A 121,896-nucleotide genomic window follows, 5' to 3' on the forward strand; every position below is an offset into this window, starting at 1 on the left:
AATTAGCTGCAAAAAAAGAAAAAAACTACAGTAAAACGTCAACTGCAGTGTTCCTCACCTGGCTTACTGTAAAACATCAACTGCAGTGTTCCTCACCTGGCTTACTGTAAAACATCAGTGCAGTGTTCCTCACCTGGCTTACTGTAAAACATCACTGCAGTGTTCCTCACCTGGCTTACTGTAAAACATCAACTGCAGTGTTCCTCACCTGGCTTACTGTAAAACATCACTGCAGTGTTCCTCACCTGGCTTACTGTAAAACATCAGTGCAGTGTTCCTCACATGGCTTACTGTAAAACATCAACTGCAGTGTTCCTCACCTGGCTTACTGTAAAACATCACTGCAGTGTTCCTCACCTGGCTTACTGTAAAACATCACTGCAGTGTTCCTCACCTGGCTTACTGTAAAACATCAACTGCAGTGTTCCTCACCTGGCTTACTGTAAAACATCACTGCAGTGTTCCTCACCTGGCTTACTGTAAAACATCAGTGCAGTGTTCCTCACCTGGCTTACTGTAAAACATCACTGCAGTGTTCCTCACCTGGCTTACTGTAAAACATCAGTGCAGTGTTCCTCACATGGCTTACTGTAAAACATCAACTGCAGTGTTCCTCACCTGGCTTACTGTAAAACATCACTGCAGTGTTCCTCACCTGGCTTACTGTAAAACATCACTGCAGTGTTCCTCACCTGGCTTACTGTAAAACATCACTGCAGTGTTCCTCACCTGGCTTACTGTAAAACATCACTGCAGTGTTCCTCACCTGGCTTACTGTAAAACATCAACTGCAGTGTTCCTCCCCTGGCTTACTGTAAAACATCACTGCAGTGTTCCTCACCTGGCTTACTGTAAAACATCACTGCAGTGTTCCTCACCTGGCTTACTGTAAAACATCACTGCAGTGTTCCTCACCTGGCTTACTGTAAAACATCAACTGCAGTGTTCCTCACCTGGCTTACTGCAAAACATCACTGCAGTGTTCCTCACCTGGCTTACTGCAAAACATCACTGCAGTGTTCCTCACCTGGCTTACTGTAAAACATCACTGCAGTGTTCCTCACCTGGCTTACTGTAAAACATCACTGCAGTGTTCCTCCCCTGGCTTACTGTAAAACATCACTGCACTGCATGTGTTTTTAACTGACTTGCCTAGTTAAATAAATAAAACAGAACATGTATTTTTATTTAATCTTTATTTAACTAGGCAAGTAGTTAAGAACTAATTCTTATTTACAATGATGGCCTTGGAACAGTGGGTTAACTGTCTTGTTCAGGGGCAGAACAACACATTTTTACCTTGTCAGGTCGGGGATTCGATCTAGCAAAAATGACTTTAGTAAAAGTGAAAGTCACCCAGTAAAATACTACTTGAGTAAAAGTCTAAAAGTATTTGGTTTTAAATATACTTAAGTATCAGGAGTAAATGTAATTGACAATATATACTTAAGTATAAAAAAAAGTTGAAATAATTTAACATTCTTTATATTAAGCAAACTAGACTGCACAACATTCAGACATCATCTAAAAACAAAGCATGTGTTTAGTGAGTCCTCCAGATCAGAGGCAGTAGGGATGACCAGGGATGTTCTCTGTTTAGTGAGTCCTCCAGATCAGAGGCAGTAGAGATGACCAGGGATGTTCTCTGTTTAGTGAGTCCTCCAGATCAGAGGCAGTAGGGATGACCAGGGATGTTCTCTGTTTAGTGAGTCCTCCAGATCAGAGGCAGTAGGGATGATCAGGGATGTTCTCTGTTTAGTGAGTCCTCCAGATCAGAGGCAGTAGGGATGACCAGGGATGTTCTCTGTTTAGTGAGTCCTCCAGATCAGAGGCAGTAGGGATGACCAGGGATGTTCTCTGTTTAGTGAGTCCTCCAGATCAGAGGCAGTAGGGATGACCAGGGATGTTCTCTGTTTAGTGAGTCTGCCAGATCAGAGGCAGTAGGGATGACCAGGGATGTTCTCTGTTTAGTGAGTCCTCCAGATCAGAGGCAGTAGGGATGACCAGGGATGTTCTCTGTTTAGTGAGTCTGTCAGATCAGAGGCGGTAGGGATGACCAGGGATGTTCTCTGTTTAGTGAGTCCTCCAGATCAGAGACAGTAGGGATGACCAGGGATATTCTCTGTTTAGTGAGTCTACCAGATCAGAGGCAGTAGGGATGATCAGGGATGTTCTCTGTTTAGTGAGTCTACCAGATCAGAGGCAGTAGGGATGACCAGGGATGTTCTCTGTTTAGTGAGTCTACCAGATCAGAGGCAGTAGGGATGACCAGGGATGTTCTCTGTTTAGTGAGTCCTCCAGATCAGAGACAGTAGGGATGATCAGGGATGTTCTCTGTTTAGTGAGTCCTCCAGATCAGAGGCAGTAGGGATGACCAGGGATGTTCTCTGTTTAGTGAGTCCTCCAGATCAGAGACAGTAGGGATGATCAGGGATGTTCTCTGTTTAGTGAGTCCTCCAGATCAGAGGCAGTAGGGATGACCAGGGATGTTCTCTGTTTAGTGAGTCCTCCAGATCAGAGTCAGTAGGGATGACCAGGGATGTTCTCTGTTCAGTGAGTCCTCCAGATCAGAGGCAGTAGGGATGACCAGGGATGTTCTCTGTTTAGTGAGTCCTCCAGATCAGAGTCAGTAGGGATGACCAGGGATGTTCTCTGTTTAGTGAGTCCACCAGATCAGAGGGAGTAGGGATGACCAGGGATGTTCTCTGTTTAGTGAGTCCTCCAGATCAGAGGCAGTAGGGATGACCAGGGATGTTCTCTGTTTAGTGAGTCCTCCAGATCAGAGGCAGTAGAGATGACCAGGGATGTTCTCTGTTTAGTGAGTCCTCCAGATCAGAGGCAGTAGGGATGACCAGGGATGTTCTCTGTTTAGTGAGTCCTCCAGATCAGAGGCAGTAGGGATGACCAGGGATGTTCTCTGTTTAGTGAGTCCTCCAGATCAGAGGCAGTAGGGATGACCAGGGATGTTCTCTGTTTAGTGAGTCCTCCAGATCAGAGGCAGTAGGTATGACCAGGGATGTTTTCTGTTTAGTGAGTCCTCCAGATCAGAGGCAGTAGGGATGACCAGGGATGTTCTCTGTTTAGTGAGTCCTCCAGATCAAAGGCAGTAGGGATGACCAGGGATGTTCTCTGTTTAGTGAGTCCTCCAGATCAGAGGCAGTAGGGATGACCAGGGATGTTCTCTGTTCAGTGAGTCCTCCAGATCAGAGGCAGTAGGGATGACCAGGGATGTTCTCTGTTTAGTGAGTCCTCCAGATCAGAGGCAGTAGGGATGACCAGGGATGTTCTCTGTTCAGTGAGTCCTCCAGATCAGAGGCAGTAGGGATGACCAGGGATGTTCTCTGTTTAGTGAGTCCTCCAGATCAGAGGCAGTAGGGATGACCAGGGATGTTCTCTGTTTAGTGAGTCCTCCAGATCAGAGGCAGTAGGGATGACCAGGGATGTTCTCTGTTTAGTGAGTCCTCCAGATCAGAGGCAGTAGAGATGACCAGGGATGTTCTTTGTTTAGTGAGTCCTCCAGATCAGAGGCAGTAGAGATGACCAGGGATATTCTCTGTTTAGTGAGTCCTCCAGATCAGAGGCAGTAGGGATGACCAGGGATGTTCTCTGTTTAGTGAGTCCTCCAGATCAGAGGCAGTAGGGATGACCAGGGATGTTCTCTGTTTAGTGAGTCCTCCAGATCAGAGGCAGTAGGGATGACCAGGGATGTTCTCTGTTTAGTGAGTCCTCCAGATCAGAGGCAGTAGGGATGACCAGGGATGTTCTCTGTTTAGTGAGTCCTCCAGATCAGAGGCAGTAGGGATGACCAGGGATGTTCTCTGTTTAGTGAGTCCTCCAGATCAGAGGCAGTAGGTATGACCAGGGATGTTTTCTGTTTAGTGAGTCCTCCAGATCAGAGGCAGTAGGGATGACCAGGGATGTTCTCTGTTTAGTGAGTCCTCCAGATCAAAGGCAGTAGGGATGACCAGGGATGTTCTCTGTTTAGTGAGTCCTCCAGATCAGAGGCAGTAGGGATGACCAGGGATGTTCTCTGTTCAGTGAGTCCTCCAGATCAGAGGCAGTAGGGATGACCAGGGATGTTCTCTGTTTAGTGAGTCCTCCAGATCAGAGGCAGTAGGGATGACCAGGGATGTTCTCTGTTCAGTGAGTCCTCCAGATCAGAGGCAGTAGGGATGACCAGGGATGTTCTCTGTTTAGTGAGTCCTCCAGATCAGAGGCAGTAGGGATGACCAGGGATGTTCTCTGTTTAGTGAGTCCTCCAGATCAGAGGCAGTAGGGATGACCAGGGATGTTCTCTGTTTAGTGAGTCCTCCAGATCAGAGGCAGTAGAGATGACCAGGGATGTTCTCTGTTTAGTGAGTCCTCCAGATCAGAGGCAGTAGAGATGACCAGGGATATTCTCTGTTTAGTGAGTCCTCCAGATCAGAGGCAGTAGGGATGACCAGGGATGTTCTCTGTTTAGTGAGTCCTCCAGATCAGAGGCAGTAGGGATGACCAGGGATGTTCTCTGTTTAGTGAGTCCTCCAGATCAGAGGCAGTAGGGATGACCAGGGATGTTCTCTGTTTAGTGAGTCCTCCAGATCAGAGGCCGTAGGGATGACCAGGGATGTTCTCTGTTTAGTGAGTCCTCCAGATCAGAGGCAGTAGGGATGACCAGGGATGTTCTCTGTTTAGTGAGTCCACCAGATCAGAGGCAGTAGGGATGACCAGGGATGTTCTCTGTTTAGTGAGTCCTCCAGATCAGAGGCAGTAGGGATGACCAGGGATGTTCTCTGTTTAGTGAGTCCTCCAGATCAGAGGCAGTAGGGATGACCAGGGATGTTCTCTGTTCAGTGAGTCTGCCAGATCAAAGGCAGTAGGGATGACCAGGGATGTTTTCTGTTTAGTGAGTCCTCCAGATCAGAGGCAGTAGGGATGACCAGGGATGTTCTCTGTTCAGTGAGTCTGCCAGATCAAAGGCAGTAGGGATGACCAGGGATGTTTTCTGTTTAGTGAGTCCTCCAGATCAGAGGCAGTAGGGATGACCAGGGATGTTCTCTGTTTAGTGAGTCCTCCAGATCAGAGGCAGTAGAGATGACCAGGGATGTTCTCTGTTTAGTGAGTCCTCCAGATCAGAGGCAGTAGAGATGACCAGGGATATTCTCTGTTTAGTGAGTCCTCCAGATCAGAGGCAGTAGGGATGACCAGGGATGTTCTCTGTTTAGTGAGTCCTCCAGATCAGAGTCAGTAGGGAGGACCAGGGATGTTCTCTGTTTAGTGAGTCCTCCAGATCAGAGGCAGTAGGGATGACCAGGGATGTTCTCTGTTTAGTGAGTCCTCCAGATCAGAGTCAGTAGGGATGACCAGGGATGTTCTCTGTTTAGTGAGTCTGTCAGATCAGAGGCGGTAGGGATGACCAGGGATGTTCTCTGTTTAGTGAGTCCTCCAGATCAGAGACAGTAGGGATGACCAGGGATATTCTCTGTTTAGTGAGTCTACCAGATCAGAGGCAGTAGGGATGATCAGGGATGTTCTCTGTTTAGTGAGTCTACCAGATCAGAGGCAGTAGGGATGACCAGGGATGTTCTCTGTTTAGTGAATCTACCAGATCAGAGGCAGTAGGGATGACCAGGGATGTTCTCTGTTTAGTGAGTCCTCCAGATCAGAGGCAGTAGGGATGATCAGGGATGTTCTCTGTTTAGTGAGTCCTCCAGATCAGAGGCAGTAGGGATGACCAGGGATGTTCTCTGTTTAGTGAGTCCTCCAGATCAGAGACAGTAGGGATGATCAGGGATGTTCTCTGTTTAGTGAGTCCTCCAGATCAGAGGCAGTAGGGATGACCAGGGATGTTCTCTGTTTAGTGAGTCCTCCAGATCAGAGGCAGTAGGGATGACCAGGGATGTTCTCTGTTCAGTGAGTCCTCCAGATCAGAGGCAGTAGGGATGACCAGGGATGTTCTCTGTTTAGTGAGTCCTCCAGATCAGAGTCAGTAGGGATGACCAGGGATGTTCTCTGTTTAGTGAGTCCACCAGATCAGAGGGAGTAGGGATGACCAGGGATGTTCTCTGTTTAGTGAGTCCTCCAGATCAGAGGCAGTAGGGATGACCAGGGATGTTCTCTGTTTAGTGAGTCCTCCAGATCAGAGGCAGTAGAGATGACCAGGGATGTTCTCTGTTTAGTGAGTCCTCCAGATCAGAGGCAGTAGGGATGACCAGGGATGTTCTCTGTTTAGTGAGTCCTCCAGATCAGAGGCAGTAGGGATGACCAGGGATGTTCTCTGTTTAGTGAGTCCTCCAGATCAGAGGCAGTAGGGATGACCAGGGATGTTCTCTGTTTAGTGAGTCCTCCAGATCAGAGGCAGTAGGTATGACCAGGGATGTTTTCTGTTTAGTGAGTCCTCCAGATCAGAGGCAGTAGGGATGACCAGGGATGTTCTCTGTTTAGTGAGTCCTCCAGATCAAAGGCAGTAGGGATGACCAGGGATGTTCTCTGTTTAGTGAGTCCTCCAGATCAGAGGCAGTAGGGATGACCAGGGATGTTCTCTGTTCAGTGAGTCCTCCAGATCAGAGGCAGTAGGGATGACCAGGGATGTTCTCTGTTTAGTGAGTCCTCCAGATCAGAGGCAGTAGGGATGACCAGGGATGTTCTCTGTTCAGTGAGTCCTCCAGATCAGAGGCAGTAGGGATGACCAGGGATGTTCTCTGTTTAGTGAGTCCTCCAGATCAGAGGCAGTAGGGATGACCAGGGATGTTCTCTGTTTAGTGAGTCCTCCAGATCAGAGGCAGTAGGGATGACCAGGGATGTTCTCTGTTTAGTGAGTCCTCCAGATCAGAGGCAGTAGAGATGACCAGGGATGTTCTCTGTTTAGTGAGTCCTCCAGATCAGAGGCAGTAGAGATGACCAGGGATATTCTCTGTTTAGTGAGTCCTCCAGATCAGAGGCAGTAGGGATGACCAGGGATGTTCTCTGTTTAGTGAGTCCTCCAGATCAGAGGCAGTAGGGATGACCAGGGATGTTCTCTGTTTAGTGAGTCCTCCAGATCAGAGGCAGTAGGGATGACCAGGGATGTTCTCTGTTTAGTGAGTCCTCCAGATCAGAGGCAGTAGGGATGACCAGGGATGTTCTCTGTTTAGTGAGTCCACCAGATCAGAGGGAGTAGGGATGACCAGGGATGTTCTCTGTTTAGTGAGTCCTCCAGATCAGAGGCAGTAGGGATGACCAGGGATGTTCTCTGTTTAGTGAGTCCTCCAGATCAGAGGCAGTAGAGATGACCAGGGATGTTCTCTGTTTAGTGAGTCCTCCAGATCAGAGGCAGTAGGGATGACCAGGGATGTTCTCTGTTTAGTGAGTCCTCCAGATCAGAGGCAGTAGGGATGACCAGGGATGTTCTCTGTTTAGTGAGTCCTCCAGATCAGAGGCAGTAGGGATGACCAGGGATGTTCTCTGTTTAGTGAGTCCTCCAGATCAGAGGCAGTAGGTATGACCAGGGATGTTTTCTGTTTAGTGAGTCCTCCAGATCAGAGGCAGTAGGGATGACCAGGGATGTTCTCTGTTTAGTGAGTCCTCCAGATCAAAGGCAGTAGGGATGACCAGGGATGTTCTCTGTTTAGTGAGTCCTCCAGATCAGAGGCAGTAGGGATGACCAGGGATGTTCTCTGTTCAGTGAGTCCTCCAGATCAGAGGCAGTAGGGATGACCAGGGATGTTCTCTGTTTAGTGAGTCCTCCAGATCAGAGGCAGTAGGGATGACCAGGGATGTTCTCTGTTCAGTGAGTCCTCCAGATCAGAGGCAGTAGGGATGACCAGGGATGTTCTCTGTTTAGTGAGTCCTCCAGATCAGAGTCAGTAGGGATGACCAGGGATGTTCTCTGTTTAGTGAGTCCTCCAGATCAGAGGCAGTAGGGATGACCAGGGATGTTCTCTGTTTAGTGAGTCCTCCAGATCAGAGGCAGTAGAGATGACCAGGGATGTTCTCTGTTTAGTGAGTCCTCCAGATCAGAGGCAGTAGAGATGACCAGGGATATTCTCTGTTTAGTGAGTCCTCCAGATCAGAGGCAGTAGGGATGACCAGGGATGTTCTCTGTTTAGTGAGTCCTCCAGATCAGAGGCAGTAGGGATGACCAGGGATGTTCTCTGTTTAGTGAGTCCTCCAGATCAGAGGCAGTAGGGATGACCAGGGATGTTCTCTGTTTAGTGAGTCCTCCAGATCAGAGGCAGTAGGGATGACCAGGGATGTTCTCTGTTTAGTGAGTCCTCCAGATCAGAGGCAGTAGGGATGACCAGGGATGTTCTCTGTTTAGTGAGTCCTCCAGATCAGAGGCAGTAGGTATGACCAGGGATGTTTTCTGTTTAGTGAGTCCTCCAGATCAGAGGCAGTAGGGATGACCAGGGATGTTCTCTGTTTAGTGAGTCCTCCAGATCAAAGGCAGTAGGGATGACCAGGGATGTTCTCTGTTTAGTGAGTCCTCCAGATCAGAGGCAGTAGGGATGACCAGGGATGTTCTCTGTTCAGTGAGTCCTCCAGATCAGAGGCAGTAGGGATGACCAGGGATGTTCTCTGTTTAGTGAGTCCTCCAGATCAGAGGCAGTAGGGATGACCAGGGATGTTCTCTGTTCAGTGAGTCCTCCAGATCAGAGGCAGTAGGGATGACCAGGGATGTTCTCTGTTTAGTGAGTCCTCCAGATCAGAGGCAGTAGGGATGACCAGGGATGTTCTCTGTTTAGTGAGTCCTCCAGATCAGAGGCAGTAGGGATGACCAGGGATGTTCTCTGTTTAGTGAGTCCTCCAGATCAGAGGCAGTAGAGATGACCAGGGATGTTCTCTGTTTAGTGAGTCCTCCAGATCAGAGGCAGTAGAGATGACCAGGGATATTCTCTGTTTAGTGAGTCCTCCAGATCAGAGGCAGTAGGGATGACCAGGGATGTTCTCTGTTTAGTGAGTCCTCCAGATCAGAGGCAGTAGGGATGACCAGGGATGTTCTCTGTTTAGTGAGTCCTCCAGATCAGAGGCAGTAGGGATGACCAGGGATGTTCTCTGTTTAGTGAGTCCTCCAGATCAGAGGCAGTAGGGATGACCAGGGATGTTCTCTGTTTAGTGAGTCCTCCAGATCAGAGGCAGTAGGGATGACCAGGGATGTTCTCTGTTTAGTGAGTCCTCCAGATCAGAGGCAGTAGGTATGACCAGGGATGTTTTCTGTTTAGTGAGTCCTCCAGATCAGAGGCAGTAGGGATGACCAGGGATGTTCTCTGTTTAGTGAGTCCTCCAGATCAAAGGCAGTAGGGATGACCAGGGATGTTCTCTGTTTAGTGAGTCCTCCAGATCAGAGGCAGTAGGGATGACCAGGGATGTTCTCTGTTCAGTGAGTCCTCCAGATCAGAGGCAGTAGGGATGACCAGGGATGTTCTCTGTTTAGTGAGTCCTCCAGATCAGAGGCAGTAGGGATGACCAGGGATGTTCTCTGTTCAGTGAGTCCTCCAGATCAGAGGCAGTAGGGATGACCAGGGATGTTCTCTGTTTAGTGAGTCCTCCAGATCAGAGGCAGTAGGGATGACCAGGGATGTTCTCTGTTTAGTGAGTCCTCCAGATCAGAGGCAGTAGGGATGACCAGGGATGTTCTCTGTTTAGTGAGTCCTCCAGATCAGAGGCAGTAGAGATGACCAGGGATGTTCTCTGTTTAGTGAGTCCTCCAGATCAGAGGCAGTAGAGATGACCAGGGATATTCTCTGTTTAGTGAGTCCTCCAGATCAGAGGCAGTAGGGATGACCAGGGATGTTCTCTGTTTAGTGAGTCCTCCAGATCAGAGGCAGTAGGGATGACCAGGGATGTTCTCTGTTTAGTGAGTCCTCCAGATCAGAGGCAGTAGGGATGACCAGGGATGTTCTCTGTTTAGTGAGTCCTCCAGATCAGAGGCCGTAGGGATGACCAGGGATGTTCTCTGTTTAGTGAGTCCTCCAGATCAGAGGCAGTAGGGATGACCAGGGATGTTCTCTGTTTAGTGAGTCCACCAGATCAGAGGCAGTAGGGATGACCAGGGATGTTCTCTGTTTAGTGAGTCCTCCAGATCAGAGGCAGTAGGGATGACCAGGGATGTTCTCTGTTTAGTGAGTCCTCCAGATCAGAGGCAGTAGGGATGACCAGGGATGTTCTCTGTTCAGTGAGTCTGCCAGATCAAAGGCAGTAGGGATGACCAGGGATGTTTTCTGTTTAGTGAGTCCTCCAGATCAGAGGCAGTAGGGATGACCAGGGATGTTCTCTGTTCAGTGAGTCTGCCAGATCAAAGGCAGTAGGGATGACCAGGGATGTTTTCTGTTTAGTGAGTCCTCCAGATCAGAGGCAGTAGGGATGACCAGGGATGTTTTCTGTTTAGTGAGTCCTCCAGATCAGAGGCAGTAGGGATGACCAGGGATGTTCTCTGTTTAGTGAGTCTACCAGATCAGAGGCAGTAAGGATGACCAGGGATGTTCTCTGTTTAGTGAGTCCTCCAGATCAGAGGCAGTAGGGATGACCAGGGATGTTCTCTGTTTAGTGAGTCCTCCAGATCAGAGGCAGTAGAGATGACCAGGGATGTTCTCTGTTTAGTGAGTCCTCCAGATCAGAGGCAGTAGGGATGACCAGGGATGTTCTCTGTTTAGTGAGTCCTCCAGATCAGAGGCAGTAGAGATGACCAGGGATGTTCTCTGTTTAGTGAGTCCTCCAGATCAGAGGCAGTAGGGATGACCAGGGATGTTCTCTGTTTAGTGAGTCCTCCAGATCAGAGGCAGTAGGGATGACCAGGGATGTTCTCTGTTTAGTGAGTCCACCAGATCAGAGGGAGTAGGGATGACCAGGGATGTTCTCTGTTTAGTGAGTCCTCCAGATCAGAGGCAGTAGGGATGACCAGGGATGTTCTCTGTTTAGTGAGTCCTCCAGATCAGAGGCAGTAGAGATGACCAGGGATGTTCTCTGTTTAGTGAGTCCACCAGATCAGAGGCAGTAGGGATGGCCAGGGATATTCTTTGTTTAGTTAGTCTACCAGAGCAGAGGCAGTAAGGATGACCAGGGATGTTCTCTGTTTAGTGAGTCCTCAGATCAGAGGCAGTAGGGATGGCCAGGGATATTCTTTGTTTAGTGAGTCTACCAGAGCAGAGGCAGTAAGGATGACCAGGGATGTTCTCTGTTTAGTGAGTCCTCAGATCAGAGGCAGTAGAGATGACCAGGGATGTTCTCTGTTTAGTGAGTCCACCAGATCAGAGGCAGTAGGGATGGCCAGGGATATTCTTTGTTTAGTGAGTCTACCAGATCAGAGGCAGTAGAGATGACCAGGGATGTTCTTTGTTTAGTGAGTCCTCCAGATCAGAGGCAGTAGGGATGACCAACAATGTTCTCTGTTTAGTGAGTCTGCCAGATCAGAGGCAGTAGGAATGACCAGGGATGTTCTTTGTTTAGTGAGTCTTCCAGAACAGAGGCAGTAGGGATGACCAGGGATGTTCTCTGTTTAGTGAGTCTGCCAGATCAGAGGCAGTAGGGATGACCAGGGATGTTCTCTGTTTAGTGAGTCTGCCAGATCAGAAGCAGTAGGGATGACCAGGGATGTTCTCTGTTTAGTTGTGGACAGAAAGAGGCTCACGTATTGTGAACTATTTTAAATCCCATCAAAATGTATATTTTCTCTGAGGAATTGACTGATGTATTTTGTGGATTTGGCGCATTACATGTTAAAACCTCTTAAGGATCCAACCCTATTTTTTTTTTTCAAATTTTCACCTAAAATTACATACCCAAATCTAACTGCCTGTAGCTCTGGACCTGAAGTAAGGATATGCATATTCTTGGTACCATTTGAAAGGAAACACTTTGAAGTTTGTGGAAATGTGAAATTAATGTAAGAGAATGGAGGGAGGGGGGGACATTGACACTGATCCTGTAGAGGTTAATCGTGTAATATGTATAATAATATATATAATATAATAATAGAGGTGTAAAGTATTAGTGTACAGTTGTAGTGTAAAGTAGTAGTGTAAAGTAGTAGTGTAAAGTAGTAGAGTAAAGTAGTAGAGTAAAGTAGTAGTGTAGTTGTAGTGTAAAGTAGTAGTGTAAAGTAGTAGTGTAAAGTAGTGTAAAGTAGTAGTGTAAAGTAGTGTAAAGTAGTAGAGTAAAGTAGTAGAGTAAAGTAGTAGTGTAGTTGTAGTGTAGTAGTGTAAAGTAGTAGTGTAAAGTAGTAGAGTAAAGTAGTAGTGTAAAGTAGTAGTGTAAAGTAGTAGAGTAAAGTAGTAGTGTAAAGTAGTGTAAAGTAGTAGTGTAAAGTAGTAGTGTAAAGTAGTGTAAAGTAGTAGAGTAAAGTAGTAGAGTAAAGTAGTAGTGTAGTTGTAGTGTAGTAGTGTAAAGTAGTAGTGTAAAGTAGTAGAGTAAAGTAGTAGTGTAAAGTAGTAGTGTAAAGTAGTAGAGTAAAGTAGTAGTGTAGTAGGAGTGTAAAGTAGTAGTGTAAAGTAGTAGAGTAAAGTAGTAGTGTAAAGTAGTAGTCTAAAGTAGTAGAGTAAAGTAGTAGTGTAAAGTAGTAGTGTAGTAGTAGTGTAAAGTAGTAGTGTAGTAGTAGTGTAGTAGTAGTGTAGTAGTAGTGTAGTAGTAGTGTAGTAGTAGTGTAAAGTAGTAGTCTAAAGTAGTAGAGTGAAGCAGAAAGGGAATATCCAGCAGAGGTTGGTATTAAACATAGAGTAATATTTTGTATATATATTATTGTTAGGGTAGACTACAATGAAAACATTGTCTTCTAGTAAGGAGAGAATAATCATGGTTTGGTTTCTTTAATTTTCTAAACCTTACGAAAACATTGATAAGGAGGGTTGATGTACATTTGATGAGTGTTGACAGTATGTGAATGGTAACAAACTCAGCAACAAACAAAAAAAACGTCCCTTTTTCAGGACCCTGTCTTTCAAAAATAATTAGTAAAAATCCAAATAACTTCACAGATCTTCATTGTAAAGGGTTTAAACACTGTTTCCCATGCTTGTTCAATGAACCATAAACAATTAATGAACATGCACTTGTGGAACGGTCATTAAAACTTCTTGATTCTACTTGAGACGCATATGTCTCAAGTAGGCACCTGGAAATGCAAATGCGCTACGCTAAATGCTAAATGTACTCGTTAAAACTCAAACCTTGATCAAAATTCACAAGCAGGGTATTGAATTAAAGCTACACTCGTTGTGAACCTAGCCAACAAGTCAGATTTTTAAAATGCTTTTCGGCGAAAGCATGAGAAGGTATTATCTGATAGCATGCACCACCTGAAAATGCCTGAATGCGACGTAAACAAAGACTCTGCTTATCCGACGCAGCACAAAACGCAGAAATAAAATATAAAACATTCATTACCTTTGACGAGCTTCTTTCTTGGCACTCCTATATGCCCCATAAACATCACTATTGGGTCTTTTTTTCGTTTAAATCGGTCCATATATACCCAAAATAGCTTTCTATGGAAGCTGTGTCATTCAGAAAAAAACATTGTTTTTTAACGCTGCATCATTTTTTTAAATTAAAAAAGTCGACGATAAACTTTCACAAAACACTTCGAAATCCTTTTGTAATCCAACTTTAGGTATTAGTAAACGTTTATAATCTATCAAAATGATTACAGGGCGATGTATATTCAATAGCTCCTCATCTGCAAATCAATGGCTGCCATTGTCCACATTTACAGCGTCCTGGTGGAGACTGGAAGAAACGGATGCCAGATACTTGGATTTTCCAACAGAAAATTCAATTGAAAATGACGACAATGGCGACATCGTGTGGAATTTGTATGAATTGCATGCAGGTCGATATTAAATTTTGTCCTCTTTTAACAACCCATGAAAGTGACTTATGGAAATTATTTTTAGCTTTCAGAGAGCAGTTTTTCTTGCGTTTTTCAATGAAACACACAATCTGTTATAGTCACAGCCGTGATTTAACCAGTTTTATAAACTTCAGAGTGTTTTCTATCCACACATACTAATCATATGCATATACTATATTCCTGGCATGAGTAGCAGGACGCTGAAAAGTTGCGCGATTTTTAACAGAATGTTCGAAAAAGGAGGGGGTAGAAGTAAGAGGACACTAGCAGCTTACAGACGGTAGGCAATTAAGGTCACAGTTATGAAAACTTAGGACACTAAAGAGGCCTTTCTACTGACTCTGAAAAACACCAAAAGAAAGATGCCCAGGGTCCCTGCTCATCTGCGTGAACATGCCTTAGGCATGCTGCAAGGAGGCATGAAGCATGCAGATGTGGCCAGGGCCATATATTGCAATGTCCGTACTGTGAGACGCCTAAGACAGCGCTACAGGGAGACAGGACGGACAGCTGATCGTCCTCGCAGTGGCAGACCACGTGTAACAACACCTGCACAGGATCAGTACATCCAAACATCACACCTGCGGGACAGATACAGGATGACAACAACTGCCTGAGTTACACCAGGAACGCACAATCCCTCCATCAGTGCTCAGACTGTCCGCAATAGGCTGAGAGAGGCTGGACTGAGGTAAGGCAGGTCCTCACCAGACATCAGCGGCAACAACGTCACCTATGGGCACAAACCCACCATCGCCGGACCAGACAGGACTGGCAAAAAGTGCTCTTCTCTGACGAGTCGTGGTTTTGTCTCACCAGGGGTGATGGTCGGATTTGTGTGTATCGTCGAAGGAATGAGCATTACACAGAGGCCTGTACTCTGGAGCGGGATTGATTTGGAGGTGGAGGGTCCGTCATGGTCTGGGGCGGTGTGTCACAGCATCATCGGATTGAGCTTGTTGTCATTGCAGGAAATCTCAACGCTGTGCATTACAGGGAAGACATCCTCCTCCCTCATGTGATACCCTTTCTGTAGGCTCATCCTGACATGACCCTCCAGCATGACAATGCCACCAGCCATACTGCTCGCACTGTGCGTGATTTCCTGCAAGACCAGCGAAGAGCCCGGACCTCAATCCCATTGAGCACGTCTGGGACCTGATGGATTGGAGGGTGAGGGCTAGGGCCATTCCCCCCAGAAATGTCCGGGAAATTGCAGGTGCCTTGGTGGAAGACTGGGGTAACATCTCACAGCAAGAACTGGCAAATCTGGTGCAGTTCATGAGGAGGAGATGCACTGCAGTACCTTAATGCAGCTGGTGGCCACAACAGATACTGACTGTTACTTTTGATTTTGACCCCCCTTTGTTCAGGGACACATTGTTCATTTTCTGTTAGTCACATGTCTGTGGAACTTGTTCAGTTTATGTCTCAGTTGTTGAATCTCATGTTCATACAAATATTTACACATGTTAATTTTGCTGAAAATAAACGCAGTTGACAGTGAGAGGACGTTCCTTCTTTTTTGTTGCAAAGTGTATGCTAATGAGTAATTTTTTTAGCACTCTAATGATGCGATATTTTAGTAATACAAGGTTAGATAATGACTAGTGGTAATGGAGACTACCGCGCCCGCTGGGGGGGGAAGGGGGGGGGGGGGTTGCTGTGATTCAAGCCTTAGCATCTTTTTCAAAAGAGCAGTAACAAATCCTCTTGAAAGCAGCAGGACAGGAAAATGGCACATAGCGGTGTATGGCCTAGATCAATAGTGGTTCATAGAGATTACGGTTTTTATGTTAAGGGAGACGTAGGAGACCAAACAATAATGGTTCATAGAGATTACAGTTTTTATGTTAAGGGAGACGTAGGGCCAAACAACTTTTTAATAGATGCCAGGGATAAAACATCACTGATCCCTTATGCTAAAGAAATGTTTTGTTTCCAATACAGGAGAATGGGGGTAGTAATTATTTTTTCTCTCCCTCTTTGAAATGTTTCCCGAGGCTACAGTTTTTAGGAGAGAGCAGTGAGTGAAATTCTGCAGTGTAGTTAGTGTAAAGGTATCCGGATTAGGCAGTAAACTACCAAATGAAATAAGTGTCACGACTTCCGCCGAAGTCGGTCCCTCTCATTGTTCGGGCGGTCGATGTCACCGACCTTCGAGCCATCGCTGATCCATTTTTCACTTTCCATTGGTTTTGTCTTGTCTTCCTTCACACCTGGTTCCAATCCCATCAATTACGTGTTGTGTATTTAACTCTCTGTTTCCCCTCATGTCCTTGTGGGTGATTGTTTGTTGTATGTGTTGGTTAGTTATGTTCTGGTTTTGCACCCTCTTATTTTTTGGAATATTTATTCAACTGCTCCGTTTATACCAAGTTCACTCTCCTGCGCCTGACTTCCCTGCCACCAGCACGCACCCATTACAATAAGGCCTGGCCATTTCTGTTTGTTTTTACCATATTTATTTGTATTTTACCTTTATTTAACTAGGCAATCCAGTTTGTATAAGAGCACATAACAGGGTGTACAACAGTAAATAACAGGGTATATAACAGGGTATATAACAGGGTGTATAACAGGGTGTATAACAGGGTATATAACAGGGTATATAACAGGGTACGTAACATGGTATATAACATGATATATAACAGGGTATGTAACAGGGTACGTAACATGGTATATAACATGGTACATAACAGGGTATATAACAGTATATAACAGGGTATATAACAGGGTATATAACAGTATATAACAGGGTGTATAACAGGGTACGTAACATGGTATGTAACATGGTATATGACATGGTATGTAACAAGGTACGTAACATGGTATATAACAGGGTATGTAACAGGGTACGTAACATGATATATAACATGGTATATAACATGGTATATAACAGGGTATATAACAGTATATAACAGGGTATATAACAGTATATAACAGGGTATGTAACAGGGTACGTAACATGGTATATAACAGGGTGTATAACAGGGTGTATAGCAGGGTATGTAACGTGGTATATAACAGTATATAACATGGTATATAACAGGGTATATAACAGGGTATGTAACAGGGTACGTAACATGGTATATAACATGGTATATAACAGGGTATGTAACAGTATATAACAGGGTATATAACATGGTGTATAACAGGGTATATAACAGGGTACATAACATGGTATGTAACATGGTATGTAACAGGGTACGTAACATGGTATATAACATGGTATATAACAGGGTATATAACAGTATATAACAGGGTATATAACAGGGTGTATAACAGGGTACATAACATGGTACATAACAGGGTGTATAACAGGGTGTATAACGTGGTATGTAACAGGGCGTATATAACAGGGTATATAACAGTGCATAAAAGTGTATAACAGTATATAACAGGGTGTATAACAGGGTGTCACACCCTGACCATAGAGAGCTGTTTATACTCTGTTGGTTGGGGCGTGATATTGACTAGGGTGGGTCATCTAGGCGATTAATGGTTTATGTTGGCCTGGAATGGTTCCCAATCAGAGACAGCTGTTTAGCGTTGTCTCTGATTGGGGATCATATTTAGGCAGCCATTTCCTTATTTGTGATTTGTGGGATTTTGACTATGTCTACAGTTAGTTGCCTGTGTGCACACCAGTAGCTTGTTTGTTTTGTTTGGTGAGTTTCTATTAATTAAAATATGTGGAACTCTACGCACACTGCGCCTTGGTCTACCCATTTCGACGAGCGTGACAGAAGATCCCACCACAACTGGACCAAGCAGCGTGCTCGGGAGGAGATGGCATCCTGGTCTATAGAGGAGGTTGAGGAAAGAATAGCCTGGACTTGGGAGGAAGTATTGGAGAGGTATGAAAGCCTGCCGTGGTAAGCAGACGGAGGCTGCGAACGAGGATCAACGACGACTACGGGGTTCGCAACCAAGACGCAAGCACGAGAGGCAGCCCCAAATCTTTTTTGGGCGGGGGCATACGGGGTAGTTGGCGGAGCCAGTTTCCAGACTAGAGCCAACTCCCCTCACTCGCTTTAAGGAGCGGGGGACCGTTCAGGCACCATGTTATGAGGTGATACACACTGTGTTTCCAGTGCGCCTTCACAGCCCAGTGCGTCCTGTGCCAGCGCCCCGCACTTGCCGGGCTAAAGTGAGCATCCAGCCAGGACGGGTGGGCCAGCTCTACGCTCCAGGCCTCCAGTGCGTCTCCACCGTCCACTATGTCCTGTGCCTCTTCCCCGCACTCGCCCTGAGGTGCGTGTCATCAGCCTGGTGCCACCTGTACCGGTCCCATGCATCAGGCCTCCAGTTTGCCTCCACAGTCCAGAGCTTCTGGCGACAGTTCCCAGTCCGGGAGCTTCCGGCGACAGTTCCCGGTCCGGGAACCTCCTGAGACGGTCGGCGGTCCGGGAACCTCCTGAGACGGTCGGCGGTCCGGGAACCTCCTGAGACGGTCAGCGGTCCGGGAGCCTCCTGAGACGGTCAGCGGTCCGGGAGCCTCCTGAGACGGTCGGCGTTCCGGGAGCCTCCTGAGACGGTCGGCGGTCCGGAGCCTCCAGCGGCGGTCGGCGGTCCGGAGCCTCCAGCGGCGGTCGGCGGTCCGGAGCCTTCAGCGAAGGTCTGCAGTCCAGAGCCTTCAGCGAAGGTCTGCAGTCCAGAGCCTTCAGCAGGGGTTCTCAATTCAGAGTCTCCGGCGACAATCCACGGTCCTGAGCCTCCAGCGACGACACATGGTCCGGTTCCTCCTGCGACAATCCCCGCACCAGAGCCGCCATGGAGAAAGACGTCGCATCTGCGAGCGGAGTGGGTACTTCGCCCCGCACCGGAGCCAGGGTATATAACATAGTGTATAACAGGGGATATAACAGGGAATATGTAACAGGGTGTAAAACAGTATATAACAGGGTATATAATGGTATATAACAGTATGTAACAGGGTATATAACAGAGTGTATAACAAGATATTCTGCCTGAGAGCTTTAGTGTCATACCACTATAACATGTGATAACAAGCGGCGGATGTTCACAGCAAATGTCCATTCGCGTTATGGCACCGCTCTTTCGTTTCTGGTCGATTGGTTTTTAACCCTGGGGTTTAGTCTAGCCTGCCATGCCTTCACTGTTGGAAGTGGCTTGAAATGGTGGCTGGCTGTCTGGCTGTCTCTGGTAATAGTCTACATCCCAAATGGCACCCTATTCCCTACATAGGACTCTGAACAAAAGTAGTGCACTATGTGAATAGGGTGTCATTTGGGACACAGAAGTGGTCTCAGGAGCAGTCACAGTGGTTTTTGTGCCAATGTGCTGACTGATCTGGTTGATGACAAAGGAGTCCATACATATGAACAATACCAATACATGCAAACTAAGCCATCAAAGCACAGGGAGGAACTTCGACCATTGCAGAGATAAAGTATCACGCATACACACACACATACAAGCACACACACACACACACACACACACGCAAGCACACACAGTCACTCACACACACGTCAAAGACACACATTTGAATGAAAGCAAAAATTCATTACCCGCAGATGTATTGTGTTTGGCCGCCGTGAGGAAGGGGAACACCAAGACAATTAAACTAAGTAATGACAGGGCCATCCCTCCACCTGCGGAAAGAAGAGGAGAGGTGGAGAGATATTAAGAACGGGGGGAGGAGAGAGAGCGTTACATTGAAGATGGATAATACAAAGAGACAGAGAGAGACCAAGAGGTGGAGGGTAAGAGAAAGGAAGAGAGGGAGAATATGGCAAGGAGAGAGAAGAGAGAGAAAGGATTTGAGAGACAATTCTCCATGCGGGGAGAGAGAAAGACCAAGAGGTGGAGGGTAAGAGAAAGGAAGAGAGGGAGAATGGAAGAGAGAGAATATGGCAGAGAGAGAGAAGAGAGAGAAAGGATTTGAGAGAGAATTCTCCATGCGGGGAGAGAGAAAGAGAGAGAGAGACCGACAGAGACGAGAGGGAGAGAGCAAGGGAGAGAGCGAGAGCGAAAGAGACTCAGATAGCAACAAACGTTCCCACAAATTCAGAGGGGGGAGACAGATAGAGAAAGAGAGGAGGGGGGGAGAGAGATGGTGAGAGAGAGAGAGAGAGAGGGTGAGGTATAATAAAAGAGAGCTAGATGTTACATATATATATAATCACTAATGAACAAAGAACCTTGGTGGGTGTTCCATCTAACTACAGTCCCTGTCTCTGTATTTGTTATTTCATTAGTTTGAATGGCATCAGTAGTATGGTGCCAGTCCATTTCCTCCACTACTACAACCTACTGTAGTGACTGTCCAGTCACCACTTACCTAAACTCTCGCGGACAGAATACGAGCATCTGACAAATTACCCAAGATTTTAGTTCTGAGTTAACCAAGATAACCACTTACCCAGTGTATGGGCATGCATCAACCCAGCGCCAGTCCCATTCCCATTCCCATTCCCAATCCCAGTGCCAGTCACCTGTTTTCCGGGCCTCTGGCAAGTTTCGATGGGGGTGCCACAGGGTTCAATTCTCGGGCCAACTCATTTCTCTGTATTCGTCAATGATGTCGCTCTTGCTGCTGGTGATTCTCTGATCCACCTCTACGCAGACGACACCATTCTGTATACTTCTGGCCCTTCTTTGGACACTGTGTTAACTAACCTCCAGACGAGATTCAATGCCATATAACACTCCTTCCGTGGCCACCAACTGCTCCTAAAAGCAAGTAAATCTAAATACATGCTCTTCAACCGATCGCTGCCCGCACCTGCCTGCCCGTCTAGCATCACTACTCTGGACAATTCTGACTTATATTTGTAGTTGTCCACATATTCTAGGTGTCTGGTTAAACTGTAAACTCTCCTTCCAGACTCACATTTAGCATCTCCAATCCACAATTAAGTCTAGAATCGGCTTCCTATTTCGCAACAAAGCATTCTTCACTCATGCTGCCAAACATACCCTCGTAAAACTGACTATCCGACCGATCCTTGACTTCGGGGATGTCATTTACAAAATAGCCTCCAACATTCTACTCAGCAAATTGGATGCAGTCTATCACAGTGCCATCCGTTTTGTCACCAAAGCCCCATATACTACCCACCACTGCAACCTGAATTCTCTCGTTGGCTGGCCCTAGCTTCATATTCGTCGCCAAACCCACTGGCTCCAGGTCATCTATAAGTCTTTGCAAGGTAAAGCCCTGCCTTATCTCAACTCACTGGTCACCACAGCAGCACCCACCCGTAGCACGCGCTCCAGCAGGTATATTTCACTGGTCAAAGCCAACTCCTTCTTTGGGTGTCTTTCCTTCCAGTTCTCTGCTGCCAATGACTGGATCGAATTGCAAAAATCACTAAAGCTGGAGTCTTATATCTCCCTCACTAACTTTAAGCATCAGCTGTCAGAGCAGCTTACCAATCATTGCACCTGTACACAGCCCATCTGTAAATAACCCACCCAACTACCTCATCCCCATATTGTTATCTATTTTTTTGCTCCTTTGCACCCCAATATCTCTACTTGCACATTCATCACTCCAGTGTTAATTGCTAAATTGTATTTTTTTCACCACCATGGCCTATTTATTGCCTTACCTCCTTACTACATTTGCACACACTGTATACAGATTTTTCTGTTGTGTTATTGACTGTACGTTTGTTTATGTGTAACTCTGTGTTGTTGTTTGTGTCGCAGATACAAACAACAGGAAAATAAATCGCGTTGCAACAGGATTTTAGAATTATTATGTGGATTAAACATAATGAACGGACATTTTTGTAGGGGTTGGTACATTTTATTATCAAATCTGAAATTTCTAAATGGAAATTACAAAGATCAATTTTAAACCTCAAATAAACTATAACCTTTCCTGCATTGCACGAAAGCTCTCCTACAACAGGGTGGTCAAATTAAGATCCTACATCTGTACATGTGTGAAGGACCCTTTGGACCAGAGCTGTGACAGTTAAAAGACCATGGCTGAGTCGCAAATGGCACCCTATTGACCTATATAGTGCACTATGAGGCCCTGGTCAAAAGTAGTGCCATTTGGGACGCACATAAGTATGAAGGTAGCTAGGCTAGTGTAGTGTTAGACTGCTCTGCTGCAATGCAGCGTGAACAGTAACACTCCTTCAGACAAACACTACTGTTCATAGAGGCATACAAGTGGGGATAGAGGCATGAAGACAGCTAGGAGTCCAGCTCCAGCTGAAAACTATGCAGGCAGACCCCCCCCCCCTCTCTTTCCTCCATCTCTCTCTCTCTCTCAAATTTAAATTGCTTTATTAACATGAAAAACATTGCATAAATATTGCCACTGCAACAATGTATAAAATATACATAATTCTCAAATAATGAATAATAATAATAATAATATTAAACAGTGCTATTAAAAAAAAATATATATATATATATACCACTACTACCATTACTACCACTACTACCATTACTACCATTACTACCACTACTGCTACTACCATTACCGATACCACCATTACCGATACTACCATTACTGCTACCACCACTACCGTTACCACCACTAACGCTACTACCACTACCGTCACTACCATTACCGCTATTACCATTACCGCTACTATCATTACCTCTACCACCACTACTGCTACCACCACTACCGCCACTACCATTACCGCTACTACCACTACCATTACTACCATTACCGCTACTATCATTACCGCTACTATCATTACCGCTACCACCATTCCCGCTACCACCACTACCACTACCATTACCGATACTACCATTACCGCTACTACTATTACCGCTACCACCACTACCGCTACTACCACTACCGGTGCTACCACTACCATTACCGCTACTACCATTACCGCTACAACCACTACCATTACCGCTTCCACCATTACCGCTACTACCACTACCATTACCGCTACTACCATTACCGCTACTACCATTACCTCTACCACCACTACCGCTACTACCACTACCGGTGCTACCACTACCATTACCGCTACAACCACTACCATTACCGCTTCCACCATTACCGCTACCACCATTACCACTACCACCATTACTAGTACTTCTAGCTTTATCACTACTACCTCCATTACCGCTACTACCACTACCACCACTACCATTACCGCTACTACCATTACCGATACCACCATTACCGCTACTACCATTACTGCTACCACCACTACCGCTACTACCACTACCGTCACTACCATTACCGCTATTACCATTACCGCTACTACCACTACTATCATTACCTCTACCACCATTACCGCTACTACCATTACCGCTACCACCACTACCGCTACCACCACTACCATTACCGCTACTACCACTACCATTACCGCTACTATCATTACCGCTACCACCATTCCCGCTACTACCACTACCATTACCGCTACAACCATTACCGCTACCACCACTACCGCTACCACCACTACCGCTACCGCTACTACCATTACTGCTACCACCACTACCATTACCGCTACTACCACTACCATTACCACCATTACCGCTGCCACCATTATAGCTACTACCATTAACGCTACCACCATTACCGCTACCGCTACTACCATTACTGCTACCACCACTACCGCTACCACCACTACCATTACCATTACTGCTACTACCATTACCGCTGCCACCATTCTAGCTACTACCATTAATGCTACCACCACTACCGCTAACACCACAAAATACTACTGTTATTATCACCCCTACTACCCGTATAAACTACTACTGTTATTATCACCCCTACTACCTGTATAAACTACTACTGTTATTATCACCCCTACTACCCGTATAAACTACTACTGTTATTATCACCCCTACTACCCGTATAAACTACTACTGTTATTATCACCCCTACTACCACTAAACTACTACTGTTATTACCACCCCTACTACCACTAAACTACTACTGTTATTACCACCCCTACTACCACTAAACTACTACTGTTATTACCACCCCTACTACCACTAAACTACTACTGTTATTACCACCCCTACTACCACTAAACTACTACTGTTATTACCACCCCTACTACCACTAAACTACTACTGTTATTACCACCCCTACTACCACTAAACTACTACTGTTATTACCACCCCTACTACCACTAAACTACTACTGTTATTACCACCCCTACTACCACTAAACTACTACTGTTATTACCACCCCTACTACCACTAAACTACTACTGTTATTACCACCCCTACTACCACTAAACTACTACTGTTATTACCACCCCTACTACCACTAAACTACTACTGTTATTACCACCCCTACTACCCGTACTACTACTGTTATTACCACCCCTACTACCCGTACTACTACTGTTATTACCACCCCTACTACCCGTACTACTACTATTTGGAGTAATTGAAACAACAATAATAATAAAAATAATAATTATTACTATGCAGTTATTATTCAGTGCCTCTCAGGCTATTTCAGCCAAATACATATCTGGCTGCAAAAGGAGCCGTTGGGTATTTTTAGTTTTTCCTCTGGGTTTAATAAGATACAACTTGAAATACATGTATTAATTTATGCAAATAATGAATCTCTTGGTGAGGAATATTTCTCACAGTAGAAGAGAAAGTGTATCTCTGTCTCTACCACCCCCACCCTCCCCCCGTAGTGCAATAGCCACATACAGTACACGCTCCTCCTTGGGTAGCCATGTCTTTTTATGTCTGCCGGTTTGTATTGCCAAGTGGTGGTTACTCAGCCTGTACTTGGTAAGGATATGTCTCTGCATGATATCTCTGACAGAGTGGAGATAATCTGTCAATTCATATTCTCTGTTTAGGGTCAGATCGCAATTTAGTCGGCTTTGAGATTTTGTTTTGTTTTTTCCCCAATGTCGTAAATATGAGTGCTTTGATTGGTTCATGATTTTGTTGGTTGGATAGGTCCAACACCAGCTGTCTGAGAGGGCTCGTTTCTAGACTCTGCTCTTGGGTTTGAAGTGCTTTAAACTGGAGACTTGAATTTGGACTGTTCTGATTTTTTGTTGTATTTTCTCTGCCAATGCATTCTCATTAACTAGTTCTGCCCTACATGCATTAGTTGGTGTATTTCTTTGGACTTCTTGCATGTAGGGCTTCAATTGGATGTTCGTCCCACATTTTAAAGTCCAGTTTATTGAGCGGCCGCCAAACTTCACTTCCGTAAAGAGCTATTGGTAGGATTATGCCAAGTATTTTCTTACAAATCCTAATTGGGATGTTAATTTTTGAATAATTTCATGTCTATCGAATACAATGCTCTGCGGGCTTTTTCTTTGAGTGCATTCACTGCCGTTTAAAAAAAATGTCCCGATGCAGATATGGTCATACCAAGGTATGAGTCATTCTTTGTTCCTGACATCTCTTTTTTGGGGTGGGAAATCATGATTTTAGTTTTGAGGGGGCCCAATTATGGAAATATTGCTCTAGAATGTTAAGGTTCTAGAGCACGTCTACGTTACGAAAATAAGATTTTTAGTCATACACCTTTGCCACCAAGCCCAATTTTGAGAACTCTGAAGAACAGACATCCGCGCCAAATATAAGTTATATTTTAAAGTTGGTGATAGAAGAACCAAATCATCAGTATATACTGTAGCAGGTATTTTACCTGTGTCATAGAGACCTGTTGCTGCAGAATTTTCCAACATGTCTGCTAATTCATTGATATAAAATTTTTGGACACTTTTATTTTACTAGGCAAGTCAGTTAAGAACAAATTCTAATTTTCAATGACGGCCTAGGAACAGTGGGTTAACTGCCTCGTTCAGGGGCAGAACGACAGATTTGTACCTTGTCAGCTCGGGGGTTTGAACTTGCAACCATCCGGTTACTAGTCCAACGCTCTAACCACTAGGCCCCAAATATATAGTCAGTAGTGCGATGGTTGAGGTTGAAAGCCAATATGACATGTTCTTATTACCTTTTTTTTAATGGATGAAACATTTGGATACTGGAATAAATTTAAAAGGCTACAGAAAACCCAAGTTGCTGTTCAATCAAATTCCCCTGTAATTATTGTGGTCTGATTTGTCTCTCTGATAGGTGAGATAAATCCAGACAACAGGAAAGCAGCAAGAAGTTGAGTACCATGTTGAACCATTTAAGCACAGCATTTTGTAACTCAGGTGTGCTGTTTTTCAGCATCTCATTTCTAATGAGTAACAAACAAGCCTTGTTTTGTGTTATAGATTTGAGCTGTTCATGTAGTTCTTGTTGGGTTATTGGGTCCAATGGATTGTGGTTGTTTTTTTAATGACTGAACCAAGGATGTTTTTCAATTTCTAATTGGTTATGTTGTAATTCTTTGTGGGATATTTTATATAGATTATCAAAATAAGTTTCTCAATTCCTCCATATTCTATGGTTAATAATTGTGGCTTTGTCATGCTTAAATTGTTTCAAATGTCCCAGAACAAATTTTAGTCAATTGCATTTTCAATTTCATCAAGTGTCTTGCTGTTATAATTCAAGAATGGAGGTTGACCTGGGCTGGAGCAGACTGGTAGGTTGACCTGGGCTGGATCTGACTGGTCGGTTGACCTGGGCTGGATCTGACTGGTCGGTTGACCTGGGCTGGATCTGACTGGTCGGTTGACCTGGGCTGGAACTGACTGGTAGGTTGACCTGGGCTGGATCTGACTGGTAGGTTGACCTGGGCTGGATCTGACTGGTCGGTTGACCTGGGCTGGATCTGACTGGTCGGTTGACCTGGGCTGGAACTGACTGGTCGGTTGACCTGGGCTGGAACTGACTGGTAGGTTGACCTGGGCTGGATCTGACTGGTCGGTTGACCTGGGCTGGAACTGACTGGTCGGTTGACCTGGGCTGGAACTGACTGGTAGGTTGACCTGGGCTGGAACTGACTGGTAGGTTGACCTGGGCTGGAACTGACTGGTCGGTTGACCTGGGCTGGAACTGACTGGTCGGTTGACCTGGGCTGGATCTGACTGGTAGGTTGACCTGGTCTGGATCTGACTGGTAGGTTGACCTAGGCTTGAGCAGACTGGAGGCTGGTGCAGGCCATGCTGGTTATGATGGTCTCAGGTTCTGCCTTTGTTGTACCAAGCTGGTGGACATGTTCTTTAGATGCAGAGGACATAATAATTAGCTGCTGGTTGAGGGTGTCAATGTACCTCTCTCTCTGCTCTAGCTCCTCTCTCGTTTTGCTCAGATGGTGTCTGAGGTTTTCATTTGTACCTCTCTCTCTGCTCTAGCTCCTCTCTCGTTGTGCTCAGATGGTGTCTGAGGTCATCATTTGTCTGATTCTGCTTTTTAAATTTAGCAATAGATGCTCTGCTCTCCTCCCTGAACTGTTTCATCTCTTCTTTTAGTGTCTGGGCAGTTTCATCCTCTTAAAACGTGTTCTCTCTGAGTTCTATGACCTCTGCTTCAACTAGAGAGAAGGTGTTGTGGAAACATTGCATAGCAGGTGTTCTTGGTGTTGTGGGCATGTCCTTGGCTCTGTCTGCTGCAGATGAGGTAGGTAGAGGGACACTGAGGGCTTCTTGCTGGGTCACAGAGACTGTTGAGGCCTGCTTTTCTCCATAATTTCCCTCCTTTACTTGTTCTTCAGCTACTGAGATGAGCTCAGCTTCTGCTTTTAGGGTAGCAAACACATTTTCAAAAGCCTGAAGGCTTGTATCATTGCCTTGTATTAATACAGTTCCATTGCTGTATGGGTGGACAGTTTCATGTGTTGCCCTGATCAGCTTCTTCAGAAATGCCTGTCTTTTTTGTGAAAGGGGAATGGTTTCACATAACCCTTTTGTATATGTGGCCTCATTTTTTAAATTAAATATTACATTTGTTCTTGTTTTGCAACTGGTAAGATCTGCAAACAAGCATTGGTGGATCTGTCCCATCATCAAAATGTTAACTTTTCTTAGCCTTCTCCGTGTGGATATCTGGTAAACGTTTCCCATAGCAACGCTGGTGATGTTGGCAACAATGTTGCAATAGAATTCCACCTTAATGTTTCTTGTATTATTGTCTCTAGTGTCTTTAGAGAATTGTTTTACTTTGATGTCCTCTTGTCTTCTGTCCTTCTCTTGTCTTTTCTATTGGGTTGTTAATTTCCTGTTTTTGAGTTAGCTAGCTAGCTAGCTAGCTAGCTTCTATTAGGAAGAACAATTTGGAACTATTTTTCTCTCTCACTATTCCACATCTCTCTCTCTCAGACACAGAGACAAAGAAGTATTCAGATATAGGCACTATCCGTACACACACACACACACACACACACACACACACACACACACACACACACCTTTTGCTCCTCCATACATATTCAAGCTGACAGGTGACAGTCAGGACATGGACGCAGCAGAAGGAGAGCCGTCTCTTCAGTTCACTGGAACCAAAGCTGAAAGCTGCCTGATTCTGTTGCTTGGCAACCATTCATGTACACTCCTTTTCTCCCTGACAGGTTTCACATTTCTCATCATTTAACCCATTGTGACAATTTGTCTCCTCCAGTTTACAGTGAAAATACATTTTTTCCCTTTCACTGGGCAACAATGAGGAAAACGGACCACATATCAGTCAACAGTTTTCTCCGCTCAAGTGTTGGTGTTTGATATACAGGACACATGCACAGTTGATATACACACACACAGCGTGCACACACACACACACACACACACATTACACAGACACGAAGGCCTAAACACGCACAAACACACACACAATAATGTACACACACACACAGCGTGCACACACACACACACACACAAAAGTGTGCGGGCACACCAACACACATCACACACAGCCACAATGATGTACACACACACAAACACACATTAAACAAAAAACTCTGAACACTTACAGGATGTTGTGAAAGGAGAAATAAAAGGATTACTTCAATGATAAAATCAATCCAACGCCATGAAAACAGTTTCAACAATGAGTTACCATATAACAAATGAAGGTTCTAACAAAGACATATCCCACTGGGCACAGATGTCAATTCAACGTCTATTTCACGTTGATTCAATGTATATTTCATTGAGATGAGGTGGAAACAATGTTGATTCAACCAGTGTGTGCCCAGTGGGATAACATCCAAGAGGCTATGAACAAAGACAGTCTGCTAGATACTGAAAACCATTTAACCTGCTTTCTTGCCGAAACATCTTCCTTCCCTCACTGCGGATAATTCTCTGAGATTCTGTGAAAAATCTGAGATGTCAGTGCTAATTCGACAGACTCACAGGGGAGGTCTGAACTGTGGGAGGAAGAGGTTGTTTAGTGCGTGACTAGATGTCAAAGTATGAAAGGGGAAGAGGCAGGACGGGGATCTAACATATTATCCAGTCAATAATAATTTTAGATTCGACTCTCGTGTCTGCCCACGGTGCCTTCATAGACAGACAGAGGGGAGAGACACACAATTGCGTGTGGAGATACAAAACACAAACACAAAGCCTTAACGCACACACACTACCAAACTACACCACTACCACCAAACTACACCACTACACTACCAAACTACTACACTACCAAACTACTACACTACCACACTACCACAATACCACACACACTACCAAACTACTACACTACCAAACTACTACTCTACCACACTACCACCAAACTACTACACTACAACACTACCACAATACCACACACACTACCAAACTACTACACTACCACCAGACTACACCACTACACTACCACACACACTACACTACCACCAAACTACACCACTACCATACTAAACTACCACAATACCACACACACTACCACCAAACTACTACACTACCACAATACCACAATACCACACACACTACCACCAAACTACTACACTACCACACTACCACAATACCACACACACTACCACCAAACTACTACACTACCACACTACCACACACACTACCAAACTACTACACTACCAAACTACCACACACACTACCACACTACTAAACTACCACAATACCACACACACTACCACCAAACTACTACACTACCACACTACCACACACACTACCAAACTACTACACTACCACAATACCACACACACTACCAAACTACTACACTACCACACTACCACACACACTACCACACACACACACTACCACCAAACTACTACACTACCACACTACCACACACACTACCAAACTACTACACTACCACAATACCACACACACTACCAAACTACTACACTACCACACTACCACACACACTACCACACACACTACCACACACACTACCACCAAACTACTACACTACCACACTACCACACACACTACCAAACTACTACACTACCACAATACCACACACACACTACCAAACTACACCACTACACTACCACACACACTACCAAACTACTACACTACCACAATACCACACACACACTACCAAACTACACCACTACACTACCACACACACTACCAAACTACTACACTACCACAATACCACACACACTACCAAACTACTACACTACCACACACACTACCAAACTACTACACTACTACACTACCACAATACCACACACACACTACCAAACTACTACACTACCACCAAACTACACAACCACAATACCACACACACTACCAAACTACTACACTACTACACTACCACAATACCACACACACACTACCAAACTACACCACACACTACCAAACTACTACACTACCACAATACCACACACACTACCAAACTACTACACTACCACCAAACTACACCACTACACTACCATACTAAACTACCACAATACCACACACACACTACCACCAAACTACTACACTACCACACTACCACCAAACTACACCACTACCATACTAAACTACCACAATACCACACACACTACCAAACTACTACACTACCACCAAACTACACCACTACACTACCATACCAAACTACTACACTACCACACTACACTCACATACTAAACTACCTCAATACCACACTACTGCACTACCACCACAGTACACTACTACACCAACACACTACTACAGTACCACACTACTACCACAATACACTACTACTCTACACTACACCAACACACTACTACAGTACCACACTACTACCACATGACTACACTACCACACGACTAACACAGTCCCATCGGTGGTGTGTGCGTACGATTCCAACACCGTCATCAAATGTGCTGACGACACGACAGTGGTAGGACTGATCACCGACGACGATAAGGGCAGCCTACAGAAGGAGGTCAGAGACCTGGCAGTGTGGTGCCAGGAAACAACCTCTCCCTCGATGTCAGAAAGACAAAAGGAGCTGATCTTGGACTACAGGAAACGGTGGGGCGAGCATGCCCCTGGCTGCAACTGGAAGGCACCCAACCGCAAAGCGCTACAAAGGGTGGCGAGTACAACCAAGTACATCACTTGGGCAGAGCTCCCACCATCCAGGACCTCTGTACCAGGCGGTGTCAGAGGAAGGCCCCCAAAAATGTTTAAAATGACACCAGCCATCGAATGTTCTCTCTGCTCCCATACGGAAGGTGGTACCAGTGCACCAAGTGTGGAACCAACAGGATCCTGAACAGCTTCTATCCCCAAGCCATAAGACGACATGTTTCTTGTTGCTTGGTGAGAGCGTGGTTGTCCTATGATTATTTTGCATCCACCTTCCCACAACTTTCTGGGAATGGTGCAGGACAGTGGCTTGGCTTTGGAACATTCTCAGTACATTAAAGGAAGTTGTTTTCTTGGTATTTCATGACCAAGAACAATACAAAATACAAGTTAACGTGGTTACATTTCATTTCAATTTAGGTAATGTCCTAGGAACGTTTTCCAATTCGTTTGATATTGGTAATGTTCTCAAATAGTTCAGAGAACGTAACGTTCTAAGAACCTCCCTGGAACCATGGTAAAACGTTCTCAGAACCTCCCTGGAACCATAGTAAAACGTTCTCAGAACCTCCCTGGAACCATAGTAAAACGTTCTCAGAACCTCCCTGGAACCATAGTAAAACGTTCTCAGAACCTCCCGGAACAGGAAAAACGTTCACTTCCATTCTCAGGGTGTTTAAAAAAAAAAAGAAAAAGTATGGCTTCGTTCCCAGAACCAATGGGAAACCAAAAACGTACACTCCCACAACATCCAAGCAACCAAATGTGCTAGCTTGGTAGCTACCTTAATTATCTTGCACCCCTGACTCGGTACTAGTACTCCCTGTACATACCACGTTATTTTGACTCTGCATTTCACAGTTAGTCTAAACTTGCTGTTAAGGAAGCACGTGACAAATACATTTGATTTGATTTAAGTGTGTGACATTTGAAAGCCCGCCACTAGTGATCTACTGAACCCTCCCACATAAAAAAAATACTATAGTATACTATGGTATAAATAGTATTCAACTTTACTGTAGTATCAACTGTAGTGTTTTTGCGGACAAAAGGAAAAATCCACCCAAAACCACTAAATCCTATCATTTACAGTGTTAAATAACACTAATATGTGAGAAAAATATTTTAATTTGTCATTATAATAAAGGTTGGTAGCAATGTGAACATTGTTGTGGAAATCTGTTGCAGTTCAAGTCCACTACAAAAAAACAAAACAAAGCAATGCTATCTCTGTGGGCCCACAGAGATACACACAATAATACCAAAGTCAATATCAGCATGTGAAGCTAGCTATCTACCTAGCAAACATAGATACACACAATAATACCAAAGTCAATATCAGCACGTGAAGTAGCTAGCTAGCTATCTACCTAGCAAACATAGATACACACAATAATACCAAAGTCAATATCAGCATGTGAAGCTAGCTAGCTATCTACCTAGCAAACATAGATACACACAATAATACCAAGGTCAATATCAGCATGCGAAGCTAGCTAGCTATCTACCTAGCAAACATAGATACACAATAATACCAAAGTCAATATCAGCACGTGAAGCTAGCTAGCTATCTACCTAGCAAACATAGATACACAATAATACCAAAGTCAATATCAGCACGTGAAGCTAGCTAGCTATCTACCTAGCAAACATAGATACACAATAATACCAAAGTCAATATCAGCACGTGAAGCTAGCTAGCTATCTACCTAGCAAACATAGATACACACAATAATACCAAAATCAATATCAGCACGTGAAGCTAGCTAGCTATCTACCTAGCAAACATAGATACACACAATAATACCAAGGTCAATATCAGCATGTGAAGCTAGCTAGCTATCTACCTAGCAAACATAGATACACACAATAATACCAAGGTCAATATCAGCATGTGAAGCTAGCTAGCTATCTACCTAGCAAACATAGATACACACAATAATACCAAGGTCAATATCAGCATGTGAAGCTAGCTAGCTAGAAGTAAAACAAAGCACCATCTCACCATGTTCAACCTGCAGATGGATATGTCTCGCAGAGTGGAGTCTGACATTCGCTAACAACCATGCAACATGGACAGTAGAGGCAGACAAATAGGATAAATGTGGTGAACCCTCCGTTAAATTACACATTTCTCGAGGTAGAAATATTGCAAAAATGTGATCAAATGGCTCGTTCGAGTAAAGACGACCTATGACACCGGCTAGTACTGAAATCAGACATGATATTTTTTTTAATTCACCTTTATTTAACCAGGTAGGCTAGTTGAGAACACCTTTATTTAACCAGGTAGGCTAGTTGAGAACACCTTAATTTAACCAGGTAGGCTAGTTGAGAACACCTTTATTTAACCAGGTAGGCTAGTTGAGAACAAGTTCTCCTTTACAACTGCGACCTGGCCAAGATAAAGCAAAGCAGTGCGACACAAACAACACAGAGTTACACATGGGAATAAACAAGCGTACAGTCAATAACACAATAGAAAAAAAAGAAAGTCTACATACAGTGAGTGCAAATGGCGTGAGGAGGTAAGGCAATAAATAGACCATAGTAGCGAAGTAATTACAATTTAGCAGATTAACACTGGAGGTGATAGAGGTGATAGATGTGATAGATGTGCAAGTAGAAGTACTGGTGTGCAAAAGAGCAGAACAAGTCTATAAAAACAATATTTGGGATGAGGTCGGTAGAGAGACGTTTTCACCATCTAAACGTCATATTCCTATTAACATCCAGTGTAGTGGAGAGAGAGACACTTGTTCACAATGCTACGTCGTACCAGCTGATTACTGCATGCTAGACCGCCAAAGGCTCAGATACACATGAAAACATGAAAATGACCCCAGGGAATCGATAGAACGTCGCTCGGCGATGCACAAAAACATAACATCCAAAATGGCTGACTCGTGCCTTTAAGTCTGCAGAAACATTACATTGTAGCATTTAATGTTACCTATAGTATAAATACCATAGTAAAATAAAACTGTCCTATATACTATGGTAATTAATGTAATGTTTTTGCAGACTAGTATTTACTATAGTGTTCTCGTTTTATTATATTTGACATAGAATTGCAGGAGTTCTCCTTCACGAAACCTAGCGGAGAAATACTAAAAGAGCACATTTTTCAAAACCTGTAGGTAGGTAGGTAGGTAGGTAGGTAGGTAGGTAGGTAGGTAGGTAGGTAGGTAGGTAGGTAGGTACTGTAGGTAGGTAGGTAGGTAGGTAGGTAGGTAGGTACTGTAGGTAGGTACTGTAGGTAGGTAGGTAGGTAGGTAGGTAGGTAGGTACTGTAGGTAGGTACTGTAGGTAGGTAGGTAGGTACTGTAGGTAGGTAGGTACTGTAGGTAGGTAGGTAGGTAGGTAGGTAGGTAGGTAGGTAGGTAGGTAGGTAGGTAGGTAGGTAGGTAGGTAGGTAGGTAGGTAGATAGGTAGATAGGTAGATAGGTAGATAGGTAGGTAGGTAGGTACTGTAGGTAGGTAGGTACTGTAGGTAGGTAGGTAGGTAGGTAGGTAGGTAGGTAGGTAGGTAGGTAGGTAGGTAGGTAGGTAGATAGGTAGGTAGGTAGGTACTGTAGGTAGGTAGGTAGGTAGGTACTGTAGGTAGGTAGGTAGGTAGGTAGGTAGGTAGGTAGGTACTGTAGGTACTGTAGGTAGGTACAGTAGGTAGGTAGGTAGGTAGGTAGGTAGGTAGGTAGGTAGGTAGGTACGGTAGGTACGTACTGTAGGTAGGTACGGTAGGTAGGTAGGTACAGTAGGTAGGACTGGAGGCTGAACAGATAGATCAGAGCTTCTGCTCTTTTCTATAACCTGTAAGGAACACAATATATGGTCTATACTGTAGGTAGGTAGGAACACAATATATGGTCTATACTGTAGGTAGGTAGGTAGGTAGGTAGGTAGGAACACAATATATGGTCTATACTTTGCATGTAAGTTTCTCACTTACGGTTGGCACCAATTGGAATATGGGGGAGGGGAATGAGCAGGGTGTATGCAAATTAATACTGTAATATTTACTATAGTTAAAAAAAAGTGTAGTGTTTTTGCTAATACTGTAGCATTTTACTACAGTATTCTACAGTATACTACAACATTATATAGTAAGTAAGGTATACTACAGTGTGTAGTATAGCATTCTATAGTATACTACAGTTTAATGCAGAATTCTATAGTAAAATGTGGTATTTTTTCCATGTGGGCTGAGCTAGTGATCTACTGAACTCTGCACTAATGCTCATTGTAATGGGACAGAAAGACAATGTAACCCTGCACTAATGCTCATTGTAATGGGACAGAAAGACAATGTAACCCTGCACTAGTGACGATTGTAATGGGACAGAAAGACAATGTAACCCTGCACTAATGCTCATTGTAATGGGACAGAAAGACAATGTGACCCTGCACTAATGCTCATTGTAATGGGACAGAAAGACAATGTAACCCTGCACTAGTGACGATTGTAATGGGACAGAAAGACAATGTAACCCTGCACTAATGCTCATTGTAATGGGACAGAAAGACAATGTAACCCTGCACTAATGCTCATTGTAATGGGACAGAAAGACAATGTAACCCTGCACTAGTGACGATTGTAATGGGACAGAAAGACAATGTAACCCTGCACTAATGCTCATTGTAATGGGACAGAAAGACAATGTGACCCTGCACTAATGCTCATTGTAATGGGACAGAAAGACAATGTAACCCTGCACTAGTGACGATTGTAATGGGACAGAAAGACAATGTAACCCTGCACTAGTGACGATTGTAATGGGACAGAAAGACAATGTGACCCTGCACTAATGCTCATTGTAATGGGACAGAAAGACAATGTAACCCTGCACTAATGCTCATTGTAATGGGACAGAAAGACAATGTGACCCTGCACTAATGCTCATTGTAATGGGACAGAAAGACAATGTAACCCTGCACTAATGCTCATTGTAATGGGACAGAAAGACAATGTAACCCTGCACTAGTGACGATTGTAATGTTATTCTTCTCTTCCAATTTGACATTCAAAAGATGTGAAAGAAAAAAAAGAGGGGAGCGGAAGAGGGGAGAGGAAGATGGGAGAGGAAGAGGGGAGAGGAAGAGGGGAGAGGAAGAGGGGAGAGGGGAGAGGAAGAGGGGAGAGAATGGAAGAGAGCAAACAAGTGAGTGAGATAAAGAGCAAGACAGAGAATATATGAGTGAGATAAAGAACAAGACAGAGGGAGGGAGAAACAGAGGGAGGCATGTAAGAGAAGGTGGGGGGAGGGAGGGATGAAAGAAGGTGGATATAGGGAGGGAGGCAACCACACACACAGAGATGGAGAGAGGGAGGGAGGCATGAAAAAGGCAAGTTCATTACAGTGTTTTAGAGAGCCAACACAGAGAGAGAGAGAGAGCATGGTGGATCTCACACTGAGAGACAGACACACCACTGAGGCCTGCTGAGGGAGGGAGGGAGGGAGGGAGGGAGGGAGGGAGGGAGGGAGGGAGGGAGGGAGGGAGGGAGGGAGGGAGGGAGGGAGGGAGGGAGGGAGGGAGGGAGGGAGGGAGGGAGAGAGGGAGGGAGGGAGGGAGGGAGGGAGGGAGGGAGGGAGGGAGGGAGGGAGGGAGGGAGGGAGGGAGGGAGGGAGGGAGGGAGGATCTCACACTGAGAGACAGACACACCACTGAGGCCTGCTGAGATAAACTCTAGTAAAGATCAAAGATAGAGAAGGGGGGGGGCAAAGAGAGAGGGATAACGAGACAGAAGGAGAGAGACAGAGGGAAGCTGAATACAGAGTGAGGATGAAGGGAGAGAGAGAGAGAGAGAGAGAGAGAGAGAGAGGGGCTGAATACAGAAGAGAAAGAGAAGATATTCTAAGAACGGAGGGAGAACAGAGGGCAAGAAAAAACTGCAGCATAAACACAGAGGCAGAATAGTGTCAGAGATAGAGACAGCCAATAGAGAGAGACAGCCAGCCCGTAGAGAGAGACAGCCAGCCCGTAGAGAGAGACAGCCAGCCCGTAGAGAGAGACAGCCAGCCCGTAGAGAGAGACAGCCAGCCCGTAGAGAGAGACAGCCAATAGAGAGAGACAGCAAGCCCGTAGAGAGAGACAGCCAATAGAGAGAGACAGCCAATAGAGAGAGACAGCCAATAGAGAGAGACAGCCAATAGAGAGAGACAGCCAATAGAGAGAGACAGCCAATAGAGAGAGACAGCCAATAGAGAGAGACAGCCAATAGAGAGAGACAGCCAATAGAGAGAGACAGCCAATAGAGAGAGACAGCCAATAGAGAGAGACAGCCAATAGAGAGAGACAGCCAATAGAGAGACTGTGCGAGCGAGAGGAGAAAGAGAGAGAAGCAGACAAGACAGAAAGGGGAGATTTTATTTATTTATTTTATTTAACCTTTATTTAACCAGGTAGGCAAGTTGAGAACAAGTTCTCATTTACAATTGCGACCTGGCCAAGATAAAGCAAAGCAGTTCGACACATACAACGACACAGAGTTACACATGGAGTAAAACAAACATACAGTCAATAATACAGTATAAACAAGTCTATATACGATGTGAGCAAATGAGGTGAGATAAGGGAGGTAAAGGCAAAAAAGGCCATGTGGCAAAGTAGATACAATATAGCAAGTAAAACACTGGAATGGTAGATTTGCAATGGGAGAAAGTGCAAAGTAGAAATAAAAATAATGGGGTGCAAAGGAGCAAAATAAATAAATTAATTAAATACAGTAGGGAAAGAGGTAGTTGTTTGGGCTAAATTATAGGTGGGCTATGTACAGGTGCAGTAATCTGTGAGCTGCTCTGACAGTTGGTGCTTAAAGCTAGTGAGGGAGATAAGTGTTTCCAGTTTCAGAGATTTTTGTAGTTCGTTCCAGTCATTGGCAGCAGAGAACTGGAAGGAGAGGCGGCCAAAGAAAGAATTGGTTTTGGGGGTGACTAGAGAGATATACCTGCTGGAGCGTGTGCTACAGGTGGGAGATGCTATGGTGACCAGCGAGCTGAGATAAGGGGGGACTTTACCTAGCAGGGTCTTGTAGATGACATGGAGCCAGTGGGTTTGGCGACGAGTATGAAGCGAGGGCCAGCCAACGAGAGCGTACAGGTCGCAATGGTGGGTAGTATATGGGGCTTTGGTGACAAAACGGATTGCACTGTGATAGACTGCATCCAATTTGTTGAGTAGGGTATTGGAGGCTATTTTGTAAATGACATCGCCAAAGTCGAGGATTGGTAGGATGGTCAGTTTTACAAGGGTATGTTTGGCAGCATGAGTGAAGGATGCTTTGTTGCGAAATAGGAAGCCAATTCTAGATTTAACTTTGGATTGGAGATGTTTGATATGGGTCTGGAAGGAGAGTTTACAGTCTAACCAGACACCTAAGTATTTGTAGTTGTCCACGTATTCTAAGTCAGAGCCGTCCAGAGTAGTAATGTTGGACAGGCGGGTAGGTACAGGTAGCGATCGGTTGAAGAGCATGCATTTAGTTTTACTTGTATTTAAGAGCAATTGGAGGCCACGGAAGGAGAGTTGTATGGCATTGAAGCTTGCCTGGAGGGTTGTTAACACAGTGTCCAAAGAAGGGCCAGAAGTGTACAGAATGGTGTCGTCTGCGTAGAGGTGGATCAGAGACTCACCAGCAGCAAGAGCGACCTCATTGATGTATACAGAGAAGAGAGTCGGTCCAAGAATTGAACCCTGTGGCATGATGTGATGCCATAATTCCTAAATCGATGCTCAATGATGTTTTGGACAAGACAGCTCTCTCTCCCTCTAGTGGTCAGGCCTGAGGACTATAACCCCAATCACCCAGTCCACAACCCAAATGGCACCTTATTCCCTATATAGTGCACTCCTTTTGACCTCTCTCTCTCTCTCTCTCTCTCTCTCTCTCTCTCTCTAAGCCGCAGTCCAGCTCTGCTTGAGTCCATATGACAAGAGCATAAAAGATAAGAGCTGACAGAAAACTGTCTGGAGATGTTACTGGACATCCCCTTGGTCCTTACAGGGGGAAAACCCCAGCCACTTTCTATCTATCTTCTACACTGACAACTAGCCCCCCTGTGCCTTATATCTGAGTCACTGACACAACTTAAGAGGCTTCAGCTGTGGAAACTATCTGTCTGCCTAGTAAGATGAATTGGAATGTGATGGGTTCTGCTACTGTTGGATGTGAAAATCATTCAAACTGCTCCGAAGCCTTGAGAAATATTCTAGGGACCAGATGTGAAGGGAGGGAGATAGGGGAGTCGTTCAGGTCAAAAGTAGTGCACTATAGTAGGATGCCATTTAGGATGCAGAAGGGATGCTCTTCATGTCCTACAAACAGACAAATACCACATTTACAATCTGGGCCAAACACTTTGGCAGTAGCAATCAAGGTACATTGTGGGGCGATGGAAAAGGTGCTACATGAGTGTCAACAGCATGTCCCCCATCCTCTCGGATGAAGGGCTGTTTAAAGCACCCACAAGTCTGCTGCTGTTGAGCTAATGTTGAGCTGTGTGTGTGTGTGTGTGTGTGTGTGTGTGACAACTCTCCGAAACAGAGAGATAGATAGGGGCAGAGAGAGAGGGATAACGTGAGAGAGAGAAGCTGAATACAGAGTGAGGGTGAGAGAGAGAGAGAAAGAGAGCGAGCAGGGGGACTGAATACTGAAAGAACAGAGGGAAAGACAGAGAGAGGACAGAGGGAGAACAGAGGGAAAGACAGAGGGAAAGACAGAGGGAAAACAGAGGGAAAACAGAGGGAAAGACAGAGAGAACAGAGGGAAAGACAGAGAGAACAGAGGGAAAGACAGAGGGTGGACAGAGGGAGGATAGAGAGAGAACAGAGGGAGAACAGAAAGAGAACAGAGGGAGAACAGAGGGAAAGACAGAGAGAGAACAGAGGGAAAGACAGAGAGAGAACAGAGGGAAAGAGAGAGAGAACAGAGGGAAAGAGAGAGAGAACAGAGGGAAAGACAGAGAGAGAACAGAGGGAAAGAGAGAGAGAACAGAGGGAAAGAGAGAGAGAGAACAGAGGGAAAGACAGAGGGAGAACAGAGGGGAGGACAGAGGGAGGACAGAGGGGAGGACAGAGGGAGGACAGAGGGGAGGACAGAGGGAGGACAGAGGGAGGACGGTGGGAAAGACAGTAAGTGGTTATAAGTGTGATCTTTGTTTAACATGCAGCTTCACTTCATTTAGGGTCCCTCCTGAGAGATCAAGGATGTCTCCCAAATGGCACCCTATTCCCTATGTCGTGCACTACTTTTGGCCAGGGCCCATGGGGCTCTCATAGGGCTCTGGTCAAAAGTAGTGCACTACATAGGGAATAGGGTTCCATTTGGGACTAATCCTAGAGCAGAAACACACATTCTGGGTCATGATTGGCAGCTGGAGGGGTTTGGTCTAATTGGAGATCAAGCCAATCGTGTGGGCTTGTCTGGCACCTCAATTGCAGCAGTTATTCAGTCAGTCAGTCAAAGTCAATAGAGCTTAGGCCTACTCAGCTTGATGGGGAGTCACTTGTTCATCCTCACTGATTCATCCTCTGTCATTCATTCACTGACTCACTGATTTACAGTAGCTACTCACCAATTCATTCACTTACTCACTGACTTACAATAGCTACTCACCAATTCATTCACTTACTCTCTGACTTACAGTAGCTACTCGCCAATTCATTCACTTACAATAGCTACTCACCAATTCATTCACTTACTTGTCCACATAAGGTATATGCTTCCCATATCCATTACTCTCACCTAATTCATAATGTTGGAGGCGGGGCTAAATGTTAATATCCTGTATAGATGGAGGCGGGGCTAAATTCTAATCTCCTGTATAGATGGAGGCGGGGCTAAATGTATATCTCCTGTATAGATGGAGGCATGGTAAATGTTAATCTCCTGTATAGATGGAGGCGGGGCTAAATTCTAATCTCCTGTATAGATGGAGGCGGGGCTAAATGTATATCTCCTGTATAGATGGAAGTGGGGCTAAATGTATATCTCCTAAAATATAGCACACATCACAGGAGGGAAACCAGCAACAACAACAAAAAACTGTCTCCTTTCTGTTATTTTCTATAAAGACATGATTCCGTGATAAAGACTCAACCTGGAACAGAACTCTAGAACAATAGACTGCATCGCAAATGATTCCCTAATCCCTTTACAGTGCACTGCTTCGAACAGGGCCCATAGGCCTCTGGTCAAAAGTAGTGCACTACATAGGGAATAGGGTGCCATTTGGGTCGCAGTTATAGTCTCATCATAGACACACCTGTCAATGAAATCCAATCAACTCTACCCACAGGAGCCGGTCCTTGTCAAAGGTATTGTATTTCTTATCTCCTTAAACCTTTAATCTGGAGAAGCCAATTTACAAATTATTTGCTCACCAAACACAGTTCCCATTGAAATAAATGTGAATGATTTCCATTATAAATCTCATGAAGTCACTCTATGGTCAATCAGGTGAATGAAAAAAAAATTGTAAATATATTGAATATGAATAAATTAATAACAATTTTGAAAGGTCACTGTCTGTGCAGAGAGAAAATGGCTTGAGCAAGAGGCAGATAAAGAGAGAGAGAGAGAGAGAGTGTGAGGGAGAGAGAGAGAGAGAGGCAGATAAAGAGAGAGAGAGAGAGAGAGAGAGAGCGAGAGAGAGAGAGAGAGTGTGAGGGAGAGAGAGAGAGCAAGAGGCAGATAAAGAGAGACAGAGAGAGAGAGAGAGAGAGAGAGAGAGAGAGGCAGAGAGAGAGAGGCAGAGCGAGAGAGACAGAGAGAGAGAGTGAGGGAGACAGAGAGAGACAGAGAGAGACAGAGAGAGAGAGAGAGACAGAGAATATAATATGAATATGAATTTTGTTAATATTGTAAATTAATAACTTATTTTCCAGTATGTACATTACCAGTCAAGAGTTTGGATACACCTACTCAGTCAAGGGTTTTTCTTTGTTTTTACTATTTTCTACATTGTAGAATAATAGTGAAGACATCAAATCTAATGAAATAACACATATGGAGTCATGTAGTAACCAAAAAAAGTGCTAAACAAATAAAACAATATTTTTGATTTTAGATTATTTGAAGTAGCCACCCTTTGTCTTGATGACAGCTTTGCACACTCTTGGCATTCTCTCCACTAGCTTTACCTGGAATGCGTTTCCAACGGTCTTGAAGGAGTTCCCACATATGCTGAGCACTTGTCGGCTGCTTTTCCTTAACTCTGTAGTCCAACTCATCCCAAACCATCTCAATTGGGTTGAGGTCGGGTGATTGAGGAGGCCAGGTCATCTGATGCAGCACTCTATCACTCTCCTTCTTGGTCTAATAGCCCTGACACAGCCTGGAGGTGTGTTGAGTCATTGTCCTGTTGAAAAAAAATTATAGTACCACTGAGCGCAAACCAGATGGGATGGCTTATCGCTGCAGAATGCTGTGGTAGCCATGCTGGTTAAGTGTGCCTTGAATTCTAAATAAATCACTGACAGTGTCACCAGCAAAGCACTCCCACACCTCCTCCTCCTCCATGCTTCACGGTGGGAACCACACATGCGGAGATCATCTGTTCACTCCCGTTTCAAAAAGACACAGGTTGGAACCAAAAATCTCAAATTTGGACTCATCAGACCAAAGGATATATCTCCACCAGTCTAATGTCCATTGCTCGTGTTTCTTGGCCCAATCAAGTCTCTTATTGTTATTGGTGTCCTTTAGAAGTGGTTTCTTTGCAGAAATTCGACCATGAAGGCCGGATTCACGCAGTCTCCTCTGATCAGTTGATGTTGAGATGTGTCTGTTACTTGAACTCTGGGAAGCATTTATTTGGGACCCAATCTGAGGTGCAGATAACTCTAATGAACTTATCCTCTACAACCGAGGTAACTCTGGGTCTTCCTTTCCTGTGGCGGTCCTCATGAGAGCCAGTTTCATCAAAGCCGTTTCTGTTTTCTCCGACTGCAGCTGGTTGAAGCTGGTTGAGAGAATGTTGGAAAAGCATTCCAGGTGACTACCTCATGAAGCTGGTTGAGAGAATGCCAAGAATGTGCAAAGCTGCCATCAAAGCAAAGGGTGGCTACTTTGAAGAATCTCAAATATAAAATATATTTTGATTTGTTTAACACTTTTTTGGTTACTACATGATGTGTTATTTCATAGTTTTGATGTCTTCACTATTATTCTACAATGCAGAAAATAGTGCAAATAAAGGAATACCCTGGAATGAGTAGGTGTTACATCATGCCAATAAAGCAATTTAAATTAAATTGAGAGAGAGAAAAAAAGGAGAAAGAGTGAGAGAAAAGAGAAAGAGAAAAAAGAGAGAGAGAGTTGAAAAAAGAAAGAGAGAAAGAAAGAAAGAGAGAGTCAGTCTGGAATTCATAGTCCTGGTCTACATCTCAAATGGCACCCTATTCCCTATGGTCCACTGTCAAAAGTAGTACACTATATAGGGAATAGGGTGCAATTTTTTGTCAAAAAAAGTGCACTATATAGGGGATAGAGTGCCATTTGGGACGTAGACCTAGTGTCAGTCAGGAAGTCCATTTACCTACCAGCAGCCAGGAAATTAAGGCAGTGTATGTGTGTTTGTGTGCGTGTGCGTGTGCATGAGTACTACACCCAGACAGGGGAAGGTGAGATAACACTATTAGACTGATGATAGAAGTAGTAGCTCTTACTAGAGACTCCACATTCTTAATGGAGACTCCACATTCTTACTGGAGACTCCACATTCTTACTGGAGACTCCACATTCTTACTGGAGACTCCACATTCTTACTGGAGACTCCACATTCTTACTGAAGGATCCACATTCTTACTAGAGACTCCACATTCTTACTGGAGACTCCACATTCTTACTGAAGGATCCACATTCTTACTGAAGGATCCACATTCTTACTGAAGGATCCACATTCTTACTGAAGGATCCACATTCTTACTGAAGGATCCACATTCTTACTGAAGGATCCACATTCTTACTGAAGGATCCACATTCTTACTGGAGACTCCACATTCTTACTGGAGACTCCACATTCCTACTGGAGACTCCACATTCTTACTGGAGACTCCACATTCTTACTGGAGACTCCACATTCTTACTGGAGACTCCACATTCTTACTGGAGACTCCACATTCTTACTGAAGGATCCATATTCTTATTTGAGACTCCACATTCTTACTAGAGACTCCACATTCCTACTGGAGACTCCACATTCCTACTGGAGACTCCACATTCCTACTGGAGACTCCACATTCCTACTGGAGACTCCACATTCCTACTGGAGACTCCACATTCTTACTGGAGACTCCACATTCTTACTGGAGACTCCACATTTTTACTGGAGACTCCACATTCTTACTGGAGACTCCACATTCTTACTGGAGACTCCACATTCTTACTGGAGACTCCACATCCTTACTGAAGGATCCATATTCTTATTAGAGACTCCACATTCCTACTGGAGACTCCACATTCCTACTGGAGACTCCACATTCCTACTGGAGACTCCACATTCTTACTGGAGACTCCACATTCCTACTGGAGACTCCACATTCCTACTGGAGACTCCACATTCCTACTGGAGACTCCACATTCTTACTGGAGACTCCACATTCTTACTGGAGACTCCACATTCTTACTGGAGACTCCACATTCTTACTGGAGACTCCACATTCTTACTGGAGACTCCACATTCTTACTGGAGACTCCACATTCTTACTGAAGGATCCACATTCTTACTAGAGACTCCACATTCTTACTGAAGGATCCACATTCTTACTAGAGACCCCACATTCTTACTGAAGGATCCACATTCTTACTAGAGACCCCACATTCTTACTGAAGGACCCACATTCTTACTGGAGACTCCACATTCTTACTGGAGACTCCACATTCTTACTAGAGACCCCACATTCTTACTAGAGACCCCACATTCTTACTGAAGGACCCACATTCTTACTGGAGACTCCACATTCTTACTGGAGACTCCACATTTTTACTAGAGACTCCACATTCTTACTGGAGACTCCACATTCTTACTGGAGACTCCACATTCTTACTGGAGACTCCACATTCTTACTGGAGACTCCACATTCTTACTGGAGACTCCACATTCTTACTGAAGGATCCACATTTTTACTCGAGACTCCACATTCTTACTGGAGACTCCACATTCTTACTGGAGACTCCACATTCTTACTGGAGACTCCACATTCTTACTGGAGACTCCACATTCTTACTGGAGACTCCACATTCTTACTGGAGACTCCACATTCTTACTGGAGACTCCACATTCTTACTGGAGACTCCACATCCTTACCGAAGGATTCATATTCTTATTAGAGACTCCACTTTCTTACTAAAGACTCCACATTCTTTCTAGAGACTCCACATTCTTACTAGAGACCCCACATTCTTACTAGAGACTCCACATTCTTACTAGAGACCCCACATTCTTACTGAAGGACCCACATTCTTACTGGAGACTCCACATTCTTACTGAAGGATCCACATTCTTACTAGAGACTCCACATTCTTACTGAAGGATCCACATTCTTACTAGAGACTCCACATTCTTACTGAAGGATCCACATTCTTACTAGAGACCCCACATTCTTACTGAAGGATCCACATTCTTACTAGAGACCCCACATTCTTACTGAAGGACCCACATTCTTACTGGAGACTCCACATTCTTACTGGAGACTCCACATTCTTACTAGAGACCCCACATTCTTACTAGAGACCCCACATTCTTACTGAAGGACCCACATTCTTACTAGAGACTCCACATTCTTACTGGAGACTCCACATTTTTACTGGAGACTCCACATTCTTACTGGAGACTCCACATTCTTACTGGAGACTCCACATTCTTACTGGAGACTCCACATTCTTACTGGAGACTCCACATTCTTACTGGAGACTCCACATTCTTACTGGAGACTCCACATTCTTACTGAAGGATCCACATTCTTACTGAAGGATCCACATTCTTATTAGAGACTCCACATTCTTACTAAAGACTCCACATTCTTACTGAAGGATCCACATTCTTACTAGAGACTCCACATTCTTACTGAAGGATCCACATTCTTACTAGAGACCCCACATTCTTACTAGAGACCCCACATTCTTACTGAAGGATCCACATTCTTACTAGAGACCCCACATTCTTACTGAAGGACCCACATTCTTACTAGAGACTCCACATTCTTACTAGAGACTCCACATTCTTACTAGAGACCCCACATTCTTACTAGAGACCCCACATTCTTACTAGAGACTCCACATTCTTACTAGAGACCCCACATTCTTACTGAAGGACCCACATTCTTACTGGAGACTCCACATTCTTACTGGAGACTCCACATTCTTACTGGAGACTCCACATTCTTACTGGAGACTCCACATTCTTACTGGAGACTCCACATTCTTACTAGAGACTCCACATTCTTACTAGAGACTCCACATTCTTACTAGAGACCCCACATTCTTACTAGAGACCCCACATTCTTACTAGAGACTCCACATTCTTACTAGAGACTCCACATTCTTACTAGAGACTCCACATTCTTACTAGAGACTCCACATTCTTACTAGAGACTCCACATTCTTACTAGAGACTCCACATTCTTACTGGAGGACCCATATTCTTCCTGGGGGATACAGGGTTATTTAATGACCTGTATCTTCCACAGCCCTGTGAGACAGTTCATATTATAGGGGTAATAGCTAAGTCATTCAGGGTGTACAGACGGCTTGGAGCTCTCTGCTGCCAAGATAGTGTGTAGACGATCTACTAGAAGTCATCTGGCCGTTCAGGTCCGGTCCCGTCCGTCCGTCCCGGTCCCGCCGTCCGTCCGTCCGTCCGTCCGTCCGTCCGTGTGTGTGTACTGGTAATCCTATATATATATATCATGTCATCCGGTGTCTGTGTGATCCGATCCTAATATCAACAAACAAACACAAACACAGTGATGAACCTCCCCACGCTATCATTAGCGACCTAATTAAGAGAGTTAATTTTCCTCGCCACAGTCTCCCCGGGGGGATTGCTATAATGCTGATAAATAAACAGCTGACTTTGCCACGGTAACGCCAATTAACCCTGTTTACACAATCAGGCTTCAGACACACACCTGCAGACACACTGCTTGTGTCCTAAATGGCACCCTATTCCATTTATAGTGCACTACTTCTGACCAGGGCCCCATAGTAACAAACACCTTATCATAGAAAGAGGCTAGGAGGACCCTGTTGATTTGATGCTAACTAACACAATGAATCTGCAAGACAATATCCACGGTGCTTTTAACACAACCTTACAGGCAGACGTTCCCTTACTGTCCAAACATACATATTACAATCCAATGAATCTGAAGAGAAACAATCTACAGACATAATGCTGAGAAAAACACAGCATTTTTTATTCGAGACAATGTTCTGGGTATCTGTCAAAACCAAGGGCCAATCAATGTCGTTAACTCCCAGGGTTGAAAACCAGCAGTATGTCGTCGAGGGTGGGAATTCAATAGTAATGAACGGATGAAAACATAGACTAACAAGGCAGCCAGTGCTACCGGTGTTTCATAAACTATTCTAACAGTTTCATGTATTAGCCACAATCGACCACCGACATATGAAGCCCACAGGTGGATGCATACAAGTCATCATGGGCCTATCACAGTGGAGAGAAAAACACCACTTTAAGAGGTCAGGGAATGTTTCTCTGCTGAAGATCAAAGCAATGAGATAATGCCAATAACTTGTTTCAGTGGTCACAGCAATACATTAGCCCCTCTGATAGTCAAACACCTAGGGAGACCAGAGGCACGCACATCCACGGCTATGGGGGACACAACAGATAAACACAGCGAGCATGTCTTTCTGCGTTCTACCGGTGGTGTCTGTCATCACAGCAATACAATAGCCCCTTTTGACAGTCAAAATACCATAGGGACCATAGCAAGTCAATACAAGCACAAATGCATTTCATCATGTTGAAGAAGGTTGAAACGATGACAATGAAAGGCAGATAGATAGGGGAACATAGCGTTTTGGAGAACTGCAACACCGATGAGAGAGAACTGAAAAGTCCAAACTTACCGCTGCACTCTTCAGCTGCTGCCTCTGGATGACAGTCGGCGAGGATGATGATCTCAAAAAGAGGTTTGATTGGTTGATTGATATCCAGCCTGCGTGCTGACGCTTTTTTTGTTTTTTTGCAGGTGAAAGTGTGTGTTTGCTTGTTTGAAAGTGTGTGTTTGCGTGTGTGAGGATCAATGAGGTAAGGATGAGTGTGCACGCGCTAGCGAGCGGCCACCACAACCGATACACGTTACCTTAAATATGAAATCTGCCCTAATCTAAACGAGCAGGCTACTGAGAGGCTATTGCTAAAAATACAAACTGTAAATGGCGTTGCTGTCAAATTTCTGTGCTTAGCCTATAATTGTCTATAAAAATTAATTAAAAAGACACATGTCGCCTAATCAACTAGGCTTTATCAAATATCCCTTTAAATAAATCAAAGCTGGTGATAGCCGAATGTTTATTAAATATCCTAACCTACAGTTGTGCCATAAAGTCCATATTGCTTGGTTTTAAATAATTGACAACACGTCGATTCGAATGCAAAAATGGATCCCCAGTCCATGAAAGTAAATAAAACGCAAACATACAATCATTACCAAGCTTGGGTAAGATTACTGTAGCCTATAGTTCGCTATAGGAATCATACTCACAAATAGATGCCCGTTCAATTGCTTTGTTTCCATCGAATACGGCTAGGCTACGGTAGGGAGAAAATAAACAGCGAATGTAGACAAGTCTGTGCAAAAGTGTGTTTGCAAACAAATGTTCCCCAAACCCTAAATCCAAGACTGCAATACGTCTATGCTGTGATCCGAATTACAACAACTCGCTGTATTTCTGCCCAGTGTAAAATGTTGACTCGGGAAACGCGCGACAGCCTACACACAGAGACGCGCGCACACACACACACACAAATGAGCGACTGTGCACTTCCCTGCTCTCTCCTTCCCTTCTCGTCCCTCTTGTCGCCCTCAACAATGTCTCTCACTCACCCGTGACGTCACTGGGCGAGACGCAACGTTAACTCTCCCTTCCTTATCTGCAGTAGAGTTCAGTGTACCCCTACAGCCCCACACTACTTGACGATGGGCCCGGTAGACGCTGAAAATAGTGCTGAATGGGAGAAATTAGAGCCCTCATTGGCTGACAGAAAGACATATGGGGTTTACACATCCTAGATAAATAGTGCAGACCACCCCACTATGCCGAGTTCATGGCTAACAGCAATTGGCCAATCAACTCCTTCTTCTGTCTCATCCTCCTCTCTCCCCCCTGTCGACTGTCAGTTTGATGTATGTAGTCACTCTGTGAGCATAATAAACTTATTCTGCAGCTGGCAGGTTGGGGCTGTCTGGGCTGGCTGCAGCTTCAACGGACTGCCCCAAAATGGCACACTATTCCCTATGTGGTGCACTACTTTTGACCAGAGCGGCTTTGGACAAAAGTAGAGCACGACATAGGGAAAAGTGTGCCATTTTGGGGCACAACCAGGGTGATTGTATTACTGAGGATGGACAGGGATCAGCAATGGGGCTCTGGCCTCCCATTGTCATTGCAGGGAGGATCAGGTTTATCATTCATTATTTCTTCAGTTTGGTACCTAAAGCCAGTTAAGAGGACCCCTGTCTTGCTGACTCTGTTCTGGTAAGGGAGGCTGAGTATAGTGGGTAGGTAGGGGGAGATGGGTAGGCAGGGTAGGCTGGGAAATTAGGGGAGACTGGAGAGACAAGTTAGGCAGGCTATAATGCATAGGTAGTGGAGGCTGGGTAGGTAGGGTATGCTGGGGGGGAGGCTGGGGAGGTAGGGTAGGCCTGGGAGGTATGGTTGGTATGGTAGGCTGGGGAGGTATGGTAGGTAGGTAGGGTAGGTGGGATAGGCTGGGGAGGTATGGTAGGTAGGTAGGGTAGGTGGGGTAGGCTGGAGAGTTATGGTAGGTGGAGTAGGCTGGGGAGGTATGGTAGGTAGGTAGGGTAGGTGGGGTAGGCTGGGGAGGTATGGTAGGTAGGTAGGGTAGGTGGGATAGGCTGGGAAGGTATGGTAGGTGGGGTAGGTTGGTAGGGTAGGTGGGGTAGGCTGGGGAGGTATGGTAGGTAGGGTAGGTTGGGATAGACTGGTGAGTTATGGTAGGTAGGGTATGTGGGGTAGGCTGGGGAGGTATGGAAGACTGGGGAGGTAGGGTAGGTAGGGTAGGCTGGGGAGGTATGGTAGGTATGGTAGGCGGGGGAGATATGATAGGTAGGGTAAGTGGGGTAGGCTGGAGAGGTGTGGTAGGTAGGGTAGGTAGGGTAGGCCGGGGAGGTATGGTAGGTAGGGTAAGCAGGATAGATAGGGTAGGGTAGGCAGAGGATGCTGGCAGAGACAGTGAGAGAGGGATGAGTCACACCACACAACACAGGAGGCAGGTGGAAATGGATCTGCCATTTTCAAAGATCTAACACAACTGAGTCACAGAAAATAGCAGTTTTTTCTCTGCTGAATGGCACATGACATTTTGAACACGTGCCATCGTTCACACAATGGTAGTGTTTGTCTTAGAAATGGAAAGAAACGTTTTAGAATGTGGTGCTGAAAGGACAGTTCTAGAATGTGGTGCTGAAAAGACAGTTCTAGAATCTGGTGCTGAAAAAACAGTTCTAGAATGTGGTGCTGAAAAGACAGTTCTAGAATGTGGTGCTGAAAAGACAGTTCTAGAATGTGGTGCTGAAAGGACAGTTATAGAATGTGGTGCTGAAATGACAGTTCTAGAATGTGGTGCTGAAAGGACAGTTCTAGAATGTGGTGCTGAAAAAACAGTTCTAGAATGTGGTGCTGAAAAGACAGTTCTAGAATGTGGTGCTGAAAAGACAGTTCTAGAATGTGGTGCTGAAAAGACAGTTCTAGAATGTGGTGCTGAAAGGACAGTTCTAGAATGTGGTGCTGAAAGGACAGTTCTAGAATGTGGTGCTGAAAAGACAGTTCTAGAATGTGGTGCTGAAAGGACAGTTCTAGGATGTGGTGCTGAAATGACAGTTCTAGAATGTGGTGCTGAAATGACAGTTCTAGAATGTGGTGCTGAAATGACAGTTCCAGAATGTGTTGCTTAACGGCCAGTTCTAGAATGAAAGGACAGTTCCAGAATGTGTCACGGACCACACCCCCTCTAACCATGCCACAAATCAGGTGAGACTTTCCCAAAAGCATCCATTGCCAGTGTTTCCTTTAGACAGTCCCTAGAAGCTGTATATTCCCCCAGAGGACCAGCAGACAGAGCTGTATGAGATATTGTCCCCAGTCAGTCACTTCAGACCTCAGTACATCTAGCCTGCATCTAATCTAGTCTGCAGAATGATCTCCTGGTTTATCATGCATGGGCGAAGGAGAGGATATGTGTAAATCTATCCATTCATCCCTCCCTCCCCCGTCTCCCATTGTCGGTCCCACAAGGACCTGTATCACACCACTCTTACAAACAGACATGCACAGATGAATTCCCCCTTTCACTCTCTCTCTCTTTCACTCTCTCTCTCTCTCACTCGCTCGCTCTCTCTCTCCCTCTCTCTCTCGCTCTCTCAGTCTCTCTCGCACACACTTTTCTCAGAAATGAAACAAAAATCCCTACTGTACCATGGAGAATATAAACAACTGGTAAAATGAAATAAGAAAAGACAAAAAGAGTGAGTCCCAAATGGCATGCTGCGTCCCCATAGGGCTCGGTTCAAAAGTAGCGCACTTTGTAGGGAATAGGTTGCCATATTTGGGACTCGCCCTCAGGCTCATGAACATCCCAGACGTGTTCACCAAACAGCAGCTGCCATCGAGCAGTCTAGCGGTGTGTGTACATTGGAGCATATCAACAACTCACTCAGAACATGAAAAGAGATATCAAAGTCTCTCAAATATTTCCCACCTAATTTGTAGACTTTCTTTTCATATCCAACTGGGATTATAAATGAGCACTTACTTTTTCCCAGTCACTCTAACAAAGTATTAAATAGATCATTGAATGGCACCCTATTCCCTATTTAGTGTATGGGCCTAGAGCTCGTAAAAGCGTGGTTGAGTTTCTCTTCATTTTAGCAGAGCTGTCATCACCTTTGCTCCTTTCATCTGTCACTTTCTCTTTCTCTCCAGCCCCTAAAATTACAGTCTGTCACCGTGTCTTCCCTTTCACAATCACAAATCAATTACCAAACATTTCACTCCTCCTCCACCACCCCCCTCTGTCATTTTTCTTCCCTCTCTCTGGTTCTAAGTGCAGCTCTTGTCTACATTTCTATATCAATATGTATATCACCATTTAATATTTGAAGCTCAGGGAAACTGAGGGTTAATTTCCGTTTTCTCTCATTCTCCATCCCAAATGGCACTCTATTCCCGATATAGTGCACTACTTTTGACCAGGGCCCATAGGGAATAGGGTGCACTACTTTTGACCAGGGCCCATAGGGAATAGGGTGCACTACTTTTGACCAGGGACAATAGGGAATAGGGTGCACTACTTTTGACCAGGGCCCATAGGGAATAGGGTGCACTACTTTTGACCAGGGCCCATAGGGAATAGGGTGCACTACTTTTGACCAGGGCCCATAGGGAATAGGGTGCACTACTTTTGACCAGGGCCCATAGGGAATAGGGTGCACTACTTTTGACCAGGGCCCATAGGGAATAGGGTGCACTACTTTTGACCAGGGCCCATAGGGAATAGGGTGCACTACTTTTGACCAGGGCCCATAGGGAATAGGGTGCACTACTTTTGACCAGGGCCCATAGGGAATAGGGTGCACTACTTTTGACCAGGGCCCATAGGGAATAGGGTGCACTACTTTTGACCAGGGCCCATAGGGAATAGGGTGCACTACTTTTGACCAGGGCCCATAGGGAATAGGGTGCACTACTTTTGTTATTTGGGATACAAGCCTATATTCATTAGCCTATATTCATTAACCCTCCCTCTGCTCTGTACCCGTGGTATGATCAAGATGAGCCGGTCTCCTTCCACCTCTCCCTCTGCTCTGTACCCGTGGTATGATCAAGATGAGCCGGTCTCCATTCACCTCTCCCTCTGCTCTGTACCCGTGGTATGATCAAGATGAGCCGGTCTCCTTCCACCTCTCCCTCTGCTCTGTACCCATGGTATGATCAAGATGAGCCGGTCTCCTTCCACCTCTCCCTCTGCTCTGTACCCGTGGTATGATCAAGATGAGCCGGTCTCCATTCACCTCTCCCTCTGCTCTGTACCCGTGGTATGATCCAGATGAGCCGGTCTCCTTCCACCTCTCCCTCTGCTCTGTACCCGTGGTATGATCAAGATGAGCCGGTCTCCTTCCACCTCTCCCTCTGCTCTGTACCAGTGGTATGATCAAGATGAGCCGGTCTCCTTCCACCTCTCCCTCTGCTCTGTACCCGTGGTATGATCAAGATGAGCCGGTCTCCATTCACCTCTCCCTCTGCTCTGTACCCGTGGTATGATCAAGATGAGCCGGTCTCCATTCACCTCTCCCTCTGCTCTGTACCCGTGGTATGATCCAGATGAGCCGGTCTCCTTCCACCTCTCCCTCTGCTCTGTACCCGTGGTATGATCAAGATGAGCCGGTCTCCTTCCACCTCTCCCTCTGCTCTGTACCAGTGGTATGATCAAGATGAGCCGGTCTCCTTCCACCTCTCCCTCTGCTCTGTACCCGTGGTATGATCAAGATGAGCCGGTCTCCATTCACCTCTCCCTCTGCTCTGTACCCGTGGTATGATCAAGATGAGCCACTCCTTCCACCTCTCCCTCTGCTCTGTACCCGTGGTATGATCAAGATGAGCCGGTCTCCATTCACCTCTCCCTCTGCTCTGTACCCGTGGTATGATCAAGATGAGCCGGTCTCCTTCCACCTCTCCCTCTGCTCTGTACCCGTGGTATGATCAAGATGAGCCGGTCTCCTTCCACCTCTCCCTCTGCTCTGTATCCGTGGTATGATCAAGATGAGCCGGTCTCCATTCACCTCTCCCTCAGCTCTGTACCCGTGGTATGATCAAGATGAGCCGGTCTCCATTCACCTCTCCCTCTGCTCTGTACCCGTGGTATGATCAAGATGAGCCGGTCTCCATTCACCTCTCCCTCTGCTCTGTACCCGTGGTATGATCAAGATGAGCCGGTCTCCATTCACCTCTCCCTCTGCTCTGTACCCGTGGTATGATCAAGATGAGCCGGTCTCCATTCACCTCTCCCTCTGCTCTGTACCCGTGGTATGATCAAGATGAGCCGGTCTCCATTCACCTCTCCCTCTGCTCTGTACCCGTGGTATGATCAAGATGAGCCGGTCTCCATTCACCACACTCCCACTGTACTTCTGCTTTCCATTAGTACGTATTGTTCCTGTTCTACCGTGCCTCTGGCGGAGTCACACATGCCACCCTATTCTCGATACAGTGCACTACTATTGTCCAGAGCCCATACGGGCACTATATAGGCAATAGGATGCCATTTATATAGGCAATAGGATGTCATTTGGGACTCACATTGTCTCATTGATATTCAGTATCACAGAGTAGACAAACCTACCATTAGGATGTTGTTACCGTGGGTGTCTGATTATTTCAACCCTGTGTTTCTCTCAGACTGCAGGATGTTGTTACCGTGGGTGTCTGATTATTTCAACCCTGTGTTTCTCTCAGACTGCAGGATGTTGTTACCGTGGGTGTCTGATTATTTCAACCCTGTGTTTCTCTCAGACTGCAGGATGTTGTTACCGTGGGTGTCTGATTATTTCAACCCTGTGTTTCTCTCAGACTGCAGGATGTTGTTACCGTGGGTGTCTGATTATTTCAACCCCGTGTTTCTCTCAGACTGCAGGATGTTGTTACCGTGGGTGTCTGATTATTTCAACCCTGTGTTTCTCTCAGACTGCAGGATGTTGTTACCGTGGGTCGTGTTATTTCAACCCTGTGTTTCTCTCAGACTACAGATCACAAGAGGCCCGTCTGCACATAATATCATGCTACAATAACTCTGCCTCCAAAAAAACGGTTGTAACAATTCTACAGAAAGTTAAATGTTAACATGTCCTGGAGAATGGAAAACTAATATTGATAAGACTCTTACGCAATGCAACAGTAGCAACTGCTAATGACAATGGGCACAAGGATCTGCAAATGAATGGTTCCTACTGTGATATCAATGGCATGATAAAATGCTCTTCATTCATCAATGGTTCTCACCAGTACAGGTATGGAGTCTTTGGGAGAGACCATCAGCTTTTCTATTCTGTATGACTTCACCCAGATGACCCCCCCCCATTCCACAGAAGGCTAAATTACCCCCCATTCCACAGAAGGCTATGACTTTACCCAGATGAACCCCCCCCCCCCCATTCCACAGTAGTCAAAATTACTTTACCCAGATGAACCCCCCCCCATTCCACAGAAGGCTATATGACCCCCCATTCCACAGAAGGCTATGACTTTACCCAGATGAACCCCCCCCCCCCCCCATTCCACAGTAGTCTAAATGACTTTACCCAGATTAACCCCCCCCCCCCATTCCACAGTAGTCTAAATGACTTTACCCAGATGAACCCCCCCCCCCCATTCCACAGTAGTCTAAATGACTTTACCCAGATGAACCCCTCCCCCCATTCCACAGTAGTCTTCTAGCAGTGTAGGCATATCTAAAACTCTACAGATGAAACATTGTGTTAAAACAAAGTTTAATAGCTGGAAATAGCATCACATTCCATAAATTACCATGTACATGATTAATAAATTAACATTCATATCATTATTATACATTCACTACACTTTAAATAGTACCCTTGTTCCCTACATAGTGCACTACTTTTGACAAGGGCCCATAAGTAGGGCACTATGTAAGGATTGTAGTACAGCTGTATTTTGGGATGCATCCCATTTACGTGAACAAATAAAACATGGTGTCAAGTGGAGCAGGAAAATGGGAAGACTTTCCATTAATGCTTCACACACCCTATTCCCTACATAGTGCACTACTTTTGACCAAGGCCCTATAGGCCCTAGTGCACTATATAGGGAATAGGGTGCCATTTGGGACTGACGACTGATCCCCAAGTCAGCATTTATCAGCGAATGGATTGGGGGTAGTGGGAACATTGTGGGGAGCAGCAAATGTGAATATTGCCCAGGTTAAGACAAGGGAACAGTCAGGTAACAAGGTTGATGCTGACCAGGTTATGTAACAGCCAACGACTGTGGTACTGAACTGGTTAAAGGTGGTACTGAACTGGTTAAAGGTGGTACTGAACTGGTTAAAGGTGATACTGAACTGGTTAAAGGTGATACTGAACTGGTTAAAGGTGGTACTGAACTGGTTAAAGGTGATACTGAACTGGTTAAAGGTGATACTGAACTGGTTAAAGGTGGTACTGAACTGGTTAAAGGTGGTACTGAACTGGTTAAAGGTGATACTGAACTGGTTAAAGGTGGTACTGAACTGGTTAAAGGTGATACTGAACTGGTTAAAGGTGATACTGAACTGGTTAAAGGTGATACTGAACTGGTTAAAGGTGGTACTGAACTGGTTAAAGGTGGTACTGAACTGGTTAAAGGTGATACTGAACTGGTTAAAAGGTGGTACTGAACTGGTTAAAGGTGGTACTGGACTGGTTAAAGGTGATACTGAACTGGTTAAAGGTGATACTGAACTGGTTAAAGGTGGTACTGAACTGGTTAAAGGTGATACTGAACTGGTTAAAGGTGATACTGAACTGGTTAAAGGTGGTACTGAACTGGTTAAAGGGTGGTACTGAACTGGTTAAAGGTGGTACTGAACTGGTTAAAGGTGGTACTGAACTGGTTAAAGGGTGGTACTGAACTGGTTAAAGGGTGGTACTGAACTGGTTAAAGGTGGTACTGAACTGGTTAAAGGTGGTACTGAACTGGTTAAAGGTGGTACTGAACTGGTTAAAGGTGGTACTGAACTGGTTAAAGGTGGTACTGAACTGGTTAAAGGGTGGTACTGAACTGGTTAAAGGTGGTACTGAACTGGTTAAAGGTGGTACTGAACTGGTTAAAGGTGGTACTGAACTGGTTAAAGGTGGTACTGAACTGGTTAAAGGTGGTACTGAACTGGTTGAAGGTGGTACTGAACTGGTTAAAGGGTGGTACTGACCTGGTTAAAGGTGGTACTGAACTGGTTAAAAGGAGAACAGGCCGTTTACAAGGACTAACTGAATGAGTAACGAATGGGAAAATAACAGGTAATTAAATAAATAAACCGATTTAGTGTGAAAAACAGAACAGCAAATGTGATGTTGGGGGGGGGGGGGGGGGGGGGGCAGCCAGGTAACAAGGGTGAACAATGATGGTTGGATGAAGAGGAAAAGGGAAAAACTAAACTTCACAAGTACCGTCATCATGTGCAAATCAACTTTAAAACAGTCAAAATATTCAAATCAATGGCACAGGTCTGCATGAACAAAACAATATTAAAAAGTATATGCATTAAACAGTAAATACCATTACTTTACCATATATTTCTTCCCTCACTCTCCTCCCTCACTCTCCTCCCTCCCTCACTCTCCTTCCTCCCTCACTCTCCTCCCTCCCTCACTCTCCTCCCTCACTCACTCTCCTCCCTCACTCACTCTCCTCCCTCACTCTCCTCCCTCACGCTCTCTCTCTGCGTGTCTTGCTAGTGTAGTGATCTAGTAGTGTCACTGTCTGGTGAGATCAATAAAGGCGCCTGTCAACAGGTACAAAATGAACAAGTAAAGGAACTGGTCAAATAACCCCAGGAAGTGGAAAACCTTTCAACAACAAAAAGAATGCTTCCCTCTACAACAGGCAGGTGTTGCACCCAATAACGAACATAACTTAGTGGTGTTAAGTAAGGGTGAAATGTATGTAGGGGTGGCAGGGTAGCCTAGTGGTTAGAGCGTTGGACTAGTTAACCGAAAGGTTGCAAGTTCGAATCCCCGAGCTGACAAGGTACAAATCTGTCTTTCTGCCCCTGAACAAGGCAGTTAAACCCACTAGGCCGTCATTGTGAAATAAGAATGTGTTCTTAACTGACTTACCTAGTTAAATAAAAGGTTAAAAAAAAACAAATTTAAAAAATGTAGTTCTGTCCTTTAGCTGTTCTACTGTCTATTGATGTTCTGTGTTGGACCCCAGGAAGAACAGCGGCTGCTTTTGCAACAGCTAATGAGGATCCTAATGAAATACCAAAATACCAGTTAATGTTTAAACAGTGTTAACTACGGTAAAACACTGGCAAACTATTTCAAATCTAAAACAAAAAACTTCACCAAAATAGTCTCACTATTCAAGGAAGACAGTTAAGAAATGTAATAATAAATGGTTTAGAATTTAGATTTCTTGATTACTAAAAAATGTCATCATCGACGACCGGGGGTTATTTGCGCGTTAAACTCTTACAGAATATCTTACAATTTAGACGGCACTTAAAATGCATTTCAGTCAAATTAAAATCTTATTTTAGAAGTTCGTCAAAAACTGTTCTTTATAGCGTATACAATACTAAAGGAGTTTATTAGAACCATTTCCCACCATGCAGTGTAACATCTTGGAAAGGTCCCAAATGGCCCTGGTAAAAAGCAGTTCACTACATATGGAATAGGGTGTAATATTGGACGCAACCCCAGGCTAGCTGACATTTCTTCCTGACAGAAAACAGGGATTGTGAAAAGGTCAGAGAGAGAAACACTGTGGAAGTGTTAGATCAATGCGAGTGAAGGACACATTCTCTACATTCTCGTGTCTGAGGAGTCGTTGATCCTCTAGCTGCTGGGAACATTTCCAGAACATTCTACTGGGAGGTAAAAACAATACAACTGGTCTACAAACTAAATAAAATGTTTGTTTAAATTAACTTCTTATCCGAAGGTGTTTAAAATACAATAATCATATTCCTGTTTGTATTTCTACTCAAGAGGGAGAGAGAGCAGTATCGCTTGCATTAACACCTTTAATGCCACGGACGAGCAACAACAAAAAACTATTATGTGGTAATTCAATCAATATGGAAAAAGGTATTCATTCAGGGACTAAAGTCAATATAAAAATAACATTCCTAAAATAAGCTTTGCTGCGTAAATTTCTCCTGCATGTGAAACGGTCAATAGAGTAAGTGTACGTTGTGTAAGTTATGTGGTCTCTGTATCTACATTCATCAGCATTGTGTTTAGACGAGCCTCAGTGGATTTGTCATGCGTTGGCAGTCTCAGGTCACTGATATCTTTACTGTGTTGCACAATAGACGGAGCAGAGTGAGAGAACTACAATTCCCACAGGGACCTAGTTTAAAATCACCTAACACTTCCTCTTCTCGCTTTCTCACGTTGTTATTCATGATGCACCAGCCACCCTCCTCCCTGCTACTCCCCTCTGCAGTGTCACAATGATGCAGGCAGCGTCACAAGGATGCAGGCAGCGTCACAATGATGCAGGCAGCGTCACAAGGATGCAGGCAGCGCCACAAGGATGCAGGCAGCGTCACAATGATGCAGGCAGCGTCACAAGGATGCAGGCAGCGTCACAAGGATGCAGGCAGCGTCACAAGGATGCAGGCAGCGTCACAAGGATGCAGGCAGCGTCACAAGGATGCAGGCAGCGTCACAAGGATGCAGGCAGCGTCACAAGGATGCAGGCAGCGTCACAAGGATGCAGGCAGCGTCACAATGATGCAGGCAGCGTCACAAGGATGCAGGCAGCGTCACAAGGATGCAGGCAGCGTCACAAGGATGCAGGCAGCGTCACAATGATGCAGGCAGCGTCACAAGGATGCAGGCAGCGCCATAAGGATGCAGGCAGCGTCACAATGATGCAGGCAGCGTCACAAGGATGCAGGCAGCGTCACAAGGATGCAGGCAGCGTCACAATGATGCAGGCAGCGTCACAAGGATGCAGGCAGCGTCACAAGGATGCAGGCAGCGTCACAAGGATGCAGGCAGCGTCACAAGGATGCAGGCAGCGTCACAATGATGCAGGCAGCGTCACAAGGATGCAGGCAGCGTCACAAGGATGCAGGCAGCGTCACAAGGATGCAGGCAGCGTCACAAGGATGCAGGCAGCGTCACAATGATGCAGGCAGCGTCACAATGATGCAGGCAGCGTCACAAGGATGCAGGCAGCGTCACAATGATGCAGGCAGCGTCACAATGATGCAGGCAGCGTCACAAGGATGCAGGCAGCATCACAATGATGCAGGCAGCGTCACAATGATGCAGGCAGCGTTCCAAATGACACCCCATTAACGACGGGGGGCTCTGGTCAAATGTAGTGCACTATATAGGGAATAGGGTGCTTCTACAGTCTCCATATCTTTTCTATGATGTTGACCTTCTGATCTCATTCCCTTATTTGATCACTCATCATCATCATCATCATCATCATCATCACTCACCAGCCCATTCTATTCTTCTGGACTCACAAACTCACACTTCTGTGGTGCTGCTTGACAAAGCTCTCCTGTCTCTCTCTCCGTATCGCCCCCCTCACCTCCTCCAATCTATCCTGCCTTGGAGTGGGGATGACAACGTCCCTCAGAACTCTCTCCTCTGCCCTGGGGTTCCCATCTCGGATCTCAGCTATCAAGGACCTCTCCCTCTCCTTTCCCATCAGGCTGCTCACGTCCCTCACAACTCTCTCCTCTGCCCTGGGGTTCCCGTCTCGGTTCTCAGCTATCAAGGACATCTCCCTCTCCTTTCCCATCAGGCTGCTCACAACTCTCTCCTCTGCCCTGGGGTTCCCGTCTCGGTCTCTGTTCTCAGCCATAAAGGACTGGTCCCTCTCCCTCTCCGAGTCCTCTCCCATCAGGCTGCTCACGTCACTCAGATCCCCCAGGTGCTCCACCGAGTCACACTTCTCCAGATCCGAGGCGATGGTCTGGAGGCTGATGTCAGACATGGAGTCTGACCCTGCCTCCCCCCTCTTCCTGTGACCCCAGCCCTGCTCTCTGTGTCTCTCCACCCACTGCCTGGTCTTCTCTCCATCAGCCCAGTCCTTCTCATCCAAGCCTGCTCCTCCGCCACAGGCTCCTCCAACCTGAACCCCGACCGCAGCTTTGACCTCAGCCTCCGCCCCCACTGGGGAGCTCCGCCCACCGCAGGCTACGGGGTGGGCCCTGGTGGCTCGGACACGCCCCCTCTGAGCATGGATCTGCTCGCTTATTTGCTCCAGGTTGCGCAGGGCGACGGAGTAGCGCATCTTCACCTTTGCGACACGTTCTTCCAGCTGCACCACATTCGCCTTGTGCTCCTGTCAGAAAAGAAAAACAGACAGTAAGCTGCTTATGCCCTGGTCATTGAAATCAATGGGAGTGTCTCACGCTGTGCAAAAGCTAAACGTACGTGTCCAATGTAGAAGGCCATGTGTTGCTGAAAACATGTCAGATCTGGCCAAGCGGGAGCATGTCCATCCGGACGAGAACGGTTGTAGCACTAAACCTTGAGGGACGCCGTAGCTAATAGTGGACTCGGTTCTTTAGATATAGATATAGACTCCTGTCCTATGGGCAATTCTGTCTGAGACGAGGCTACTCACCTCTAGTATGTGGTTGAACTGAGCCTTGAGCTCAAAGTAAGGTTTGGACTTGACGATGACCCTCTTCAGGGATTTCTGGAGGGTCTGGACACGTTGCTCTGCCTCCTGGCACAGCTGAGTGACCCGCTGGTGCTCCCTCTCACTCCGCAGCCGCTCCTCCTCTGCCTCGTTCACCTGGGAAACACAAGCACGCACACACACACACACACACACACACAATCAGCGGCCGTCGGTCATGCCCTTGGACATCAAGCCGCCCTGAGCCAGCCTCACTCTGTAGGTGCCTCTTTCCACATCACCAGAATCAACACACTGGCACTTTTACAAGGAGAAAAGTCAACCAAGAGTAGGATACCTTATTTTACCTCACACATACAGCGCATTCGGAAAGTATTCAGACCCTTTGACTTTTCCCACATTTTGTTAAGTTACAGCCTTATTCTATAAGTGATTCAATTGTTTTTTTTCCGCCCTCCTCATCAATCTACACACAATATCCCATAATGACATCACAATATCCCATAATGACATCACAATATCCCATAATGACAAAGCAAAGTGTTTTAGAAATATTCTAACTGAAATATTACATTTACATAAGTATTCAGACCCTTCACCTCAGAACTTGATTGAAGCACCTTTGGCAGCGATTACAGCCTCGAGTCTTCTTGGGTACGACGCTACAATCTTGGCACACCTGTATTTGAGGAGATTCTCCCATTCTTCTCTGCAGATCCTCTCAAGCTCTGTCAGGTTGGATGGCGAGTGTCGCTGCACAGCGGGTTTAAGTCCGGCCTCTGGCTAGGCCACTCAAGGACATTCAGAGACTTGTCCCAAAGCCACTCCTGTGTTGTCTTGGCTGTGAGGTCCTGAGCGATCTGGAGCAGGTTTTCATCAAGGATCTCTCTGTACTTTGCTCCATTCATCTTTACCTCGACCTCGATCCTGACTAGTGTCCCAGTCCCTGCCGCTGAAAAACATCCCCACAGCATGATGCTGCCACCACCATGCTTCACCATAGGGATGGTACCACCACCATGCTTCACCGTAGGGATGGTACCAGGTTTCTTCCAGATGTGACGCTTGTCATTCAGGCCAAAGAGTTCAATCTTGGTTTCATCAGACCAGAGAATCTAGTTTCTCATTGTCAGAGTCCTTTAGGTGCCTTTTGGCAAACTCCAAGCGGGCTGTCATGTACCTTTTACTGAGAAGTGGCTTCTGTCGGGACACTCTACCATAAAGGCCTGATTGGTGGTGTGCTGCAGAGATGGTTGTCCGTCTGGAAGGTTCTCCCATCTCCACAGAGTAACCATAGGGTTCTTGGTCAACTCCCTGACCAAGACCCTTCTCCCCCGATTGCTCAGTTTGGCCAGACGGCCAGATCTAGGAAGAGTCTTGGTGGATCCAAACTTCTTCCATTTAAGTATGATGGAGGCCACTGTGTTCTTGGGGACCTTCAATGCTGCAGAAATGTTTTGGCACCCTTCCCCAGATCTGTGCCTCGACACAATCCTGTCTCGGAGCTCTAAGGACAATTCCTTCGACCTCATGGCTTGATTTTTGCTCTGACATGCACTGTCAACTGTGGGACCTTTATATAGACAGGTTGTGTGCCTTTGCAAATCATGTCATATCAATTTATTTTACCACAGGTGGACTCCAATCAAGTTGCAGAAACATCTCAAGGATCATCAATGGAAACAGAATGCTCCTGAGCTCAATTTACAGTCTCATAGCAAAAGGGTCTGAATACTTATGTAAATAAAGTATCTGTTTATTTTATTTGTACACATTCTAAAAACCTGTTTTTCCTTTGTCATTATTGGGTATTGTGTTTAGATTGATGAAGAAAATTGTCATTTCTCTCAATTTTAGAATAAGGCTGTAACTTAACAAAATGTGTTAAAAGGCAAGTCGTCTGAATCCTCTGTATCAGTCACACCTACCCTCTGAACAGAACAGCATTAAGCCATCAACATCACAACCAACTGTTAGGTTGACGCTTGGTGATGATAATACCTGGGTGAGAGTCCCCGCTCTTCAGTCTCACATATACATGCTAAGTGCACTGTGGCTCACTTGAGTCACTTCCATAGCAGGATAGAACAGCGGAGCTCCCATTGCATGAGAATGAGGACATCCAACCTCCAATTAATTCTCATTGATTAAGCACAGAGAGCGCTCGTCTCCCTGCGCCACGCTGGCCGTCTCAGGCTGCATAATAAATAGCTGATGTGGCCATCTGACACGGACCCAAATTGTGCTCTACTCCCTATATAGTGCACTACTACCCTATGGGCCCTGGTCAAAAGTAGTGTACTGTGCAGCGAATAGGGAGCCATTTGGGATGTAGCGTTAAACCTCCGCTCCAGACTGATGAGGGGGCTTATAATGCTTTCACATTTCCATTGGACCTTATTCAAGTACAATCTTGTGGGTGAAGAGATTGATAGTTCTCACAGGACCCCTCCACTATTATTCACTGTCTACTACAGATATAGCTTTAGCCACTAGTAGGCTAGTGATTGTCCTCTCCCCCGTCTCTCCCTGTGCCTTGGAGAACCCCCTCCTCTCCCCCGTCTCTCCCTGTGCCTTGGAGAACCCCCTCCTCTCCCCTGTCTCTCCCTGTGCCTTGGAGAACCCCCTCCTCTCCCCTGTCTCTTCCTGTGCCTTGGAGAAGCCCCTCCTCTCCCCTGTCTCTTCCTGTGCCTTGGAGAACCCCCTCCTCTCCCCTGTCTCTTCCTGTGCCTTGGAGAACCCCCTCCTCTCCCCTGTCTCTTCCTGTGCCTTGGATGACCCCCTCCTCTCCCCTGTCTCTCCCTGTGCCTTGGAGAACCCCCTCCTCTCCCCTGTCTCTTCCTGTGCCTTGGATGACCCCCTCCTCTCCCCTGTCTCTCCCTGTGCCTTGGAGAACCCCCTCCTCTCCCCTGTCTCTCCCTGTGCCTTGGATGACCCCCTCCTCTCCCCTGTCTCTTCCTGTGCCTTGGATGACCCCCTCCTCTCCCCTGTCTCTTCCTGTGCCTTGGATGACCCCCTCCTCTTCCTCGTCTCTCCCTGTGCCTTGGAGAACCCCCTCCTCTCCCATGTCTCTTCCTGTGCCTTGGATGACCCCCTCCTCTCCCCTGTCTCTTCCTGTGCCTTGGATGACCCCCTCCTCTCCCCTGTCTCTTCCTGTGCCTTGGATGACCCCCTCCTCTTCCTCGTCTCTCCCTGTGCCTTGGAGAACCCCCTCCTCTCCCCTGTCTCTTCCTGTGCCTTGGATGACCCCCTCCTCTTCCTCGTCTCTCCCTGTGCCTTGGAGAACCCCCTCCTCTCCCCTGTCTCTTCCTGTGCCTTGGAGAACCCCCTCCTCTCCCCTGTCTCTTCCTGTGCCTTGGATGACCCCCTCCTCTTCCTCGTCTCTCCCTGTGCCTTGGATGACCCCCTCCTCTTCCTCGTCTCTCCCTGTGCCTTGGAGAACCCCCTCCTCTCCCCTGTCTCTCCCTGTGCCTTGGAGAACCCCCTCCTCTCCCCTGTCTCTTCCTGTGCCTTGGATGACCCCCTCCTCTCCCCTGTCTCTTCCTGTGCCTTGGATGACCCCCTCCTCTCCCCTGTCTCTTCCTGTGCCTTGGAGAACCCCCTCCTCTCCCCTGTCTCTCCCTGTGCCTTGGATGACCCCCTCCTCTCCCCTGTCTCTCCCTGTGCCTTGGATGACCCCCTCCTCTCCCCTGTCTCTCCCTGTGCCTTGGATGACCCCCTCCTCTCCCCTGTCTCTCCCTGTGCCTTGGATGACCCCCTCCTCTCCCCTGTCTCTTCCTGTGCCTTGGATGACCCCCGCCTCTCCCCTGTCTCTTCCTGTGCCTTGGAGGACCCCTCCTCTTCCTCATCTCTCTCCCTCTGTCAGTACCTTGGAGGTGGCGTGGTTGAGCATCTCCTGCCAGGTGGGGTCCAGAGTGTTCCTGTCTGCCAGGAGCCCCTGCTCTGCCACGTACACCATCTCCCTGGCAGCCGTATGCATGGAGACGGCTCTCTCGTACCGCAACGCTGCCTTCTGAGTCTCCTGCTGGGCCTATGAAAACAACAACCAATCATAGTTCAGTAAAGAACACCACACAACCAATCATAGTTCAGTAAAGAACACCACACAACCAATCATACGACGAACCAATCACTAAGGGGCGAATCCCATCGACATCCATCCATGACTAAGTGAAAATCGGATTTAAAATGGAAGTCAGGATTAGCCTCTAAAATCAAGAGCTAGACAGACGGTGGAGGGGACACTGAGGAAAACAGGAAGTCTCCCCATCACCAGCTATAAAACAAGATGGCAGCAACAGCTACAAATCACAGAGAAGTGAAACATAAAAATAGCTGATCCTGATTGTATTCTAGTCATATGCCAGTTGGTGAATTATGTCAAAGCCAGAGAGGGGAAAGATTTTTTTCCATGTTGGTTTAGGGAGAAGGTGAGACAAAGTATGCATCCCAAATGGCACCCTATTCCCTATATAGTGCACTACTTTTGACCAGAACCAGGGTGCCATTTGGGGCCCAAGCCAAGGTGACTCAGAATCACAGGGCAGGATAGAGCAGTCTCCTGAGATAGGCTGTAGCAGCAGGAGGGGGCGGGGCCCGGATGGACGCACAAGGTTGAGCAAAGTTTATGGTTGTCAGGTGAAGATTGATGACGGCCTCACTTTAAACACCAGTTATCATTTTTGTGACACAGTTCCCTTGACGGTCTGTCTCGCTCAATAGCAGTCAGACGCGTGGCAGGCGAACCAAGCAACTGTGTTATGGACAGAATAATAAAATCACAAAAGGTGCTTAGTTGTCTCCTGAATAGACATCCACGTACGTAACACCTGGAGTATCAGTCAAAAGTTCGGATACACCTACTCAGTCAAGGGTTTTTCTTTATTTTTTACATTGTAGAATTATAGTGAAGACAACAAATATGAAATAACACATATGGAATCATGTAGTAACCAAAATGTTTAGCAAATCTAAATATATTTTATATTTGAGATTCTTCAAAGTTGCAGGTCATCTGATGCAGCACTCCATCACTCTCCTTCTTGGTCAAATTGCCCTGACACAGCCTGGAAGTGTGTTTTGGGTTATTGTCCTGTTGAAAAACAAATGGTAGTCCCTCTAAGCCCAAACCAGATGGGATGGAGTATCGCTGCAGAATTCTGTGGTAACCATGCTGGTTAAGTGTGCCTTGAATTCTAAATAAATCACCAACAGTGTCACCAGCAAAGCACCATCACACCTCCTCCTCCATGCTTCATGGTGGGAACAACATATGTGGAGATCATCCATTCACCTACTCGGCGTCTCAAAAACATGGAAGACGGAACCAAGAATCTGGACTCATCAGACCAAAGGACAGATTTCCACCAGTCAAATGTCCATTGCTTGTGTTTCTTGGCCTCAAGAAAGCCTCTTCTTATTGGTGTCCTTTAGTAGTGGTTTCTTTGCGGCATTTATTTGGGCTGTAATGTCTGAGGCTGGTAACTCTGATGAACGTATCCTCTGCAGCAGAGGTAACTCTGGGTCTTCCTTTCCTGTGGCGGTCCTCATGAGAGCCAGTTTCATCATAGCGCTTGTTTTTGCTACTACACTTGAAGAAACTTTCAAAGTTATTGAAATTTAGGGAGGGTTTGGCCGGTAGGGAGATCCTTGTCTCATCGCGCACCAGCGACTCCTGTGGCGGGCCAGGCGCAGTGCGCGCTAACCAAGGTTGCCAGGTGCACGATGTTTCCTCCGACACATGCGGCTGGCTTCCGGGTTGGGTGCGCGCTGTGTTAAGAAGCAGTGCGGCTTGGTTGGGTTGTGTATCGGAGGACGCATGACTTTCAACCTTCGTCTCTCCCGAGCCCGTACGGGAGTTGTAGCGATGAGACAAGATAGTAGCTACTAAAACAATTGGATACTACGAAATTGGGGAGAAAAAGGGGTAAAAAATAAATAGAAATGAAGCTGGTTAAGAGAATGCCAAGAGTGTGCAAAGCTGTCATCAAGGCCAAGGGTGGCTACAACTATATCAAAATATTGTTTTATTTGTTTAACACTTTTTTGGTTACCATGTGTGTTATTTCATCGTTTTGATGTTATCGTTTTGCTATTATTCTACAATGTAGAAAAAAGTACAAATAAAGAGTACAAACTTTTGACTGGTACTTGTATTATTTACCTTTATTTAACTAGGCAAGTAGTTAAGAACAAATTATTATTTTCAATGACAGCCTAGGAACAGTGTTCAGAACAACAGCTTGTCAGCTCGGGGATTTGAACTTGCAACCTTCCGGTTACTAGTCCAACGCTCTAACCACTAGGCTACCCTGCCGCCCCTATATACCTAGGAAATTAGACCACCCAGCTTCTTTCTACTTTTCTCATCTACATTTTCATTGGCCGTGAGGTTGGTTGTGGCTAACCAGGTCAAATTTCCCAGCCATTATTTGCTTAATTGGTTTTCAATTAGATCCCTAACGGTTATCCTAACAGTTTGGAATTACCCTTCACAACGCTGATTAAACATGACAGTCACACGCGTGCCAGTTTTCACCACATTTTTTTTTTAATGTAATCAATAAGGATGATTTATTAGGCGGCTCCCTTGTATTACGCCCAAAATAACAATTTAGGAGGTTAAATTCATATTAGCATCTTAAGGAAAATGCTTTTTACACATTTATGCGTGTGGAAAAAGATTTGTAAATGTAGGATGACAGAAGCTGGCTGACTAGTATGACAAAATATAAATTTAAAGATAATATTAAAATTCAGTCAGACGTAAAACAGAAACACACCAACCTCTTTGGTTAGTCTGCGGGCTTCGTAGTAGGGCCTGGCCTTCTCGATGCAGGTGCCTAGCTGGGAGCCCTGAGCATTGAGCTTCCTGGCTGAGTCAGTGAGGATCCTCCTGTAGCTGGACCTAGCATCCTGAAGAGGAGAGAGACATTCACCAGTTAACCTCACAGCTCAGTACTGTAAATGATATGCTAAATTATATATCACACACTAATAACATCCTCAATAGAGCTCTTTGCAATAGACTTTGACACAAGGGAAGAAAGTCATCTCCTCCACACTCTGACCTCTCTACTCAATAACAGTATGTTGGGGAAGGACCTTGTGGCTAAATGAGGCCTGACATTCTCTATGTCAACATCAACAAAGAGCAGGTAGGCTACGCACCAAAAGAAAACATATAAAGTGTAGCGCTAGCGTTTAGGCCTCGGGCCGATCAGTCAAACAGACACCGTGTTGGGTAGCGTGGCTGATACAAACACTGTTCTGGGACATACAGGCCTAGTCTCTTGGGACACATTACATTTGATTCTGGGTGACCAGGCTAGGTGACAAAGAGCTCACTCACATCCAGTTGCAGCTCCAGCTTATTGATCTCATCACTGGCCTGATTTAGGTGCTCTAGCTCCTCCTGAGAGAGAGAGAGAACGAGAGAGAGAGAACGAGAGAGAGAGAGAGAGAGAACGCGAGATCATTACAACACGGCATATAGACATGACATTTGAAATGTCTTTATTATTTTGTGAGTGTAATGTTTACTGTTAATTTTATATTGTTTATTTCACTTTTGTTTATGATATCTATTTCACTTGCTTTGGCAATGTAAACATATGTTTCCCATGCCAATAAAGCCCCTTAAAATGAAATTGAATTAATTGTAAAGAGAGAAAGAGTGGGAGGGAGGGCAAGAATAGGAAGAGGTTTAGTATTGGCCCTGGTCTTCATCACAGTAAGCGAGTAGGAAAAGGTTTCATATTTGGCTTAGCCTGGGCATAAATTGAATTACAATAAGTATGAAAGGAATCCCTGTGAAATTAATTTGCAATGCAGATGTGGGTTTAAATTGCATAACTAGGCTAAATAATGCAAGCATCTGTCATACTGACATTTCATTTCCCTATTGTTATTAATTGAGCTATATTGACTGGGATGAGTATGCGCTTGTCAAGCAGCCTACAGTACATGTAACCAGTATGAAGCATGGATTTGCAATAAAACAAGTCAGATACTGTACAGGCTGCTGTACTGTCTCTCTAACGGGTACTTTCAATACAACATTTTAACATAAAACGTACCTGAATTCTAGGGTCCAATTCCTCTTCATATTTGTCTTCATCAGTATCCTCAATCTTTTTCCCAGTAACAGCATCATCCTTACATTCTGCTTTCATCTTGTCCAAAGTGTTTTCGTTGCCTCCGTCTCCTCCTCCTTTCAGGATACAGTTGTCCCCATCCTCAGCCTCTTCGCCGGGGGTCTCCTCGCGTAGGCCCGCCATTTCGGGACCCCCAGAGCCGGATGGACTTTCACGCGAACTCCCTGGTTCCATTTGTGGCCCGCTGTGTTTTGGGGGTTTGCTCGACAAAAGATGAAATGTAAATTTATACAAGTCATATAAATGTTTAAATACGTGCTATGTGCACCACATGTTGGAAATCCACGTTTGCAATCAGCACCTAATACCTATCAAAACTAGCAGCTATGTTATATGTTGTTTGCTAACTAAATGCTGTAATCAAGCCATTGCTTTCCTTGGCAGGCTAACTAGCTAAGGTTAAGCTAGCTGCTAGTTCGCTGAACTTGCAGGTACATACATATAAGCTAGCTAGCTCAAGCTGTAGCTCTCATTTACGCCAGATAACGTCATCATATTATCTGTGGTGCAGCGTTGAACCAGTAAAATTACTGTAGCTTTCGACAAACCGGTCCTTCTGCCTTGTCATGACATGTCAATTTGAGGCTTGGTGCCTCCCCATCCCATCTCTTCCCTGCTCTGTGTTGGCAGCCCTTCTTGAGGTGTGAAATGTATAATCCGTGACACATTTTGAAATGGTTCCATTGATGTTTGATTTAATCAAATTACACGGCATTTTAAAAAAACAAATAAAACATTGAGAACATCAAATGCATTTCATAGTATCAGCCCTGCATGTTAAATCCCCACATTTAAATGCATGGCTCTTTCCTCTACAATGAAATACATTCAACTTCAATGCTTGTAATAAAATAAAGTGTTATTTTTTATTTTACTAGGCAAGTCAGTTAAGAACAAATTCTTATCTACAATGACGGACTAAGAACAGTCTGCCAGTCTTCATGTAATCTATTGTCAGCTCGGGGATTCGATCTAGCAACCTTTCGGTTACTGGCCCAACTCTCTAACCACTAGGCTACCTGCCGCTACCTTCTGCCCCGTATTGCATAAGTATTGCAGACTAAGTCATACATTTCTTTAAATCATTTTATTTGCCCACCAACCCAAAAGGAGACAATGGCAATATCACCAACAAAAACAGAGACAAAGCAATTGCTTTCTCCATTTTGTCCTACCCAGCACCAGTCACTGTAGCCTGGGTGCCAGTTTTACCTTGCCAACTCCTTACAGAATTACCATGTTTGGCTTGACAATGACAAAGTAGGTAAGAGCGCAAACAGATCTGGCACCAGGCTACAGCCATTGCGCTGCTGTGTCCAATTCAAGATCCAGTACAGTATATCCAGAACTCTCCATATACCTTCAACCGTCACCTCTAAGGAAGACAAAAAAAAGTCCTTTCATGTAAAAAATACAATAAAATAAAAAAATCCTTGTTCTTCTCTTCTTCCCCCTCTGTTATCAAGTGTGACTCTTCTGTCGTTTCCAGAACCTCTTGACTTCGCCGTGTCCCTGCGGTGACACCACAATCACCCTGTGAGCCACATTCTGCCACACCAGACAGCCCAGGCCCTGGAGAATGAACGACAGAGAGACAGAGAGAGACAGACAGACAGAGAGACAGAGAGACAGAGAGTAAATACATTGTAAATACAACCCATATTTGTGCTTATATATTTTCCCTTTTGTACTTTAACCATTTGTACATCGTTACAACACTGTGTGTGTGTGTGTATATATATATATATACACACATACATACACATATATATATATATATATATACACATACACACACACACACAATATTACATTTATTCTTTTAGTCTTTATTCTTTTGGAACTTCTGAGAGTAATGTTTACTGTTCATTTTTATTGTTTATTTCACTTTTGTATATTATCTACTTCACTTGCTTTGGCAATGTTAACATGTTTCCCACGCCAAGGCGGCCCCTTGAACTGAATTGAGAGAGGGGGTTTAAGAAATAAGACAGAGGTAGTATCCCAAATAGCACCATATTCACTATGTAGGTGACAGGGTGCTATTCGGGATGCACTCAGAGGCAGTAGCCTGTGTGTCTGTGCTGAAGCAATATAAAGTAACCTAGATTGTACTGAGAGACAATAGATTACATGAAGAGAAGGTCAGACAAGCAGTTGCTACATGTGACAGGGCCTGCAGATGTTAGGCTGATCATGCTAATGGAATTCTACCCTTGTTGAACTACAACCTACAACTACAAAGTTCAAATAGTCAGAGGATGTATAGAAGATTGTAGCAAGGCTAATTTAAGGGTGCACAGTTAATGTCAGATCATGTAATGAGAAAGCGGGATACTTAGTCACTTGCACATTGTAGTCATTTAGCAGATGGTCTTATACAGAGCGACTTACAGAAGCCATTAGGGTGAAGTGCCTTGCTCAAGGGCATGTCAACAGATTTTTAACCTAGTCGGCTTAGGGATTCAAACCAGCTTGGTTACTGGCCCAACGTTAGGCTACCTGCTCTGGCATCGATGACCATAAATCCTGCTCCCCTAAGAAAGCAGCGGTATTGTCCCCGTCTCTAGACCCCCCCCCCCCCCCCAAGGTCCTAGGTTGTAATTACACCTCTGATCTCATGTTGCTCCCATGACAATAATGTTCAACGGTGAGTTCATTGACAGAGAGAGAGGGAGAGATAGAGAGAAAATAAAACAAGATATCTGACCTGAGCTCTGTCCCGCAACACCTCAAAGTCAGCCTGGGAGAGGAACTGGTTATACAGCACTCCTGAGATGGACAGAGACACAGAGAGACAGACAGAGAGGTAGACAGGGAGGGAAGTAGAGAGAGGAGAGAGAATGAAAAGGTACAGATAGCTTATAGGCAAGGTTAAAGGTGCAGCCCACATCAATACTCTATCACCGATTACAACACATCTGAGAGCAGAGGTTCCAACAGACACATCACACACACATCACATCACACATCACACACACAGCCTGTATTGACAGATTGCAATCCTACAGAGACAGGCCACCTTGTCAGTCATCCTACTATGGGAAGAAAATGAAACCCAAAAGAAATCAATCAGCTTTGTAAGTCCTCGCGGAGTAGCTAGAGGACAACGCAGGAGAAAGTAGAGGTCACCGATTATGATTTTTCAACGCCGATACCGATTATTGGAGGACCAAAAAAAAAACGATACCGATTAAAATCGGTTTTGTAATAATGACAATTACAACCATACTGAATGAAGAATTGTAACTTAATATGAGACTATAATATAAAAATAAATTTAGTCTCAAATAATGAAACATGTTCAATTTGGTTTAAATAATGCAAAAACAGTGTCGGAGAAGAAAGTAAAAGTGCAATATGTGCCATGTAAAAAACCTACCGTTTAAGTTCCTTGCTCAGAACATGAGAACATATGAAAGATGGTGGTTCCTTTTAACATGAGACTTCAATATTCCCAGGTAAGAAGTTTTAGGTTGTAGTTATTATAGGACTATTTCTCTCTATACCATTTGTATTTAATATACCTTTGACTATTGGATGTTCTTATAGGTACTTTAGTATTGCCAGCCTAATCTCGGGAGTAGATAGGCTTGAAGTCAAACAGCGCAATGCTTGAAGCACAGCGAAGAACTGATGGCAAATGCACTAAAGTGCTGTTTGAATGAATGCTTACGAGCCTGCTGCTGCTGCCTACCACCGCTCAGTCAGACTGCTCTATCTCATATCAAATCATAGACTTAATTATAATATAATACCACACAGAAATAAGAGCCTTGGGTCATTAATATGGTCAAATCTGTAAACGATCATTTTGAAAACAAGACATTATTCGTTCAGGGAAATACGGAACGGTTCCGTATTTTATCTAACGGGTGGCATCCCTAAGTCTAAATATTCCTGTTACATTGTACAACCTTCAATGTTATGTCATAACATTTTGTCGGTTAAACTGACAGTGACACTGTTTTGACTTAACCGGCCATGAAAAAACTAAATGTTTCTATGCAGAAAAAAAACCCTGGGAGTGCTGATCCAGGATCAGTTTAGCCTTTCAGATCAAACTGAATAGTATTAACATGGATAGAGGGGACCTGATCCTAGATAAGCACTCCTACTCTGAACCACTTGATACATACTGGTTTCATTTCAAAGCACTGAAGTCTTGCCTGGCCTGTTTTTCCCCCCAGCAACTGAATTCCTATCAACGGCACGTCTCACATGGTTCTTACCAGAGATCAGAGACACTGGGTGAGAGAGTGTGACCTCACCAACCATTAGGTGGGACGGACATAATTCATCACAATGACAAAAGAGAAACCTTCTCATGAAAACTTGTATTAAAACACAACACACACACACACACACACACACACACACACACACACACACACACACACACACACACACACACACACCCTCACCCTCAGAAAACTGTAGTCGATCTCTCTCCAGCTCCCATAGTCTGATCTGGTCTGTGATGGTGGGGGGCAGCACTGGGTTCTGAGAGACACAGAGAGAGTAGGTAGGAGTAGGCTTTGTCCCAAATGGCTATTCACTATGTTGTGTACTACTTTAGACCAGGGTCCATAGGGAATAGGGCCCATAGGGAATAGGGCTCTGGTCAAAAGTAGTGCACTATATAGGAAATAGCGTTCTATTTGGACCAAAACCTTAGACTGACATGGTAATGTCAGGATGAAATAGGAGTAATGAACCTCCAGCATGGGAGTCAAACAGGTCAGTCAGATATTACTGTAATCAACAGAACACAGAGAGGAGGAAGAGGCAAGAGAATGAGGGGGCGAGAGAAAGACAGCATGAGACAGAGAGAGGGAGACCGAGAGGGACAAAGAGTGACAGACAGCGACAGAGAGCGCGAGACGGACAGAGAGCGCGAGACGGACAGAGAGCGCGAGACGGACAGAGAGCGCGAGCAGATTGATATTTGGAGGTACCTGTTTGAGCATGACAGGATGTGCTCTGGTCCTTAGAAAGTGGAGAATCTGAAAAGCACAAAAACTAGACCGTAAAAACTTAAAACCCACACAACATAAGAAGCACCAATCCACCAAGTCATGTGCAGTATAACAATCAACTAAAACACACACAGACTGAAAGAGACAGAAAACATACATACTTTCCCAAACAGCTCAACCATGTATAACAGTGAGTACCAGAACTCCAATATACTGAACAGAGACATCCATTAACACAAAACCTGACAAACTCCAAGCTGCCATTATGTTGTTCAGTAGTGTAAAGTAACCTGCCTACCTGCCGCGAGGAGTGCCTACCTGCCGCGAGGAGTGCCTACCTGCCGCGAGGAGTGCCTACCTGCTGTGAGGAGTGTCTACCTGCTGTGAGGAGTGCCTACCTGCCGCGAGGAGTGCCTACCTGCCGCGAGGAGTGTCTACCTGCTGTGAGGAGTGCCTACCTGCTGTGAGGAGTGCCTACCTGCTGTGAGGAGTGCCTACCTGCCGCGAGGAGTGCCTACCTGCCGCGAGGAGTGTCTACCTGCTGTGAGGAGTGCCTACCTGCTGTGAGGAGTGTCTACCTGCTGTGAGGAGTGTCTACCTGCTGTGAGGAGTGTCTACCTGCTGTGAGGAGTGTCTACCTGCTGCGAGGAGTGTCTACCTGCTGGGAGGAGTGCCTACCTGTTGTGCGGTGATGCCGTTAGCGATGGCTTGCTGTACTGACTCCCTGGTAACCTGGGCTACCACCACGTTAGGGAAGCGATAGAGACACTCACTAAACAGAGCCACCAAAGCGATCTGCAGCTCAGAGTCTGAGGAGGAGAAGACAGGTGAATAACGTAACACTAATTCACTACCACCTGGATATGAGAATGAGCCAATCAGAAAACACTTCAACTAAACGAACAGTAGGTAGCAGTTATCTGACAGACAGGAGATAAATAACTAAATGAATTAGTCAACATTATGCTTCCGTTTAAAATATATTAATAACATAAATTACTGTATCTATGTATAAATACCGTGATTCAAACAAGTGTCAACACATTATTTTAAGTGACAGAAATTAAATAAGTTAACAGACTATTCAATACCACCTGGAAATTAGTAATAAATTAAATACTACAATCTCAAACAATGAGAGAGGGATTTACACACAGGAATGAATCCTAAATTGAGATCAACACAGAGAAGTCAGAGTTGAGGCGTAAATCTTGAAATTGGTCAATGGGAGATCTGACTGAAAACTTGAGTTCCTCTGGTTTCTGTGGTCCACACTGTCAGACTGCAGAGCTAGACCTTCCAACGGTACATACTGGTATAAGCATAGAGCCGATAGTTGGTTTCCACGACGATGAAACCTGAATCTCCAGTCCCTGGGGCAGCGCCCATAGCGGTGGAGGAAGAATTGGCGGAGACGCCAGCAGACAGAGTGATGGCCAGCCTGGTGGGGTAGTACCTTCTAGACTTCCTCTGAGGAGACCAGAGAGAGAGAGAGAGGGTAGAGGGTACAAGAGCAGGGGTGATAAGGACAGTGAGAGGAGATAACATGTTATTAGTGTCTGTCCATGTTATTAGTGTCTGTCCATGTTATTAGTGTCTGTCCTTGTTAGTAGTGTCTGTCCTTGTTAGTAGTGTCTGTCCATGTTATTAGTGTCTGTCCATGTTATTAGTGTCTGTCCATGTTATTAGTGTCTGTCCATGTTATTAGTGTCTGTCCATGTTATTAGTGTCTGTCCATGTTATTAGTGTCTGCCCATGTTTGTAGTGTCTGCCCATGTTATTAGTGTCTGCCCATGTTATTAGTGTCTGCCCATGTTATTAGTGTCTGCCCGTGTTATTAGTGTCTGCCCGTGTTATTAGTGTCTGCCCGTGTTATTAGTGTCTGCCCATGTTATTAGTGTCTGCCCATGTTATTAGTGTCTGTCCATGTTATTAGTGTCTGTCCATGTTATTAGTGTCTGTCCATGTTATTAGTGTCTGTCCATGTTATTAGTGTCTGCCCATGTTATTAGTGTCTGCCCATGTTATTAGTGTCTGTCCATGTTATTAGTGTCTGTCCATGTTATTAGTGTCTGTCCATGTTATTAGTGTCTGCCCATGTTATTAGTGTCTGCCCATGTTATTAGTGTCTGCCCATGTTATTAGTGTCTGCCCATGTTATTAGTGTCTGTCCATGTTATTAGTGTCTGTCCATGTTATTAGTGTCTGCCCATGTTATTAGTGTCTGTCCATGTTATTAGTGTCTGCCCATGTTATTAGTGTCTGTCCATGTTATTAGTGTCTGTCCATGTTATTAGTGTCTGTCCATGTTATTAGTGTCTGTCCATGTTATTAGTGTCTGTCCATGTTATTAGTGTCTGTCCATGTTATTAGTGTCTGTCCATGTTATTAGTGTCTGCCCATGTTATTAGTGTCTGCCCATGTTATTAGTGTCTGTCCATGTTATTAGTGTCTGTCCATGTTATTAGTGTCTGTCCATGTTATTAGTGTCTGTCCATGTTATTAGTGTCTGTCCATGTTATTAGTGTCTGTCCATGTTATTAGTGTCTGCCCATGTTATTAGTGTCTGCCCATGTTATTAGTGTCTGTCCATGTTATTAGTGTCTGTCCTAACATCTTGCTCTTCCACCATATTTTTGGGGGTTTGTTTATTTGATAGCACGTACAAAAAAAATACAAAAATAAATACATTCTACAAGCTTTAACACGGAGAAGGTATTTGCGATTAGTTTGAAAACAGCATTACAGCGCTCCCGAGTGGCACAGCGGTCTAAGGCACTGCATCGCAGTGCTAGAGGCGTCACTACAGACACCCTGGTTCGATTCTAGGCTGTATCACAACCGGCCGTGATTGGGCGTCCCATAGGGCGGCGCACAATTGGCCCAGCGTCGTCCGGGTTTGGCCGGTGTAGGCCGTCATTGTGAAATAAGAATTTGTTCTTAACTGACTTGCCTAGTTTAAAAAAATTAAAAATTAAAAAAAATAATAAAAAATAAAATATGCAGAGGTTTTATCGTCCTCTCAGCAATTCTTTCTTATTTACAATGGTCCCTCACATAAGCCTTTAAAATGCTATGACACTCTGTGGAGAGTGGGCCTGGGAGTGTTTAGGTTACTGTAAACTTGGTATCGTTTGATTGGTCAATGGGGGTTGGTTTTGGGTTAAAAGGTTAACCCCTTCAGATGTTATGAAATGTCTTTTGTTCTCTCTCTCTGTTATCCTGGTTCCAGTTCATGGAGGAAGGTTGTATGATCCAGTCTCATTTCCTCGGCTTCTTGGCCCAGTAAGCCTCTCTTTGTTCCTGCTTTGTCCTGTAAGTTAACTTTAGGATCTATATGGTTGGAATAATATGGTACAATATGGAATAATATGGTATAATATGGAATAATATGGTACAATATGGAATAATATGGAATAATATGGTATAATATGGAATAATATGGTATAATATGGTATAATATGGAATAATATGGTATAATATGGTATAATATGGAATAATATGGTATAATATGGAATAATATGGTATAATATGGAATAATATGGTATAATATGGAATAATATGGAATAATATGGTATAATATGGAATAATATGGAATAATATGGAATAATATGGTATAATATGGAATAATATGGAATAATATGGAATAATATGGTATAATATGGTATAATATGGAATAATATGGTATAATATGGAATAATATGGTATAATATGGAATAATATGGTATAATATGGTATAATATGGTATAATATGGTATAATATGGTATAATATGGAATAATATGGTATAATATGGTATAATATGGAATAATATGGTATAATATGGTATAATATGGAATAATATAGCCTTGTAATGATAGTTAATGCTTTGTATAACTTAAGCTTTATGCCTTTGTATGTGAATCCATTAATTTTACAAAGTAATTAAATATTGTTTTTTTATATAGATAATTCTCAAACCAATTCTTGCTAGTCAACGTCAACTCGTTGCCTAATGCTTGCTTGTATATTTAAAAATTATGTTTATGGAGTCAGAGAAACATTTTAATAGGCTAATTGCTTAGTCTTATTACGAATCACATGTGAGGTATTCATTTATATATACACACACGCCAAATACTACTGTCCACTACAAATTGTAGCTACTTTGCTAATTCTCCTTCACCATATCTCACCTTTCTCTGGAAGACAAGGCCGAACTCCCTCAGGTGCTGTAGAAAGGTGAGCAGAGATTCACTCATCCCCTCCACTGAGTAGTCCTGGGGCACAGGACAAGGGTGACAACATCAGTCGATAAGAGAATATAAACAGAATATTCCATGATCTGATAATCCAAAGTGACTACGAAATATTTTTGACATGACCGACACGACATCACGTCCATACGGTGTAGAAATCAATCAGTGGTTGAAGTTGAGTGTTCTGCATGGAATGCAGGTAAGTCGCCAGGCAGCTGAAATTTCAGTACTACAAGACTCACCCTGCCTAGAGTCGAGAAACTGAGCTGGAACAAGAAGGACAGAATCTCCACCAAGTCCATTCCACGAGTCTGAAAGATGAGAAGGACAAGAAAGAGCACATAATACTGGGAGAGAAGTCTGTCTGTGCGCCTCTGTGCGCCTCTGTGCGCCTCTGTGCGCCTCTGTGCGCCTGACGACCTACCTGTGCCGTGTTGAGATACTGTAGGGTGAAGTACCAGAGCTGAGAGGCTGTGTCCAGGAGGAGGAACTGGAAACCAGCTGAGGTGATACAGGGAGCATCTCCAGCCTCACTGGAGGAGGGGAAGAGGTGTAGGATACATGAGAAAGAGGATAGAAAAGAGAGGAACAGAGGGATTTAGAGAGGAACAGAGGGATTTAGAGAGGAACAGAGGGATTTAGAGAGGAACAGAGGGATTTAGAAATAATATTGTGGTGGGGTAAAAAATATATATATATATATATATATATATATATATATATATATATATATATACATACATGGAAAACAGAACAATTGAAAGTGAAAATCCCAAACACATTAACACAAAAATAATGTAGGTAAAAATAGTGACAAAAAATACAAAATGACAAGAAACAAAGAGTGTATGTGTTTAACATTGACTTCATAGCGGTCCCTCAGTGTGGTGGTACCTACGTTCTCATGAGGCCAGCCTGAATGAGGAGCTGGGACAGGTCCTGGCTGACTGCAGCACTGGGACAGCCCACCATGAAGTGGAGAACCACCTCCCAGCGCTCCAAAGCATACTTATCCAGACTCTCCACGTCACGGGCATGTCTGTCAGGACCAAGACTGTCACCCTGGTCTGCCCACGACTTACCCCTGAGAGGAGGAGGAGGAGAGAGAGGAGGAAGAGGACGTGGTGGAAGATGAGGTGGTAGTGGAAGAGTAGGTAGTGGAGGAGGAGGAGGTGGAGGAACAGGAAGGGGAGGAGCCTTATGAAAGACATGTTCACCAAATTTTAGCTTTGGTAGTTCTACTGCTAGCATATTAAACCCCAATATGTATTGTAGATACTAAATACCTTACAAATGAAAGAGTTGACTTACCCTCCTAATAATGCTATTCTCAGGTTGTCTTTGAATACGGGGTTCAGAATGTTTCCCTGCAGGCCTCCCTGCAGCTGCTGGCTGTGCCATAGTCTGAGACCAGACAGCACAGAGACACACTGATCATGGTCCCTGAAGGAAAAGAAGAAAATCAGGCAATTTTAGAACACAAACTACAGAAACTGAAGGTTTACTGACAGTCATTTAACAACCTGGCAGTTGATTGAATTTACAGCATTGGACAGGTACTACGTATGATTCAGATTCATAGACTTACTTTTCACTGTCTTTTTTCACCCAAAGAGCCACCGCGGCCTGAGGAAGGGGTTGGTCTAGAAACAGCATTCGCATGACATAATTCTTGGCCAATGGGGGGAGCTCTCTGTCAAGCAAGGAAACAAGCAGATAACTGACTCCCTGATTTACCTTTGCATGTGAGTCCAGTAATACCCAAAATACCTACAGTCATGTATGTAAACTCAGCAAAAAAAGAAACGTCCTCTCACTGTCAACTGTGTGTATTTACAGCAAACTTAACATGTGTAAATATTTGTATGAACATAAGATTCAACAACTGAGACATAAACTGAACAAGTTCCACAGACATGTGACAAACAGAAATGGAATAATGTGTCCCTGAACAAAGGGGAGGGGGGGTCAAAATCAAAAGTAACAGTCAATGCAGCTGGTGGCCACACCAGATACTAAGTACTGCAGTGCATCTCCTCCTCATGGACTGCACCAGATTTACCAGTTCTTGCTATGAGATGTTACCCCACTCTTCCACCAAGGCACCTGCAAGTTCCCAGACATTTTTGGGGGGGAATGGCCATAGCCCTCACCCTCCGAGCCAACAGGTCCCAGACGTGCTCAATGGGATTGAGATTCGGGCTATTCGCTGGCCATGGCAGAACACCGACATTCCTGTCTTGCAGGAAATCACATACAGAATTTGCAGTATGGCTGGTGGCATTGTTATGCTGGAGGGTCATGTCAGGATGAGCCTGCAGGAAGGGTACCACATGAGGGAGGAGGATGTCTTCCCTGTAACACACAGCGTTGAGAATGCCTACAATGACAACAAGCTCAGTCCGATGATGCTGTGACACACCGCCCCAGACCATGACGGACCCTCACCTCGATCCCACTCCAGAGTACAGGCCTCGGTGTAACGCTCATTCCTTCGACTATAAAACGCAAATCGGACCATCACCCCTGGTGAGACAAAACCGCGACTCGTCAGAGAAGAGCACTTTTTGCCAATCCTGTCTGGTCCAGTGACAGTGGGTCCATAGGTGACGTTGTTGCCGGTGATGTCTGGTGAGGACCTGCCTTACAACAGGCCTACAAGCCCTCAGTCCAGCCTCTCTCAGCCTATTGCGGAAAGTCTGAGCACTGATGGAGGGATTGTGCGTACCTGGTGTAACTCAGGTAGTTGTTGTTGCCATCCTGTACCAGTCCCACAGGTGTGATGTTCGGATGTACCGATCCAGTACAGGTGTTGTTACACGTGGTCTGCCTGTCTCCCTGCAGCGCTATCTTGGGCGTCTCACAGTATGAACATTGCAATTTATTTCCCTGGCCACATCTGCAGTCCTCATGCCTCCTTGCAGCATGCCTAAGGCACGTTCACGCAGATGAGCAGGGACCCTGGGCATCTTTCTTTTGGTGTTTTTCAGAGTCAGTAGAAAGGCCTCTTTAGTGTCCTACATTTTCATATCTGTGACCTTAATTGCCTACCGTCTGTTAGTGTCTTAACAACCGTTCCACAGGTGCATGTTCATTAATTGTTTATGGTTTATTGAACAAGCATGGGAAACAGTGTTTAAACCATTTATAATGAAGATCTGTGAAGTTATTTTGATTTTTAATTATCTTTGAAAGACGGTCCTGAAAAAGGGACGTTTCTTTTTTTTTGCTGAGTTTAGATGTTACAAGGTGAGAAAAAAAAAAGTGTAGACAACCTGTGTTCTGTTCCATATATGTCATTAAATAATAGCACACGGTATTATGTACATTACAGGTCAATTGTGTACTAAACCATAGCAAATAGCAGGACTTGTACATGCCATATTTTACAGTTACTTTAACAGTATTGTTTAAATGGACTGATCCTGTACCTGTAGACAGCCAGACATGTGGCCGGATGATTGTACAAGCGGTCTAAGATCTCAGGACTCAACTCTTTCAGATACTCATGGAGGTTCTTGCATTGTAACTGAACGCGCAGCTTCATCTTCTACAGACGACACAAACATGTTTAAAAAAAAGATGCAAAATGACAACTATAATAAGAATTAAATGTGTTTCTTCTATGGCTAACATAATGACACAATCTGAAGAATACAAGCTTAGCTAGCAAGCTAACGAGGATGGAATGGAGCGTTTTAAAGTGAGACAGAAAGTGTAATCAACCATGTACATCGTCATTGTATTGTTTACCTTATGGTTGGGTATCGGAAAGGTCCAGAATAATTCCTATAAACTAATAAATTCAGAAATGTTCAGCATCTTCATTTTCTCAGCAAGTGAATAGAAGCCATGTTGGATGATCACGTGATTCAGACATCCAGAAGGAGCGTTCTGATTGGCGCAACTCCTTTTGCTGCGGTCAACGCCACAGTGAAATGTAAATGTAGTCTTTTATTTTTGATAAATAAAAATTACAATAATTGCTCATTTATACATTTGTAAACATGAAGTAGGTTGTTTAGATAAATTCACTGTCATTACCTGACAGCGTTGGCTAAATGTAGAAGGGAAAGGATAAAAGCAACACGAAACATGTTAAAAAGACATGTTTTAAATGCAAAAATCACACTTGAAAAATCAGTATTCGAATCTCATTCAAAATCCTGCGGCTGCAATCCAACTGATGTGGCAAAGGCATTAAAATGCTTAGCACCGCAGAGCGGTTAGCCTAAGCCTCATTACGAGTAATGAAGGGCAATGAATAGCATAACAATTGTGTTTTCGCCAATACGATCTCAAGTTCGCATTACATTGATCAAACGCATTCTTGTTTACAGACGAAAGAAAGGAGAAGAATATTGAAGGAGGTCCAGGAGAATGGGGAAGCATCTCAATCTCTTCTCAGGGGTCCCTTTTCTCTTTATCTGTACAAATCAAATCAGAAAAAGTAGCATATCCACTCGCTCACGAGTAAACATTTAGAATATGTACAGTTTATTGGGTAAGTGCTCGTTACATTGTGGTGCAGGACAACATCAAATGGAATAGATTGATGAATCTGGAGGTGAGAACGGCTCAGAATATCCTTGGTGAATTGGTGTTTTGAGTGAGATGTAACAGGTGTGTACATTCTACATTACCTGTAGAAGACAGCCTGTCCTTCATCTGCATATCTCATTTGTCTGGTGTGATAAACCATCCCTTCTTTATTGCAGTGCCTTTCAATCTTGAGTTTGAGGAGGTCAGAGAGAAGACATCGATACAGTGGAATTCAAATCTGAGCACGGAGGTCCGGACCACTGCTGGTTTTCTGTTCTACCTGATAATTAAAAATGTGTCCCCGATTAGAGGGGATGAATGAAAATCAGAAGTGGAACTGTCTTTGGGGTCCAGCTTTGAATACACCTGCAGTAGTGTACTATTACACTAAAATGTCTCATTTGGTAGTTTATTGATCGCTTTAGGAACTTTATAGGTGAATTCTTACCACAGCCGCCATGAATTCCCCCCACCAGTTAGGAGTCCTCCACCTCCACAGCAGCAGTGGACAGTTCTAGAGGGTTAAAGACAACTAAAGACTTGACCTCTTGACCTGTAAAATACACACACAAAAAAAACCTGTTATATCAAGGGTCCCATACTTATGATGACAAAGGAGACAATATTGTGACGACTACTTGTTTGTCTTTGTGAGAATAATTATTTAGCCAGGGGTGTATTCATTAGTCGGATTCCGTTGCAAAACGCTTATTCTGTTGCAAAATATTTAGCAGCTTTATGGGACTAATGAATACATCCCTGATCCTAGATCTGTTTGTGCCGATGACACATATATACATACACATATACATATATATACACACATATACACATATATATATATATACATGCATACATATTTATATACATATACACATATATATATATATATACATGCATACATATTTATATACATATACACACATATACACATATATATATATATACATACATATATTTATATATACACACATATACACATATATATATATATACATGCATACATATTTTTATTTTATTTATTTTACCTTTATTTAACTAGGCAAGTCAGTTAAGAACCAATTCTTGTTTTCAATGACGGCCAAGGAACAGTGGGTTAACTGCCTGTTCTTGTCAGCTCGGGGATTTGAACTTGCAAAGGCATTTTGTATTTATTCTGTAATGATTTAATACAATGAAATGTTGTTTAAATGCTGAAAACGTTGTCCCTATCAGCCTAAAGGTTCGCTCCAAATGCGAGTATTCTATTTCTTTGTAGGCTTGAAATAATAGAAATAATATAGCCTAAATAATTCATTTAGGCTCCTTGTCTGGCTCCTGACCTATTTAGTATTTATATGCTGTTTAATATGACGTAGCCTATTTTCATGATTATTCAAATACATTTTATTCAAATCCGTATGGTTTGGTTTCAATACCTGTGAGCGCAGAGCGGTATTTCCAACCAAAATGGTATCCAAGAGATCATCAGACTCTGGGGAAGTAGATAAAGGGCTTCATTGCCAAAATCCTGAAGTATCCCTTTACGCATCTTGCACTATGATGGGCGCATTTCATGTCTGTATAAGATGGAAGTGTCTCCTTGTCATGTACTGACAGGTTGATGGGGCCAACCGACAGGACATGTTTATCTCTCCCCACCTTCCTCTTTCCCCTGGCAGGACATGTTTATTTCACTCTCTCTCTCTCTCTCTCTCTCCCGGCAGGACATGTTTATCTCACACTCTCTCTCTCTCTCTCTCTCTCTCTCTCTCTCTCTCTCTCCCGGCAGGACATGTTTATCTCACTCTCTCTCTCTCTCTCCCGGCAGGACATGTTTATCTCACTCTCTCTCTCTCTCTCCTGGCAGGACATGTTTATCTCACTCTCTCTCTCTCTCTCCCGGCAGGACATGTTTATCTCACTCTCTCTCTCTCTCTCCCCGCAGGACATGTTTATCTCTCTCTCTCTCCCGGCAGGACATGTTTATCTCACTCTCTCTCTCTCTCTCTCTCTCTCTCCCGGCAGGACATGTTTATCTCACTCTCTCTCTCTCTCTCCCGGCAGGACATGTTTATCTCACTCTCTCTCTCTCTCTCCCGGCAGGACATGTTTATCTCACTCTCTCTCTCTCTCTCCCGGCAGGACATGGAGATGATGTGGATGCGGTGGGACATCGGTCAGGAGGGGATATTCTGTCCATTAAGAAGGAGCGTTTGAAGGGATCCTTTGTGTCCATCCATTCCTCTGGATTTAGAGACTTCCTGCTGAAGCCAGAACTGCTGAGGGCTATAGTGGACTGTGGCTTTGAGCATCTCTCTGAGGGTGAGTAGAACCAGACGGTTGTAGTCTCTACGGGCTTTTAAAACACAACACACTGGGGTATTCATTAGTGCACCGCGAAGCAAGACGTTTTGCAACGAAAACTAGCAGTTCTTATTAGGCAAGTTCAGGTCAGTTCCTTCCCGTTTCGTATCGTTTGGTTCCTAGTGAAGGCATTCCTGTTGAAGAGCTGCAGGGGTCAGCCATTCACTGGCTAATACAATAAGCCTACACTGAAATCTTCAAACCACAGTGCCATTAATCATATAAACTGTCAAACTATAATCTGCAAGCGATCAGGAAGTAATAGCATCAATGATTTTCCTTGAAGGGATACTTCAGGCATCCTAGCAGATACCCATAGACTTCTAGTCCTTGTGCTAATGCTAGTTAGCATTGACTCGTGACTCTAGCAGATACCCATAGACTTCTAGTCCTTGTGCTAATGCTAGTTAGCATTGACTTGTGACTCTAGCAGATACCCATAGACTTCTAGTCCTTGTGCTAATGCTAGTTAGCATTGACTCGTGAAACTACCTCTAACTTCCTTCATACTCAACACAGAGATATAAAAATGGTATCCACAAGTTCACCTGACTCTGGGGAAGTAGATCATCCCAAGTATCCCTTTTTAAGGTGTTTTTGATTTGAATCACTTAGTTTATAATTAGGTAATAATTACCGTATCATATAATTTATACATTAGACATCTATTTTAGTAATTTCTAATAACTATTTTTCTTTTAGTTCAGTATGAGTGCATCCCCCACAGACGATCCTGGTTGTGGATGTGCTGTGCCAGGCCAAGTCTGGTATGTTGTTCTGGCCACCCTACAGCAGCTGGAGCCTGTCACTAGACTGGTAATGTCTCTGCCTCTCCCCCTCCCTCTCTCTCTCCCCCTCCCTCCCCCCCTCCCTCTCTGTCTCTCTGCCTCTCCCTCCCTCTCTGTCTCTCTGCCTCTCCCTCCCTTTCTGTCTCTCTGCCTTTCCCTCCCTCTCTGTCTCTCTGCCTCTCCCTCCCTTTCTGTCTCTCTGCCTCTCTGTCTCTCTGCCTCTCCCTCCCTCTCTGTCTCTCTGCCTCTCCCTCCCTCTCTGCCTCTCTCTCCATCTCTGTCTCTCTGCCTCTCCCTCCCTCTCTGTCTCTCTGTCTTTCCCTCCCTCTCTGTCTCTCTGCCTCGCTCTCTCTCCCCCTCCCTTTCTGCCTCTCCCTCCCTTTCTGCCTCTCTCTCTCTCTCTCTCCATATGTCTGTCTGTCACTCGTTGTCATCTGGACTGTTTATAGAACTAGTGTTGTTGTTGTCGTCTGGACTGTTTGTAGAACTAGTGTTGTTGTTGTCATCTGGACTGTTTATAGAGAGCTAGTGTTGTTGTTGTTGTCATCTGGACTGTTTGTAGAACTAGTGTTGTTGTTGTCATCTGGACTGTTTATAGAACTAGTGTTGTTGTTGTCATCTGGACTGTTTATAGAACTAGTGTTGTTGTTGTCATCTGGACTGTTTATAGAACTAGTGTTGTTGTTGTCATCTGTACTGTTTATAGAGCTAGTGTTGTTGTTGTCATTGTCTCGGTCCGTCAGCCCATTAGTATATGTGAAGTACTAAGCTTTCTAATGAATTAAACTACCCACCTTGGCCACTTCTCTCTTTGTTTAGGTGTCCTGTGCTGGTGACGTGTCACACCTGAGAGCTGGCGTTTCAGATCAACAAGGAGTCTTGAGAGATTCTCCATGCCGACTATCAAGGTATACAATGTTTATCTACACCCTTTAAAACCTTAAGTCTTGATAAGAGCTGCAGTGTTTCAGTAAAAAAGCAGAAGCTGACCCAAACTTCACATCGTTGGTAGAGGTGCCGGCTAACGGAATAGCAAACTGTTTTAAAATAAAGACTTGTTTTTAAAGCGCGCTGTTTCGCCACCGCTGCGCTCCCCGAGTGGTCCATCTCAGTGAGGCGTCACTACAGACCCTGGTTCGATTCCAGGCTGTATCACAGTGGTCTAAGGCTGCATCTCAGTGAGGCGTCACTACAGACCCTGGTTCGATTCCAGGCTGTATCACAGTGGTCTAAGGCTGCATCTCAGTGAGGCGTCACTACAGACCCTGGTTCGAATCCAGGCTGTATCACAGTGGTCTAAGGCTGCATCTCAGTGAGGCGTCACTACAGACCCTGGTTCGAATCCAGGCTGTATCACAGTGGTCTAAGGCTGCATCTCAGTGAGGCGTCACTACAGACCCTGGTTCGAATCCAGGCTGTATCACAGTGGTTTAAGGCTCTGCATCTCAGTGCTAGAGGCGTCACTACAGACCCTGGTTCGATTCCAGGCTGTATCACAGTGATCTAAGGCTCTGCATCTCAGTGCTGGAGGCGTCACTACAGACCCTGGTTCGATTCCAGGCTGCATCACAGTGGTCTAAGGCTTTGCATCTCAGTGCTAGAGGCGTCACTATAGACCCTGGTTCGATTCCAGGCTGTATCACAGTGGTCTAAGGCTGCATCTCAGTGAGGCGTAACTACAGACCCTGGTTCGATTCCAGGCTGTATCACAGTGGTCTAAGGCTCTGCATCTCAGTGAGGCGTCACTACAGACATCCAGGCTGTAATCACAACCGGCTGTGATTGGGAGTCCCATAGGGCGGCGCACAATTGGCCCAGCATCGTCCGGGTTAGGGTTTGGTCGGGGTGGACCGTCATTGTAAATAAGAATTTGCTCTTAACTTATTTGCCTAGTTAAAATTAAAATAAACACTGTTTTTCTCTCACCAGGGGGCAATGTTCTTTGGTGGCCTGTCTATAAAGAAGATTGAGGAGGTGTTGAAGAGGGAGTGTCCCCATGTGGTGGTGGGGTCGCCAGGGTGAATCCTTGCCCTGATCCGCAACAAGACCCTCAATCTACCACACATCAAACACTTCATCCTGGACGAGTGTGACAAGATGCTGGAGCAACTTGATGCATCTGATCTCCTCACAGTATCTGAATGACACTCAGAAAAAGACGCGGGGTGTATTTACTAGGAACCAAATGGAAGCAAACCGTCCGAAATGGAGAGGGACCTACCTACCTGAACTTGTCCAATTAGGAACTTTCGTTTTTGTTGCAAAAAACATGTTTCTACAGTTTGCTACGCAGTGCACTAATGAATACACCCCTGATTAATCAGCAGCATCCATTATTTACTCAGCTATAGTGAGTGAAAACTGACTTCTCCCATCTCTTTCTTTCCGTTCCCTCAGACATGCGCAGAGACGTCCAAGAGATACTCCGTCTGAACCGCCAGTGAGAAACAGGTCATGATGTTCAGCGAAGAGATCCGCATAGAGATCCGCCCCATCTGCCGAAAGTTCATGCAAGATGTAATTACACCTCCTCTCCTCCTGTATCCACCACGTCTCTCTCTCCCCGCCACACCTCCACCCATCCCCCCTGCCTGGTGGAACGAGGGGTGAGGGGTGCCCCTACGGCCGCCTGAGTCTGATATGAGTGATAAAGTGATGTCTTTCTATATGCCAAACAGACCCACCTCTGTAAGGGAAGTGCCAGCCCATTGACATAGTTCTATGTCTAACTCAGTACAATAATAACTTACGGTCACTAGTGTAGTGGCTAACCTTTCACCAACATGTCATGCATTGCGTTAATGGGATCTCAGTTATTGACTGGCTTATGTTGTTTGTCTTTCTTAACTTCATGGCGATGTTGAACGCTGTCCGGCAGGCGCAAATAGGTCCAGTTTTCAGTCTGTACGCTACGAATCGAACCTCCCTGATGTCACGATGCTTTCGTTCAAAAGCAGTTAAATAAACTTGTAATCTAGCCGAGCAAAAGCAATATGTCACGACTCCTAATCTTCCACCTTTTTTTTTATTTATGAAGGAAACTGCTTTACCAGCCTGGCATGAGTGTGTACGTTCTGCTCCGAGCTGCTCGTAACAACTCCCCCAGCTCACTGCCCTGTAGTTAAGAGAGGACTCTCCCTGGAGCTGGAACCACTCAAACGACAGGCACATCTCTCTGAGGAGAGAAAGACACATTTAAGCAAATATAAATTATCTCAAAGAACCTCAGTCAAACAAAATAAAACGAGCAACTAGAGAAATGAGGAGGAAGACTTGACAAGCACCGAGTTCTGGAGAGTAAATGAAGTGGACGCTGCCTGGCTCTCTGGGCCGCTGCAGTTCATTAGTTTCCCAACAAAGTGGTAAAAAAAGAGCAGTGAAATTGCCTGGGTCCGCCGAGTCGATCCAAAATGCCCCATTACCTCTGTCAGCTAGTCTGCTTTTAAATGGAATTGAGGTAACTGTCTGGAGATGGCTAGATGACTGTCTCACAAGGGAAAATGGCCGCTATTCTGTCCTTAAGCTGCTACCCAAGCATCAGGACAGCTTGGTAATAAATCACAGATTGAACCTTGTCACAACCCACTGTTCAGACAGAAGGGGTCACAACCCACCGTCCAGACAGAAGGGGTCACAACCCACCGTCCAGACAGAAGGGGTCACAACCCACCGTCCAGACAGAAGGGGTCACAACCCACTGTCCAGACAGAGGCGGTCACAACCCACCGTCCAGACAGAAGGGGTCACAACCCACCGCCCAGACAGAAGGGGTCACAACCCACCGTCCAGACAGAAGGGGTCACAACCCATAGCAGTTATTAATTCAGACCCATAACCATTCAGATGATGATAGACTATAGCAGTTATTAATTCAGACCCATAACCAATCAGATGGTGGTAGCCTATAGCAGTTATTTATTCAGACCCATAACCAATCAGATGGTGGTAGACTATAGCAGTTATTAATTCAGACCCATAACCATTCAGATGGTGGTAGACTATAGCAGTTATTAATTCAGACCCATAACCAATCAGATGGTGGTAGCCTATAGCAGTTATTTATTCAGACCCATAACCAATCAGATGGTGGTAGACTATAGCAGTTATTAATTCAGACCCATAACCATTCAGATGGTGGTAGACTATAGCAGTTATTAATTCAGACCCATAACCAATCAGATGGTGGTAGCCTATAGCAGTTATTTATTCAGACCCATAACCAATCAGATGGTGGTAGCCTATAGCAGTTATTAATTCAGACCCATAACCATTCAGATGGTGGTAGACTATAGCAGTTATTAATTCAGACCCATAACCAATCAGATGGTGGTAGCCTATAGCAGTTATTTATTCAGACCCATAACCAATCAGATGGTGGTAGACTATAGCAGTTATTAATTCAGACCCATAACCATTCAGATGGTGGTAGACTATAGCAGTTATTAATTCAGACCCATAACCAATCAGATGGTGGTAGCCTATAGCAGTTATTTATTCAGACCCATAACCAATCAGATGGTGGTAGCCTATAGCAGTTATTAATTCAGACCCATAACCATTCAGATGGTGGTAGACTATAGCAGTTATTAATTCAGACCCATAACCAATCTGATGGTGGTAGACTATAGCAGTTATTAATTCAGACCCATAACCATTCAGATGGTGGTAGACTATAGCAGTTATTAATTCAGACCCATAACCAATCAGATGGTGGTAGACTATAGCAGTTATTAATTCAGACCCATAACCAATCAGATGGTGGTAGACTATAGCAGTTATTAATTCAGACCCATAACCAATCAGATGGTGGTAGACTATAGCAGTTATTAATTCAGACCCATAACCAATCAGATGGTGGTAGACTATAGCAGTTATTAATTCAGACCCATAACCAATCAATCTTCGTGAAGTTTTAGTATTATATTATTTTAAGTTTAGCATTATATTATTCAAGAATGTCATTAGAATGATGAAGATATGGACAACAAAACGTATTTAATTTAACTGTTGAAAGCGAGCAAGTAATGAAGCAAAATAGAGAGAGAAAGAGGAGGTAGGCTAATAACATTAGGGAACATATTATGAAAGGTATATCTGAGTCAGCCTACTAATTATACAAATAGGGCCCTATTATATTTCAAAATATAATTTGCTAGCCTATACTAGCCTATACTAGCCTATGCTAGCCTATTCTAGCCTATGCTAGCCTATGCTAGCCTATACTAGCCTATACTAGCCTATGCTAGCCTATGCTAGCCTATACTAGCCTATGCTAGCCTATACTAGCCTATGCTAGCAAATGCTAGCCTATACTAGCCTATGCTAGCAAATGCTAGCCTATACTAGCCTATGATAGCCTATACTAGCCCATACTAGCCTATGCTAGCCTATACTAGCCTATACTTGTAACTCTGTAGGCCGCATATGCTGCACCAGTATCGCAGTTTCTCTCCCAGCTTTATAATGGTTTGAACGATGTGAGTAATTCCAGTCCATATGATACAGTATAATACAGTACAGTAATACAGTTCACACTAAAAGAAGAGGAGCCTACTGGAGCTAGTTTCATTGATTTACCCAGGAGAGCATACAGCTAGCTACATCTATGGGCTTTTATGTTTTTCTGTCGTGGTGTAATGTCCAGGATTATGACACAATCATTTGGGCTTAAAATGTCTTTAATGTAGGGCTCATTAAATGTCTTGTAGGGCTCATCAGGCTCAGGTAGCATTAGACTTGAATGTTCGATCAAAGCTCTAATCAAATCCAGACATAGGTATATGTATAGGCTTTATAATGCTTTTGAATGACACTTCCTGTTTTGGCAGGAAATACTGAGAGAAAGGGCCTGTAAGTAAAGCATTTCAACGCAAGGTCTACCATTGTTTTATTCTGCGCATTTGACAATTAAAGTTTTTCATTTTATTTTATTCTCAGGAGTGAACATTTTGTAAAATACTGGGAAAATATTCAACCATAACACACACACACTAACGAAGCAGCATCTTCAAACGGGTTTGAGGACAGTTCGGATTCTAAAATTAACAATATAATTCTAACTATATGCTGAAAAAATATATAAACGCAACATGCAACAATTTCAACGGGTTTTTCCTGAGTTACAGCTCATATAAGGAAATCAGTCAATTTAAATAGGCCTTAATCTATGGATTTCACATGGTTGGGCCTGGGAGGGCATAGGACTACCCACTTGAGAGCCAGGCCCAACCACTGGGGAGCCAGGCCCAACCGCTGGGGAGCCAGGCCCAACCGCTGGGGAGCCAGGCAAGCAGAAGGAGTTTTTCCCCACAAAAGGACTTTATTACTGACAGAAATACTCCTCAGCAGCCTCCCCTCTCCCCTCTGACGATCCCCAGGCGAAGAAGCCGGATGATGAGGTCGTGGTCTGCGGTTGTGAGGCCGGTTGGACGTGCTGCCATATTCTCTATAACAACGTTGGAGGCGGCTTATGGTAGATAAATTAACATTCCATTACTTGGCAACAGCTCTGGTGGACGTTCCTGCAGTCAGCATGCCAATTGCACGTGCTTTCAAAACTTGAGACATCTGTGGCATTGTTTTGTGACAAAACTGCACATTTTAGAGAGGCCTTTTATTGTCCCCAGCACAAGGTGCGCCTGTGTAATGATCTTGCTGTTTAATCAGCTTCTTGATATGCCACATGAATTATCTCGATAAAGGAGAAATGCTCACTAACAGGGATGTAAACAAATTTGTGCATAAAATTTGAGAGAAATACACTTTTTGTGTGTATGGGACATTTATGGAGTATTTTATTTCAGCTCATGAAACACGGGACCAACACTTCACATGTTACGTTGATATTTTTTGTTCAGTATATATGGGTCGGCAGGTAGCCTAGCAGTAAAGAGGGTTGGGCCTGTAACCGAAAGGTGACTACATGAAAAATCAGCCGATGTGCCCTTAAGCAAGGCACTTAACCTGGACAAGAACGTCTGCTAAATGGAAAACATGTAAATGTTCAAAAACAATGTATCAAATTGGTTGCATATTGAAAGCCAATTGATTACAGTATGTAATAAAGTTAAGGTTAATCTATATTAAATGTATATTGATGACTTCTATCTATGTAGTAGTAGTGCCTCATAGTAAATTATGTCTGTGATTTAATCACATAGCACATCTAACTGGCAGAGACTGTTCCATCATTGTTAAAATTAGGCACAGCTGCTACCAGAGAGACAGGACCAAATTAGTGGCTAAATGAATGTGTTTGTATGTTATGATGATGAATCGATCTTATTTCAAGTGGAGCAGCCATAGTGATTCCAATGAAGCCTTTTTTGTTTTGTTACGATGATGAATTGATCCTTGTCTCATCGCTGCAACTCCCCAACGGGTTCGGGAGGCGAAGGTCGAGTCATGCGTCGCCCGAAACATGAACCGCCAAACCGCGCTTTTTAACACCCGCTCGCTTAACCCGGAAGCCAGCCGCAACAATGTGTTGGAGGAAACACCTTTCAACTGACGACCGAGGTCAGCCTGCAGCCACCCGGCCGGCCACAAGGAGTCGCTAGAGCGAGATGCGCCAATTAAAGCCACCCACCCTAACCCCGATCTCACCCTGCTCCGCCCAGCCGATGGAAATCTTTGTTGATGATGAGACCAAGCTGACTCTCCACGGGCTGCAGCAATGAGAAACTGAAGGACAAGGAGAAGAACAGTTAGCTCTTTGATCTCCTCAACGTGCTGGAGTTCAACCAGGTACTGTAATTCAATCATGATGTTCCAGAGGCACATACTGTAGCAGGAGAAACTGGGGATGTTTTTTTACAGCTAACTGGGGAAGTTTTTACATGCAAATTCAGTGTGAAGCCAGTGTCTGAGTTCAGCCAGGTACTGTGTTTCATGTTCCACCGTGGTACATAACAGGGAAACAAAAATGCTGACTAGACGAGTAAAGTTTTGAAAATGCAGTACGTGTGTAGTGAAATGTGTTGTTGTTTCCTGGTGGTGATCCCTGGTCCAGTGTGTGATATTATTATATATTATAGATGGTGATCTCTGGTCCAGTGTGTGATATTATAGATGGTGATCTCTGGTCCAGTGTGTGATATTATAGATGGTGATCTCTGGTCCAGTGTGTGATATTATTATATATTATAGATGGTGATCTCTGGTCCAGTGTGTGATATTATTATATATTATAGATGGTGATCTCTGGCCCAGTGTGTGATATTATTATATATTATAGATGGTGATCTCTGGTCCAGTGTGTGATATTATTATATATTATAGATGGTGATCTCTGGTCCAGTGTGTGATATTATAGATGGTGATCCCTGGTCCAGTGTGTGATATTATTATATATTATAGATGGTGATCTCTGGTCCAGTGTGTGATATTATTATATATTATAGATGGTGATCTCTGGTCCAGTGTGTGATATTATTATATATTATAGATGGTGATCTCTGGTCCAGTGTGTGATATTATTATATATTATAGATGGTGATCTCTGGTCCAGTGTGGTTCTAGCATGACACTAGGTTAAAAACCAAAACATGCACCCAGGTGGGGCCCCAGGACAGAGTTTGGGAAACACTGTTCTAGAGTAAAGGCTGTCGTCTTTGCTGGTCATCTGTTACTTATTAGAAAATGTATTATGTTAGGAACATCTATTTCATTACTCATCAGTGGAGGAGAGAAGATTATCAAGTGAATGTTCTGCCTTAACACGTTATGCCTTAACACGTTCTGCCTTAACATATTCTGCTCTAACACGTTCTGCCTTAACATGTTCTGCTTTAACATGTTCTGCCTTAACATGTTCTGCCTTAACATGTTCTGCCTTAACATGTTCTACTTTAACATGTTCTGCTTTAACATGTTCTGCCTTAACATGTTCTGCCTTAACATGTTCTGCCTTAACATGTTCTGCTTTAACATGTTCTGCTTTAACATGTTCTGCTTTAACATGTTCTGCCTTAACATGTTCTGCCCTAACATGTTCTGCCTTAACATGTTCTACTTTAACATGTTCTGCTTTAACATGTTCTGCTTTAACATGTTCTGCTTTAACACATTCTGCTTTAACACGTTCTGCTTTAACACGTTCTGCTTTAACACGTTCTGCCTTAACACGTTCATCTTTAACATGTTCTGTTTAACATGTTCTGCTTTAACATGTTCTGCCTTAACATGTTCTACTTTAACATGTTCTGCCTTAACATGTTCTGCTTTAACATGTTCTGCTTTAACATGTTCTGCTCTAACATGTTCTGCCTTAACATGTTCTGCTTTAACATGTTCTGCTTTAACACGTTCTGCTTTAACATGTTCTGCTTTAACATGTTCTGCTCTAACATGTTCTGCCTTAACATGTTCTGCCTTAACATGTTCTGCCTTAACATGTTCTGCCTCAACATGTTCTGCCTTAACATGTTCTGCCTTAACATGTTCTGCTTTAACATGTTCTGCTTTAACATGTTCTGCTTTAACATGTTCTGCCTTAACATGTTCTGCCTTAACATGTTCTACTTTAACATGTTCTGCTTTAACATGTTCTGCCTTCACATGTTCTGCTTTAACATGTTCTGCTTTAACATGTTCTGCCTTAACATGTTCTGCCTTAACATGTTCTGCTTTAACATGTTCTTCTTTAACATGTTCTGCTTTAACATGTTCTGCTTTAACATGTTCTGCCTTAACATGTTCTGCTTTAACAGGTTCTGCTTTAACATGTTCTGCTCTAACATGTTCTGCCTTAACATGTTCTGCTTTAACATGTTCTGCTTTAACATGTTCTGCTTTAACATGTTCTGCTCTAACATGTTCTGCTCTAACATGTTCTGCCTTAACATGTTCTGCTTTAACATGTTCTGCTTAAGTGTCAAAGGCTTTTATTGACAATTACATGAAGTTGATGCAAAGAGTCAAAATTTGCAGTGTTGAAAAAAATATGCTGTCAATTAACTTCTGGGCCACATCTGATGGCAGCCCATTCTTGCATAATCAATGCTTGGAGTTTATCAGAATTTGTGGGTTATTGTTTGTCCACCCGCCTCTTGAGGATTGTCCACAAGTTCTCAATGGGATTAAGGTCTGGGCAGTTTCCTGGCCATGGACCCAGAATATTGATGTTTTGTTCCCCGAGCCACTTAGTTATCACTTTTGCCTTATGGCGAGGTGTTCCATCATGCTGGAAAAGGCATTATTCGTCACCAAACTGTTCCTGGATGGTTGGGAGAAGTTTCTCTCTGAGGATGTGTTGGTACCATTCTTTATTCATGGCTGTGTTCTTAGGCAAAATTGTGAGTGAGCCCACTTCCTTGGCTGAGAAGCAACCCCACACATGAATGGTCTCAGGATGCTTTATTGTTGGCATGACACAGGACTGATGGTAGCGCTCACCTTGTCTTCTCCGGACAAGCTTTTTTCCGGATGCCCCAAACAATCGGAAAGGGGATTCATCAGAGAAAATGACTTTACCCCAGTCCTCAGCAGCCCAATCCCTGTACCTTTTGCAGAATATCAGTCTGTCCCTGATGTTTTTCCTGGAGAGAAGTGGCTTCTTTGCTGCCCTTCTTGTCACCAGGCCATCCTTCAAAAGTCTTCGCCTCAATGTGCGTGCAGATGCACTCACACCTGCCTGTTGCCATTCTTGAGCAAGCTCTGTACTGGTGGTGCCCCGATTCCGCAGCTGAATCAACTTTAGGAGACGGTCCTGGCGCTTGCTGGACTTTCTTGGGTGCCCTGAAGCCTTCTTAACAACAATTGAACCGCTCTCCTTGAAGTTCTTGATGAACCGATAAATGGTGCAATCTTACTGGCAGCAATATCCTTGCCTGTGAAGCCCTTTTTGTGCAAAGCAATGATGACGGCACGTGTTTCCTTGCAGATAACCATGGTTGACAGAGGAAGAACAAGGATTCCAAGCACCACCCTCCTTTTGAAGCTTCCAGTCTGTTATTCAAACTCAATCAGCATGACAGAGTGATCTCCAGCCTTCTCCTCATCAACACCCACACCTGTGTTAACGAGAGAATCACTGACATGTCGTCAGCTGGTCCTTTTGTGGCAGGGCTGAAATGCAGTGTTTTTTTGCTGTTGGGATTCAGTTCATTTGCATGGCAAAGAGGGACCTTGCAATTAATTGCATTTCATCTGATCACTCTTCATAACGTTCTGGAGTATAATGCCAGCAGCATACCACTGCTGGTCTGCTTCTGAAGCTAAGCAGGGTTGGTCCTGGTCAGTTCCTGGATGGGAGACCAGATGCTGCTGGAAGTGGTGTTGGAGGGCCAGTAGGAGGCACTCTTTCCTCTGGTCTAAAAAAATATATATATATATATCCTAATTCCCCAGGGCAGTGATTGGGGACACTGCCCTGTGTAGGGTGCTGTCTTTCGGATGGGACGTTAAACGGGTGTCCTGACTCTCTGAGGTCATTAAAGATCCCATGGCACTTATCGTAAGAGTAGGGGTGTTAACCCCGGTGTCCTGGCTAAATTCCCAATCTGGCCCTTGAACCATCACGGTCACCTAATAATCCCCAGTTTACAATTGGCTCATTCATCCCCCTCCTCTCCCCTGTAACTATTCCCCAGGTTGTTGCTGTAAATGAGAATGTGTTCTCAGTCAACTTGCCTGGTGAAATAAATATACACATTTCCATCATACAAACTGAGGCAGCAGACTTTGTAAAAATTAATATTTGTGTAATTCTCAAAACTTTTGGCCACGACTGTACAGTAGCTCTTAGCCTAAAGCAGAAACCTACCCAGACCAATTATCTGTCAGAACAGTGTGTTATAGCGACCAACCGCTGTCATTTTCTCCCGTTTCTAAATGTACAAATCGGTTTGCAAATTATGACAGGTATTCTGTTCAGAGGTGCTAGCATTTCTTTTGGCAGAAGCTAACCTATATAAGTAATGGGGAAAAAAAGCTAAATAATTGAATATAAAATGTACTAAGCTTGAGGTATTGAACTAACTAGCTTTGGACACTCCGGCTTGATTTGGAGAGTCTACGTCTTTGAGTTAACAAATATTTTTAGGGAGTCACAGTTGATCAGCCAAGTTTTAAATACTGTCATCAATGGTCTCCTAGTCTAAATCTACTCGCTGAGTCAGTTGACCTCTTCTATTCTGGATTGTAAAAATGTTCAAAAAGAATAATAAATCAGACCAGTGTTTGTGAAACAGGAAGCAAGACCGGTCAGGAAGTGAACAGGATAAGAGTGCACTCGAAAGGAAGTGGGGAGGGATAGCTTAGATTGAGTCCCGAATGGCTCCTTAAACTAGCCCATTGAGTTCCGTTCTAAAATAGTGCACTATACGGAATAGGGTACTATTTGTGACACGGACAAGAGGTTACAGGCACAAGTGGGAAACGATTGTTGGAAAATGACCAGGAACAATAAAACCCAGATCCAATAACATTAGCGGACACTCAAAAGTTAAGACACAATGGATATGTGGACAAATAGCAAAATAGTCTTGTTTTATTTGCAACGTATTCAAGTTATAAACACGTCAGGCAGTGGTTCTTACACATCACCATTCAGGACATATGAATCGATCTTCCTGACAATCAATCACCCCAGAACTAAGTACATGTCAGGCAGAGTGGTTCTTACACATCACCATTCAGGACATATGAATCGATCTTCCTGACAATCAATCACCCCAGAACTAAGTACATGAATAAAAAGCACCCTTCACGTATCACCCAGTTACGCCCAATCACGTAAATCAAGAAAACATGTAAAACAATCATGATCATTGTTGTTTTGTTTTCCTCTTTCAACAAACACAACTGTAGCAGACCACCGTTTGAATGTCATGGAATTACAACCGACCATTCATTTTGAAAAAGGGGCTAAAGTATATGGACGTCCCAAATGGCACCCTTTTCCCTTTATAGTGCACTTCTTTTGATCAGAGCCCATAGGGTTCTGGACAAAGGTCGTGCACTATATAGGGAATAGGGTGCCATTTGATATGAGCACAACATAATGTCACATACAGGTGTTAAATTGGCTCGCTGCAAGGCAATGTATGAACCTCTGATCATCTCTTTATAAAACCATTTACAAGAGATAAATAAATCATTCCCAAAATAGTATTTCCCCCTCCAAAAAAAAATCATGATTCTTTTTTTTTCCATTTTAAAGAATAAATCAGATTATATATTTATGATAAAAGTTTAATACCAGTCTAACTAATATTTCGACCTCATTCATTCACTTTGAGTGAGTGGAATACTGTAAGTTCTTTTTAAAGTAGACATCTGAGAATAGAATGTAGACAGAGGCTGTCCTAAATGGATCCCTCTAGTGCACTACTTTATACTACAGCCCTATGGTTCCTAGTCAAAAGGTAGTGCAGTAAACAGGGAGCCATTTGGATATTTTAAGATCTGGTGACACAGAAAAACCCCCCACAGAAAGCAAGTCTCTGAGGTCTCCAAATCCACGTAATCAACCTTTAGGTTTAAGACATCACGTTGAAGCAAACCGTAAACCATGTGTCAAATTCATTTCACGGAGGGCCGAGTGTCTGCGGGTATTCACTCCTCCTTTGTACTCCATTGATGAATTAAGGTCACTGATTAGTAAGGAACTCCCCTCACCCGGTTGTCTAGGTCTCAGTAAGGAACTCCCTCACCTGGTTGTCTAGGTCTCAGTAAGGAACTCCCCTCACCTGGTTGTCTAGGTCTCAGTAAGGAACTCCCCTCACCTGGTTGTCTAGGTCTCAGTAAGGAACTCCCCTCACCCGGTTGTCTAGGTCTCAGTAAGGAACTCCCCTCACCTGGTTGTCTCAGTAAGGAACTCCCCTCACCTGGTTGTCTAGGTCTCAGTAAGGAACTCCCCTCACCCGGTTGTCTAGGTCTCAGTAAGGAACTCCCCTCACCTGGTTGTCTAGGTCTCGGTAAGGTACTCCCCTCACCTGGTTGTCTAGGTCTCGGTAAGGAACTCCCCTCACCTGGTTGTCTAGGTCTCAGTAAGGAACTCCTCTCACCTGGTTGTCTAGGTCTCAGTAAGGAACTCTCCTCACCTGGTTGCCTAGGTCTCAGTAAGGAACTCCCCTCACCTGGTTGCCTAGGTCTCAGTAAGGAACTCCCCTCACCTGGTTGTCTAGGTCTCAGTAAGGAACTCCCCTCACCTGGTTGTCTAGGTCTCAGTAAGGAACTCCCCTCACCTGGTTGTCTAGATCTCAGTAAGGAACTCCCCTCGCCCGGTTGTCTAGGTCTCAGTAAGGAACTCCCCTCACCTGGTTGTCTCAGTAAGGAACTCCCCTCACTTGGTTGTCTAGGTCTCAGTAAGGAACTCCCCTCACCCGGTTGTCTAGGTCTCAGTAAGGAACTCCCCTCACCCGGTTGTCTAGATCTCAGTAAGGAACTCCCCTCGCCCGGTTGTCTAGGTCTCAGTAAGGAACTCCCCTCACCTGGTTGTCTCAGTAAGGAACTCCCCTCACTTGGTTGTCTAGGTCTCAGTAAGGAACTCCCCTCACCCGGTTGTCTAGGTCTCAGTAAGGAACTCCCCTCACCTGGTTGTCTAGGTCTCAGTAAGGAACTCCCCTCACCTGGTTGTCTAGGTCTCAGTAAGGAACTCCCCTCACCTGGTTGTCTAGGTCTCAGTAAGGAACTCCCCTCACCTGGTTGTCTAGGTCTCAGTAAGGAACTCCCCTCACCTGGTTGTCTAGGTCTCAGTAAGGAACTCCTCTCACCTGGTTGTCTAGCTCTCAGTAAGGAACTCCCCTCACCTGGTTGTCTAGGTCTCAGTAAGGAACTCCCCTCACCTGGTTGTCTAGGTCTCAGTAAGGAACTCCCCTCACCTGGTTGTCTAGGTCTCAGTAAGGAACTCCCCTCACCTGGTTGTCTAGGTCTCAGTAAGGAACTCCCCTCACCTGGTTGTCTAGGTCTCAGTAAGGAACTCCTCTCACCTGGTTGTCTAGGTCTCAGTAAGGAACTCCCCTCACCTGGTTGCCTAGGTCTCAGTAAGGAACTCCCCTCACCTGGTTGTCTAGGTCTCAGTAAGGAACTCCCCTCACCTGGTTGTCTAGATCTCAGTAAGGAACTCCCCTCACCCGGTTGTCTAGGTCTCAGTAAGGAACTCCCCTCACCTGGTTGTCTCAGTAAGGAACTCCCCTCACTTGGTTGTCTAGGTCTCGGTAAGGAACTCCCCTCACCCGGTTGTCTAGGTCTCAGTAAGGAACTCCCCTCACCTGGTTGTCTCAGTAAGGAACTCCCCTCACTTGGTTGTCTAGGTCTCAGTAAGGAACTCCCCTCACCCGGTTGTCTAGGTCTCAGTAAGGAACTCCCCTCACCTGGTTGTCTCAGTAAGGAACTCCCCTCACCTGGTTGTCTAGGTCTCAGTAAGGAACTCCCCTCACCTGGTTGTCTAGGTCTCAGTAAGGAACTCCCCTCACCTGGTTGTCTAGGTCTCAGTAAGGAACTCCCCTCACCTGGTTGTCTAGGTCTCAGTAAGGAACTCCCCTCACCCGGTTGTCTAGGTCTCAGTAAGGAACTCCCCTCACCTGGTTGTCTCAGTAAGGAACTCCCCTCACCTGGTTGTCTAGGTCTCAGTAAGGAACTCCCCTCACCTGGTTGTCTAGGTCTCAGTAAGGAACTCCCCTCACCTGGTTGTCTAGGTCTCAGTAAGGAACTCCCCTCACCTGGTTGTCTAGGTCTCAGTAAGGATCTCCCCTCACCTGGTTGTCTAGGTCTTAATTAAAATAATAAAAAACAGCAGACACTAAGCCCTCCATGGAATGAGTTCGACACCTCCACCATAAAGCATTCCAGCTCTAGCAGGAGAACAACCAAGCATTAAATGGTTTGTAATTTCTGTGAGACGTGCTGTGGTTTCACTGCCTGGGTGTTGCCCTGTGTCACACTGTGCCTCACTCTATCACATATCCCTTCCACCACCTGTCTGTTTAGCTTCAGCTCCTTCATGTTACCTTGTTTTTGTTTTCTTTGGTTAGAGAAGGTGTTCCTCTCTGTCGAGTCTGTCTTCGATAACATTCACAATAAGTTCTGTTCAAACCTCTCAGCTCCAGCTGACGTCGTACTTTGTCCATCCCTCAGGTGGGGTCAAGAAGACCCGTCGTCCACGGGATAGGAAGCTAACCACACCCCTGTAACCTGCACGGGGAACCCCCGATTTCAAGTCATCCATCACCCCTAAGTTACGGGCCAGAACCTTAAAATTGTCCCGGCTGGAATATTGAACCCGGTACGGACCAGTTCCTGTCAAACCACCCCCTTGTTGTAGCTCCTCCACCTTAATCAGAGGGGCGCTGTAAACCTGCTTCACAAAGTTCACGTCAAAGTTCTCCTTCATCAAGTAAGACAGATCATGTTTGGTGAAAGGCACAAAGTCAGTGTTGAGTTTAATATAACGCAGATACTGGTCAAAGAACTGACCCAAGCTGACACCCTTGCGTCCGAAGGTCATAGTTCTGGAGATCTCCGGGCGGATGCAGGAGCGCTCTTTACGCTGCTCGGGGTGACGCATCCAGTCGTCCCAGAAGGCTGTGGGCCACTTGGGTTCTAGTTCTGCCCAGATGTCCTTCAGCAGCATCCAGCCCAGCCCAGGGAAGAAGTCTGTCCTGTAGAGGAGGTCCGCCTTCCCAGGGTCCACCAGTCCCTCCCGGCCATTGTCGTTCCAGGCAGACGCACACCACAGGGTGGGGTCAGAGGTCAAGATGGGGTGAAGGGCACGGAAGTACTCAAAGAAGTCTGGGGCAACCTTGGAGAGAGAGTCATCTGATTAGTAAACTGTGTTACAGTGACAACTTAGTAGTCTCTCCTGACAGTGATAAGAAACAACCATTAAAATCAGTATATACAGTAGACTTCATTACTAGTTATGATCACTGAAAACTGCTAGCCTGAACCCAGATCTGTTTGTGCTGCATGATATGCCAAACATAAGGAGTTGGCAAAAGAACAGAAACAGACTGGCACCCAGGCTATATTTTGTTTTAAAAGAGACCAGAAACAGACTGGCACCCAGGCTAGAAAACGGCATCTGCTCTATGCAAAACAAGCATAAGGACCAAAATAAAAAACGTGAGCAGGCCTGATAAAAACACCCATATGGGCCTCAAGGAATGACCAGTCAAATGTTTGGCCTGATTAATACAATGCCAAATGGTATGTCAACACAAAATTACTTGCCAAAAACAAAAACATGTCTTTGTCAGCATCTACAGGAACAGTTACATAAGTGGACACAGTTCCCAGTAACTGTTCCCCTCTCTCTCTCTGGGGAGGGTGTGTGGGGGGAAAGTTTAGCCTAAAAGCTTTAAACTGGTGACTCAGGACAGTTCTGTTGTTTTAGCCATTTCCTGTAACTCTCATTACACCTCTGGTGCAGAATTCTGTCTGACGTTTTTTTCCCCCCCCAGACCATTTGTTCACCCAGCTGGCTGTTTCACTTTGTCTGCTACTCAAATGGCACCCTATTCCCTATATAGTGCACTACTTTTGATCAGAGCCCTATGGACCCACAGGGTGCCATTTGGGACACTGACTTGGTCTGATTTGATGGGGGACAGAACGAACCGAGCAGGATTTAGGGATCCTTCCCATCACCCCTCTCTGCTAGGTGCCAACGTTGGTTAATCCACTAATCAGTTAAATGTGCTAATCTGGGAAGGCCAACCAGGATTACAGCTGTCCACTGAATTAGGGACATTGATTAAGACCGGTTCTGCCCCCTGACTCCTCCCCTCTGGCACAGTTGGTAGAGCAAGATCATGGGTTCGATTCCCACTGGGGCGTCCATTCGAAACATTAATGCATGACTGTACGTCGTTTTGGACAGAAGCATCTGCTGAATGGCATAGCCTATATACTAATGTTTAGAGGAGTGATTTACAAATGATTGACTGAAAATGCCTTGGGTCTTCACAGATCACAGTGAAAGATCCCAAGTGGCAGTCTAACCACTGGTCACAATAGACTAGTAATTAGACTATATCGATAGGCTAGAGCCAAGCCAAAATGCTGGCTACAAAATGTTAAATGTTTCAGTGAGGAATGCTCTGTTTTAGGTATCAAATTAAATGTTCTGTGTAAATGAACATTATAGGATCCACTTTCATCATCAGGATTCCATATTTAAATGAGAGACAGATTTTAAATACACTGAAAAATATATATATAAACACAACATGTAAAGTGTTGGTCCCATGTTTCATGAGCTGAAATATCAGATCCCAGAAATGTTCCATACACACAAAATTATTTTCTCAAAAATGTTGGCACAAATTTAATTAAATCTGTTTGTGAGCATTTCTCCTTTGCCAAAATAATCCATCCACCTGACAGGTGTGGCATATCAATAAACTGATTAAACAGCATGATCATTACACAGGTGCACCTTGTGCTGGGGACAATAAAAGGCCACTAATAATGTGCCGTTTTGTCACAATGCTACAGATGTCTCAAGTTGAAGGAGGGTGCAATTGGCATGCAGGAATGTCCACCATAGCTATTTCCAGAGAATTGAATGTTCATTTCTCTACTACAAGCCACCACCAACGTTGTTTTAGAGAACACGGCAGTACGTCCAAAGGGCCTCACAACCACAGACCACGTGTAACCACGCCAGCCCAGGACCTCCACATCCAGCTTCTTCACCTGCGGGATCGTCTGAGACCAGCCACCCGGACAGCTGATGAAACTGTGGAACTGCACAACCTAATCATTTCTGCATAAAATGTCAGAAAACGTCTCAGGGAAGCTCATCTGCGTGCTCGTCGTCCTCACCAGGGTCTTGACCTGACTGCAGTTCTGCATCGTAACGGACTTCAGTGGGTAAATGCCCACCTTTGAAAGTTACTGGCACACTGGAGACGTGTGCTCTTCACGGGTGAACACCCGTTTAAACTGCACAGGGCAGACGGCGTGTACGGCGTCGTGGGGGGGGGGGGGGGTTAAGCTTAATTCTGCAAACAGAGCGCTTAAATGTTTTGCTGCAGGCCACGGGGACGTTGGTGACCTTAGAAGAAGTTATTTAGTTTGTCTGCTGATCGCTCAGCTCTGTGTTTTAGGACGTCCTTCTGGCGACATTTTCCACGTGAATCTACATGTAAAAAATAAAAATTGGTGCGGACTTGGTTCGCAAATATGTTCAGAGGTGCTAAGTACTCTCAGCCAGCAAACGCTACTGGTGTCTAAGCGCTTAAGCCAACTGCAACCCATTATGCCAGGGATGGAGAGAGCAACTGCAAACCATTATGCCAGGGATGGAGAGAGCAACGGCAAACCATTATGCCAGGGATGGAGAGAGCAACGGCAAACCATTATGCCAGGGATGGAGAGAGCAACGGCAAACCATTATGCCAGGGATGGAGAGAGCAACTGGAAACCATTATGCCAGGGATGGAGAGAGCAACTGCAAACCATTATGCCAGGGATGGAGAGAGCAACTGAAAACCATTATGCCAGGGATGGAGAGAGCAACTGAAAACCATTATGCCAGGGATGGAGAGAGCAACTGAAAACCATTATGCCAGGGATGGAGAGAGCAACTGAAAACCATTATGCCAGGGATGGAGAGAGCAACGGCAAACCATTATGCCAGGGATGGAGAGAGCAACGGCAAACCATTATGCCAGGGATGGAGAGAGCAACTGGAAACCATTATGCCAGGGATGGAGAGAGCAACTGCAAACCATTATGCCAGGGATGGAGAGAGCAACTGCAAACCATTATGCCAGGGATGGAGAGAGCAACTGAAAACCATTATGCCAGGGATGGAGAGAGCAACTGAAAACCATTATGCCAGGGATGGAGAGAGCAACTGGAAACCATTATGCCAGGGATGGAGAGAGCAACTGGAAACCATTATGCCAGGGATGGAGAGAGCAACTGAAAACCATTATGTCAGGGATGGAGAGAGCAACTGCAACCCATTATGCCAGGGATGGAGAGAGCAACTGAAAACCATTATGCCAGGGATGGAGAGAGCAACAGAAAAGGCAGCAGTGGATAAATCAGCTACACGACTACTTATACAGGAGCCTCATGCAAGTCACTAAAAAGTCTTGATGCTTCACATCAAGACCTTGGTGCCAAGCAGGGATTTCAGTTCATTTCACTGACTGAGTTCATCTTCTGTTGAACGTCATGCAAATCACCAGCAACTCAGACACTTCTAATCAACGCTGTCAACACATTCAGACTAAGGTGCATTTTAAATCCATTCCTCAATTACAGTGCATGCAGACAGTGGTGTATAGATTTCAGTTACTGTTCACTTACCTCCAAGTCATCTTCCACGATCACCACGGTGGAGTGAGAGAGTGTGTTGAACACCTGGTTGAGGGCCCAGCGGTAGTGTCTGGCAATCTTATAGTAGCCCTGGAACTTTCTGTGCTCCGGCCGTACCCGGATGTCCGAGAGGTCTGGTTGGCTAATGGGGGTCACCTGACTGCCATATGAGCCAATCACTTGGGCAGTCTCAGCATGGCCACAGTCCTGACTAACTATGATTGGGTAGAGTTCTGCAGAAGGGCGGTATTGGATCAACTTGTCAAGACTCCTTTTCACGGTCACCCTGTCACAGGCGATGACCAATATGGGAATGACAACTTGTGGGCTGATGACAGTAACATTCAATTTGGTGTAGTCGGTCAGCTCTTTTATTTCATTGTCCAGTTGTGTGTCTACTTTAGAGTCTCGGACTGCTGTAATGATCAATTCCGGTGTATTTTCCTCTGGACTTTGGTCCTTGTTCTCTGAATCGTCCTTTGGAGGTACTGCAGACAACTGTGGCGGAGGTTTGTGTTCCTCCTCTTTATTTTCTACCTTCCCTCCATCCGTCTGTCTTTTTCCCATCCCTCTCCTCTTTTCCCACAGTGACCTGTGACTCTGAATCTGCTTCAGAAGTTCCTTCTGGGTCTCGAGTTCCGATTCTACCTCTTCGGCCAATCGGATCACCTCGCCTGCCAGATTAGTCCCACCCCCTTTTATTTTGGCCACGCCCCACTCTTCCCGCCCCCCTGGTTCGGCCCCGCCCCCTTCCCCAAAGCGACCAATGGGAGTTCGTCCCCAAAGGAACAGGAGAAGCAAGCCATTGCAGGCGACGAATAGGAAAGCTCCACACAAGATAAGGGAGCCTCTCTTGCGAACCATGGCCCAATGACATCAGAGGATGGACTACAGTGAGGAAAAGAAAACAGTTGAGGTGGGACAGTGTTGAAGTGACAAACAGCCAATAGGGTCCAAACAAAAACACAAAGATGAGAAAGAAAAGAAAAAACGTTGTCCAATAGGGGTGGAGAGAACTGAGGTCCAATCATAAGATCCTTACTTCTCATCCAATCATTGTGTGATCAATAACACGACAGGAGAACGATCCAGAACCTCTATTGCTGGACGGAGATGGAGACGTGCTTTGTTGTTATCGGCTTGGCTGTCCTCCATGAAACAGAGGAACAAGAGAGTGAGTTGGCTCAAGGGGAAATTGAGAAAAACAGGAAAGTTAAAAAAATAAAATAAAATAAAAAAGGGGAGAGGAGAGAGGTGATAAGAGAAAAAGGAAGACACAGGGTCACATTGGGGTGGAAGGGCTGAGGGTCCTTGCCGTTATCCCTCGGACATCACCTTGAAAAACAGAGGGAGAGAGAAAAGTACATTTCAATTTACATGTTTTTCACATCAGTGAAACAGTCTGAAATAAACAAACACCATATGATCACAAAACACACAGTAGTCCCCTTATAGAATACAACTAGTTTATATTATCTAGAAGTTGTCAATTGCATCATCAGCAGATTCAGAAACACGAGTATCGCAGAGCAACAGGATGTTTCAGCCCGAGTATCGCAGAGGAACAGAATGTTTCAGCCCGAGCATCGCAGAGGAACAGGACCTATCAGCCCGAGTATCGCAGAGGAACAGGACCTATCAGCCCAAGTATCGCAGAGGAACAGGACCTATCAGCCCGAGTATCGCAGAGGAACAGAATGTTTCAGCCCGAGCATCGCAGAGGAACAGGACCTATCAGCCCGAGTATTGCAGAGGAACAGGACCCATCAGCCCGAGTATCGCAGAGGAACAGAATGTTTCAGCCCAAGTATCGCAGAGGAACAGGACCCATCAGCCCGAGTATCGCAGAGGAACAGGACCCATCAGCCCAAGTATCGCAGAGGAACAGGACCCATCAGCCCAAGTATCGCAGAGGAACAGGACCCATCAGCCCGAGTATCGCAGAGGAACAGGACCCATCAGCCCAAGTATCGCAGAGGAACAGGACCCATCAGCCCGAGTATCGCAGAGGAACAGGACCCATCAGCCCGAGTATCGCAGAGGAACAGGACCTATCAGCCCGAGTATCGCAGAGGAACAGAATGTTTCAGCCCGAGCATCGCAGAGGAACAGGACCTATCAGCCCGAGTATCGCAGAGGAACAGAATGTTTCAGCCCGAGCATCGCAGAGGAACAGGACCTATCAGCCCGAGTATCGCAGAGGAACAGAATGTTTCAGCCCGAGCATCGCAGAGGAACAGGACCTATCAGCCCGAGTATCGCAGAGCAACAGGACATTTCATGTGTGTGGTTTTAAACACAACGGTAAAGTCCAGAAGCATAATGCCATGGCCATCCATATTCTAGTCAATGGAGATTTTTTTTTTAAAGCTTGTTAGCTGGACAGTAACCCAAGGGACCCTGTGTGCTATATCCAAATGATTTAATTCACCCAGCCAGCTCCACAGGGAGTCTCTGAGATAACACATGTATACCAGCCAGCATCCACAGGCAGTGTTTCTGAGGAGCTCGATACCACACTCCAACCGAACACGGCCCTAAATGGATATCACCTTGATACCTTTTTGTCTCTTTGTTGATGGAAACAAACACAGCACAACAGCACTAGCAGGTTCAGCCTTCAGGGAAACACACTGTCAGGGTATTATCCCAAATGGCATGCTAGTCCCTATATAGTGCACTACTATTGATCAGAACCCGGTGGTCCCTTACGGAACCCGGTCAAAAGTAGTGCACTGTATAGGGAATAGGGTTCTATAGGGCCCAGGTCTAAAGTAGTGCACTGTATAGGGAATAGGGTTCTATAGTGCCCAGGTCTAAAGTAGTGCGCTGTATAGGGAATAGGGTTCTATAGGGCCCTGGTCTAAAGTAGTGCGCTGTATAGGGAATAGGGTTCTATAGGGCCCTGGTCTAAAGTAGTGCGCTGTATAGGGAATAGGTTGCCATCTGGGACTCACTGTAGGACCTCTGGTGATGGTTCACCACCAGCAGGTTTCTCCAGATAAGGAACATCAACTTTGATGGGTGTGGGGGGGCCACACAAAACTAATGAGGGGCCGCCATGGCTCGCGGGTCTGTGTACCCACATCCATACCCACACACGCAGTCAGAGTCGACTCTAGCCTTTTCATTCTACACATTTTGCCATGGGGCTTAGAGAACATTTTACAGTTTTAAAGCAACTTTGCTACAATTCAAAAAAAAAAAATGTCCATGGGGCAGAAGAATATTTCCCCGTTTTAATTCTACTCATTTTGCCAAAGGGAGAAACATCTGCCGTTTTTAATATCTGAGTGAGAGTGACGAACAAAATGAAATGGGGGCCCTGGGCTATAATTCAATCATGATTACTACAAGTTTAGATAGCTGGCTAGACTAATTTACCAGTCCCCAAAAACATTTAGCTGACAGGGGCAAATTGAGTGACTGTCTATAGCCAGGTTTCCATCCAACCTTTGTATGCAAGTAAAGTGTGTTGAATAACAATGGTGTGCCGGGCCTGGCGGCAACAGCAACTCAGGTAACTTTCCAAATGTCAACAAAACAAAACAAACATGGATCTCTGTGTCGGTAAAATGTATTATGGAAGAAATTGAGGTGAAAAGCTTGTATACGCAAATATTGATAAAATAATAAATCAGATGGAAGTAAAGTTTGGAGTCGCGCGATGACGCGTTGTTCTCCCACTATGCTGTTAACTCGTCGATTAGGCTCCAGATGAAATAAATTACGAACTTCACAGGGTGGAGAAACTACAGGGCGATGAGCTTGATGCTCCTTTTCCAAGAAATATTGATCGTCTTATTTTGGTGACATGATGATTGGCTGCGGGGTTGACAAATAAAAATTCTCTCACTCTTTTGTCCATAATAATCTCATCGTGTAGGCTATACCCGCACTGTATCTGTGAGATGTTGGCTAGAGCGCACGTGCCAAGACCACAGTGGGCAAATACACTATATACAGCAACATGTTGTAACAAAAACATCAGTGAAGGTGAAAATACGATGAAAACTGAACTTTAAAAAATATATATATATATTATTCGGTACATGGGGATTTTACCTCGCACTGCGTTGTTCAACACAGTCTATTTGCAACAAGCCAATTTGATGGTGAGAAAATGTACATTTGTTTTAATGGGGATTTTAGAACAGTCCCATGAAAATGTGTTGCCAGTTGGATGGAAACCTAGCTGACTGACATAAGAGAGAACCTGCTGATGCACAACCACATGTGTATAAATGACACCTGGAGCATTCTGTTATTCTAACTAATCAACAATAATAAGTTGAGACGGAGTTCCATGAAACAAAAAGCAGCCAGCCAGCCACCAGTTTCCCCTCCCTGGTTTCTATCATTATTATTCATGGCACACATCCCATTTTCTAACACTACCCTGCTGCTACCACCAAAGCCTTGATGCATCCTAAATGGTACCCTATATAGTGAATACATGGACAAGGTAGTGCACTGAATACGGTTCAATTTGGGACACACTTAGACAAATTTCCCAAGGGGCATATTCGAGCAGGAAGCAGTTTCCTGCCCATGAATCCTCTTAACAAGGTATTAAACCTGCATACGGACAGACAGAGTTAGGGGACAGAGTCAGGGGGGACCAGAGTTAGGGGACAGAGGGACCAGAGTTAGGGGGGACCAGAGTTAGGGGACAGAGGGACCAGAGTTAGGGGACAGAGGGACCAGAGTTAGGGGACCAGAGTTAGGGGACCAGAGTTAGGGGACAGAGGGGTCAGAGTTAGGGGGTCAGAGTTACAGAACGTATACTATATCAGTAGACGTACTTGTCTGGGTGCATCTCAAGTCTTAGGTAGCTTCGTAAATCCCTTTTCCTCGTCTCTCCTGGCTGACTAGGTCCATCCATGTATACCACACTGACTCGACTATTGTTTAGCCTACATTAAAAACGTTTTAAAACTTCCATTCAGGACGACTGAATGTCTTCCTGTCTGAACAGTGTTCATACCAGATGGCACGATTAGGCTTATACCTAGAACACGTGTCACACACCCGGTACATATTAGCTCTCACAGTTGATATGTCTAGCTTTAAAAAGTGAAGGAACTTAGTCATAACACACATCTGACTTATTACCCTAGTTCAGTCAAATCTTCTGAGTTATTACTTATGCAACCCACTCTAATAAGTGGTTTGAGAGAAGAGCGTACCACACAAAGTCAATATGCTGACGAATTAAAGAGAGACTCAAGCTTTCCCCTCAGAGCTCACACAAACCTGGCACCTCTTCTCCTTGGTTTTACAAACGTTGTAAATACTTGCGGAGTGAGCATTTCAACATCAACCAAAAAACATCCAGCCTTAAAAAGGCAAGCAGACCAAATAATATCCCAGCTTCATAACCAGCTCAGGGATCTAGCCTACAGCGTTTTCAATATCCGGACATCTTTCAATGACTGAAAATGTATCGAAATGACAGTCAAATTCCATAAAAATAGACCTAGATATCACAGAAAACATGGGTAGAAAATCATTGTCAAATATCTACCAAATCTGTGCTAATAGTTTAACTATTTAGTGTGTCTAAGAGAACCCTTTTCAGCAGGTCCAGGTCTTGAACACATCCTCATCTAACTAGCCGACATCCTGAAATGCCCTTCCGAACAGACAATAAGGTCTATAGAGGGAGGACAGAAAGAAATGGGGGTTACAGATACTGAGAACACAACGTAGCAGCGAGACATGGGGCATGAGGGGTTCCAGACGCCATTTGGAAGGATGGCCTCATGAGGCTTAGATAAGGGGATTGATTGAGTCCGGGTTGGGAGAAAGAGGTCACTGTATATCCTGACAGGAGACTTTCAACAGACGAGGTGTCTAAACCAATTACAGGTGATAATAAGAACAATAATCTTGTAAGCATTGTCAATCAGACTAAGTACAAACTAGCTTCTCAGAGTTAATGTCCCAGTCTGGATGAGTAATGTGCAGCTGTAGCCTACAACTTTAACATTTTTCCTCCATGCTTTGTTCACAGTAAATACTAGGCTAACTAACTGATGCTTATACCCACTTTTTTTTTACTTTTCAGGAAATGTAGGCTGGAGAGTAGGGCTGGATATGCCAGGGACTTTATGATACGACATTATCACAAAAAAAAAAAAAATTCTGTCGATACGATATGTATCGCGACTCTATATGTATCGCGACTCTATATGTATCGCGACTCTATATGTATCGCGACTCTATATGTATCGCGATTCTATTACTGTGATTTTATTGCAAGTCAATGTTCCAAACATGTTGCTCACCATATGTCTGTCTGCTGCAGAGGGACCAGACAATGGAAAACATGTTGCTCACCATGTCTGCTGCAGAGGGACCAGACAATGGAAAACATGTTGCTCACCATATGTCTGTCTGCTGCAGAGGGACAAGACAATGTTCCAAACATGTTGCTCACCATATGTCTGTCTGCTGCAGAGGGACAAGACAATGGAAAACATGTTGCTCACCATGTGTCTGTCTGCTGCAGAGGGACCAGACAATGGAAAACATGTTGCTCACCATGTCTGTCTGCTGCAGAGGGACAAGACAATTGAAAACATGTTGCTCACCATATGTCTGTCTGCTGCAGAGGGACCAGACAATGGAAAACATGTTGCTCACCATATGTCTGTCTGCTGCAGAGGGACAAGACAATGGAAAACATGTTGCTCACCATGTCTGCTGCAGAGGGACCAGACAATGGAAAACATGTTGCTCACCATATGTCTGTCTGCTGCAGAGGGACAAGACAATGGAAAACATGTTGCTGAAAACAAATTGGCTCCCTGTTTAAAAGGGGGGATACTAAAAAAGGGGGATACTTTGGGATTTTGGCAATGAGGCACTTTATCTACTTCCCCAGCATAAAGGAGTTCACCGGAGATAAAGGAGTTTGCCTGACTCTGGGGAAGGAGATAAAGGAGTTTGCCTGACTCTGGGGAAGGAGATAAAGGAGTTTGCCTGACTCTGGGGAAGGAGATAAAGGAGTTTGCCTGACTCTGGGGAAGGAGATAAAGGAGTTTGCCTGACTCTGGGGAAGGAGATAAAGGAGTTTGCCTGACTCTGGGGAAGGAGATAAAGGAGTTTGCCTGACTCTGGGGAAGGAGATAAAGGAGTTTGCCTGACTCGGGGGAAGGAGATAAAGGAGTTTGCCTGACTCGGGGGAAGGAGATAAAGGAGTTCGCCTGACTCGGGGGAAGGAGATAAAGGAGTTCGCCTGACTCGGGGGAAGGAGATAAAGGAGTTCGCCTGACTCGGGGGAAGGAGATAAAGGAGTTCGCCTGACTCTGGGGAAGGAGATAAAGGAGTTCGCCTGACTCTGGGGAAGGAGATAAAGGAGTTTGCCTGACTCTGGGGAAGGAGATAAAAGAGTTTGCCTGACTCGGGGGAAGGAGATAAAGGAGTTCGCCTGACTCGGGGGAAGGAGATAAAGGAGTTCGCCTGACTCGGGGGAAGGAGATAAAGGAGTTCGCCTGACTCGGGGGAAGGAGATAAAGGAGTTCGCCTGACTCTGGGGAAGGAGAGTTCATTGCCAAAATCTCGAAGTATCCCTTTAAAAAGAGGATTTAAAAAACAAGCTATGAGGGACAAATACTGGAGTTTGGTGCAGGTACAGCAAAGTAGCGCCCCCCCCCCCAAAAAAAAAAATATGGTGATACTGTCAAAGCGATACATCATCAAAAATAATATACCAATATGTAATTATTGATTGTTCCCCATCACTATTAGAGGGGAAATCGGTGAGCAACAAATTCAACAGAGCTGGAGATCTACCCAGCTCACCAGCTAATCTACCCAGCTCACCATCTGACAATGAGAACACCAAGAGCTACGACAATTCCAGCTGACACTCACTAGCACACACACACACACACACACACACACACACACACACGGTTAACCGTTACATCTGAAAACACAGGGCTTCAAACACCTCGACACGGTAGGATTGCAACACTAAACAGCTATAAGGTGAGAGAACGAGGGCATAAAGCAAAGGAGGGGAAAACAAAAAGAAAGAGAGGAGGTACTGGGTGTTGGGGACAGAGGAGTAGACAGCATAGACTTATGGGTAGACAAACATCAAAGATGGAAATAAAACAGGGAGATGGCAATGTTACACAAAAGCCAAAGAAGAAAAGGTTTTGAAAGGAGGTGCCAAAAGGTGAACAGTATTGTTCTTCAGTACCTGAAACAGAGCAGTCTAGTTCTCCAGTGTCTCTTCAAACAAATGAGCAGAAAGTTTAAAAGGCAAGGGGTGGATGGGAAATTAGGTGGGAGAAAAGAAAGGGGAGGGAATTGTTGCTCTCCCTCAAAAGGAACAGACCATTTGATACTCTAACCTCCCATTGAACATACTCGCCTTTCGTTTTCTCTCTCTGACACTTAAACCCGAGTGGTTCAAACACTGTAATTAGAAGTTCAACTGATTCATTAGTCTTGCTGGAATTACTTTAATTGTTATTAAAGTAACTACGTGGAGGTGTCCTAGTCTACAGAAGAGTATTCTACTAAACCAAACTTGGCTTCAGTATAAAATGATAAAGAAAAGTCAAGTCAGTCTCAATGCAACTTATGTCACTTCGCTACATTATAACTCGACTATCGCTTGCCAGTCAAAGACGTGGCCAAATACAAAGCAACAACTTGGCAAAGGCCATTGCCAAACTAATGGAATATCAGAAAATACCTACAATAGGTTATGAATAATAACACAAACGTGACCAAATTACACAACTATTTCACAATAAAAAAATAAAGAAATAAAAACGAATGCAAACAATCTGGTGCTCCCACTGACTAACGTGTGGAACTCGTAACGTTAGCTAGTTTGCATGTGATTGATTGCATGACTGGGATAGCTAGCTATTCACTCTTATTGCAACCACAATGAATTAGAAATCTTTGGGAAATTGCAATACTTGAACATCTGCATATTGTTGATGCGAACTAGCTCACATTCTAGTAAGTCAGAAAGCGAGTTTTTCAGAAAACAAAATGCTGTTAGTTCCATAAAATATAGTTAGTTCCATAACGAGCTGGGTACATCAAGTCAAATGTATTAAGTTAACAGTTAACTACCTATCCAACTAAGCATGAGTACAATTTCCATGTCACCTTTTTGTCATTTCCCATGTGGGACGTGTTGTCTGCTTTCTGGAAAGCAGCTTTGATATGATGACTGGTCTCCACTCTCACTTTTCTTCCTCTCCCGTTTTTCACACCGGTGTCAGTACCTCACTGTATGTCCAGTTCCCATTTTCCGCTCTATCACCCCTCACTACCTCGAATCCGCCATTTAGCTAGATGGTTTTTTATTTTTTAATATCAACAAAATAATTCACCGAGATGAATTTGCGATGATGATGATAATCATCATCCCCTTCACCACTGCTCTCTTACCGATTCCGTCCAAGCCCGTGTCTGTTTCACTGGCTCTTGACGTTATTTTTCATTTAACACCAACACCGAATTGTACACTCTACTTCCGGATTGACTCATTAAGTAAGGCCAACCTCCGCGATCCTCCTCCTCCTCCCCTTTACAATTTCCCCTAGCAACAAAGTGCCCTGCCATCTATCTGTTTTTTTGTTGTTGTTGCTATCTATCTGTTGTGTCTATGGTTAGTTAAATGCAGTGTTCTGCTGAAACAAAACCCTGCGCGGTGTGCAATCATTTAGACCTTTTTATCTCCGCTCAAATTTGGCCCCAAGCCTGGATCCACTGATAAGAGTTGACAAGTCATATCATTACACTTCAAAACAGAGATACTTAAACGTGTCCACTAAATAATGTAGCGCTACTTACTGCCTGTTGATGGTGCTTACTCATGTACAATTCATCCTGAAATGTGATATCTTTTTAATGAAAGCTTTTATATATATATATATATATATATATATATATATATAGGACATAGCATGCCATCTTTTGATGACAGACACACAACAGTGGTATGTGAATAATGCAATATTTTACATTCATGCCTATGTGACTCGACTCCAAGCATGGGCCACCACTACATGTAGGGGTATGGTCACAACACCCGTATGGTTATTCCAGGGCCAACTATGTATAACATGCAATGGTTACATTAAACCAGTGTTATAGTTCATCTCTCAAATCTCTGTATGGTTAACTAATAAATCTGTGAGATCCATGAAGTAAAGTGTTGTGTCAACTTATCCACTACCAGGCTAATGGACATAACATGTATCTATCCAGCTGAGTTCAGTTGGGCCATTGATGTGACAGTGACTAACTGTCAAACTTCTCCTTGGTCATGTCACCCTGGACTCTGAGGAACCTGGCTACCCCTCACCGCTTCCTGGACCAGAGGGAAGTCTGCTTCCCCCTGAGGGAAGTGCCAGTGTGCCTGTCAGGAAGTTGAGCAGAAATAAGAAAAGAGAGAAGAGTTGTAAAGAGACAGAGAGAGACAAAGCAGATGAGAAAGACAAAAGATAACTATTTGACAGACTGGAATGAATCAAGCAAAAAAACTGAGCAAACTAGAATGTTATCTGGCCCTAAACAGAGAGTACACAGTGGCAGAATACCTGACCACTGTTACCGACCCAAACCTAAGAAAATCCTTGAGCATGTAACGACTCATTGATCATAGCCTTGCTATTGAGAAAGGCCGCCGTAGGCAGACTCTCAGAGAGAGTTGAAGACTCTCAGAGAGAGAGAAGACAAGCTATGTGCACACTGCCCACAAAATGAGGTGCAAACTGAGCTGCACTTCCTAGCCTTCCTAAATGTATGACCATACTAGAGACACATATTTCCCTCAGATTACACAGACCCACAAAATAATTTGAAAACAAATCAAACATTGATAAACTCCCACGTCTGTTACGCAAAATATCCCAGTGCGTCAATCACAGCAGCAAGATTTGTGGCCCGTTACCATGAGAATGGGGCAACCAGTGGAGTACAGCCAACATGATCTGTTTATTTATTTTCCCTTTCACACTTCAACTATTTTCTCATTGCTACAACACTGTACAAAGCCAATAACATAACATTTAAAACATTTGTTTATTTACCTTATTCTCTATTTCATTTTCTTCTGCAATGTAAACGTGTTTCCCATGCCAATAAATCCCTTGAGAGAGAGAGAAAGAGAGAGAGAGAGAAAGAGAGAGAGAGAGAGAAATTGGAAAACACAAAACAAACAACAACACAAAGAATTATCTATCCAAAATGGAGTTGTATGGGTAAAAACCACTTCTCCAATATTTCTGGCTCTATAACAAAGAATAAACAGCAAAAACATATACATGATCAAATACAAATCTTAGAATCAACAATTAAAAACTACCAGAACCAACTTAATTCTCCAATTACCCTGAATGAACTACAGGACAAAATAAAAACCCTCCAACCCAAAAAGGCCTGTGGTGTTGATGGTATCCTCAATGAAATTATAAAATATACAGACCACAAATTCCAATTGGCTACACTAAAACTTTTTAACATCATCCTTAGCTCTGGCATCTTCCCCAATACATGGAACCAAGGACTGATCACCCCAATCCACAAAAGTGGATACAAATTTGACCCCAATAACTACTGTGGGATATGCGTCAACAGCAACCTTGGGAAAATCCTCTGCATTATCATTAACAGCAGACTCATACATTTCCTCAGTGAAAACAATATATTGAGCAAATGTCAAATTGTCCTTTTACCAAATTATCATACGACAGACCACATATTTACCATACACAGCCTAATTAACAAACAAACAAACAAACAAACAAAGGCAAAGTCTCTCCAGCTTTGTTGTTTTAAAAAAATACTTAGACTCAATTTGCCATGAGGGTCTACTATACAAATTGATAGAAAGTGGTGTTGGGGAAAACATATGACATTATAAAATCCATGTACACAAGCAACAAGTGTGCTGTTAAACTTGGGAAAAAACACACATCTCTTTCCACAGGGGTGAGACAGTGATTCAGCTTAAGCCCCACCTTCCATATCAACTAATTGGCGAGGGCACTAGAACAGTCTGCAGCACCTGGCCTCACCCTACTAGAATATGAAGTCAAATGTCTACTGTCTGCTGATGATCTGGTGCTTCTGTCACCAACCAAAGAGGGCCTACAGCAGCACCTAGATCTTCTGCACAGATTCTGCCAGACCTCGGCCCTGACAGTAAATCTCAGTAAGACAAAAATAATGGTGTTCCAAAAAAGGTCCAGATGCCAGGACCTCAAATACAAATTCCATCTAGACACCGTTGCCCTAGAGCACACAAACAAACAAAAAATACCTTGGCCTAAACATCAACGCCACAGGTAACTTCCACAAAGCTGTGAACGACCTGAGAGACAAGGCAAGAAGGGCCTTCTATGCCATCAAAAGGAACACAAAATTCGACATACCAATCAGGTTCTGGCTGAAAATAGTTGAATCTGTTATAGAACCCATTGCCCTTTATGGTTGTGAGGTCTGGGGTCTGCTCACCAACCAAGGTGGGACATATACCAAATCACAAAATGGGACATATACCAAATTGAGACTCTGCACGCAGAATTCTGCAAAAAATATAATCCGTGTACAACATAAAACACCAACCAATGCATGCAGAGCAGAATTAGGCCGATACCAGCTAGTTATCAAAATCCAGAAAAGAGCCTTTAAATTCTTCAGCCACCTAAAAGGAAGCGATTCCTAAACCTTCCATAACAAAGCCATCGCCTACAAAGAGATTAACCTGGAGAAAAGCCCCCTAAGGAAGCTGGTCCTGGGGCTCTGTTCACAAACACAAACAGACCCCACAGAGCCCCAGGACAGCAACACAATTAGACCCAACCAAATTATGAGAAAACAAAATAATTATTACTTGACATTAGAATTTACAAAAAAACAGAGCAGACTAGCATTCCATTTGTCCCTAAACAGAGAGTACACAGTGGCAGAATACCTGACCACTGTTACTGACCCAAACCTAAGGAAAGGTTTGACTATGTACAGACTCAGTGAGCATAGCCTTGCTATTGAGAAAGGCCGCCGTAGGCAGACCTGACTCTCATGAGAAGACAGGCTATGTGCACACTGCCCACAAAATGAGGTGGAAACTGAGCTGCACTTCCTAACCTCCTGCCCAATGTATGACCATATTAGAGACACATATTTCCCTTAGATTACACAGATCCACAAAGAATTTGAAAACAAACCCGATTTTGATAAACTCCCATAGCTACTGGGTGAAATACCACAGTGTGCCATCACAGCAGCAAGATTTGGGACCTGTTGCTCATGTTATAGTCCAACTCTTTCAGAAAGAGTCATCAGATAAAAGCCTGAAGAGAGGCAGGGAGGAACTCACCCTGGGCCTGGGCCTTGTAAGATCAGACAGGGAGGAAGTCACCGTGGCCCTTGAAAGATCAGACAGGGAGGAAGTCACCCTGGGCCTTGAAAGATCAGACAGGGAGGAACTCACCCTGGGCCTTGAAAGATCAGACAGGGAGGAAGTCCCCCTGGGCCTTGTAAGATCAGACAGAGAGGAACTCACCCTGGGCCTTGTAAGATTAGACAGGGAGGAAGTCACCCTGGGCCTTGTAAGATCAGACAGGGAGGAAGTCCCCCTGGGCCTTGTAAGATCAGACAGAGAGGAACTCACCCTGGGCCTTGTAAGATTAGACAGGGAGGAAGTCACCCTGGGCCTTGTAAGATCAGACAGGGAGGAACTCACCCTGGGCCTTGTAAGATCAGACAGGGAGGAAGTCACCTTGGGCCTTGTAAGATCAGAAAAGGAGTAACTCACCCTGGGCCTTGTTAGATCAAAGAGTGAAGCGGAGTGCATCTGATCCCCATAGGGAAGTCTTTCCTCTGGACACCATAGGGGAGACAGGCGTTAGGGGGCTCCGTCCCAAATGCGCCCTGGTCAAAAGTAGTGCACTACATAGATAATAGCCAGGGATGTAGCCAGGGAGAGATCACAGATGATGTAATGAACGTGCCCACTCAGACAGAACTACCACAAATGACTGATAGGACCGAGAGGAGGGAGTCGAGGGACGGCGGAGGTCGACTGGCTGACCTGTGCTTCCATGGCAACCACGCTCTCACGGGGATCAAGGTTGGCCTCCTTCACTTTCTCTTGGAGCCACTGAGAAGACGAGAGAGAGAGAAAGAGACAGAGGAAGACAGAAAGAGAGAAGAGTGAGATGAAGTAATTTTGTGATTTGTGACATTTACTTTTGAAATCCTGCTAAGTAAATAATTACAATAACAGAGTAGCTCCACTACGGGTTGTTTGTAAAGTTGAAATTTAGAGGTTTCACTGGAAAGTTCACAGCAGCATGACATCATCTATCTTCTCCCTTCTCCCCCTGTTGTTTTTACAGCCCAGAACAAGATTGTCAATACTATGACAGTAGTGTCCTTCCAGCATCCCCAGGATTTAGTACTCTGCTGATCTTCCCTGTAATAAATTGTTTGGCTACTCATAAAAAAGTTGTATATCTCCAGGCTGGCTGGCTGGGCGTGTCTGACTAGGCTGGCTGGCTGGCTGGCTGGGCAGGTCTGACTAGGCTGGCTGGCTGGGCAGGTTTGACTAGGCTGGCTGGCTGGCTGACTGTGTGCGTCTGGAACTCCAGAGAGATGCCAAAGATGACGTCTAAAGGGCCAATGACATTTACTCATCTTCCTGCCATGCTTATCCCTCACCAGTGAGTGAGATGGCGAGCGAGAGGGAGAGAGAGAGAGATATAGAGAGGGGAGAGGAAGAGAGAGAGAGAAAGAGAGGAGAGAGAGAGGGAGAGATAGAGAAGGTAAGAAGAGGGGGCAGTGATTCAGACCTTGTTGTCTTTAATATCAGAAC

General features: G+C 44.7%; 3 protein-coding genes and 1 pseudogene across 4 annotated transcripts; 1 reads left to right on the forward strand and 3 right to left on the reverse strand.

Moving 5' to 3' along the window:
• Positions 1 to 60,370: 60,370 nt before the first annotated feature.
• On the reverse strand, positions 60,371 to 70,121 carry LOC139392102 (SH3 domain-binding protein 5-like). The gene is made up of 6 exons (XM_071139821.1): positions 69,787 to 70,121; positions 69,060 to 69,122; positions 68,495 to 68,623; positions 65,577 to 65,738; positions 61,691 to 61,864; positions 60,371 to 61,405 (listed from the first exon to the last, which is right to left on the reverse strand). Exons 1-6 carry the CDS (start codon positions 70,036 to 70,038, stop codon positions 60,575 to 60,577), a joined length of 1,611 nt encoding a protein of 536 aa, XP_070995922.1. The 5' UTR covers positions 70,039 to 70,121; the 3' UTR covers positions 60,371 to 60,574.
• Positions 70,122 to 70,936: 815 nt separating this feature from the next.
• Positions 70,937 to 83,015, reverse strand: LOC139391748 (general transcription factor IIH, polypeptide 4). Its single transcript, XM_071139257.1, has 14 exons — positions 82,834 to 83,015; positions 82,512 to 82,630; positions 80,669 to 80,773; positions 80,392 to 80,523; positions 79,979 to 80,164; positions 79,505 to 79,613; positions 79,323 to 79,391; positions 79,018 to 79,101; positions 76,157 to 76,313; positions 75,522 to 75,652; positions 74,823 to 74,870; positions 74,289 to 74,367; positions 72,575 to 72,636; positions 70,937 to 71,436 (listed from the first exon to the last, which is right to left on the reverse strand). The coding sequence occupies exons 2-14, from the start codon at positions 82,625 to 82,627 to the stop codon at positions 71,326 to 71,328; spliced, it is 1,389 nt and encodes a 462-aa protein (XP_070995358.1). The 5' UTR covers positions 82,628 to 82,630; positions 82,834 to 83,015; the 3' UTR covers positions 70,937 to 71,325.
• On the forward strand, positions 82,933 to 94,511 carry LOC139391611 (spliceosome RNA helicase DDX39B-like; annotated as a pseudogene).
• Positions 94,512 to 99,228: 4,717 nt separating this feature from the next.
• LOC139392331 (alpha-1,3-mannosyl-glycoprotein 2-beta-N-acetylglucosaminyltransferase-like) lies at positions 99,229 to 116,709 on the reverse strand. Of its 2 annotated transcripts, XR_011629661.1 has the most exons (4): positions 115,249 to 115,422; positions 107,025 to 108,368; positions 102,104 to 103,500; positions 99,229 to 101,509 (listed from the first exon to the last, which is right to left on the reverse strand). XR_011629661.1 is itself a non-coding variant. In XM_071140241.1 (3 exons), the coding sequence occupies exons 2-3, from the start codon at positions 107,895 to 107,897 to the stop codon at positions 102,799 to 102,801; spliced, it is 1,575 nt and encodes a 524-aa protein (XP_070996342.1). In that variant the 5' UTR covers positions 107,898 to 108,368; positions 116,178 to 116,709; the 3' UTR covers positions 102,319 to 102,798. The 2 variants fall into 2 exon arrangements, 1 of the variants encoding a protein (XP_070996342.1); XM_071140241.1 differs by lacking the exons at positions 99,229 to 101,509; positions 115,249 to 115,422 and adding an exon at positions 116,178 to 116,709 and having other exon boundaries at positions 102,319 to 103,500.
• Between the last annotated feature and the right edge of the window lie 5,187 nt (positions 116,710 to 121,896).

Source organism: Oncorhynchus clarkii, chromosome 32 (assembly GCF_045791955.1).
Source record: "Oncorhynchus clarkii lewisi isolate Uvic-CL-2024 chromosome 32, UVic_Ocla_1.0, whole genome shotgun sequence".
NCBI classification, from domain to species: Eukaryota; Metazoa; Chordata; class Actinopteri; order Salmoniformes; family Salmonidae; genus Oncorhynchus; species Oncorhynchus clarkii.

Bases quoted from the DNA above. Each gene is read 5' to 3' on its own strand.
- LOC139392331 (XM_071140241.1), bottom strand. From the start codon at position 107,897: ATGGTTCGCAAGAGAGGCTCCCTTATCTTGTGTGGAGCTTTCCTATTC. The intron at 103,501-107,024 runs GTAAGTGAACAG...TCTCTCTCCAAG, and splicing joins TCGTGGAAGATGACTTGGAG to GTTGCCCCAGACTTCTTTGA.
- LOC139392102 (XM_071139821.1), bottom strand. From the start codon at position 70,038: ATGGAACCAGGGAGTTCGCGTGAAAGTCCATCCGGCTCTGGGGGTCCC. The intron at 69,123-69,786 runs GTACGTTTTATG...TCTCTCTCTCAG, and splicing joins AATTGGACCCTAGAATTCAG to GAGGAGCTAGAGCACCTAAA. The intron at 65,739-68,494 runs GTTGGTGTGTTT...TTGTTTTCATAG, and splicing joins CCCGCAGACTAACCAAAGAG to GCCCAGCAGGAGACTCAGAA.
- LOC139391748 (XM_071139257.1), bottom strand. From the start codon at position 82,627: ATGAAGCTGCGCGTTCAGTTACAATGCAAGAACCTCCATGAGTATCTG. The intron at 80,524-80,668 runs GTAAGTCTATGA...CTTTTCCTTCAG, and splicing joins GTGAAAAAAGACAGTGAAAA to GGACCATGATCAGTGTGTCT. The intron at 72,637-74,288 runs GTGAGGGTGTGT...TGTCCATCTCAG, and splicing joins TCGACTACAGTTTTCTGAGG to GAGTGCTGTATAACCAGTTC.